The sequence below is a fragment of the Pelobates fuscus genome, chromosome 6, assembly GCF_036172605.1.
Source record: "Pelobates fuscus isolate aPelFus1 chromosome 6, aPelFus1.pri, whole genome shotgun sequence".
Classification (NCBI taxonomy): Eukaryota; Metazoa; Chordata; class Amphibia; order Anura; family Pelobatidae; genus Pelobates; species Pelobates fuscus.
Window position 1 is genome coordinate 84,166,889 of NC_086322.1, and position 144,179 is coordinate 84,311,067.

General features: G+C 39.8%; 1 protein-coding gene across 1 annotated transcript; it reads right to left on the reverse strand.

Moving 5' to 3' along the window:
- Positions 1 to 3,034: 3,034 nt before the first annotated feature.
- On the reverse strand, positions 3,035 to 114,601 carry KCTD8 (potassium channel tetramerization domain containing 8). The gene is made up of 3 exons (XM_063459927.1): positions 114,568 to 114,601; positions 112,519 to 113,319; positions 3,035 to 3,764 (listed from the first exon to the last, which is right to left on the reverse strand). The coding sequence occupies exons 2-3, from the start codon at positions 113,315 to 113,317 to the stop codon at positions 3,310 to 3,312; spliced, it is 1,254 nt and encodes a 417-aa protein (XP_063315997.1). The 5' UTR covers positions 113,318 to 113,319; positions 114,568 to 114,601; the 3' UTR covers positions 3,035 to 3,309.
- Positions 114,602 to 144,179: the final 29,578 nt, after the last annotated feature.

The following is a 144,179-nucleotide window of genomic DNA, read 5'->3' on the forward strand; positions in this document are numbered from 1 at the left end:
TTTTACTATTTGTAATCAATTCCAACTTTATGCAATGCAACAACTTTATGCAATGCTCATATTTCTATGAGCTTTATTTTGCAAGGAAAGGTTCAAGGATCAACATACGCTTTTTGTGAATAGCAAACTTAAAATGTTGGAGTGCTTTTTTGTAAGTAAACATAGCTCTAACCCACACCTCTAATCTTCTTTAATTATTGAGACACCAGGTTTGCGAATTTCCAATGCTACTAAACTTTTGTTGAAGTTATTAACCTAGTGTTTCACATAGGTTTTCCAATCTATACTGTGAATATGTGAATGCAGAGGCGGCTCTCTAATTAGACAATTTAGGCGGCCACCTATGGCCTTGCACTAGTCGCCTGAGGCCACCCCATAGGACAGACTGACATGTCGGGTCTTTGGTCTATGACCGAGGGGCCAACACAAGAGGGGGCCCAGCGGCTTGCCTATAATGCCGCCAGGTGCGAGGCCCCTCCAGTCAGTCTGCCCGGGAGAGAGCCAGACTTCAATCTACAGCTCTGTCAGGTGCAGAGCTGCAGACTGAGGTGTTTCACCATCGCAGCCAATCAGACTTACCACGTGGTCTGCAGCTCTGCATCTGGCAGAGCTGCAAACTGGATAGGGAGCCAACTGGACCACCAGGGATACAGCCTACCCACTGGACCACCAGGGATAAAGCCTGCCCACCAGACCACCAGGGAATCAATTTAATAAAAAGGTATTTATGACCCTATACCTTGTCACAGCCCCACCACCACTGTCTGCCATGCCACAGTCCCCCAACCACCCCCTGCCCTGTCACAGCCCTCCACCACCCCCTGCCCTGTCAGATCCCCCTACCACCCACTGCCCTGTCACACTCCCCCTACCACCCCTGCCCTTTCACAGCCCCCCTACAACCCCTGCCCTGTCACAGCTCCCCAACACTCCTTGCCCCAGCCCTCACCACTCCCTGCCCTGTCACAGCCCCTCCACCATTCCCTGCCCTGTTACAGCCCCCCTACCACCCCTGCCCTTTCACAGCCCCCCTACAACCCCTGCCCTGTCACAGCTCCCCAACACTCCTTGCCCCAGCCCTCACCACTCCCTGCCCTGTCACAGCCCCCCACAACCCCCTGCCCTGTTACAGCCCCCCTACCATCCCCTGCCTTGCCACAGCCCCCCTACCATTCCCTTCCCTGTCACACTCCCCATACCACCCCCTGCCCTGTCACACTCCCCATACCACCCCCTGCCCTGTCACAGCCCCCTACCATCCACTGCCCTGTCACAGGTCCCCACACACTGTCACCCCCTACACCCAGCCAAACTCACATTACCCCTCCTAATCGTGTCACTCTCACCCACTCCAACCATACCAAACTCACCTGGCCTTGCTACACTTACCCTATCAAATTAACCCCCCTCAATCCTGTCAGACTCACCTTCTCTTGCACTGTCCCACTCACCCCCCAACCCTGTCACACTCACCCTTCAACATAAACCTTTACAATCCTGTCCTCCAACTGTGCGACACTCACCCCAAACCCTGTCACACACAGGTATACAAAGCCAGATACCCTCAGAAATACACACACTGGCACTTATGTATACATGAATGCAAGGCTATGTAACCATACCCCGTAGTGGTGTATAAACGATTAGCATAATTGCTAATTAAATTTGTTTATTGCAAATTAATTTAGTTTGCAAATTATGTTATAACTACAGTACGAGAGCTCACAATGCCGCGGCACAGGGAGCCACGACATTGCAAGCTTCTGAACAATGAATACATACAGAGACTAACTCTCTGTATCCAGCGCTGCAAGCTTATACTTCAATATAACTACAGCACCTTATACACACAATGCAAACCCCTATTTTGTTTTACTTTGGGTGTTAGTGGGGGCCTCATGTTTTCGCCTAAGGCCTCACAAAGTCTAGAGCCACCACTGTGTGAATGCTATATTCAATATGTACAAAAAAAATACAATAATGTGTGTGTTATTAGTAAAAGCAGGATGTGTTTGTTGATTACTGCAACTTAGATAAACACCAAAACAGATATTAAGACACATTTTTATATAAATACAGTTATTTCTAAAAGGTTTACATACTTTTCCTTGCCACTGCAAATACATATATGGAAAACGCCTTCATTATTATCCGCACTGGTTCCAAGCAAAATCAACAGAAAAAAAATTGGGTGAAAAAAAAAACATGTTTAGATCCCCGAAAAAAGATACATAACAATCACCTTATTGTTCAGAAATAGAAATATAGTTAACTTTTTATTTTGTCTTGTGGAAGTTTCCATAAGGTAAAGGAACTTTCAAAGTGAAAACCAGACAGCAAATCGGCAAACTAAAGTTTCAATAGAATATTTCACAAAAAAATTTTAATAAGATTTTTTTTCACGAAAAAGGCAAACCTATAAAGAACAAAAGATTTGAAAAATTCACTTTAAGAGAAACTGGAAACGCAGAGGCTTCTCTATTTCTGGTGTGCTTTCTAAATAGTAGATACAGTCAAACAAGTTTTAAAATCTGCTTTGTGAAGGAGACTGAAGATATAATAGTTTTGACAATATAGCTTAACAATAATTAGAGCTAAATCATTTGTGGCTTTCATAAATATAAAATAAAATTTTAACAATAATTAATGAGGCTATGCAATATAACGTTTCCCTATTTCAAACAAGTAGCCCTCATAAAATCTAAACTTGAGAATATAGTATTAAAGACCATACAGTCATTAGATAAACGTTCATCACGTAAAAACACAAATCACATTTGCAATCAGATAACTCTTCAGTGACTCACATTAGGCTTTAATACTAAATTTACATTTACCAAAGCCCCAAGAAGATCTTGTCTTAAACATTTGTCTCATGCACACTAAATTTTTATTATTATTATTGTACTTACATTAGTATTGATTTGGAAATGCTTTTCGATCACTTAAATTGAGTTTTAGCAAATATTTTTTTTTCCAGAATGGTTTTTAACAAAACTCATACTTACTAAGTGAAAATTTACTTGGAAAAAAAAAAAGATCTACAGGTATTTCATACAAAGATGACAATAGAAGTGATTCATCAGTAAAATGATAACCATGCAGAAAGTCTGGTTTGTATGTTAAACATCTTCTCCTCTCCTAAATATTTATGGGCAAAATTCACAATTTTTAATATCAGATTTGTCTCAGCTGCTAAAAAGCAAAAGATGGATTCCTAATCCATGTCTGTGTTAAGTTCAAATCAGTGTTTTTGTACGGTGTTCTACACAGCAATTATACACAAGATGCATCTGTATTTTCTCATTTTTATACATCATATTTTTTTAATAATTCCATCTGCCAGGCACGCTTTTTTTCTGGAAAATAATCTGGTATTTTAATCTTTTTAAATTCCTGTATACATTTTTGCATTTCCTCTTCAACACTGGGCTTCTCGCAGACCTTTCTTTTAGAAAGATTAGTGTCCCGAGACTTACTAATCAGTGTTTGAAAGAGCTCACTATTCCTACGTTTATCTTGTGGTTGCACCCATTGGACTTGATTTTTCTTGGAAGGTCGATCCAAAGTTAAGGTGTTTGGCTGGCGGGGAATTGATGGTTGGAGTTCTTTTTCTTGAGGTGTGCTGGCTTCAGAATGACTATCACAGCTTGACGATGAAAGTTCATTACAGGATGTTCCGCTTTCACTACCTTTATCTACTGCTTTGTCGTGCTTGCTTTCTTCACAGCCTTGTTTTGGTGATACTATTTTCTGTGGGCTTCCTAAGGGAAATATAAAAAATACAGTTGTAATATTTTTAATTATGTTTTATGTGTAGAAACAAAGGTACAAAAAAACAGCATTGATTATTTCTAATACTAGACGATCAATTATATCACTCTGCAAATAAATATCAAAAACACAAGTTTTAAATTTTCATTGTTGATCATTAAGCAAAAATACATATCTTACTTTTCTTTATACTTTATTATTTGAATCTAACATACACTGGAGTCAAATATAGTAAAGTTTGGCTCTATGAAGGAAAGTTGGGTAAAAATACATACGTTTTTCTTAACTCAAGTTCTTCAATAACAACTAAACATTGGGATGGCGGGGTGATGATAAAATACAGAATTTATATTAATAATAAAATTACAGAATGCTGTAAGTAGCAAAACTATGAATAGGGACATTGCTGGAATTAGGTATGTGAGTAAGAGGTAGTTGCTTTCATATCATGGAGCAACCCATAAGGCTTCTGATTTTTACAGACAAATACAATGGTACAATAATGCTATTGAAAACAGAGTTTGACAGAGGTTGACAATGAATGTAAAAGTGTAAAAATGTTAATAGTTAAGTATCTTTTTATATCTATTTTCTTAATCCTTTCGGGTCCTTTGTCAGAATTTATCTGACAACATACTTCACCTCTTGCGGTCCAACGTCAGATTTTCCCTGAAAAGTGCCAAACGCTGGTGCTGAATGTGCACGAACGTGCTTGTTCACATCACTCTGTCAGATATATTGTGTGATAAAGGAAATAAATATATATTGTGGGATAAAACAAATACATGAATAATGCAAAAACGCAATTTTAGGCACCTTATGGCATATTAGATAAATTGCGTTTTTGCATTATTCATGTATTTGTTTTTGTGGCGAAACCAGCTTCGCCACTGTGAACTGGAGAGGCCTGGCTGCAAGCCTCCTGCCCTGCGACTACGGCCCATGGACATATTGCTCTATAAACCCTATATTTGGGCATGTAATAATTTATATTGCTGCTACTGGCCCTTTAAAATCAGCGATGGACATATTGGGACTTTTGGGACTAATGTCCCTTTAAGACTTTGTAACATATCACAGTAATACTGTCTTAAATATTATGTAGGTATTTATGTGTTCAGTTAAACTGGGGATATGTAGAAATGTGTGTTTTGTGTGTTAAATGTATCAGTATGTAATTGTATGTCTTTTACTGTCTTTTTGCAACCATGTGGTTAATGGAGTCTGACTCTAGTCCTAGATAATTGGATTACTTCTCCAATTATCTCCAGGGCAGAAGGGAGGAAGCCGGGATGCATTGTGGGGGATGTTTTACTTCTGTTTGGGCCAGATGGTGCCATGCTGCAAGCCAGGGCCCAAAAGATACTTTTAGTAACTTTTAAACCCCTGGTCGGATTCATGCCATTTTTTAATATGTTGTTCCCCTGAATGGATTGATTGTGGATATGTATTTTTATGTGAATGTGATGTATGGTTTTAAAGTTATGAAAGTTGTGTAAAAGTATATTTTACTCTGTATGCATAATGGGATTATGTGTCACACTAAGGGGAGGGGATGTGTGGGAGGTAACATCTATGTCATTGGTTCTTTTATGCCTCCCCCTGGGTGTGGCCTGTATGTGTGAGTTGGAAATAAAAGCCAGACTGGGTGTCCCAGTCTAGAGTTCTTGCTTAACCCTCAAAGCGATGTGTCGTCTCGGTCTTTGGGGGAATGGGATTGTATGCTGACTGCCAAGAGTGTAAGCCGATGTCTGCTTTTCTTGTTCAGCTGTTCCAGTGTTCGTGTGGTTCCAGTCGGGAGAATGGTGTCTGCAGTAGCTGCCTGTGCATCTGGAAAGGGGATTATCGCCTAAACTGGGTTTTATCCTCTTGTAAGTGAAACGGTCCGTTACAATTGGTGGCAAGCGGCGGGATCGTTCCTACAAACAGAGGGACAGCTACAGACAACACCATTTCTGGATTACAAATTGAGGGCAACGCTAGTATCCGTACAGCGACCCTATCTACAAAGGAAATCAGGAAAATGGAAAGAGACAGAGTCGCAGCTGCTGCAGCACCTCCGAGGGAGGAGGAGGAATCCGAGTTTGCCAGGGAATATAGGACCAGGATGGCTCTATTCTCACCAGCCCGAGCGGAGCAGATGGCAGACCGGGTCTACAACGATGTACAGGCGTACCTCATGCTGCGAACGACGCAGAGGAACCAACAAGCTGCGGGATTGTTCCCACAGCCAGAAGGACAGCTACAGAACACCAATTCCTTGGAGTTACAAATTGAGGGCAACGTTAGCACTCGTGCAGCGCCCCTGGCAGCAGAGGTATCCAGCGACTTGGAGCAGACAAGTATGGAAGGCTCTGACGCTGAAGATGATTTTATGGCCAAGGTGAGGCAGCAAGTGGCCCAGTATGGGGGTTATATATCCATGGACACATTCCAGGGGATCTGGAACCAGGTCATGGCTGAGCAAAACTCAAAGATGGACGAAGAGTATGATGAGCAGGAAGAGTGGTACAGCAGCAGAGTAGAGGCTGCATCCGAGGAGGTTAGCCGCCCCCCCCTGAGGCGGCAGGAAGAACCCGAAGTAGGGGTCCTCATAGATTGGTCCTGTGAGGAACCACAACAGGCAGGGGGAGATGGGACCGAGGTCTCCCCACCGGGCCCAACGGGATGGTGGGCAGCAGGCCCAGATCCCCAGCGGCAGAGTAAGCCCCAGGGAGATGAAGGTGCCGTCCTTCCTCCCCAGCGGCAGGCTGAGTTACAGGGGGCAGAGGTTGTTGTTCCTGCCCCCCAGCAGCAAAGTGATGTGCCAGGAAGGCAGTGTGAAGTGAAGGGAGAGGAGAGCAGCGTCCTCCCTCCCCAGCGGCAGTGTGTACCCCAGGGAGATGAAGGTGTCGTCCTTCCTCCCCAGCGGCAGTGTGTACCTCAGGGAGCAGAAGGTGCAGTCCTTCCTCCCCAGCGGCAGTGTGTACCCCAGGGAGATGAAGGTGTCGTCCTTCCTCCCCAGCGGCAGGCTGAGTTACAGGGGGCAGAGGTTGTTGTTACTGCCCCCCAGCAGCAAAGTGATATGCCAGGAAGGCAGTGTGAAGTAAAGGGAGAGGAGAGCAGTGTCCTCCCTCCCCAGCGGTAGGGTGTGTCTCAGGGAGCAGAAGGTGCAATCCTTCCTCCCCAGCGGCAGTGTGTACCCCAGGGAGCTGATGGTGTCGTCCTTCCTCCCCAGCGGCAGTGTGTACCCCAGGGAGCAGAAGGTGCCATCCTTTCTCCCCAGCGGCAGTTTGCCATCCAGAGAGAGGAACTTGTTACACCCTCTCTCCCACGGCAACCTAACCCACCAAGGGGAGATGTTAAGCCCCACAACTGTGCAGATGGGACCGTAGTCTCTGCACTTACAGCACAAGGGATAGGGACGGTCGGTCCTGTTCCCCAGCCTCAGTGTGATGGATCCAAAGGGGAGACAGTCGGTCTCCCCCTCCGGCAGTCGAGCTGTGCACCTAAAGTGGAGACAGCCAGTCTCCAGCAACCAGGCGCCCACCAGACTACTCCCGTGGTAGTGCTGGCAACAGGACAGAGTACCGCTGGTCTCTGCCCCCTCAGCAACCCACCAAGGCAGCCTACCCATCTCCCACCCAGCAGTGGTGAAACACCAGAACTTGGACAAAATCCTTCCTCACCCAGATGTAGTAACCGGTTAGTGTGGGTGGGCTGCTCTGTTATTTCTGTTTCGTGGGTGGGTTGCTGGACTAACCAGGGCACTGACCGGCAGAAAGTCAGGTACCCTGTTAGTCTAATTGGCAAAGGGGAGAAATGTGGCGAAACCAGCTTCGCCACTGTGAACTGGAGAGGCCTGGCTGCTAGCCTCCTGCCCTGCGACTACGGCCCATGGACATATTGCTCTATAAACCCTATATTTGGGCATGTAATAATTTATATTGCTGCTACTGGCCCTTTAAAATCAGCGATGGACATATTGGGACTTTTGGGACTAATGTCCCTTTAAGACTTTGTAACATATCACAGTAATACTGTCTTAAATATTATGTAGGTATTTATGTGTTCAGTTAAACTGGGGATATGTAGAAATGTGTGTTTTGTGTGTTAAATGTATCAGTATATAATTGTATGTCTTTTACTGTCTTTTTGCAACCATGTGGTTAATGGAGTCTGACTCTAGTCCTAGATAATTGGATTACTTCTCCAATTATCTCCAGGGCAGAAGGGAGGAAGCCGGGATGCATTGTGGGGGATGTTTTACTTCTGTTTGGGCCAGATTGTGCCATGCTGCAAGCCAGGGCCCAAAAGATACTTTTAGTAACTTTTAAACCCCTGGTCGGATTCATGCCATTTTTTAATATGTTGTTCCCCTGAATGGATTGATTGTGGATATGTATTTTTATGTGAATGTGATGTATGGTTTTAAAGTTATGAAAGTTGTGTAAAAGTATATTTTACTCTGTATGCATAATGGGATTATGTGTCACACTAAGGGGAGGGGATGTGTGGGAGGTAACATCTATGTCATTGGTTCTTTTATGCCTCCCCCTGGGTGTGGCCTGTATGTGTGAGTTGGAAATAAAAGCCAGACTGGGTGTCCCAGTCTAGAGTTCTTGCTTAACCCTCAAAGCGATGTGTCGTCTCGGTCTTTGGGGGAATGGGATTGTATGCTGACTGCCAAGAGTGTAAGCCGATGTCTGCTTTTCTTGTTCAGCTGTTCCAGTGTTCGTGTGGTTCCAGTCGGGAGAATGGTGTCTGCAGTAGCTGCCTGTGCATCTGGAAAGGGGATTATCACCTAAACTGGGTTTTATCCTCTTGTAAGTGAAACGGTCCGTTACAGTTTTATCCCACAATATATATGTATTTCCTTTATTACACAATATATCTGAAAACTCGCATTCACTCCTATTCACATGAGTGCAAATGAGGAAAACAGCTCTTATGCGCAATGTGACCCTTTGGTAAGATGCTTATTTACTAATTGCATCTGACTTAGCTTCAGAAATATTAATATTTGGTATAAATATAAATTTTCTAAAGGAATACTGCATCTTCTGAACAGTGGGTTGCCTGATAATACTACTACCTGTCTGCGGCTTTTGACACTGTTGATCATCAACAGCTTCTTCTCATCCTCCGCAATATTGGTCTACAAGATATTGCTCTCTCCTGGTGCTCCTCCTACCTCTCCCAGCGCTCTTTCGGTGTTTCTTTCACTGGCTCTGCTTCTTCTCCCCAACTCCTCTCTGTTGGTGTCCCCCAAGGTTCAGTCCTTGGTCTCCTACTTTTCTCCATCTATACTGCCTCCCTTGGTAAACTCATTAGCTTCTTTGGCTTCCAATATCATTTCTATGTAGATGACACGCAAATCTACCTGTCCTCTCCTGATCTCTGCCCGTCCCTCTTGACTAGTGTCTCTGACTGCCTCTCTGCTATTTCTAACTGGATGGCTGCCCACTTCCTTAAACTAAACTTGACCAAAACTGAAATACTGGTCTTTCCTCCCTCAAGTGTTGTTACTCATGTGTCTGTCTCCCTCCAAGTCAACGGTGCTACCATCAGCTCCACCACGCAGGCTCGCTGCCTAGGTGTTCTCTTTGACTCCGGCCTCTCCTTCAAGCCTCATGTTAAATCTATAGCCAAATCCTGTCATTTCCATCTCAAAAACATTGCACGCATCCGCCCCTACTTAACGCCAGATGCAACTAAGGTGTTGGTCCATTCCACTGTCCTTTCTCGCCTTGACTACTGTAATCCACTTCTCAGTGGTCTTACGTGCTCCCAACTTGCGCCGTTACAGTCCATAATGAATGCGGCAGCGAGCCTCATCTTCCTGTCAGCCTGCACCTCCCATGCCTCACCCTTCTGTCAGTCCCTACATTGGCTTCCCATAAAATATAGAGCTCAATTTAAAATTCTGGTTCTTGCTTTCAAATCTCTACATAATGCTGCTTCCACCTATCTATCCTCCCTTATACACAAGTATGTCCCGTCTAGGCCCTTACGATCTGCTGAAGAGTTACATCTATCTTCTGTCCGTACTCCCACCTCTGATGCTCGCCTTCAAGATTTCTCGAGGGCTGCACTGTTCCTGTGGTCTGTGGAACTCTTTTCCCTCCTCCGTTAGATGCTCACCCAGTCTCCACTCCTTCAAAAAAATCGTTAAAAACCCACTTCTTCATAAAAGCGTATCAATTAAACTGTTAATAGCTCCTGACTGATTCCTCTTCTGCAACTGTCACAAGTCTAATACTATACTTACCTTTTTGTGTCATTTTACCCCACTCCCTCTAGCATGTAAGCTCATTGAGCAGGGCCCTCAAGCCCTCTGTTCCTGTGTGTCCAACTTGTCTGGTTACAACTACATGTCTGTTCGTCCACCCATTGTACAGTGCTGCAGAATTTGATGGCGCTATATAAATATCATAATAATAATAATAATTAAAAAAAAAAAAACATTATGCACATCCGCCTTGATACATTTTTCATATATGTTTCAAAATCAGTATAATTAAACAATTTGATTCAAAATTTAAAGCAACCTATTGCCCAGATATAAGAAGTTAAATAAAGATTTAAGGTTTTTTACGCTGAGTTGAAATCAGGATGAAAACCAGTTGTATTGAGTAAAGATGGATTTGTCTTTGAGACAAAGACAAACCCTCTGGGCAATGGATAGTGGATACTTTATCTTGTACATCACTGTGGAATATGTTGTTACTTATAAAATGCCAGTAATAAAAAAAATTATTAAATATGAAGTTATGGTTGTCTCACAATATTAGGAGGTATGAATTAGCAAAGTACTTATATCTGTGGTTGTTAGTTTTACTTAAAGGAAAACTGTAGGCACCCAGACCACTTCAGCTTATTGAAGTGGTCTGGGTGCCAACTCCCATCACCCTTAACCCTGCAAGTGTAATTATTGCAGTTTTTATAAACTGCATTAATTACATTGCAGGGTTAAGTCCTCCTCTAGTGGCTGTCTACCAGACTTCTGGCTTCTTAGACAACTTTTGGTTTCAGGTAAGTGTCTAGTGCCAGGAGAATGGGTTTGTTTTCCTGGCTCTGGAGAATCCCTTTAAACAAAAATATGAAGAAACACTTTACTCCCTGTATCGAGCATAAATGTCCTTACTTTCATGTATTTAGTAGCATTAAATATTGTCTGTAAAGCAAATTCTAGGAATGATTACCAGTCTGTAGAAAAACTTGTTTTTCTGCCAGAAGTCATTGACCACATATTTAATGCATGCAAGCATATTGAACAGTCACCTCATCCCCTGCTTTCAAACATTGCAAGTAGTTTTAAAGGTCATATCATTCCTACTGTCAGGAAGGGTAACTAGTGAATGGACTCCACCATTTCACTGCATTCCAGAACTTGATAAAGATTGCTTTCAATACCATTATTTTAGAAGTATATAATAGACCTGTATTTACTGTATGTGGGCATTATGCTAAAATACAAACATTCTTTTACACTTTTTTTTTCCATTTTTAGCAAGCTGTACAGCTAGTAAAGACCTTCAGGGTCCTTACAATAAGCAAGGTAGTTGACCATTTTTATTTATCTAGTTTGTCAAATCTACAGTGTGCAAGGAAACTGGTTTTTTTTGTGCTTTTATACTAATATTGCAGACCATATGTGAAACATTGTAAGGTCAAGGATACAGTATAAATCTCTAAAGATTTTCCTTCCCTATTTTTTTTTTTTATAGAGGCTGTATGAATACTTTAAAAATAAAAAAAATATATATTTATATAATTAAAATGTTTATGTTTGTGTGAAACTCAGTCTCTACATTAAGTTGTTGCTCTATCTATGCATCACTTGCTTCAAATAAATATTATGCTAATATTTTTTTCAAAGTGCTAGATAGTGAAGGGATTAAAAGAGTGAGATTCAAGCTTTGCTTTATCAACTAAAGTTGCTTTTTTGAAATGTAATCAAATAGTTTTTCAATTCAATGACATTGTCTGTTAACAATATACAAATTGATTTATTTTTCATTATTATTGTAAACCTGTCACCTAGATTCCTCTCCTCATTAATCCACTAGACGTAAAATACAGACTGATCCTTGTATTAGTATCAAGCCCTTGTTTTAGGGGGTCAATTATACTACATTTTGTATCACTGTGTGTGATCTTTTTATATACAATGTACATATTTGCTTTCTATAAAAAGTGGAGAATGTGATACACTAGTAGTAGAAGGGGTTGGGGTTTTGAATTCTCCCTCTTTAGTTATTACTATCTACAAGGGATAAACCCAGGGTACATCTAGTGGTATCCGTTAGACTTTTGTTGCATATGCTCTTTGCTCTGGCACAATTTTGTCTAATTATTGTATTAAAACGTTTAAAGTTGTTCACAGATTTTCTACAGTTTTAATTTACACTTTAGCTTCCATGGTAAGTAAGGTGTTACATTAGGCGCATTTAATAAACACACATAAAATCTCCTTACATTTCTGAGCCAATTAAAAAGTAACGCATACTTTATAAAACATCAAAATTGGCAAATGACAAAAAAAATTGGCATTTGATGAAGAAAACACATGCTGGTACATACTATTACATTTCATAACCTTTTTTTTTATACTGAGAAAAGACTGCTTTGGCAGAAGATTACACAATTTTGAAACAGCACACAGCAGTGACATTTAATACAATAAACCAAGACGGCATGCTATGCTTCTTAATTTCTTCGTTGATGCCTATACTTTCATATCATGTTTCATATTATTAGGGCATGGGGTCATGACCTTGATTTGGAAATGTATTGTCTGTGTTTGGTGGTAGTTCTCACAAATCTCTTACTGTTAATGCTATGCTTTCTTGTTTTCACTCTGTCGTTTCCCCTTTTATATTTGTTTGATTGTCATTGTCATTTTATCTATGTTTTCGTGGGTGACATGTGAGTTAAAAGACATCTGTTTTTAAAGATGAAAAGGTTTTTCTTCTAATGCTAACCCCTTAATGTTGTTAGTGCGTACCATGGTGTCCTGAAAAAATTGGGCTTAAACACCGTTGGGGTGGCCATAGTACGCTCTAATGATTGGAGGCCCCTCACGGTATATAAAAACTTACCTAGCAACTGGGATCCACGGTGTTCCCAGTTGGGCAGGACTGCCTGAAACCCAGATAGTCCCCCTGCATCCAGCCCGGCCCTTGCAGACCATGTGATCTCGATGATGTCACAATTCAATGGCCGAAATGTCAGTCTGCTGGGTTGTCAGTCCCCCAAAGTGGAATAAAGTAAAAAAAAAAAAACATTATTAATGGCCACATATAATATATAAATATTTTATATGCCATAATAGGGTTAATGTGCGTGTGTGTGCATATATGTATGTATGTATTGTAGTGGATAACACCTGAACCACACTAAAAACTACCACCAAAAGACTATACACTCATCTGGCTCCCTGTTCGTCCTCCCCTCCATGCGTTCCAGCCAAGCGCCCCTCTCTCTTTCCAGTTCCTGAGCCATTACAGAAAATCCATGTATAAAGTGGAATTATGAGGCAAATATGTGGTTCTTTGTTGATGCTGTTTACATATGCCTACCCAGAAGCCTTTGCAGTATTGAGAGCACTGTTAAAGTGATATTTCTGTGGGAAAAGCAAGTCTTATGGCTTGACTGGTGTGTGCATTTGTGTTTAGCAATGTATTAACTATCCACTTACTTCAGGTGGAAGGGGTTTTCACCCACACTTTTTTCCCCACCACAACTCTCTTGGTATGTACTTTACAAGTAACGCCAAGCCTCCATAGCAAGCCAGTAACCAACCCTTATTCTGATTAGTTGCATTAGCAATGAAACAGCTGTCCATGAGTGATCCACTGGCATTTGCTCCTCTTCCTGAGTTGTGTTTCAAAGTTTGTCAGGGACCAGGAACCAGACAGAGACGGAACTAGATGCAAACCCACCTTTATTAATAAATAACAAATAAATAACAAAAGCAAAGTCCAGGAATCAAGCAGGGGTCAGTCACCAGAGCGGGTAGTCAGACAAGCCAGGATCAGGAGTACGGAGAGCAGCGGAGTCAGGAACAAGGCCGGAGTCAGGAACCAGGAACAAACAGGAAACACAGGAACAAGGAGACTTCTGGGAAACAGGAAACCACGCAAGGGCAAGGAGGTTCTGGGCTTAGCTGCTTAAATAGGCAGAACTGATTAGCAGCAGGGTTGATTACTACTCTCAGGTGAGTAACCGTGGTAACAAGCAGAAGGAGCTCATAGTAATTGCAGCTAAAAAGTCATTCACTGAAACAGAAAGGGTTGCTGTTTAAAACAGCAAAGAAACCCTGACAAAGTTGTTGTATACAGCAGACACATACTCCAAGAAATCCATGTATAAAGTGTAATTATGAGGCACAAATGGGGCTCTTATGTGTATTATTTATACATAATTATGTGATTTTATTGATTACAATTTGAGTATCCTGTCTGACAACCCAGACAGAAAGTCCACATAATTTAATTTGCAAGCCCTATATTTGACCCTGTACTTTATCAAAACACCATAAAATCTGTACATGGGGGTACTGTTGTACTTGGGAGACTTTGCTGAACAAAATTATGAGTGTAATGAGTAAAACAATAAAATGTATCATGATGATAATATCATCAGGAAAATTGTCTGTGTATAAATATTGCAAGAACAAATATGAACACTAACTTTGGCCAGGGTTTGTGACTAAATGGCTACTAAACAAAGTAAGATATACCCCATCTTGAATACTGTGGGTTGTCTTTTTTTGCAAATAGTATGCCATGATGGGGAAATATCACAATTACATTTAGAGAATACTCCCCCATGGTCTATCTTAGCTGAGTGAGGAATCCAGTGTTCTAACTTAGACCTTGGTGGGATTCTATCTCTCTATTGTGATTTTTTTTTTCTATCCATTTAGAATGGAGAAGTATTTTATTGTGTTAATGACTGTCTACTTCTAGCAATGATCATTTTGATAATTGATTGGTGACAAGTCTACCTAACACATTGACACCAGTTCCTTAAAACAGAAATACCAGTCACCCCTATGATACATCAGGCACATTGAAGTAGACATTCCCATTGTTGTTACAGTTTTGTTTGTCTTTTAGAATTGTGTCTTGTGGTTATATACACACTTGTGATTTTGTATATTTAATATTAAAAGTTAAGTTTTATTTATAAGTGTGTTGCTTTAGCCTAGGACAATCTAAAACTCATATTCCTTTACCTGACCAACTTATTTTTCATTGGCTTTCTTACTTGGTGGTCATGAAAGGGGTTAATTTTCATTCCTGGGTCTAAAATGCAACATAGGCCCAGCAAACCAATCTGGCAAATTTCAATGTGCAAAAACAGAAAAGTGTAAAGCCCTATATTGCTGAAGACAAGTATGTGTATTTTATTGCAGTAAAAACTAACAGTATTATGACATTCACAGTTAAATTGCCATACAGAATTAGGGAAATAACAACAATTCTTAGTTTCTCAAATGTTTTTAGATTTTATTCATATTAAATTATGTTTTATATATAAGTATGTGATGTGAAATGAAAGCCCGGTTTCTCCTGAACAAAATGATCTATAATAAGTGTGGGTGCACTTATTATGGTTGAACTGACACATATCTCAAATTCTAGGTTTTCTTTACCTTTTATTTTGATCAGAATGTGTACAATTGCCTCCGTCCTTAAAGGGAAACTCTACTCACAGAAAATACAGCTTATTTTCCTCCCAAACTAAATTCTACCCATCCCCTGCACCTCTGTAACCCCCCTTGCAAGACATATAAACTTCAATAAATATTATAATTCTTACCTTATTTCCAGCGCCGCGTCACACATCCATCCTCCATCGTCTACACCCCCTTCCGCGTCATCCGATCAGCTGACCCACTCTCCGTCCCTCCGCCAATGAGCTCATACTCATTGGGAATCATTGGGAAGCAAGAGCGCATGCGCATCTAACGCAGCGCCCCGCCCCTCGCACGCTTCGCGCAGAGATTCATTGAATCCCCTTGTGAAGCTGCATTAGACCCACGTGATGTGCGACGTCCTCATACAGTGCGTGGGGGCGTCGCACGTCGTAACTCACCTTTCCTCTCCTATGGATGCGGAAGTACCATCTAGCGGCTAGGTAAGAGAAGGCAGCTGGAGGTGGGATTTTCAATTTAATCAAAACACTGCGGTTTAGCAAAAACCACAGTGTTTTGACAAACTTGGTTGAGGGTAGAGGGCCAAGGCATCCAGACCACTCAAATGAGATGAAGTGGTCTGGGTGCCTAGAGTGTCCCTTTAAGGGGTAAAATGAGATAATGTGCTATTTTTATGTTTCATATATTTTTAATATAAACAAACACAGCTAGCTTAGAATGTCACCTATAAAAAAGTTTTTGCTGCCTTGTTAATTTTTTTTAAGGTTCTTGTGCTCAGTCTGCATGCAGTATCCACTATATTCAAGGTGAGACCTGCCAAAATGTTTTATGAAACAAATATGGTTGTCCCTTGCCTTATCTATTTTATGTATAATTACTCTGTTGCCTTTGACATTCCATTGTCTGACATTGCACACTACAGTCAGGTGCTTGCTCATCTCCTCCCAAATTTCTCCCCACTGAATATTTTCTAATTCAGTTGACAAACTTGTTTTAAAATTTGTTTTGAATATTTTTATTTTTTCACAATATAAGTGCAGATTGCGAACTGGTTCATATTAAGGCAAGTGGTTGCCCTCGCAGGGGCTTAAGCAGTAACATTCAATAAGGTGAACAGTTGCCTACGTAGAGGCTTAATTGTCAGCATATAAGGAGAAATGCAGATTATCGCCTGTGCAGAGGCGTATTCGATCAAAACATATAAGCATATTCGAACTTTGCAGGGATATACTTACAAGCATTACAGCGTAAATTGCAGAGATTGTGCTAGTGCTATTACATATATCTAACGCATTATTAAGTGTTTAAGTAATAGTTGTTCATCATGTAGCAGCGCTTAAACAGTCACAGTGCAGGCATGCAATAATAAAAAAGGCATAATAGTTAAGAATCAACATCCATACACATAATAATGTAAGAGCAGGCTGGTAGTTACCCTTTAATTGCAGTATGTGAGCTGGTTTGTGCAAATGTTTTGTGTTAGCTGGTTTATGCAATCGCATCTGATTAGCTGGTTTGCGCATTGTTTTGTGTGTGTGCTGGTTTGTGCAAGTGCTTTGTGTGAGCAGGTTTGTATTAATTATGTAATTGCTTTGGCTGTTTGGGTAGTTACCTTATGTTAGCTGATTTATGTAGTTGTTTTGTGTTTGCTGATTCATGTCAATGCTTTATGTTGGTTGGTCCGTGTGGTTTCTTAGGCATAGTAGCATGCAATGCAGAAGTTAGGAAGGTAAGTAAGCAGTAATGAAACATGGAAAGCATATGATAATTATTCAAAAACATATCGTCATGTCCTTGTTGCTAGGTTCAATGCTCATCAATCTGTACTACCCTGCATAGTTTCAACTAGAGGGAGTAAGTATACTAACACTTTTGGTTAAGTTGGTTAATATCGCCTAGTCTATCAAAACTCTGACATGCGGGGTAACATATGCTTATAAACAAAAAATTGCTAATATGGTCTAAAACAATACGGGGGTAAGGCTGTTCTCAATGTCTGAGCTTTCGACTAAACGATTCCTCAATGTTGTCATGTTTGATTGGGCCATCCACATCAGGGGCCCGCGGGCACCCTCGTGACAGTGAGCCCTCTTTTGCCCCCACCCTGTGTCAGACTCCGGTCCGCTGGTGGGTAGATCTGTGGCGCCATGGGCACTCGGTTGCATGGGCAGTCTAGCAGATCCCCCCATGTAGAATCCGCCAGCCATCCATCCCCTGCACCTCCCTGATGTCCCCGGATCCAACCCTGGGCCCAAGCCAGTCCATGCCTCGCCTGGCTCCGGTCTCATACTTGGTACCAGTGCGCGCCCCCCTTGCCACCGGTCCGCCAGAGGGTCCACGTCTCAGGGCTCACTGAGTCAGGGGCAAAGTCCTCTGAATCACCACCAAGTTCAAAGGGTTTTGCTGGCTCCTCACCAGCACACCGGCCGCCTGAGGGTGGGCATCTGTGGGTCCGCCTCCGCATGGAGTCCGCTGTGTCCCGACATGGTATGTGCCTTTGTTAATGCTCAAGTCTCTCACCCGGTTTCCGGGGGGATATTAATAGCTGTAGCAAATTATGTAGGATCCTCATTGGCAGCTTTCCAATTTGTGGCTCTGTACGAGCTGTAGTGCCCCATCAAATTGTTGCTTATGTCCCTTTATTCTTTATTAGGGTGTATTCCTGGCAGTGTCCATAACTGCTAGCAGGCTGTTTTTTCTTGCAGCCATTGCTAGTATAGGCGGGTGGCATATGCTGAGCGTGGGATCTCCCACCGCTGTGCGGGCCGCCACCTTGATGCCGGGATAACCCCCACCGGCCTAAGGGGGGGTAGCGGGGTCATGCCCCGAGCCTGGGTAGCATCCCACAACCAGAGGCTTGGTTCATACGGCTTCTCTTTTCACCGCAAAGTAAGTCTCCGCGGTGTCTGGCTGCACACCGTGGGTGCACGAGGTCAGGCCTCTAGCGGAGTGCGGGCCGAAGGCGGGCGTTTCTGCTCACCCGGTCCGCGTTGTGCCTCCTGCAGGGTATCGGACCGGAGCTGGTAACTCTCTCCATGCAGCGGTAGCGACTGTTCCGGCATTACAGCGGCCTGTGTCGGCGTTTTGGTCCCTTTTCATGAGCCTAGAGCTGGAGCCCATGCATATGGCGTCCAGTTGACTCGGCGGCCCGGTCCCTCCCCCCTGTTTTAAAATTTGGGTCAATATAGTCAGACTGGGAAGTGTACATCAAACAATCCATCTGAGTAGGAGATTTGTCCAAATCAGAAACTTTTGCCCCACAGAGTTGAACTCAATTGTTTATTAAATGAAGGTCTTAAAACATAGGTAGCACATTCCTTTCTATTATTAAATATAGTAGGTTAAAGCAGAATGATTAAAAAGTGAGATCAATAAATAGAAAAAAGTGTTACTGCTCACATGTTGTTATTAATTGATCTTGCTATGTGTTGCCTAATAAATTTCAATTTTCCTGATATTGAACGAAAGACATTTTATAAACATTATGTACTCATTTATATAGCAAATAGCATCACAAAAACACACAAATATACTCACAGGGACTTACAGGGTAACAGAATGTATATAGTGACTGCTTCCTCAGGTGTTACAGAAATGTAATTGAAGCAGGTAAGATCCAGGATTTCTTTCTTTTTTTTTTTCCTGTACTCCTTTTTAGGGGCCCTTTCAGTCACTCCTGCTAGTGATACATGGATGTGTTCCATAGAATATTATTCTAGTTGTCTTACCTCTTCCTTGCAAACAACAGAATATTATTTATTTGAAACTCAGTAACTGTTTTCAATTAACCCCTTAAGGACTGAGCCAAATGTACACGCTGTGAACAAAACAAAACGTAAACAAAACCTGGCATTTGCGCTATATGTCTGTCCAACCGTAATTCACCTCTTTCATATTAAATGCACCCCCCTTATTATATATCATTTTTATTCAGGGGAAACAGGGCTTTCATTTAATATCAACTATTTAGCTATGAAACATAATTTAATATGAAAGAAATGGGAGAAAATAAGATTTTTTTTTATTTTTTTAGTTCTACTTGACATTTTAACTGTCAATGTCATAATACTGTTTGCTTTTACTGCAATAAAATACACATATTTGTATTCAACAAAGTCTCACGTGTAAAACAGTACCCCCTATGTACAGGTTTTATGGTGTTTTGGGAAGTTACAGGGTCAAATATAGCACGTTACATTTGAAATTGAAATTCGCCAGATTGGTTACGTTGCCTTTGGGACTGTTTAGTAGCCCAGGAATAAAGTAGTAGCCATTTGGTCACAAACACTGGCGAAAGTTAGCGTTAGTATTTGTTTGTGTGTGAAAAATGCAAAAAACGCCAATTTTGGCCAGTGTTTGTGACCAAATGGCTACAAAAAAAGACTGGACATACCCCATTTGAAATACCTTGGGTTGTCTACTATTGCAGATGGTATGCCATCATAGGGGTAATTTTCATTCTTGGGCTACCATAGGGTCTCAAAGGCAACGTAACCAATCTGGCGAATTTTAATGTGAAAAAAATGAAACACAAGCCTTATATTTGACGCTGTAACTTTTGAAAACACCATAAAACCTGTACATGAGGGGTACTGTTGTACTCTGGAGACTTTGCTGAACACAAATATTTGTGTTTCAAAACAGTAAAAAGTATTGCAGCAATAATACCGTCCGTGTAAATGCTGTTTGTGCATGAAAAATTAAAAAAACGTCACTTTTACTGGCGATATCATCGTTGTAATAAATTTTACTGTTTTGAAACACTAATATTTGTGTTCAGCGAAGTCTCCCGTGTAGAACAGTACCCTCCATATACAGGTGTTATGGTGTCTTGGAAAGTTATAGGGTTAAATATAGTGCTAGCAAATTAAATTCCCTTTACTTTCCGCATGGGTTGTCAGGCAGGTCCTGCTAATTGTAATTAATTAAGATACCTAATTATGTAAAAATATGACATAAATATATGTGTAGAATTAATATATGTATATATATACTTATGTGTATATATATGTATATATATATATAATTTTTTAAAATATTTTTATTTATATATAGGTATATATATAGTGATATATACGTATATATTTATGTATATAGATATATATATATTATTTCGTTCTATGTGTATTTTGATATAAATATATATATTAATATCACAATACAGTTAGAACGAAATAACACACATCTATATATTTTTTAATTATTTATTTTTAATTATTTTTTTTATTTTATTTTTTAACGTATTTACATTTTTTTATATTATATATATAAATATATATATAACAATAATTATATATATATTTAATCAGTATCAGTCTACGTGTAATTTGATATTAATATATATATAATGATATATATATTAATAGTAAAATACACCTAGACAGTGTATGTGTGTGTATGTATATGTGTATATATATACTTAGATCATATATATATATATAGTATATATATATATATATGATCTAAGCATATAATATTTTTTTTTTTACACTGATTAACTTTTTTACTTTTAGTCCCCCTCCTGGCAATGCCTGAGTCAGCTAACCCGGCCATGTGATTGTGAGGTCCTCGCAAGGACCTCACTCTCACATGGCCGGGAAGCCCCACAGGAGGAAGGACGTGCCGCGGGAGGCTCCCCGGGTAAGTAACAAAAGACCGGAGGGCGTACTATTACGCCCGGCGGCATTTAGAGCCGCTTAAAATAGGGCGTAATAGTACGCCCTCCGGTCTTAAAGGGATAAAAAATTGTTTTATTATTCAGTCACCATGTATTGTGTTTTGTTGATTAGTAAAGCTACAACAAATTACCAAGCCAAATTATATACCAAATTATATACATATATAGCCATATGTCCAGGCAAGGAGCAAACCAATGGCGCCTTAGCCAGGTTACCAGTTTGGTGTCCCCTTTTCATTCTTCAGAAATGGATGGTTAATAGGGCCATACAAGTTAATGGTTCTGGGGTACCGGTCTAACCATGCAAGCTAGGGAGCTGCCTAGGGTCGCCTTATGGTTTATCCTCCTCTGCATATGTCACTTGGTTCAGTCCAATAGTGAAATACTAAAGCATAATGTTTTTACATTATAGAGTAGTTAAGCCATGCACAAAACCAGATCAAAATGTGATAATATTGAGGGTGATGTACAGTGAATGCAGGAGGGGACAGTGATCCTACTGGGCTTGTCGTGAGTGTTACGGCAAACAATTAGCTTAGTTTAATTATTTTGTGCACTTATGTTAGGTTCTATATTTTATAAATTTGAAAAAGATAAAAAAAATAGTGAACCACACTTATTTTAGACATTGGCAATGTGCTCATTGTATTGTTTTTGTTGGGGTGTTAAAAACATTTTAGGTATTAGTTTTAAAGGCATAACAAGAAACAGTTACATGCACTGTCACAATGATGTAAATAGTAATAACATAAAGCTAATTTCAACATTACATATATATAAAACATTGCTAACATACCCAGAAGCTTGTTTAAAGTTAAAAAATGGGGAATATGATGATACAGGGTGTATAGCGGGTAAACAATAGTGGATTTTGGAAAAAATAGGGGCTCAATGTTAAAGTGGGTGTGTGGCAGGTGGTCAATGAAAGCATATATGTCCCTAACTCTGTCATGTTTTAATGGTACAATTGGGGCCATGACTCATATTGGACACTGTATCTTTAAGTGCTGCCTATTTAACCTATCATGGTAGAATGCTTTGTAGTCACTTATTGAGCCTATATGCTTAACCTTGTTTGTGTTCCTGTAGCTGTTCCTGCCCTTCAATGCAGTTAGCGTCCATTTGTCATGTGACCACACTCCACAATTTGTCTTACCTAGCTTGCAACTTTAATTTCCTCATAGACTATTTCTTGGATGGACACACTGATAAATAACTCAGACCAGCTCAGCTTCTCTCCCTCTCCTTTACCTTGCTCTCGGATGGAGTTCCTGGAATCAAACCTTGGCTTTTCCTCTTCTCAGATTACTGGATCTTTGCCTCCTTGTATCGGACTGCCTACACAGAAACATTAACTTTGGCTCTGGACACGGTTCACCTCTTGCATCATACCTATAAATTATGAGACTGATCTCTGGCTTTAACCCTTTGTCTGGACCTGGTTTGACTCCTGCATTATACCTCTTTATTATCAGACTGATATCTAGCCTTAACTCTGGCTCTAGGCACAGTTTTCCTCTTGCATTGTCCCTCAAAGTTATTGGACTGATATCTGCCTTCACTCTTGCTCTGGACATGGATTTCCTCTGGAATTGCCCTTTAAAGATTATCGGATTGACTGCTCAAGAGATAGACCACTCTGAGGTGTTGCCACTCCAACAGCTATATCAATCCATTATAAGGTTGCTGAATGTATGTAAATATTCTTGTCTTTAGGTAACTGTCTTTGGATTTGCTCTACACTCATAACCCAGTCTAGGGAATATACCCCTAACCACTTATAAAGCTGTTTGAACACCAGCTGTATAGCATCCAAACCTTGAGAATCCAGCAAGGAATTCCACTATGAGCTTTATCTTTTCTTTGCTGCTACTAAGTTTAGCCAATCTCCTTTTCAGTTAACATTTGAAGCCCTTCACCCCAATTTTAAAGGATAATGCTTATTTTTTTTCAAAATTGCCTTACACTCTCCAGAAGGCTAAACCAAAAAGGGGAATATTTATTTATCTGAGGTACATGAGTACTTACCTCTTTCAAACCTTTTCTCTGTGTGTTTGTGTCATGGGTCAATGATGTGTTCTCTGCTGCTACATATTGCCAGTAACAAAATCACTGTAAACTTGACTTTATTGTTTAAGAATTGCCTAATCCATTTCAGCTTCTGCTAAAGCAGAACTATAGCGTGACAGACTCAGACAACATGGCTCCTTGTGACGACCTGCCCCTGCTTCAAACTCGTCTCCTCCTCCTCTCTCTCTCCCCATCCGAACTTTCCCCCTGTTCTTCTTCACTTCTAGTGGGCACCCACGTGACATCCACAGACGCATCGTCATCATCAACCGCTTCACTTGTATCTGACAACTCAGCAAAGGAAGCAGCAGCGGGTACAACATCATCATCATCACACCGTATGTTCATGTGTGTAATGCTGCCTGACTGAGACATATCCCTGTTATCTACATCCTCTGGCAATAATGGTTGCGCATCACTCATTTCTTCCAACTGATGTGTAAATAACTCCCTGACAGATCAAGTGAAGCGGCTGTGGTGCTAGTGTTGGTGGTGGCGGCAGGCGGGCGAGTGGTAACTTGAGAGGTGCCAGAAGCTAAGCTGAAGGAGGATGGTGCGTCAAGGTTCCGAGCGGAAGCTGTAGAAGATTGGGTGTCCTGTGTTAGCCAGTCAACTATTTCCTCAGAACTTTTCGAGTTCAGGGTACGTGGCCTCTGAACACTGGGCATTATTCTAGGGCCAAAGGGAATCCCAGCACCACGACCACGACGGCCCCTGCGGGGTGGCCTGCCTCTGCCTGTCATTTTTTTTTCAATTAGTGGTACTATGCGTGCAAGCTACTGTGACAACAGATATGAGTGGCACTGTGCACTGGCAGAAGTTGGCAGAGTAGACGCTGCAGGCCTGACACACACGAATGCAGACAACTAACTGCTATTCAATCTATTACAGTCAAAATTGTATTTTTTTTTTAAATGTACACTACTGTTACACCAGATATGAGTTCCACTGGTGTGACACTGTGCCCTGGCAGGCCCTGAAACGCACACACGTGTGAAGGAAACTGACTGCTATTATTTCACAGTCAAATTTCTAGTTGTTTTTTTTAATGTACACTACTGTTACACCAGATATGAGTTGCACTGGTGTGACACTGTGCCCTGGCAGGCCCTGAAACGCACACGTGTGAAGGAAACTGACTGCTATTATTTCACAGTCAAATTTCTATTTTTTTTTTTAAATGTACACTACTGTTACACCAGATATGAGTTGCACTGGTGTGACACTGTGCCCTGGCAGGCCCTGAAACGCACACGTGTGAAGGAAACTGACTGCTATTAGTGATGGACCTACTGTCCCCCCCAGCCCCCACCCCTGAGCGGCAGGTGGGGGCCCTAAAATTAACAATAAGGGGGGACCTACTGTCCCCCACGGCCCCCACCCTTGAGCGGCGGGTGGGGGCCCTAAAATTAACATTAAGGGGGGGACCTATTGTCCCCCTCGGCCCCCACCCCTGAGCAGTCACCCCTCCCCCCCAAAAAAAAATTATATTCCTACCTACACCCCTCACCCTAAAAATAATTAGGAGGGGACCTTTAACTAAAAACCTGTAAAAAAAAAAATTGATAAAAACAACTTACCATTCGATGTTTTTTTTCTTCTAAAATCTTATTTTTTCAGCCTCAAAACAGGCCAAATAAAAAAACATAATTACCGACGCAATAAAAAAAAAAAAAAAAAAAGAGCGCAAAAAAATAATAATCCATCTTCACCCATGGATGGCTCCGCGCAGACTGAGCTCTGCAGGGCGGGGGAAGGCTTATAAAGCCTTGCCACACCCTGAAATTAGGCTAAGAACACTCAGATTGGCTGGTTTAAGCCAATCAGAGTGCTCTTTGTCATTTTACACAGTGTGGGAAAATTCCAAAGAACTTTCCCACGCTGTGTAAAATGACACAGAGCACTGTGATTGGATGGCTTGAAATCCATCCAATCACAGTGCTCTGTGTCATTTTGCACAGCGTGGGAAAATTGAACTTTCCCACACTGTGTAAAATGACACAGAGCACTGTGTTTGGATGGCTTGGAATCCATCCAATCACAGTGCTCTGTGTCATTTTACACAGCATGGGAAAATTGAACTTTCCCACGCTGTGTAAAATGACACAGCGTGTCATGAGTAACATCACCCCTTTTGTACCACGACCAGACGGGACACTGATACCTGATTGCTGACATGTACCCTGACCTCCCAAGAGGTTACTCCCCCCCCCCCCTTTTTTTTCTTTTTTCTCTCTTGTAAATTGGGACCACTCTAGCCCGAGCAAAACTTGAGTCTCTTGTGGACAATATCAGCTATATGATTAACCGGGACTTTAAGCTTATTATTGTTGTTTCTCATACTTTATTAATTGCACGGTGATGTTGAAATTCTGTACCAAGGGCTATCGATGATCACATTTCTTTCTTACAGTACAACCAAATCTTATGCAAAGCAATTTTGGTCACTACCCACTGTATAACTACCTGACACTTCCGCATACCACTCTATAAACAAGGGAGGCACTATAATTTTACCTTGGGCGCTTCAGTGGCTAATATTAGACGAGAACCCGAGAGCCCCATGCCGCCTTCACTGTAAGACCTCATAGCCCACTTAGTGTGGTGCTAAAACGGGGAAGTCCTTCCTTAACCACCATTCCCCCACCCCATAGGTTAGGGGACCCACAGATAGGTCAAGAGGCACAGAAAGATGACAAACCACTGTTTCCACCATGTCATGTTGACCTGAGAATAGCCCACACATAGTTAATTCATGCAAAAACAGAAGTGTTTCCTTAGACGTACCCTAGACCAGTACCGGCACAGGACAGGCCCTACTCCCACCTCCCACCTAGTTAAACAGATAATGTCTCGACTGACACACAGGCAACATGAGTAGCAGGGTACCACTGATTATTCATTTTAATCCTGAGAACACACATCTATGGAACCAATATTATTTTTTATTATATTGTGCAACTGTCTTAAAGCCAATACCTTAGTTACATTATGTTTAACCATCAAATTTCTTGTCACGGTATTGAAAATTTGAACATGTTGTTATGCACAGCAAAAATAAAGAATAATAAAATAAAAAATCATAGATGTAAATATTTCTAAACAACCCTAACAGAAGTAAGAAATGAGAGATGATGAAGTCATAACCCAACATAGTAGAAAAAGTAGGTATCAACTAGAATAAAAATACTTGTAATAAGGGAATACAGTAACAAAAAAATACATCTCAAAGAAAGAGTGAGATATTAATTTACCAAGTTGTCATGATAGAGAATTGGCAGTAAGTGACTCCATGAACTGTACCATGCTTTTTTTGCGGAATCATGAAATCATGGCAGAAAATAGGGAATATCATACATGTCTGGACGAAGATCAGTATACTGTCATACACACCCTGAACATTGATACTGTGTTTCCACATACAATTCCTGAATACCTGCTCTTTGGCTGTTGGTGGTACTGTCTGGAAACAGGCACAACTAACAATTCAGACCATACTGGAAATGGGGGCCAATGCACAAAAAACAATCTTTACTCCTGACAGTGCAACCCATGTAGTGCAGAAACATGTCAACTTTGAGATTGTCCACAGTATTAGAGTCACAGAAGTAGACCTTTGTGACAGGTGGAATGGCTTCATAGACATTGTTTTGTACTTTGATTTCATGCTCTATGTCAGGGGTTCCCAACCCAGTCTTCAAGTACCCCCTTACCAGTCCAGGATTTAGGGATTACCCTGTTGTGTTTTTTTCTTTCTTTTTAAAAACACCTTAGACACAACTGGGTAATCCCTAAACCCTGGTGTGTTAGGGGGTACTTGAGGACTGAGTTGGGAACCACTGCTCTATGCCATTGTCTTTGTCACATTGGAACATCAACAGGAGCATCTGCAAAGCATGCTGGCTTAGTCCTCATTTCATGGGTTTGCAACAAGTGTGAACTGGAGCAGTTTTCTGCATGTATCAAAACAAATTATGTGTGCTGTTTACACACAGAAAGTAAGTGGAAGTCATCCATGCGCTCTATTCATGCTATTACATGGCTACTTGAAAAGCAAAATTAGCCTGTAGACAATTATAACTAGCAGTAAATTGAGTAGTTCATGCAATCCAACACAAACAAAACACAACACAAACAAAGATAATTTTTTTGTTGGAGATCAAACCCTGAGGCAAAATTAGATGAGAGCTTTTCACATAGGATTTTTTTTCTCTCAAAAAAACAACCTTTTTTTAAAAAGAATTTGGATATAAATTACAAATGTCTGAAACTGGGACCATAACAATCATAGTACGGTCATGAAGTACACTGTGCCATCAAAAATACACAAGTTACCTCACATTGTGTAGCTCACAATATATGACTACCACTATTTACACCATTAAAATGAATAAATCAAAACTATAACTGTCCTGGATTTAACATGTATTTATATATAAGTATGGCATATAATATATACAAAATGTTCTTTAAAATAATACATATATTTACATTTCAAGTACCCGAACCTACTATGAATCCGTATGCTGTGCATCATCTGAGGTGGATCCTTAACAAACCATTCACGGAAAACTATAGACATTATAACAACTTTAGATTAATGGAGCAGTTGGGTGTGTGGATCATGCCTCTGCAGTCTCACTGCTCAATTATCTGCCTATAATGTTCCTTTAAGTGACTGATGTCTATAACCAGTAAGGTATTACACATAAAAAAGAGCATTCATTCTTGGGATGTAAACAGAGTTTAGCCTCTTTATAAATCAGTAAGACTGCACCTTGATTATGCCATGCAATTTTGGCAAGAATAATATGGCACAAAATTAATAAGGAGAATTAAAGATTTTATTTATGAATAAAGTCTTACACATTTAAATCTGTTTAGTTTAAAAAAACAAAAAAACCTAAGAAGGAATATTGCAGCATTTTACAAATAAATTTGTGGCCAATACAAACCAATGTCTGTAAATCTAATTATAAACAGAACTACACATAGGACACAAGGTCACCCATTTAGACTGGAAGAAAGGGCTCTTTACAGTAAGAACAATAAAGATGTGGAATTCTTTGCCTGAAGAGGTAGTTTTATCAGGGTCTGCACAGATTTGAAAACAATGAATGGGTGAATTCATATGAATTCTTACATAATAATAATATTCATGGATTAATATTTAATATGTGGGCATCTTGAGTCAATGAGAGACCTGACTGCCATTCTGGAGTTGAGAAGGAATTTTTGCTAGTTTGTTGCTTCAAACCGTTTTTTTTTTTTTGCCTTATTTAGGATCAACAGAAGAGATAGATCTGAGAAAAAGTGAACTTGATCAACTCAAATTTTGTTCATTATATGTAACCATGTCACATGTTGAGAATGACTCTTATGAAGTTGGGTTTACTGCAATGCACAAGTTCAATATGCTAACCGTTCCAGAAAAACCCAGGATGCCATCAGTGTTATTTACTAAACTGAGAAATGTGGGGAATACAAAGTGCATTTTAAATTTGAGGATAAGGTAGCTGATCAAGAAGCAGAACTTAAATTTCTAATTCTTTAGTAAATAACCACAAGGTATAACTTTAGTAAACTTTAACTTTTAGTAAATAATCCCATGTGTATCAGGACAAAAAAAAGTTAGCACATGTTTTGATGCATTGCTTCCAGGGTCATTAGGCTGTGTTCACACAGATTACATGTCAATATTTGGTAGATAGGAGGGGCTCAAACAATGCTTAATGTCCAAGTTGAGCTCACTTGAAAGAAGTCTATGAAATAATGATTAGTTAAAGGATGGACAAGCAATTGGCTTTATTTCTAGTTTATAATTTAGTTTGCTGGACTTAAGGGGTAAGTAGAATCTAAATTGTGCCACAAAACAAAATGTAGAATATTTTGCAGAGTGTTGAAAAAAGGCTGAAGGGACTATGGATTTATTTTTTCCCTTTTGTAATTTTTGACCTGCTGTTGAAATTGCATATCTGTCAGAGTGCAGAGAGCACAGTAACTGGTTACATGACGATGTCTATTAGGACACTGACAGCTACAGCAACCTGCCAGTGTGTGTCTCACCCTGATTTCCATTAGTATGTGAGGATCAAGAACTTTTATTACTATAAGTACTGAACTAGCTGATCTAGGCAGCATCTCCCAGTGTTTACACGGCTAAGTGTTACCCTGGCAACTAGCAATGCTTGGCAGGGTAACTGGAGCAGCAGCAAAGATCAGAGGAGAGAATGTTTAATGCTGTGATCAGTTTGGAAACGGATTCACAGCTTAATACAAAATTTGTTCTGTAGGATAAGATTCCACATTCCGGTGGAAATCAATATGATGCCATTCCTGCAAGCATGCTCTAGTTAGCAGATCTGTGGTAAATAGCACAGATAATTAGGTTATAGAGATTTTTGCACTTTGTGCTCTATTCCCCAGCCCCTCTGTGTGCCATTGTCCCCTTCCACACCCCCTCTGACTGTGTCTTTGCTCCCTTCCCCAGCCCCTTTGTGTGTGTCATTGTCCTGTCCCCCAGCCCCTCCGTGTGTTTCACTGTCCCCTTCCCAAGCCTCTCTGTGTGTAATTATCCCCTTCCCCAATTTCTCTTTGTGCCTCTTTGTCCTCCCTCAATCCTTCTGTGTCTCTACTTGTGCCCTCAGCCCCTCTGTGTGTCTCTTTGTCTGTCTTTTCCCTCCCTTGTTGCTTTGTGATCTCTTCCTCCCAACTGTATATGTTCATGCTGCATGGTCGAGAGAACCTTGGATAGAAGATCTTCTGTATCCTCTACTGATACAGAAGATCCTCCACCCACAGTCAGGGCCGGACTGGGAAAAAAATTTGGCCCGGGCATTTTTGAATCACAACGGCCCACTGAGAAGGGGGCGTGCCAGACAAGCACGCCCCCTCTCAAAGTGAGCATGTTGGTTCAATGTGCAGAGCCCTGCTGAAGGCCCTGTATTTGTTCTATGCAGCCCATCTAGTTTATTAACATGCTTACTCTGTGTTTGCTTGTGACACGTCTACGGTGTCTCCATAAGTGAAATACCAAAGGACAAAAGTGTAAAGAAAGCGTATTGTACATGTGTTATGAGCCTGCTTGTGGGATTGAGTGTGTGAAGAGTGAGTTGATTGTGGTGCGGTGTTTTGTGTAAATTTTGGTTTCAGTTGTGTTGTGTTTGTGGTGTAATATGTATGGCTAGGGGCTGTAGATAGTGTGAAGTTAGGTGATGTAGCGAGTGTGTGCATAGGGGCTGTAGTGCATGTGTGTATAGATGATGTAGTGTGTGTAGGGAAAGTAGTCTGTTTGCTTACAGTGGATATAGCGTCTTCATAGGGGATCCAGAGTGTGTATGTCATTAATGTAGTGTGTGTAGGTGGTGCAGTGTGTGCCTATAGGGGATCTATTGTGTGCATAGGGGATCTAGTGTGTGTGGAGAACCCAGAGTGTGCGTAGGAGATTTAGTGTGTGTGTGTGTGTATATTTGTGTGTGTGTAGAAGATTTAGAGTGTGTACAGGGATTCTAGTGTGTATGTGTCTGTGTAGAGGATCCATAGTTATGTACGGGATATAGGGTGTATGTATAAGGGATGTAGTGTGTGTGTCTAGAGTATAATGTGTGTAGAGGTTCACTGTGTGTAAGAGTACACTGTGTGTAAGGGTGTGTGAGGGGTGCAGGGTGTGCAGTGTGTGTAAGTGTGTGTGTGAGTGTGAAGGATGCAGTGTGTTAAGGATGCAGTGTGAGTGAATGGTGCAGTGTATGAGGGGTGCAGTGTGTGTGAGGAGTGCGTGTGTAGGGGGGTGCACTGTGTGTGTGAAGGTTGTACTGTGTGTTTTTTCTATTTATTCATCAGTGTCTACAATTTATAATCACGACTTGGTATTACTATATTGTTCAAAGGTTTAAACTAATGTGTTAGTTGAATAGTGTGCTTTACTTTTAAGTATGCAATCTCATAATGCAACACTTTAGTATACAATTTATCTTTAGATAACATTAAACCAAATGATTCTATTATCATCTTAACCTTTGATTTTATCTTTAAACTGAAATCTGAGTATGTTTTTATTTTAGTCTCACTTGTGCTGATTAAACAAGTGTTAATATTTGGATCATAAACAAAGACATTTCTAAATGAAATAATTAGTACACAAGGACTCCATGAACAGCTCCCATTCTTTCAAATACTCACTTCATATATTTAAAAGAATATTCTGTGATATTATTTTGTGTCACTTGTAGTGATACTACATTAAATTATAAACTGACTGTGGACTTATCTGGTCGTGTTTTTTAGTTGGTTGGTGTGCTTCTTAGAAAAAATATTACATCTGTTGTCAATACAGCTTGTCCACAAGATTCTTTGTCTCTTCTACTGGATTCATAACGGCTGCAGTTTTGGATTTTGGTGCCTGGAGTGTGCTCTTTATTAATAGTGTGAATTATTTACTTGCAGGAACAAAATAACAAAGGTAATGATTTTAGGAATTAGGGGAATATGACTATAAATTATAGATCTATATAACCATTTTACTAAATTAGTACCTTTCTAAGCCTTATTGTAATAAAATGTCAATCTTGCTATGATAATCGTGTTTTTAAATGCTGAATGTACTTTATTGAAATTCTTTTTCCTCTAACTCAATTTCCAAATACCATCATTACTCTATCGTATGTTCTGTAATAGTGAATGTCTTACAGGGCTAAATACGGTATAACACTCAGAACTGTACTTGAAATAGTGAGACTGTAATTTCAATGTAATGCTTTAGAGGAGATATTCTGACTAGAAAATTGTAGCTAATGATATTATAAACTGATGTTATATGTTCTCATAGATAAAAGTTGAGGCTTTCAACCTCCCCTCCCCATTTGTGAAGAAACCTAAATTAAACATGATTCACTTCACTTAACATTTTGTTGACCTAGTTAAACCAACGTGTTTTTTTTTTTTACCAGTATCTGCAGTATATGTAATCTGCACTCCATTTCAGAGGGATTTAAACTTTACCAGAATTGTAAATGTATTACACAAAATAGAATTTTCAACATATCCCATTTAATGAGATCAGAATTTTAAAGAGCATTGCAGAAATAAAATGTAGCAGTTGCGCAGTCAATAAGCATGGAACTGTTGACTAGAATTGCTTTTATATAAATCAATACACAAAACAACTATACGTAATGTGGTTAGTTATTGGGCATTAAGACATATATAATAACTACATGTCCAACATATACAGCTGCTGCTTTATCTTTTTATGAATGCAGGTAATGTAACTATTGTGAAGTACTTTTTTTATTTTAACCATTCAAACAGCTTCAGTGCAATCATTACATAATCAATGAAGGGGCTACAATATAGGCAATGAGTAGACATTGATGAACACTGACAGTTTACATACAGGCACACATACACACTCACACTCACACTAACCCACATATATATAGAGTTTCTTACAAAAGTGATTACACCCCTCACATTTTTGTAAATATTTTATTATATCTTTTTATGTGACAACACTGAAGAAATGACACTCTGCTACAATGTAAAGTAGTAAGTGTACAGCCTGTATAACAGTGTGAATTTGCTGTCACCTCAAAATAACTTAACATTAATGTCTAAACCGTTGGCAACAAAAGTGAGTACACCCCTAAGTGGAAATATCCACATTGGGCCCAACGTGTCAATATTTTTTTTTTGGCCACCATTGTGTAAAGCCTAAAATGTGCAATTCACTTGTCAAGAGCTCCAAATGATTTGTAATTTGTACATAGTTACTAACAGACAAAATTGTTAATCAAGGATTAACATCTTCTTATATCATACACCTTTACTTTGTATATTAGAAAAGATTTACATTCACACACCATTGAACCTAAAATTAAGTGTCTTAAAGAAAAAGAAAAAAATCAAAAACAAGAATCTAAAAATGAATATTTTTAGATTATAAACAACCCATTCATATTGTATTACATATCCATTTATATGAAATATCATTTAATTATTGGAAAAAGCAGCAGCTAGGAGCAGCAACAGTGTGGCATACAGTAGTGGAAGCTGTCAGGGATGGGGGCATCCGAGAACTATTTCTAATTATACTATCAATAATATTTTTGGGATGTGTAAGGAATGGTTAAAACTCTTTAAAGCGGCACTGGCACTCCAAACATACCTTTCTATGATTGTTTCCTCTTCTCTTCCTCTCTCAGAATATGTTATTCTTTTTATTATTTCTAATCTAGTTTTCTTTAAAACATAAGACAAAGTAGGGACTACATTGTCTTATGTATTTTTCCTACTCTTGACCAAAAGAGGAGCTTAAGTCAGGTCCATTTCATTTATAAGAGAAAGTACTCACCCTTCTCCTTGACACAGGAAATGGAGATTACTTAAGTTCCTCCTTGTGTCAGAGAATGTCAGGCGTAGGAAATATACATAAGACAAAGTAGTCCCTAATTTGTCTTATGTTTTAAATAAAAAATAGATCAGAAATAAAGAAAAGAGGAACAGATTCTAAAAGGGAAAGAGAAGAGCAAACATATAGGAGGAAAGTAAGTTGAGCATGACAGTGCCGCTTTAAAATTATCATGTGAAGAATACTACTTTATTGGAATGCTATCTTTATTTTGTGTAAATCGAATTAGGAATCAATCATCAATCACACTGCTTTTTACATTCCTTCAACTGAATCAATGCAAAGAGAATTAGAATTAAGTTTTGAAAAGTATGTATCTTTTTTTAAATTGTACGTAAAATCAGTAATATATTTACATATAGATATATCTAAACTGCAGATATTCTGAAAATAAATCATAGTCTTTAACCACAGTGTTTGTAAAATAGTTTCTAATTAGTAAGCGAAAATAAATTATTAATGTTGCTGCTTCTACATGGTGAATTGATTGAGATGCAAAATAACCCGACTTACCACAGGTGGTGGTTATCCAAAACTGGACTAGTCCACCACATATATGGAAAGTCACACCTTAAGTGACACTCCAGTAGTGTCCTGGGGCATAACCCCTAATTATATAAAGAATAGAAAAAGATCCTCCTGTTGCTGGCTACTAAGACCAGAGACAGGAGTATCAACTGGAAAGATAATGGGAAAATCTGTATGTACTAAAATAAAATAAATAGGTCTTAGAAAGATAGAAAATGGTCATAGGTGGATAAAAAATTAACCAAGCCTAGTGGCTCACCTCCTGTCATCAAAGCTCTTAAGAACATCTACAGTACTCAGACTCTGGACTTTAATGTAATCGAAAATGGTCCACGTCTGTGAAATATTCGAGATGAAAAAAAACCTTATTATAAGCTCATAGTATCTGGAGATTAGTATAGTCATAAAGATCTACATAAGTTGCCTTCATAGAGTGATAAGAGGTTGCAAAATAAAGTGAAGATCAGAAAAATACCTCTGGTCGTTTAGATCTGACTGATATCTGCTACAAATGATCTGAAGAGATTCAGATGTATTTACAGTGGGAGTGATACTGTAGCGAGTTTAAATGTACAGGACTTGCTCAGTGAGTATTATTGTAGCCAAAATTGTATCTAATGACAACTGAAAACTCGCTAATTATAGCATCTAGCCCAATAGGTAAACCTTAAAAGCAAAAAATGCCAACTCCTAGAATCGTCAGAAAAAGCTCCATTCAGACTACATAGATATGAGTGACAGGAGAGAAAAAATATAGTGTTAGAATAAAGACGTGCTAATGTGCAGAACCATACTTAGGGTGTTGGTTACCTGCACATAGTGATACAGTACCCTATAAGTGAGAAAAGTGAAGTGTGAAGGAAAAAACCTTCAACCTGATGCACGTTTCGGTGCTAGAGTGATGCACCTTCGTCAGGGGTTGAATCCGTTATGACTACGAGGTCTCTATTAAATACCTTCAGTATTGTTAATGCTCGAATGAATTAACCAATCGGACTTCCATATTCGTCAGTTTTTCGGCGCCAAAACCCCAACGTCACAGTATGCTAATTAGGTGTATGAATCGTCCAATCAGAGGTTAGCCTGCGTCGGTGGATTGCTGCCTGTTAATTGAAGTCCAACTTCAATTTTGGCTACAATAATAGTTATTCACTGAGCAAGTCCTGTACATTTAAACTTGCTACAGTATCACTCCCACTGTAAATACATCTGAATCTCTTCAGATCATTTGTAGCAGATATCGACCAGAGGTATTTTTCTGATCTTCACTTTATTTTTCAACCTCTAATTACTCTATGAAGGCAACTTATGTAGATCTTTCTGACTATACCAGGGGTGGGGAACCTTCCGATCTCCAGATGTTTTGGACTACACCTCCCATGATGCTTTGCCAGCATTATGTGTGTAAGAGCATTATGGGGGATGTAGTCCACAACATCTGGAGAGCCAAAGGTTGCCTATCCCTGGACTATACTAATCTCCATTTAGATACTATGAGCTTATAATAAGGTTCTTTTTCATCTCGAATATTTCCCAGACGTGGACCATTTTCGATTAAATTAAAGTCCAGAGTCTGAGTACTGTAGATGTTCTTAAGAGCTTTGAAGACAGGCGGTGAGCCACTAGGCTTGGTTAATTTTTTATCCACCTATGACCATTTTCTATCTTTCTAAGACCTATTTATTTTATTTTAGTATATACAGATTTTCCCATTATCTTTCCAGTTGATACTCCTGTCTCTGGTCTTAGTAGCCAGCAACAGGAGGATCTTTTTCTATTCTTGATTGAGATGCAACTTGCACTTTGTCTTAGATGATACTTTGTAATAGTGACCTTTCATTGTGAAACTACTGAGGCTTGACTAAAAACATCTGGAATTGACATTAACCCCTTAAGGACCAAACTTCTGGAATAAAAGGGAATCATGACATGTCACACATGTCATGTGTCCTTAAGGGGTTAAGCATCATAACTACAGCAGCCTGCTGCAGTGGTTATGATGTCAGGAATACCCTGGCCAGTTCCCCAGTAATAGAGCAAACTGTTTAGCAATGGTTTGCTCTTTTACCTGGGTCCCACCAGACTCCAAGGCCCTGTGCTTCTTAACTCCTGCACTTCCAGCTTTTGCAGAGCTGTAGATGTCAAAAACTAGTGTCAGCTAACCACTCAATGCCAATGAATGGAACACTGTGCAAAACAAATTGCATAGAATTGATATTAGCCAACCTGTAACACTTGTCCCAGGCTGGCTGATATCCCCATGATTGTTTGCACTCTTAAAAATGTAACTTTTTTTTTCATGATACTGGAGTTGTTTCAGCAATTATTACAAAAAAGTAGCAATTTCTGTTAAGATATTGTAATGGGCTTTCCATCACATTCTGGGCCTGCTTAGCCAAGACATGGCTTGGTAGTTGAGTGGTAGAAGGACACAATATTATACTGCACACAACATTATTACAGCAGCCAGTTTTAACAAAGCAATCACTGAACAATTTTTTTTTTTTTATGGATAACTTATTTTTATTATTACATTTATGCTTAAACTATTATGTTATATGTGGTTTATTTCTTTCACAATCTAAAAAAACCCAGAGTGCCAAATTTTTAGTATCACAATACTATTATTTATATAAATTGTTATTAATTTGTTGTGTTACTAGACAGTAAAACTCTGAGTACTGTATTTTTTTAACTACAAAAAAGTATTTAAATGACTGATATATGGAAATAAAATAATACAGTCTTGTTCAAAAGACTTTAAATATGTATATGTTTAATAAACATATCAAGAACATCAAAAACATATTTTTGATCATTTATCTATTCTTGCCTAGTCTTGCCATTTGCTCCCATGTTTCTATAATTTTATGGCTTTTTTTAAGCATTCTAAAATATAAAAGTTAAATATATTTTTCTACCCTAGATCACACAAATAAAAGTGCGCTAAGATAAGTGACAGAACATAAAAATAATTAATGAAATATACAGATAATTGAAAAATATTCAGTTAGCACATTTTTCTACAAAACTACTACTAAAAACTATGGTAAATTTATCATAAAAAAACTACAAATAAAACTGATTACTTACATCTTATTACTGTTGCTCAATTTTGTTCTTTCACATACGAAGAGATGCTAAGCTCTCAGAAAGCCAAAAATACATTGGGTTGGAAATTTGGTCCTAAAAAGTAAAGCGTAGGGGCTGTAAATAGCAGTTACATAATTTTGAAAATTATTCTGTAGCAACATATCCACCTCTATAATTCTAAACAATTTAGCACTAAAATATTAACAGTAACCTTTCCTCAACTGAACATAATTTACAATTACAATGTCTATTTAATTATAAAGTAAAACATGCTATGAAAATTGTAATGAGTAGATTTGTAGTACATGTATTCATTAAAATCAAATACAACATCAGGACCCTTTAAGCTTTAAAAAATGTATATATTAAAAAATGATATCATACTTAATTTGGAAGTTTGTTGGCATAGGGAAGAATCTAAAGATAAAATTTTTAATTTAAGAAAAAAAAATTAAGGCTACCATCTAAATTAATCAACAGTATCTGTCAGTCTATTCCACCAAGTGTAATTACACGCAAGTCTTAATAGGTATGCACCTAACACATTAGGGCTAATTTGCTAGAGTCTATTGCTGTGTTTTTCTTTTTCTTTACCTGCTACTTCGTTACTGTAACTGTGCTATTGGCAGAAAAAAAGTTTCCAAACATTGCAGATTTATCCATAGGAATCCATAATAATCACAATGATATTGTTGTTGGGTGACTTTGATATTCATGGGGCATAAAAAAGGCTTCCTCTTGGTATTAATACGAAAGCTGTTCACCAGACAAGCTATCTGAGTTCCACTGATCAAATTAGCCCTCACAGAGCCATGGGTGTTTGGAGAGCAAATTTAGCTCTCTTCTGTGGTATTGAAAAATTTAGTACATATACATAAAAAAACCCAAAAAACTCAACTGGCACATGAGACCATAATAGTAGACTTGAGAGAGCAGTTAAATGGTAGATGAAGGATTACAAAAAGTCACGCAGGTTAAATTACTAAAGTAAGGATTGTCACAAATTCAAAGTAAATTTCACATTTAAATCAAAATACCCTGAGCCAGAATAGTCATCTATGCTTCCAGTCTAGTTATTTTTACCTTAAATTTGTAAATCACTTTGAAATTCAAGCAATTCTCATTATAGTAAATAACCCTGACGGTGTTGAGATTGCAATATAAATCATAAACTTAAGGGATGTCTCCTCTCTTCCTCAGCCCCATGTCCAGGGTTGGCTGGGTGATGGGAACAGTAAATCAGATAGAGGCTGACAAGTAGCCCTTATACATTCCTGCACCCCATGTGCAATGTTACGGAGGGAAGTAAATGCCAGATAATGACTCAGCAAAGTGCCTCTACCCCTTCGTCCACTCTATGTGCAATGTCAGTGAAGACAATTAAATACCAGGTAGGGGCCTGGCAAATGACAATGCCCCTATCTTGAGTACCTGGGTAGAGTGGTGGCGGGTAATATTATAAAGATCAAATCTGAGTTTGTCAATGATAACTGAAGCAGATGATGTTTACTTCCCCAGTTTTAATAGTCATTGTACCAAAGGATATAACTAGGTGCTAGCCCATCTTTAGTCACAAGGGAACAGAAAAAGTACAACAAAAATGCTGCACATCAATAGTACAAATATAAACACAATCTTTATTGAAATTAAAATAAAATAACTAATATCAGTATACACCACAGGACAACCGTCCACTATAGGTACAATAGTATAACAATATAAGATTAACTTGAAATATAACCACTTACAACAATAAAGCTGAGATTCGGTGTCAAATCATCTAATGTTTCGGCACATACCTAAAGTCTTTCTCAATAGATAGTTACGAGGAAGCCACTAATGGTATAAAGATATTTATTTATATATATACATTAAAACAAGGTGATGGCCACCATATTACAAGGGGAATAATAAGATGAGGGTAAGAGGTTTTTTATATTAGAATAAAAAGTATTTGCATATATGGACACTGGCCAGACAGGGGTAATGGGGTAATGCAGCATAAGTGAAAAATTTGTTGTATGTCATATCCCAAGCACCAAGATGAATTACTGATTTGTGAAGTCTAATCAAACTTCCATCAATCGTGGGCCTTGTGCCACATCTTTCTGACCTTATGTTTTCCAATGTAGAATTAGAGTATGGGAGTATGTCTGTAACTCAAGCTTTTTGAACCCACATACAGCAAATCTTCTTGACTTTCTTCAGACATGTTGGTGTTCCCAGACCTAATCATTCTCCTATTCTACTAGCAATCTTGGGCATGGACTTCAAATTTTCACTTGTGAGATCTTGACTTGGATACTATGTCGGATTCCATGATGGCCCACGTTTTGACCATACACTTATTAAAACAAAGCATTGTTTAGACTTCATGACTCTGCTCCTATTAATCTGAAAGATTTCAGCCTGTGGCTTACTTTTCCACAGAGATCTAAATCTCAAGGCTCAAACTCAAAATGTAGCCTTCCTTGTTCTTGCCTACCATGACTTTACTTGACATACAAATATTTTATGTTAGATTTGATTTAACTCATCTATGAGAGTACTTTCCAAATGTAAAAAGCATGCAAAAGTAGTAAAGATCTCAGAAACACTATCATCCTGTTATATAGTTGGAAGACTATGTGTTTTCATGGTACTTTAAACAGGCATTTAAAGACAGATGGGATAAGTAGTATAGCTCAAACCCAAGAATCTATTTTAGTAAATGTTTCTAGTTTCTTACACATGACCTCTTTTGGTGGAGAATCGCAGTGTTTAGAGGCTAATGGGTTTTGGTCAGTTTCTGCATTGTTTGTTCTAGTGCAAGAGGATCAATGAAGAATATAGAGCAACATGTGTACGCTAAAAGGTGAAACCGATGTCAGCAATGGGAGCTATCAATCATAACTAGAAAACGTAGCAGAAGTCATAAAAAGGTGAATCAAGTAGGTCACACAAAGTATGTCTCTCACGCACCAAAGAGCACCACTATGTCATAATAATGTATAGTGAGAGATTTTTACATCAATGATGTTCATCGAAGAACCTTCCTCTGGGATATTCGAACAAAGTATACAGCACTCGTTTAGGGAGTTCCTTTGCGCAAGTTAAGAGAAATCAACCTCACCTCTAGATAAGAAAATATGTACCTGTTCTCCTCATATATTGCTAACAAGCACTTTAAAGGCAATCCCCATGAGTGAGGATATTATATGAAACAAGTATATTACACAGCTGGCTATATGAACAATGTGTTATCCTGCTTAGTGATCAGAGAAAGTGGTGGTGCTTTATTTATCCTCTCTGTAATGTTACTTATGCACCAGTACAGCAGATACATTGGACAGAATTGCAGGAGAGATGAAAGAAACATTAACATATTAATGTGGAATTAAATTTATTGAAGGATATATTTTACTCTTAAAAAGCAAACACCATGATTAGATAGGAGAAAAACCTACATGGTATTATTATTTTTTTTATATTATAAAATATTCATTTAAAAAAAAAAAATTAACGAAAGCAAAAATTATACAGAGCGGGAATGTAAGCTAGACTTCTTTGACTCCTCGTCTGCTGCTCTTCTTTAACTACACTGCACCTGATTTACCTCTGCCAGGGTTCTACATACCCATCACCTTCTCACTACTGCCCTCATCTTTCAGGTACCAGCCAATCAGCAGCCTGGCTACCTCACAGCTCACTTAACGTAGGTACGTCAAAGGTGCCCAGAAACTACTGTCCTGCCCAGCTACCTACTTATACGTAACACTTCGATCAATCAGCTGAAATCCCTGCATATGATTCCACAGGGCTAATTGCCTGCAGCATTTCAGAAGTGAGTATACATGGTTTGCATACACTACACACACTGTTCTGTGCACCTTCCCTCTAGTCCTAACCTTCACTTCTAAAAAAAAAAGTTTTGGGAATGTACAGTATTAATGTATAAGGTGCTAAATAAGAAATAGAATGAGGTCTCTGGGAATAGATACATACTTATAATTGGGGTTACTGATGCGGTGTGCAATTTGGATGTATTGAACATAACTGGTAATGTGTTCATTTATGGAGGCTGTTAGTGTTGGAAGTTATGAGGATGTTTTATGTTTTGTGTAAAAGAGTGGCAAAGGAACAACAAATATGTTTTATATGGGTGATATACTAGTCACTGCTTGATGCTGTTGTTGGTAGAGGTATAATGAAGTGAGGAATGGCTCATGCTTGTCGAGTATCCCATCAAAATGACAGATGGTTGTCATTTTCTGTCCCGCCCAAGTATAGTTGAGGCATATGTGGATGATTGTGTTCCTCTAGACTAGGCATACTCCATCGATGCGTACAGTAGTCTGCAATATTTGAAGTGCCAGCTGTATGGAATTATGTTACAGAGAGGATAACAACCATTAATGCATGGAATACCAAACTATGGGCTGATGTCTTAAATCAAAATATCCTGTGCCATTATTATAAGTCGACAATTTCATATTGAATATTAACTCAGGGGCTTTTCTCTAATATAGGAATACCTTGACTCGTATATTTGTGGTAAACATACATGGATAGATCTGTCCATGGACCTATTAAGGACACTCATAGTGTCAGGTTTAGTTTTTAATCCCTAACATGTCAAATACTGGAAAACTCAATTTCTTTCATGACAATTCTTGAATAATGCAAGTAAGAATGCTTAAACTACACTAATCTCCCCAGGAGAACAATGTCAATCATTAATAGTTTAGGGGTAAAAGGGCAACAATCAGGGGCAAACATGCATTAGTCCTAATTAGATTCAGGACAGTCCCTTTACTCATCTGGTACCATGCTTGATAATTTAAAGCATCTGTAGACCATTGGGTCTACAAGAAAATCTCTGCCTTTTTATATTAAGAACAAAATCAAAAAGTAAAAGGTAAATTATCTTCTCAAACCACGCAATGCTTTGTATCTTATATAATGCATGGACTGAGGATTTTGTATTTTGGAAATATATGGATACATCACAAATAGTAGAATTATTTCCTTGAAATTATAAACTTTAAATGAGTAATTTCATCTTTTAGTTAGAATCTTACTACACGTGCATGTCATCTACAATCAACATGAATATTTATGGGAGGGTACTAAATATAGAATAAAGTGAATCATTTACTAGAATCCCACGTTTAGTTTAATGATTATGCTGAAAGATGTCATTAACCAGCAGAGAATTTTGATGTTTTCACATGACTAGTGAACGATGGAATGACTGGGATGCAATTCACTCAATGTATTACATTTATTTCTGAATGCAAGTGGTTCTTTTTTCTTTTTATCTTCAGGTCTTTATCTACTGAAAATTCCAAAATATACCATTAAATTAACACTCATTATAATTTTTTATTTTTTTAAAGCTATGCTCTTTAGTAATTAGACTTGTTGCTAATTAAAAGAGAACATATAAGCAGTATTAAAACAGATATATAGGTTGAAATAGTCAACCAGGTTTAACTATTCATTAAAATGTCACAGTTTTTGCTGAAAAGAATCCTTCTTCATTCCTAAATGACAATGAGATTTCTTCTTGGATCAACAAGATGTTAATATTCTGTATATTAATGATTCAAACCATACATTTTCAGATTTTACTCAATAGCATCTAGATATTTTTAAAAAATATACACAAATTCTTAGGCTCCACATCATATTGTTATCGCGATAAAAACCCGATTTCCCTGCTTTTTTCAAATTAAATAAATGTACTTTTTTTTTTTTTAGCCATTTTCAACAAAATATCTCAGCAATAATTCCCCTTCTTAGACTAGTTTAGACTATCTCTGCACTTTTCCAGTTCTATTTGTCAAGGAGTCATATGTTTCCCAACATGAAACAAAGTACTAAAAAGAGATACAGATAAATGAAAATAGAATATAAATTTATTGCTGCTCCTTAGAATGGCCAGGTCAAGGTGAATGGGCAGAGAAAGAAGTCAAATACAAAAGACGCGGTCCAGGAGATATAGTGGTACACAGAATCGATAAGCCAGGCCGTGGGATAGCAGAGGGCAGGAAGTTCAAATACCTGAATCATAAATACTAAATGAAATAAGGTCTTTTGGGATCACAGAGAAAACCACAACAGGATTTCGTGCTCTGGCCTGTGCAGGGTTTATATCCGCTTTGTGTCATTTCTACGAGCCCAGGATGTATGTGTGTGTTTGCACTGGGATGATGCATGGTTGTCTGCATCAAAAAGATGATGCACAGAAAAAGTATGTCAGTGTCCTGCATCCGAGTCATTGCCAAAATGATCCAAAATGACATACTCCGTGCTGAATGTGACCACAGGTATCCTTATGCAATTAAACCCTTCAATACGACAAGTGCATACTCATTGTGGTGGCTTATCAATAATTTATATAAGGAAAAATATATTTTCATCACAATAGCCAATCCTCCTTTTCATAACTTAAAATATCAAGGCATATGCCTCTAGCATTTTCAAGTGACTTACAAATCACAAGCCACTGTAAGCCTAGAGACACTCGCCAGGGGTGAATTTCTAGGCTATAGGGCTAGCCGATAGTTAATGGGGAGTGGAAATTCTGAGCCTTGCTCCTTTTTATACTTAGCAGTACTTAAGTACCTAGCATTGCAGCTGCTGGGTGGCATTATACATTTTTGTCTAGTCTGTTGTTTACAAACCAAATTACTTTTTAGCAATATCCCTAACTCAAACCCAACTTTGCATTTTGATGCATGGAATCTCACCTTTTACTATTCAGCCAAGGCCACTAATTTGCTCAAATACCTCGGTAGTGAGGTAGATGCCCCTCTCAGTAACAGAGTTGCTCCAGTGGATTTCCAAAATGAGCTTTATTTATTCCAATCAATAATATAAAACAATGTGTAAATAGGTTAAAAAGTCCTTACAATTCGTAGATCTTTATCCAAAATAGCAAAACGCGTTATAATATTGATTGGAATAAATAAAGCTCATGGAAATTGGAAATGGTTACTGAGAGGGGCATTTACCTCACTACGTATTGAAGAGGGAATTCACCCTACTATACACAGAAGAGGGAGTGGGACCCTACAAGATTCCACAACACTTGAAGTTTGAGCCTAAACTTTAGGCTCTACGTTTGTTAGTGTTCTACCCGCACTTTCATTTAATAGCAATTATTTATTATAATGATATTGCACTATTATCTGTTCCTTTTTCCTCCATAGGAGCATCATCTTGGGACATTATCATTATTCATTGTATGTAAGATACTCCACCTTGTTTGTTTTATATTGTATATTTGTTTGTGAGGGCTAAGGGAACCCCACCAAGGTGTTGTAGGGTCTTATATTGTAAGATAACCTGTTGTTTTTTAATTTTGCACAAAGGATCCTGTTTGTTTGTTTTTATGATTTTAATAAAGAAAAGTGTTGGTAAGCTAATTTCAAGGAATATCATTTTTCAGTATGCAACATATGAGAAAACTGGTAATTTGTTTAACCCCAAACTTATGTTTACAAAACTGGGTATGCGTGCCCCCTCTGCCTCTTCCTCCAGCACCAATATTAATATGAAAGCTATTCTCTTGAATGCTAGTGATATGCTGAGAGTGTCACTGCCACTTCCTAAAGCATTTCTGTCAATGGGAAAAACCTTTTCTAAAGCATTTGACAAAAAATGATAGAGAATGCCAGGTGATACTCTAAGCCTATCACTAGCACCCAAAGATTGTAAGGATCTTCATATTATTTTTCCTGGATAAGATATATGGAATTTTGAAAATGACTATTTATATTATCACTTTATTTTTTATTTTTTATTTTTAACTAGATATAGGTGTCACATCTCTATTATCCTCTTTCATTGTTCTTCCCTTGTGTTCAGCAGTGCCTCCTAGATCAGGGGTGAGCAGCTTTTGGCACTTGAGATGTTGCGGAATACATCTCCGGCAATGCTCTTGCATAATGCTGGAGATGTAGTCATCAAAGGTTGCCTACTCCTGTCCTACATTGTAAGCTAATTTCTCCTCTTGGGCATGCTGACTATGCATTTTATTTAATAATTATGTAAATGTTGTGTTATATCAAAATATATTATTTAATAATTTTTTTTAACTATTTTAACATTTTGCCACTAGATGACAGTGGCCAAATACTGTGGCTTTCTGTAGGTTTGCTTGTAGGGTGATTTACTAAAATGAGAATTGTTGGAAATTCAAATTGAATTCAAAGTAAATTTAAATTTTAAAGGGACACTCCAAACAAAATAAAAATCAAGATTTAGCAGTATCCCCAATGAAAAAAATCATGCATTTAATTACAAATTACATTTGTTATCATTTGGGTTATAACAGCTTGCAAAAGGAGTTCATCTCTGATGCTTTTAAAAGCCCTATTCTTCTAATCCGGCCCAGAATTTCTTTGGCTGGCCAATGCAGCTCATTGAGAAGTTTTGGCAAGGCAATTGTTCTGAGTAATTGCTGCATCTTGAGTTTAGCTACAATGAGCTAGCCAAACCAGAAGTAACAGGACCAGCTGTCTAATTGACAGCCAGGAGGGTGTAGCAAAGTTAATTTATAAAAGTACCAATTTCTATTGAAATCTACACTTTTTGCAAAATGAAAAAAATAGAGCACACTTTTCACACAAAAAGCACATCAACAAGCAAAAATGCTTTTAGGTATCTGGTGTGTCCCCTTTTAAGTCCAAAATAAATAAAATTAAATGGAAATAGTCTCTAAATCAGGTATACTTTAATTTCAGCTATTTAGGTCTAAGATTTGAAATTCATTTTAAATTCACTTTAAATTCCCAACAATTCACAAATAATCTGCCTGTGTTTAATAAATTCACAAGATTATTTTAACCAAATGTCGACCGTCCAAATTATACTCAGATTATATTTAGCGAATAACTCAGCATAATTATGAATTATGCTCAAGTGGACAGGTACTTGGGATTTATAAATTAATTCACACACATATAAACACGCACTGAATGAAATTAACACTTTATGTAGTTACACTAAATTTTTAAAATGCACACAGTTTTAACAATGCACTGCAGGCATCTAACTGTGAAAATTGTAAACGAAGCTGTTAGCCAAAATAATATCTTTTATGCATTTTTATGTTTTTCTGTCGCTCCATAATTCCAAAGAACAAACTTTTAAATGGATTCTCTTATCAAATTTCAACAGCTGAATGCCATTACTGAAATGTTTTAAAGTTTCTTTTGACTAGAACCCTTGGGCACGCTCAATCTTTAAGTTGGCAGTGAAAAAGTCTACTTGCTACTGTAAGGGAAAATGTATCTAATTAATAAGCAGCAGCATCTTGCCAATGGTTTTGTATGTCCATTGCTTTTCAATAACTTTTTTTGTCTATGTATTTTTCCCTTATTATTAATGTAACATAACTAAAAATACGGTTATTTCGCTCCACAAAAACACTGTTATAACAATATATTAATTGCATACGTTTTTTTATTTTGGGGTATATAAATTACATTTGACAGTTAAAAACCTGTGGCATGCTTCAGAAATAAGGCTAGATAATATTAATAAGGTGCTCCAAGCTTTTCTCCTCAATCCAATGACTGTACGCTGATATTTAAATAATTCCTTCAAGATGAAAGTAAAATATAAATAAGTTCAATTAATGTACGCAACTCAGCACACACTGGAGGACAACCTTTAGGCATATTGTGTGTATCAGGGATGAAAACCCATTTGTGGAATTATAGAGTACTGATTAAGCCTCTTTGTAATATGTTTGGGTACTGATTTCTTTCTGGTGTGTCTAACATGCAAAGGTCGCAATTTCCATAGCAAACTGGTTCATTGAGTGGTTAGGCTTAATTATATAATTGTACAACAAGCAAAGTACCTTTTAAAATAATACAATTTAACCCATTAAGAACAAATGACTGACAATATTCCAATATTGTCATTAAATATATGGACTATATTACCAGTTTAGGGGTGGCAAAGTTCTATACGTTTGACAATTCTAAATGCACAGTACATTTTATGCTGGAATGGAATGGTGTCTGCATAGCCCAGGTTACCAGAATGGAATGGAATGCAATTAATCCTTAAAAGGACACTCAAAGCTCCATTACCATGTACTGCAGTAGTTATGGTGCATATACGTTAATAGCATAGTCCCTCTAGTTTTTATTTGAAACAAACAGTATGCTCTTTCCAGCACCTAAAGCTCTCTCCTCTTATGGCAACAACAAAATTAAAGGAACAATATAGTCACCAAAACAACTTTAGTTTAATGAAGCAGTTTTTGTGTATAGATCATACCTCTGAAGTCTCACTGCCATTTAGGAGTTAAATCACTTTTGTTTCTATTAATACAGCCCTAGCCACACCTCCCCTGGCTGTGACTGGCAGTCTGCATTAAAACAAAATGGTTTCACTTTCAAATCAGATGGTAACTTACTTTAAAAGTTTTTATCTAGTGATCCTACTGGTTCAAGCTAGATATTAACAGAGCAGGAGATACGAACCTCTAAATTAAACAGAATTTGCAATAAAGGAAGTGTTAATATTAAATTAATCTTCACAGGAATTGTTTAGGAAGGCTGTGTAAGTTACATATATGGAGGTGTCACTAGAGCTGTATGAACAAAGTCATTTAACTCTTAAATGGCAGAGAATTGAACAGTGAGTTATATATACCAAAACTGCTTCATTAATCTAAAGTTGTTTTGGTGACTATAGTGTCCTTTTAATGAGGGAGTTTCACTTCCTCAGTATTTGGTGAAAATATTTATAAAAGTTTGTAGTGCTAAGTTGCCTACAATCTGTTTGGTGTTGCCATATTGTGATATTTATATCTGCAGCATCTTGTAGCATTTTATAGCACCGACCCAGCATCCACCATTACCTGCCATAATAACAAGTCGGTGAACAACCATTATTTGATAAGATATGCAGTATACTTTATTAGCTACCATATCCACAAAGTGGTGAATAGTAGCCAATCAAAAACAATTGTGTGAATTGGACTTCAAACATAGCCATGAACAACATATTACATTAGGGTGTGCACCCACAAAAAATATCAATGTAACCTTAACTTACAAAATAGTTTAAAAATAAAAGGTAAGAAATACAAACTTCTGATCTCATGTTACATTTTCTTCTAAATCATGAAATATTTGCCAGAACTAATTGAAAAGAGGCCACAGAACTCTAAATGGGTGACAGGGAGGTCAATTTCACCTTGTATTAGGCTGTATATGGCTTAATATACACACACAAAAAAACAAGAAAAATATGGCGCTAAAAATTGTGGCAAACAATCAATATTTCAATAAAAGCAGCACCTCCCAAGTGCAATAACCCATTGTACATGGGTTAACACAAAACATTCCTCGCGGGAGCCTATAAGCGCAATATCCACCAATATCTGTCATATTAGTGGTGGCAGCACATCTGACAATGTGAGAAAGAACACCGGCACCATGTTGCAGTTGCTGGTTCCGAATGACACAGGCAGAATGACAGTTCAGCATATACTATACTCTAGCTCGATTCCAACTGATTATTATTATTCTGTTACCTATATGTTAAAATATAATTTGATCTGCTTTGGGGAGACCATTTATTATGTGAAGAATATTGTTATTAGTGAAAATGTTGCTTACTATATTTCCACGTTTGCAAATCTGGTTTAGTTTTCATGGTTTTTAGTCATTTTGTCATCATTGTAAAGTGTTATAACATGTTTATGATTTCTTTTTTTATTTTAGGTCTAATTACTTCCATCTCAAAATCTTGTATTTGTATCAGCCTTCAAATTTGTATAGAAAAAAAATAATACTGTGCCATTTGCAGTTTAATTATTTACTGTTAATAAACACAGACACTGATATAGCAAAACAAAACAAACAAAAAAAAAACAGCATATATATATTTCATCTTAAGATCAATAATACACCAAAAATGTAATAATAAGAATGAAGACTGATATAAAGATATTATTATATAAACATTAACAAAATAAACATCAAAGTGCATCATCTAACGAACAGTCCAAGCACTATAACCACTACAGCTTATTCTAGAAAATTAGTTACCACATTATTTCTCAAGCTTGAGAAAGTCTCTGACTGAGGCCGAAACGTTGCCTCTGTTTCCACTTCAAATCTCCCTTTGGATTTAACCATTTGAGTGCCCGGATAGCTTTTAAGTCTATACATACTATGTGTGGGGTATGTAGAAACTCAAGTCTGTGAGGCACCATTGGAATATCCCACTGCTTAGTGCGTGAAGTCCCATTTGTTGGAAATCATCTATTTTTGTCAGGCCATTTCCCAAAGCCCATCATCATAATGAGGAAGGAAATTTTCTTATTATCTGTCAAAACATTTGTACACAGTGATCATCTATTTCACTTTCATGTTGTGCAATGAGAGATTATGAGCATGTGGCCAAATTACCATCAACCCATTTATCACTGCCAAACTGTCGCAGTATTCCATTGTAAATTCAGTTATGCCAAATGCAAATGATTAATTGTGACTTTTGGATTCAGTATGCCTATATCCTACTATATCCAAAAGAGTGACTAAAGGATAACGATTTGGACACTTTGAAAACAATTTTTAATTAATTCTCTTTCAGTGTGCATTTGAAAAGCTGAAAACAATTGGCCACTATATGCAAAAATATAGAAAAGTTAACGGTTTCATACGGACTATATGATGGATGGAGGACACTCCACCCATCAGATAGAGACTACACCTTTCACTCACGAGTCCACAACACTTATACTCGCATTGATACTTTTTATGTTGATTGTATAGCTCTTGCTCAAATATCTAGTTGCATCATTGGAAATATTACCTGGTCCAATCATAGTCCAGTATATTTAATAATTCATGATTAAAGGGACACTATAGTCACCTGAACAACTTTAGCTTAATGAAGCAGTTTTGGTGTATAGAACATGCCCCTGCAGCCTCACTGCTCAATCTTCTGCCATTTAGGAGTTAAATCCCTTTGTTAGTTACACCTCCCTGCATGTGACTTGCACAGCCTTCCATAAACACTTCCTGTAAAGAGAGCCCTATTTAGGCTTTCCTTATTGCAAGTTCTGTTTAATTAAGATTTTCTTATCCCCTGCTATGTTAATAGCTTGCTAGACCCTGCAAGAGCCTCCTGTATGTGATTAAAGTTCAATTTAGAAATTGAGATACAATTATTTAAGGTAAATTACATATTTTTGAAAGTGAAACCAGTTTTTTTTCATGCAGGCTCTGTCAATCATAGCCAGGGGAGGTGTGGCTAGGGCTGCATAAACAGAAACAAAGTGATTTAACTACTAAATGACAGTAATTTGAGCAGTGAAATTGCAGGGGAATGATCTATACACTAAAACTGCTTTATTTAGCTAAAGTAATTTAGGTGACTATAGTGTTCCTTTAATGATAATTTATCGAAAAGGGCACTAGGGGTCTTAATGAATCTCTTCTTTTAGATGATTCTTTTGTACAATATATTAGGGGGAATTGTCTGATTATATGCATTATAATACAACCACAGAGGTTTCAGACACTACAGTCTGGTCTGCCCATAAGGCAGTGATACGGGGTCTTTTCTTAAAGAGATCATCTTTCCTTAAACGCCAACATCAAAGCCAAGTTATAAAGTGTTATCAAGAACTACAAAGTTTAAAACAGTGGAGCGCTTATGTGGTAACCCAGTATTATATTATGCATGCACACAAAAAAAAAATGATATTCAAGCACTTAACTGGGATTTTTTCTAGTGATATATTGGTGTCTTCTGTGCCTTTAAAATATAAAATTGCATATAGTGTAATAATGTTATTTTTATAAGCACAGGAAAAAAGGAAAAAAATGGAAAAACTCACATATTCCAGAGCTAATATAACCTAGCTCTGGTATGGATTGCTTTTAGGTCCGTTCCTGGGCGACCTCCCCCTCTTTATTTCAGTACTGGCGTAGATCCAATGTTACCTCTCAAATAGAAACAGTATATAGTGAAGGTCCACCAGACCTGGATTATAATTCTTATATAAGTGAAAATATACTCACAAATGTAGAGCCTGTAACCTGGCTCAGTAAATCAGCTTAGTGTAGTTTGGGACTACACACCCATCTGTATAGATGCCGGAGACTTAAATTCGGTAAAAAAGTATTATTTTTATTTTTTCCAGATGGAAATAAAATTAAGTATATAAAAAATACAATACCAAATCTATTTAAAAAGTCTATTCAAATAAAGAAACGCGTTTCACCGTTCAGTTTCGGCTTCCTCAGTCTTCTAATTCTGACTTCCTTGGTCTCCGTTTTTAAATGCTTCCTCCTCTTGTTCTCTATCAGCTGTTTCTCGAGAAACAGCTGATAGAGAACAAGAGGAACAGCTGATAGAGAACAAGAGGAGGAAGCATTTAAAAACGGAGACCAAGGAAGTCAGAATTAGAAGACTGAGGAAGCCGAAACTGAACGGTGAAACGCGTTTCTTTATTTGAATAGACTTTTTAAATAGATTTGGTATTGTATTTTTTATATACTTAATTTTATTTCCATCTGGAAAAAATAAAAATAATACTTTTTTACCGAATTTAAGTCTCCGGCATCTATACAGATGGGTGTGTAGTCCCAAACTACACTAAGCTGATTTACTGAGCCAGGTTACAGGCTCTACATTTGTGAGTATATTTTCACTTATATAAGAATTATAATCCAGGTCTGGTGGACCTTCACTATATACTGTTTCTATTTGAGAGGTAACATTGGATCTACGCCAGTACTGAAATAAAGAGGGGGAGGTCGCCCAGGAACGGACCTAAAAGCAATCCATACCAGAGCTAGGTTATATTAGCTCTGGAATATGTGAGTTTTTCCATTTTTTTCCTTTTTTCCTGTGCTTATAAAAATAACATTATTACACTATATGCAATTTTATATTTTAAAGGCACAGAAGACACCAATATATCACTAGAAAAAATCCCAGTTAAGTGCTTGAATATCATTTTTTTTTTGTGTGCATGCATAATATAATACTGGGTTACCACATAAGCGCTCCACTGTTTTAAACTTTGTATTTCACGGATTTGTGTGTTTGGGGAGAATTACACATTCAGTGTGATAGCAGCTCGATTTATAATAACGATTTGATACACAGTATCCACACAAAACATTTCCACTGCACAGACTTGTGTTCACGCTATATTGTTTGTTATCAAGAACTAGCACAAGTCTCTTCTAAAAAGAAGATACAACCTTCCCCTCCTTTATGTAAAACAAATGTGCTCCAACAAAGAGCTATTAAGTTTAATATAATAAAAATACTTATTTTTTACAGAAATTAAAAACTCAAACATACCATACTTCAGGTAAGATATATAAATATCTTGCTACTTGATTAAGAGCTAGAAATAATTTCACTCTTAAATACAGATGCTAAAATTTATGCAAAAATATTAACTAATAGGTTGAAATTTATCATACCCCATCTTATACACGATGACCAAACAGGATTTGTATCAGGAAGGCAAGGACAGGATTATACTTATAAATTAATAATAGTACTACAGAAATTGAGGAGGTCAAGCCAAGGAGGTATATTGCTAGCTTTAGATGCTAAAAAAGCATTTGACCGACTTGGCTAGCCCTTCTTCAAGCAGGTTTTAACCCCTTAAGGACACATGGCAGAAATATTCCATCATGATTCCCTTTTATTCCATACGTTGTGTCCATAAGGGTTTAAATCATATGAGTTTCCTTCTTTAGTAATTAGACAAATATTTGCATTATATTCTTCCCCCTAATCCCAAGTATTTTAATCAGGATTTCTTTCTGATATTTTTCAAATTAATAACTGAACAAGGCAGGGGTGTTTCCTGCCCCCCTTATTATATGTGCTTGCACTTGAACCATTGTTACATTATATTAGAGAACATCCTAGGATACATGGGCTACGAATGGGAGACCAAAATGTTAAAATCAGTGCATTTGCTGATGATATTCTTCTTTATTAGAGATGTCCCGAATAGTTTGCTGCCGAATAGTTCCTGGCGAACATAGCTTGTTCGTGTTCGCCATGGCGGGTGAACATATACGATGTTCGGTCCGCCCCCTATTTATCATCATTGAGTAAACTTTGACCCTGTACCTCACAGTCAGCAGACACATTCCAGCCAATCAGCAGCAGACCCTCCCTCCCAGACCCTCCCACCTCCTGGACAGCATCCATTTTAGATTCATTCGGAAGCTGCATTCTTTTTTTTCTTTTTTTTTTAGACAGAAGTGTGTTATATTTGAGCATGCTAGGCTGAACGTGCATATATCATGGCTAGTTGCACTGAGGGTATAAGTATATAGCAGTACATTGTTGTGAAAGATGGCTATCATGTTTAGGGTGTAGCTTGCACGTTATCATCTGTGTATTTATATCAGCAGCTCCGCCACTAGTTATAAATCAAGTGTGAGTCGCCCCATGAGATGAGACTAGTGAAAAACATAATACATGAACGGTTAAGATAAAGGCATGTAAGGAACTACGACAATAAACTCTTTAGGAGGTGAAATAATGACATGTTTAAACACTTGCTACTTTACGATTAGTTAATGTGCAGAGAGCAGTTCATGTGATCAAAGGCATGGTGTGGAGGATCGGCTATAGTGGGACATGCTTGGCAGGCTGCTGTTTACTGCTTGTGCTCATCCGATCCCTTCTGGGCGCCAGGTGCAGACCCTGGGAGTCCCTGATACCTGGAACAACAAAGGCAAGTCTCTGGCTGAGTGCCGGGTTCGTGGCTTGAGGTGGTGGAAGCTTGTTTTGTCGTGTGGTCGGATCTGTCCCGGTGGTGCTTCACGTCCGGTGCGGGATTGTGGTGGCTTAAGGTGGAGGCGAGTGCTTGACATGAGGCAGGCTCTGCATTTCTGTTTGTGCCTCCGGTCCCGTCTCCCCCTTTTTTGCGTTTTTGGATTTTAATAGGGACTGCTTCACTTAGCTGTGGTGGAGCTTGTTGGGGCTGTGGTGGAGCTTGTTGGGGCTTCCTGCTTGTTATTTGCTTCCAAAATTGATTAAAGAGTCTGTCCAGCTTAGACTCAATATCCTGCCATGCTTTGCTGGTACCAGGAGGACACGCGGCTGCCGCCATATTGGGAGAGTCGCAGATGAGTATGTCAGCCTGGGCGGCTGTGCTCTGTGCGTCCATTAGCTCCAGACAGCCTCTCAGGGGTGGACCGGGATAACCCCCACCGGTCCGAGGGGGTGGGTAACGGAGCTCCTGCCTGGAAGTAGCTGCTCCTGGGCATCTCAGGATCGGGAGATCGGCCGCCTCTCCCGCCCAGTGAGCACCAGGTCACACTTGCCACGCAGAGGTAAGTAAGACTCTGTCGAGTTGCTGACTGCTATTAAGCATGTCGGGTCGGTCAGGTAGGAGCAACAATGCTGGGTCATCCCCTTCTGGGGTGAAATTCGCTTGTTGATAGCTGCTTAAAGTGAGATATTAAGTGCGTCTTTCCTCCATTACAGCTAGGCCCCGCCCCCTGGAAGCTACATTCTTAGTGAGAGGAGGGACAGTGTAGCTGCTGCTGATTTAATAGGGAAATCGATAGCTAGGCTAGTGTATTCAGTGTCCACTACAGTCCTGAATGACTCATCTGATCTCTGCTGTAAGGACAGCACCCCAAAAAGCCCTTTTTAGGGCTAGAACATCAGTCTGCTTTTTTTTTTTTTTTTTTCCTGTGTAATCTAATTGCAGTTGCCTGCCTGCCAGCGTGTGTGTCAGGCTCACAGCGTATACTGTGCCCACTTGCCCAGTGCCACCACTCTGTAATGCCTTAACTATGGTATCCTCTTACTTCCTGGTTCCACGGAGCCTAGCCACACCCCTGTATGAAGGTCTGCCTATTTAATCTGACTGCACCAGCTGATCAAGGCTGGATTATTGAACTACGTTCCTTACTCACAACCCGGCTACAACTTCGTTGTGAAAGCCTCTGCTACCAGACCGGACTGAAAGACTCTGCAAAGTTCCCTTCACCTCTCCTCATCCACGACTAAAGATTAAACACTCTTCATACGCCTCTGAGGAGATCTCGGGAAACCAGTGTTCTATGTGCCGGAAGCTAAGTAAAATCTCTGTGATAAGCATTGCATCTCAAGCTGTTATTTCCTGTCTCCAAAATCCTTCGATAATACAAAACCGTTACAGCTAACTTCAACTCATACTTTATCTCAGTTAGCTGCATCTGTCTTGCTTCGGTTAAAGTCTATGGAACAGCTATTGTGACTGCTTATCACCTAAACCGTTGATTCTACTAAGAGACTCTTTATTGATTCAGTGTCTGCAATTTACTATCGTTTACTCCTTAAAGCTACAGTGCCTGTAATTGTGGACTTCAGTTTTCATTTACTACTTAAAGCTACAGTGCCTGTAATTGTGGACTTCAGTTATCATTTACTACTTAAAGCTACAGTGCTTATAATTGTGGACTTCAGTTATCATTTACTACTTAAAGCTACAGTGCTTATAATTGTGGACTTCAGTTATCATTTACTACTTAAAGCTACAGTGCTTATAATTGTGGACTTCAGTTATCGTTTATTACTTAAAACAACAGTACCTGTAAATTGGAATTAAAGTCATTACCTTTTACTTTTTATAATAAATATTCAAACTATAAGAAATCTGCAGTTGTGTTCCTTCATAACAAATGTTTAGACGTGACAGAATAATCCAGCCATTGTAATGGATCCAGCAGATTTCGATTCTACTATAGCTACGCTGAATCAAAGAGTTAATGCACTAGCCCAAAGTGTGCAAGACCTGCAAGTTACTAATGAAAGACTTCTCACTTATATCAGAGATTTACAAACTCATACTCCTCATACTACTCTGCACTCGGCTAGTGATCCTGCTGTGTGTAACCCTGAAAAGTTCTATGGAGATCGTTCCAGATACAGGGAGTTCCTCAACTCTTGCAAACTTTTAATTGCTTTGAAACCTAGATCCTATCCTACAGAAAGAACTAAAGTTTGTTCGGTTATTTCCTTTCTAAGAGGTGAACCTATGTCATGGGCTCATTCCTTTCTGGAAAACGATGACCCCATTTTAGATTCACTGGATGAATTTTTTGAAGCCATGTCTCTTCTCTATGAAGATCCTAACAAACAAGCTACAGCTGATTTAACAATCAGAACACTACAGCAAAGAAATAGACCCGTTGAAGATTACATTGCTGAATTCAAAAGATGGGCTATAGAAACGCAATGGAATGACATCACATTGCGCAACCAATTTCGAATTGGTTTATCGGAAGCTGTAAAAGATGAATTATCTAGAACAGAACTCCCTACTAATTTGAACGCTCTAATTCGCCTATCAATCAGCATTGACAGAAGATTAAGAGAAAGAAATGCCGAAAAAGCCCTTTCACATTCAAAAGACCGCAAACCTTTCACTCCCTCAAAAGCTCCAGATAAGACTTCCATACCAAGTGAACCTATGGAAATAGGGATAATAAGAAGTCCCCTCACTCCTGAAGAGAAAAATCGAAGACGTCAATTAAACCTATGCATGTATTGTGCCTCTCAAGTTCATTTAGTCTCTGATTGTCCTTCATTGAAACGGATAAAAGGCAGAAGGCAGTCTCATGCCTCTTCCATCCTAAGTGTACTTCCCTCTACAGCAAATACTCAAATGTCCCCTATCGTTCTTGTATTACAGTGGGACAATAAAAGAATTATAACCAAGGCTGTTATCGATTCCGGTGCAAATGGAGTATTCATCGACTCAGCCTTTGTAACAAAGAATAAAATTCCTTGTGTTCGTAAAAGAACTTCTGTACCTGTTAAAGTGATTGACGGGTCCCTCATCTCATAGGGACCAATACTTCATGAATCCATCCCTCTAAAAGTAACCATCAATCATACTCATACGGAAAGTCTTATATTTGATGTCATCTCATCACCATTATTTCCTATTATATTAGGGATCAACTGGTTAAGGAACCACAACCCTCAAATCTCATGGTTTCCCTTCTCTCTTGCATTTGATTCTGATTATTGCAAGAAAACATGCTTGCAACGTATTCCAATTCTCCAGTCTACGAAAGAACCAGCTAAAACCTCATGTTGTTCTGACACCGAACTGGAGTCTCCTCCTCCTACAGTCATTGGAATCCTATCTTCTCTTATCGACGACGTTAAAGGTCTCAGTGAAGACGCTCTTGAACTTCCTAAATCAAGTAAATTATCCAAGAAAAACGGTCTCTACTATTTTAAAGACCGGATTTATGTACCTCCCTCTTTCAGAATTAAAGTACTTGAAATTATTCATGATTCTCCTCTGGCAGGTCATCCAGGTATGAAAAAGACCCTTGAATTGTCTAAAAGATACTATTGGTGGCCTCGTCAAGACCAAACTATTGAATCTTATGTCAATTCCTGTTCTGTATGCCAAAGATCCAAACATGTGTCATTGCTAAAGCCTTATCATCCTGACCCTTTCCAAAGAAATGTCACTACTTCTCCTGATCCCATATTGGTCCAGGGTGAAGAAGAATACGAAATTCAAAGTATACTGGATTCAAGGATCCATCGTGGCTCCTTACAATACCTCATCAGATGGAAAGGATATGGTGTTGATGAAGATACATGGGAAAACTCCTCTGTTGTTCATGCTAATAAATTGATTTCCAAATTTCACAAGCATAACCCTTCTAAGCCAACTCAATAGCACCCAGAGGTTGCTCATTAGAGAGGGGGTACTGTAATGCCTTAACTATGGTATCCTCTTACTTCCTGGTTCCACGGAGCCTAGCCACACCCCTGTATGAAGGTCTGCCTATTTAATCTGACTGCACCAGCTGATCAAGGCTGGATTATTGAACTACGTTCCTTACTCACAACCCGGCTACAACTTCGTTGTGAAAGCCTCTGCTACCAGACCGGACTGAAAGACTCTGCAAAGTTCCCTTCACCTCTCCTCATCCACGACTAAAGATTAAACACTCTTCATACGCCTCTGAGGAGATCTCGGGAAACCAGTGTTCTATGTGCCGGAAGCTAAGTAAAATCTCTGTGATAAGCATTGCATCTCAAGCTGTTATTTCCTGTCTCCAAAATCCTTCGATAATACAAAACCGTTACAGCTAACTTCAACTCATACTTTATCTCAGTTAGCTGCATCTGTCTTGCTTCGGTTAAAGTCTATGGAACAGCTATTGTGACTGCTTATCACCTAAACCGTTGATTCTACTAAGAGACTCTTTATTGATTCAGTGTCTGCAATTTACTATCGTTTACTCCTTAAAGCTACAGTGCCTGTAATTGTGGACTTCAGTTTTCATTTACTACTTAAAGCTACAGTGCCTGTAATTGTGGACTTCAGTTATCATTTACTACTTAAAGCTACAGTGCCTGTAATTGTGGACTTCAGTTATCATTTACTACTTAAAGCTACAGTGCTTATAATTGTGGACTTCAGTTATCATTTACTACTTAAAGCTACAGTGCTTATAATTGTGGACTTCAGTTATCGTTTACTACTTAAAGCTACAGTGCTTATAATTGTGGACTTCAGTTATCGTTTATTACTTAAAACAACAGTACCTGTAAATTGGAATTAAAGTCATTACCTTTTACTTTTTATAATAAATATTCAAACTATAAGAAATCTGCAGTTGTGTTCCTTCATAACAAATGTTTAGACGTGACAGAATAATCCAGCCATTGTAATGGATCCAGCAGATTTCGATTCTACTATAGCTACGCTGAATCAAAGAGTTAATGCACTAGCCCAAAGTGTGCAAGACCTGCAAGTTACTAATGAAAGACTTCTCACTTATATCAGAGATTTACAAACTCATACTCCTCATACTACTCTGCACTCGGCTAGTGATCCTGCTGTGTGTAACCCTGAAAAGTTCTATGGAGATCGTTCCAGATACAGGGAGTTCCTCAACTCTTGCAAACTTTTAATTGCTTTGAAACCTAGATCCTATCCTACAGAAAGAACTAAAGTTTGTTCGGTTATTTCCTTTCTAAGAGGTGAACCTATGTCATGGGCTCATTCCTTTCTGGAAAACGATGACCCCATTTTAGATTCACTGGATGAATTTTTTGAAGCCATGTCTCTTCTCTATGAAGATCCTAACAAACAAGCTACAGCTGATTTAACAATCAGAACACTACAGCAAAGAAATAGACCCGTTGAAGATTACATTGCTGAATTCAAAAGATGGGCTATAGAAACGCAATGGAATGACATCACATTGCGCAACCAATTTCGAATTGGTTTATCGGAAGCTGTAAAAGATGAATTATCTAGAACAGAACTCCCTACTAATTTGAACGCTCTAATTCGCCTATCAATCAGCATTGACAGAAGATTAAGAGAAAGAAATGCCGAAAAAGCCCTTTCACATTCAAAAGACCGCAAACCTTTCACTCCCTCAAAAGCTCCAGATAAGACTTCCATACCAAGTGAACCTATGGAAATAGGGATAATAAGAAGTCCCCTCACTCCTGAAGAGAAAAATCGAAGACGTCAATTAAACCTATGCATGTATTGTGCCTCTCAAGTTCATTTAGTCTCTGATTGTCCTTCATTGAAACGGATAAAAGGCAGAAGGCAGTCTCATGCCTCTTCCATCCTAAGTGTACTTCCCTCTACAGCAAATACTCAAATGTCCCCTATCGTTCTTGTATTACAGTGGGACAATAAAAGAATTATAACCAAGGCTGTTATCGATTCCGGTGCAAATGGAGTATTCATCGACTCAGCCTTTGTAACAAAGAATAAAATTCCTTGTGTTCGTAAAAGAACTTCTGTACCTGTTAAAGTGATTGACGGGTCCCTCATCTCATAGGGACCAATACTTCATGAATCCATCCCTCTAAAAGTAACCATCAATCATACTCATACGGAAAGTCTTATATTTGATGTCATCTCATCACCATTATTTCCTATTATATTAGGGATCAACTGGTTAAGGAACCACAACCCTCAAATATCATGGTTTCCCTTCTCTCTTGCATTTGATTCTGATTATTGCAAGAAAACATGCTTGCAACGTATTCCAATTCTCCAGTCTACGAAAGAACCAGCTAAAACCTCATGTTGTTCTGACACCGAACTGGAGTCTCCTCCTCCTACAGTCATTGGAATCCTATCTTCTCTTATCGACGACGTTAAAGGTCTCAGTGAAGACGCTCTTGAACTTCCTAAATCAAGTAAATTATCCAAGAAAAACGGTCTCTACTATTTTAAAGACCGGATTTATGTACCTCCCTCTTTCAGAATTAAAGTACTTGAAATTATTCATGATTCTCCTCTGGCAGGTCATCCAGGTATGAAAAAGACCCTTGAATTGTCTAAAAGATACTATTGGTGGCCTCGTCAAGACCAAACTATTGAATCTTATGTCAATTCCTGTTCTGTATGCCAAAGATCCAAACATGTGTCATTGCTAAAGCCTTATCATCCTGACCCTTTCCAAAGAAATGTCACTACTTCTCCTGATCCCATATTGGTCCAGGGTGAAGAAGAATACGAAATTCAAAGTATACTGGATTCAAGGATCCATCGTGGCTCCTTACAATACCTCATCAGATGGAAAGGATATGGTGTTGATGAAGATACATGGGAAAACTCCTCTGTTGTTCATGCTAATAAATTGATTTCCAAATTTCACAAGCATAACCCTTCTAAGCCAACTCAATAGCACCCAGAGGTTGCTCATTAGAGAGGGGGTACTGTAATGCCTTAACTATGGTATCCTCTTACTTCCTGGTTCCACGGAGCCTAGCCACACCCCTGTATGAAGGTCTGCCTATTTAATCTGACTGCACCAGCTGATCAAGGCTGGATTATTGAACTACGTTCCTTACTCACAACCCGGCTACAACTTCGTTGTGAAAGCCTCTGCTACCAGACCGGACTGAAAGACTCTGCAAAGTTCCCTTCACCTCTCCTCATCCACGACTAAAGATTAAACACTCTTCATACGCCTCTGAGGAGATCTCGGGAAACCAGTGTTCTATGTGCCGGAAGCTAAGTAAAATCTCTGTGATAAGCATTGCATCTCAAGCTGTTATTTCCTGTCTCCAAAATCCTTCGATAATACAAAACCGTTACAGCTAACTTCAACTCATACTTTATCTCAGTTAGCTGCATCTGTCTTGCTTCGGTTAAAGTCTATGGAACAGCTATTGTGACTGCTTATCACCTAAACCGTTGATTCTACTAAGAGACTCTTTATTGATTCAGTGTCTGCAATTTACTATCGTTTACTCCTTAAAGCTACAGTGCCTGTAATTGTGGACTTCAGTTATCATTTACTACTTAAAGCTACAGTGCCTGTAATTGTGGACTTCAGTTATCATTTACTACTTAAAGCTACAGTGCCTGTAATTGTGGACTTCAGTTATCATTTACTACTTAAAGCTACAGTGCTTATAATTGTGGACTTCAGTTATCATTTACTACTTAAAGCTACAGTGCTTATAATTGTGGACTTCAGTTATCGTTTACTACTTAAAGCTACAGTGCTTATAATTGTGGACTTCAGTTATCGTTTATTACTTAAAACAACAGTACCTGTAAATTGGAATTAAAGTCATTACCTTTTACTTTTTATAATAAATATTCAAACTATAAGAAATCTGCAGTTGTGTTCCTTCATAACAAATGTTTAGACGTGACACACTCATATCTGGTGTCACAAAAGCTTGCATTTAAAAAAAACAAACTATTTTTTTGACAGTAATATAATAGCAGTCAGTTTCCTTCACACGTGTGCGTTTCAGGGCCTGCCAGCGCACAGTGTCACACCGGTGCTACTCATATCTGGTGTAACGGTAGTGTACATTTAAAAAAAAAAAATTTGGACTGTAATAGATTGAATAGCAGTTAGATGTCTGCAAGCGTTTGTGTCAGGCCTGCAGCGTCTACTCTGCCAACTTCTGCCAGTGCACAGTGCCACTCATATCTGTTGTCACAGTAGCTTGCACGCATAGTACCACTAATCGGAAAAAAATGACAGGCAGAGGCAGGCCACCCCGCAGGGGTGTCAGGCCTTAAGCCTCCCGATGTCTCCTCATACTTCCGGGTTTGACAGAGCTTAGCCACACCCCCATTGCCGCGGTCTGCTATTTAATGCGACCGCACCAGCTGAAAGACGCTGGATTATTGAAACGCGTACCGCGCCAAACTCACCGGCTCACATACCTCGCTGAGACGACCACTCGCTACTAGACCGGACTGGAGGAATATTCAAGTCCCCAACATCTCTCCTCATCACAGACAGTTACCAGCACTCTCGGCAACCATTCACTGAAGCAACCGCCTCTGAGGAGAGCTGGGGACACAATCCCTCTACTTCTAGAAGTTAAGTAATTTACAGTCTCTGAGTTAAGAGCTAACAATGCTAAAGCTTTATTTCAACTTACTAAAGTCTGCTATCAAGTTCTCCAGCAAGCCTGCTACAGCTTTCCTCAAATCAAGTATTATTCAAGTTCAGCTGTACCTGTCTTGCTACAGATAATCTTATTTCTTCATACTAAAATCTGCTATCAAGTTGTCCAGCAATCCTGCTACAGCTTTCCTCAATTCAAGTATTATTCAAGTTCAGCTGTACCTGTCTTGCTACAGATAATCTTATTTCTTCATACTAAAGTCTGCTATCAAGTTGTCCAGCAATCCTGCTACAGCTTTCCTTAAATCAAGTATTATTCAAGTTCAGCTGTACCTGTCTTGCTACAGATAATCTTATTTCTTCATACTAAAGTCTGCTATCAAGTTGTTCAGCAAACCTGCTACAGCATCCATCAAAACAAGTACTATTTAAGTTTTGCTGCACCATTCTTGCTACTGATTATTCCAATGTATATAATCTCTTATAATTTGAACTGTTAACAAGAATAACGGACTCTAATGAATTCTGAACCTTATCAATGCTAAATGAAACAAACCGTTTATTATTTAAAGAAACAGTAACTGTAATTCTGGAACTGAAGTCTCAGTTCCATCTAAGTGTCTTAATAAAAGATCAAAGTCCTAAGAAATCTGCAGTTGTGTTCCACATCATTTACTGTGAACGTGACAGAATAATCCAGCCTTTGTAATGGAACCAGCAGATTTCGATTCTAAAGTATTTTTGCTGAATCAACGAGTCGATTCACTTAACCAAGGTGTGCAAGACCTGCAGGTTACAAATGAAAGAATTCTCTCTTATGTCAGAGACTTACAAACGCATTCTCCTCATACTGTTCTGCACTCAACTAGCGATCCTGCTGTATGTAACCCTGAAAAATTTTATGGTGATCGTTCCAAATATAGGGAGTTTTTTAATTCCTGCAAATTATTGATTGCTTTAAAACCTAGATCTTATCCCACAGAAAGATCTAAGGTTTTTTCAGTTATCTCATTTCTGAGAGGTGAACTTATGTCCTGGGCCCATTCCTTTTTGGACAATGATGACCCCATCTTAGATTCACTGGAGGAATTCTTTAAAGCCATGTCTCTTCTCTATGAAGATCCATACAAACAAAATACTGCTGAATTAACAATTAGAACCTTGCTGCAAAAACATAGACCCGTTGAAGATTATATCGCTGAGTTTAAAAGATGGGCAGTAGAAACGCAATGGAATGACATCGCATTGCGCAACCAATTTCGAATCGGCTTATCTGAAGCTGTAAAGGATGAACTATCTAGAATAGAACTCCCTACTACTTTGAATGCTCTGATTCATCTATCGATCAGCATTGACAGAAGGCTTAGAGAAAGAAAGGCAGAAAAAGCTCTCTCAACTTCAACTGGGAAAAAATCATTTCATCCTCCAAAGCCTTCTGACAACTCATCCTTACCAACCGAACCTATGGAAATAGGGGTAATAAGAAGTCCCCTCACTCCTGAAGAGAAAAATCGAAGACGTATATTAAACCTCTGCATGTATTGTGCCTCTCAAGTTCATTTGGTCTCTGATTGCCCTTTAGTGAAACGGATAAAGGGCAGTAGGCAGACTCATGCCTCTTCCATCCTAAGTGCACTCCCCTCTACAGCAAATACTCAAATGTCCCCTATCATTCTCATATTACAGTGGGACAATAAAAGAATTATGACCAAGGCTGTCATCGATTCCGGTGCAAATGGAGTGTTCATCGACTCAGCCTTTGTAACAAAGAATAAAATTCCTTGTATTCGTAAAAGAACTTCTGTTCCTGTTAGAGTGATTGACGGGTCCCTCATCTCATCGGGACCAATACTTCATGAAACCATCCCTCTAAAAGTAACCACCAATCATACTCATACTGAAAATCTTATATTTGATGTTATCCCATCACCGTTTTTTCCTATTATACTAGGGATCAACTGGTTAAGGAACCACAACCCTCAAATCTCTTGGTCCCCCTTTTCTCTTACCTTTAACTCCGATTATTGCAAGGAAACATGCTTGCAACATATTCCAATCCTTCAGCCTACTAAGGAACCAGCTATAACCTCTTGTTATTCGGACACCGAAGTGGAACCTCCTCCTCATACAGTCGTTGGGACTTTATCTTCCCTTCTCGACGACATAAAAGGACTCAGTAAAGATACTCTTAATCTTCCTACATCAGTTAAACTATCGAAGAAAGACGGTCTCTACTATTTCAAGGACCGAATTTATGTACCTCCTGCTTTCAGAAATCAAGTGCTCAATTTTATTCATGATTCTAATCTGGCAGATCATCCAGGTATAAAAAAGACCCTTGAATTGTCCAAGAGATATTATTGGTGGCCTCATCAAGACAAAACCGTTAAATCATATGTTAAAACCTGTTCAATCTGCCAAAGATCTAAACAAGGACCTCAGTACCTAAGTAGTCAATTATTGAACCTACCGATTCTCGGAAAACCTTGGCAATCCATTTCTATGCACTTCTTGGTGGATCTTCCCCCTTCTCAACAGCATACCACCATTCTAGTGGTAGTGGACCGCTTCACGAAAATGTCCCATTTTATCCCTTTAAAGATGTTACCCTCATCCTCTGAACTTTCAAAATTATTTCTTGACAATATTGTAAAACTTCATGGACTGCCTGACGAAATCATTTCAGACCGAGGGACTCAGTTTACCTCCAAATTCTGGAACGCATTATGTGCTTCTCTTCATATCCAACGTAAACTGACATCCGCATATCATCCCCAAACTGATGGACAAACTGAAGGAGTCAACCAATGCTTAGAGCAATATCTACGATGTTATTGTTCTCACTTACAAGATGATTGGATTACCTGGTTGCCCATGGCAGAATTCGTATACAACAACTCCTATCATACTAATAGCAAGATGACTCCATTTTTCTCCAACTATGGATTTCATCCCTCCTTGTTTCCTGCTCAAACAAATCTTTCGTCTAATTCTTCTGTTTCGAATCAAATCTCTCATATGTCATCCTTATTCAAATTTTTACATGAACTTTTGGAATTTGCATCATCCACTCAAAGAAAAAATTTTGATATTAAAGAAAACTCTTCCCCCGATTATGGGATAGGGGATCTTGTCTGGCTTTCCTCAAAGGACATTTTCATAAATTGGCCATCTAAGAAGTTAAGTTCCCTTTTTCATGGTCCATTTCCAATTAAGTCAATAATCAACTGTAATGTTGTTGAATTGAAGCTTCCATCTACTTTGAAAATTCATCCTGTTTTCCATGTATCCTTACTTAAAACTCATCATCCTCCTTTCCATGGAGCTGTAACTACTTCTCCTGATCCTGTTTTAGTCCAGGGTGAAGAAGAATACAAGATTCAGAAAATTCTTGATTCAAGGGTTCATCGTGGCTCTTTACAATACCTCATTAGATGGAAGGGATATGGAATTGATGAAGATACTTGGGAAAACTCCTCTGGAATCCATGCTGATGAATTGATTTCTGCTTTTCATAGACGCTACCCTTCTAAACCATGTTGAGATAGCACCCTGAGGTTGCTCATTAAGGTGGGGGTACTGTCAGGCCTTAAGCCTCCCGATGTCTCCTCATACTTCCGGGTTTGACGGAGCTTAGCCACACCCCCATTGCCGCGGTCTGCTATTTAATGCGACCGCACCAGCTGATAGACGCTGGATTATTGAAACGCGTACCGCGCCAAACTCACCGGCTCACATACCTCGCTGAGACGACCACTCGCTACTAGACCGGACTGGAGGAATATTCAAGTCCCCAACATCTCTCCTCATCACAGACAGCTACCAGCACTCTCGGCAACCATTCACTGAAGCAACCGCCTCTGAGGAGAGCTGGGGACACAATCCCTCTACTTCTAGAAGTTAAGTAATTTACAGTCTCTGAGTTAAGAGCTAACAATGCTAAAGCTTTATTTCAACTTACTAAAGTCTGCTATCAAGTTCTCCAGCAAGCCTGCTACAGCTTTCCTCAAATCAAGTATTATTCAAGTTCAGCTTTACCTGTCTTGCTACAGATAATCTTATTTCTTCATACTAAAATCTGCTATCAAGTTGTCCAGCAATCCTGCTACAGCTTTCCTCAATTCAAGTATTATTCAAGTTCAGCTGTACCTGTCTTGCTACAGATACTCTTATTTCTTCATACTAAAGTCTGCTATCAAGTTGTCCAGCAATCCTGCTACAGCTTTCCTCAAATCAAGTATTATTCAAGTTCAGCTGTACCTGTCTTGCTACAGATAATCTTATTTCTTCATACTAAAGTCTGCTATCAAGTTGTCCAGCAATCCTGCTACAGCTTTCCTCAAATCAAGTATTGTTCAAGTTCAGCTGTACCTGTCTTGCTACAGATAATCTTATTTCTTCATACTAAAGTCTGCTATCAAGTTGTCCAGCAATCCTGCTACAGCTTTCCTTAAATCAAGTATTATTCAAGTTCAGCTGTACCTGTCTTGCTACAGATAATCTTATTTTTTCATACTAAAGTCTGCTATCAAGTTGTTCAGCAAACCTGCTACAGCATCCATCAGAACAAGTACTATTTAAGTTTTGCTGCACCATTCTTGCTACTGATTATTCCAATGTATATAATCTCTTATAATTTGAACTGTTAACAAGAATAACGGACTCTAATGAATTCTGAACCTTATCAATGCTAAATGAAACAAACCGTTTATTATTTAAAGAAACAGTAACTGTAATTCTGGAACTGAAGTCTCAGTTCCATCTAAGTGTCTTAATAAAAGATCAAAGTCCTAAGAAATCTGCAGTTGTGTTCCACATCATTTACTGTGAACGTGACAAGGGGCCGTCGTGGTCGTGGTGCTGTGATTCCCTTTGGCCCTAGAATAATGCCCAGTGTTCAGAGGCCACGTACCCTGAACTCGAAAAGTTCTGAGGACATAGTTCACTGGCTAACACAGGACACCCAATCTTCTACAGCTTCTGCTCGGAACCTTGACGCACCATCTTCCTCCAGCTTAGCTTCGGGCACCTCTCAAGTTACCACTCGCCCGCCTGCCACCACCACCAACACTAGCACCACAGCCGCTTCACTTGATCTGTCAGAGGAGTTATTTACACATCAGTTGGAAGAAATGAGTGATGCACAACCATTATTGCCAGAGGATGTAGATAACAGGGATATGTCTCAGTCAGGCAGCATTACACACATGGACGTACGGTGTGATGATGATGATGTTGTACCTGCTGCTGCTTCTTTTGCTGAGTTTTCAGATACAAGTGAAGCGGTTGATGATGACGATGCATCCGTGGATGTCACGTGGGTGACCGCTAGAAGAGAAGAAGAACAGGGGGAAAGTTCCGATGGGGAGACAGAGAGGAGGAGGAGACGAGTTGGAAGCAGGGGGAGGTCGTCACAAGGAGCTAGTGGCACAGTCAGACAGCATGCATCGGCACCCGGGGTCAGCCAGACAGCACGCCAATCAATGCATGCTGTTGCCACCACCAGAATGCAGTCATTGCAGAGCTCAGCAGTGTGGCATTTTTTTTGTGTGTCTGCCTCTGACAACAGCGATGCCATTTGCAACCTGTGCCAAAAGAAACTGAGTCATGGGAAGTCCAACACCCACCTAGGTCCAACTGCTTTGCGTAGGCACATGATCGCACATCACAAACGCCTATGGGATCAACACATGAGTACAATCAGCACACAAACTCAAAGCCGCCATCCTCCTCCTGGTCCAGCATCTTCAGCCACGTCAACCACTGCTGTCCTCCTTGCCCCCTCTCAACCATCCGCCACTCCGTCTCTCGCCTTGAGCAGTTCCCGCTCATCTGCCCACAGTCAGGTGTCTGTCAAGGACATGTTTGAGCGTAAGAAGCCAATGTCAGAAAGTCACCCCCTTGCCCAGCGTCTGACAGCTGGCTTGTCTGAACTATGAGCACGCCAGCTTTTACCATACAAGTTGGTGGAGTCTGAGGCGCTCAAAAAAGTTGTAGTTTTTGGGACACCGCAGTGAAAGGTACCCAGACGAAATTTCTTTGCACAAAAGGCAATCCCCAACCTGTACTCGATTGTGCAAAAGGAAGTAATGGCATGTCTGGCACACAGTGTTGGGGCAAGGGTCCATCTGACCACTGATACCTTGTCTGCAAAGCATGGTCAGGGCAGGTATATCACCTACAGTGCGCATTGGGTAAACCTGCTGACGGCTGCCAAGCATGGAATGCGTGGCTCTGCAGAGGAGTTGGTGACACCGCCACGACTTGCAGGCAGGCCTGCTGCCACCTCCTCTACTCCTCCTACTCCATCCTCTTCCATAACCTCCTCGGCTGAGTCCTCTTCTGCTGCTGCGTCTTGCTCCACATCAACGGCACCCCCCCAGCTCCCCAGGTACTATTCCACATCCCGGATACGGCAGTGTCACGCCGTCTTGGGGTTGACTTGCCTGAAAGCAGAGAGTCACACCGGACCAGAACTCCTGTCCGCCCTGAACGCACAGGTGTATCAGTGTCTGACTCCGCACCAACTGGAGATCGGCATAGTGGTTTGTGACAACGGAAGAAATTTGTTGGCGGCATTGAATTTGGGCAAGTTGACACATGTGCCGTGCATGGCACATGTGTGTAATCTGATCGTACAACGCTTTGTGCATAAGTACCCAGGCTTACAGGACATCCTGAAGCAGGCAAGGAAGGTGTGTGGCCATTTCAGGTGTTCCTACACGGCCACGGCGCACTTTGCAGATATCCAGCGGCGAAACAACATGCCAGTGAGGCGCTTGATTTGCGACAGCCCGACACGTTGGAATTCAACACTCCTAATGTTCAACTGCCTACTGCAACAAGAAAAGGCCGTTAACGACTATTTGTATGACCGGGCTGTTAAGACCGCCTCTGCGGAGCTGGGAATTTTTTGCCACGTTACTGGACGCTCATGTGCAATGCCTGTAGGCTCATGCGTCCTTTTGAGGAGGTGAATAAACCTAGTCAGTTGCACCGAAGGCACCATCAGTGACATCATACCATTTGTTTTCTTCCTGGAGCGTGCCCTGCGAAGAGTGCTGGATCAGGCCGTAGATGAGCGTGAAGAGGAAGGGGAAGAGTTGTGGTCACAATCACCACCAGAAACAGCTTTATCAGCATCGCTTGCTGGACCTGCGGCAACGCTGGAAGAGGATTGTGAGGAAGAGGAGTCAGAGGAGGAATGTGGCTTTGAGGAGGAGGAGGAAGACCAACAACAACAGGCATCCCAGGGTGCTCGTTGTCACCCATCTGGTACCCGTGGTGTTGTACGTGGCTGGGGGGAAGAACATACCTTCAGTGAGATCACTGAGGATGAGGAACGGGACATGAGTAGCTCGGCATCCAACCTTGTGCAAATGGGGTCTTTCATGCTGTCTTGCCTGTTGAGGGACCCTCGTATAAAAAGGCTGAAGGAGAACGACCTGTACTGGGTGTCCACGCTACTAGACCCCCGGTATAAGCAGAAAGTGCCTGAAATGTTACCGAATTACCACAAGTCGGAAAGGATGCAGCAGTTCCAAAATAAATTTAAAAGTATGCTTTACACAGCGTATAAGGGTGATGTCACAGCACAACGGGAATCTAACAGGGGAAGAGGTGAAAGTAATCCTCCTCCTCCCACGACCACACCGGCAAGGACAGGATGCTTTACAGACGTGTTTTTGATGGAGGACATGCAGAGCTTTTTAAGTCCTACGCATCGCCACAGCCCTTCGGCGTCCACCCTCAGTGAACGACTCGACCGACAGGTAGCAGACTACCTCACCTTAACTGCAAATATCGACACTCTGAGGAGCGATGAGCCTCTTGACTACTGGGTGTGCAGGCTTGACCTGTGGCCTGAGCTATTCCAATTTGCGATAGAACTTCTGGCCTGCCCCGCTTCAAGTGTCCTGTCAGAAAGGACCTTCAGTGCAGCAGGAGGTATTGTCACTGAGAAGAGAAGTCGCCTAGGTCAAAAAAGTCTAGATTACCTCACCTTCATTAAGATGAATGAGGTATGGATCCCGAAGGGACTGACAGTGGGCGATACATTCGACTAAAAAAGGCCTGATGAGGGGGACGTAACAGGGATTAAACTGATAAGAATAGTACTACTTAACACACCACTCCTACCTGGTGGCACATTAGATTGCACGCGCAGTGCCCCAAATTTGAAGTAGGAGGACCGACCAAGCATCTTTTTCCATCTCCCGGTTCCTAAAATCGATGCCATATACACGTCCCTTGATAGGGGACGTAACAGGGATTAAACTGATAGGAATAGTACTACTTAACACACCTTATAATAACGCAGAGAGAGGCAATGCAGAGAGAGGAGTCTGAAGAAGAGGAGTCAGAGGAGGAAGGTGGCTTTGAGGAGGTGGAAGACCAAACACAGCAGGCGTCCCAGGGGGCTTGTTGTCACCTTTCGGGGACCCTTGGTGTTGTATGTGGCTGAGTGGAGGAAGAGACCTTCAATGACATCAGTGAGGACAAGGAACGGGACATGGCTATCTTGGTATCCAACCTTGTGCAAATGGGGAGTTTGCGGTTGTGCAAATGGACTGTTTGCGGTTGTTTGCGGTGCGTTAAACGTGGAGTTTGGTCTGTCACTGTGAAGCGGGCGTAACCCTTAAACTACCTGATCGATACAACATCATACCTGATGTTTTAAAGCACGTTATTCCAAACAATTTAGGAATGTAAGGTGATTTATGCCCTTTATGGATTAAAACCAGACGCTGCATCAACTATGTAATTTTCCATGGGAGTTTTGCCATGGATCCCCCACCGGCATGCCACAGTCCAGGTGTTAATCCCCTTGAAACAACTTTTCCATCACTATTGTGGCCAGAAAGAGTCCCTGTGGGTTTTAAAATTCGCCTGCCTATTGATGTCTATGGCGGTTCGCCAGATTCGCCAGGTTCGCCCGTTCGCGAACATTTGCGGAAATTCGCTTTCGCCGTTTGCGAACGGAAAATGTAATGTTCGTGACATCTCTATTCTTTATATTACAAATCCACTGGAGTCATTTCCCCCTCTCTTACATTATATACGTTCCTTTGGATTAGTTTCCTATTATTCCCTTAAAGCAGCTAAAATGCAAGCTATGCCTATTTGTGTACCGAATTCCATTCTTGATCCACTTATATGTTCCAATCAATTTGATTGGAGAAAGGAGTCTATTAAATATCTAGGACTTATAATTACAAAAAATACTGCTAATTTTTATATAGCAAATTTTACAACAATGGTCCAAACTATACTTAACATGGTCAGATCAAATAGCGGCATTTAATTATATATATTACATAGTTACATAGTTACATAGTTAGATAGCTGAAAAGAGACTTGCGTCCATCAAGTTCAGCCTTCCTCACACCTGTTTTTTGCTGTTGATCCAAAAGAGAAAAAAAAAAAAAAAACAGTTTGAAGCACAATTTTGCAACAAGCTAGGACAAAAAATTCCTTCTTGACCCCAGAATGGCAGTCAGATTTATCCTTGAATCAAGCAGTTATTACCCTACATTGAAAGATTATATCCTTGAATATTCTGTCTTTGCAAGTATGCATCTAGTAGCTGTTTGAACATCTGTATGGACTCTGATAAAACCACTTCTTCAGGCAGAGAATTCCACATCCTGATTGTTCTTACAGTAAAAAACCCTTTCCTTTGCCTTAGACGAAATCTTCTTTCTTCCAGTCTAAACGCATGGCCTCGTGTCCTATGTAAAGTCCGGTTTGTGAATAGATTCCCATATAGTGAAGTATGTTTTAAAAGGCAATAATAACATCCAGGAGGTAGAGAACTTACAAGAAGGGGAGATAAGCGCAGACCATCAATACTTATTGCCTTTTAAAACATACTTCACTATATATCATTTATTATCCTTTAGATTTGTTAAAGATCACGTCCTGTTATACACAAACATCACGTCCTGTATTCTCGATTTTGTATCCTCTATATTGTATGTGCTATCCCACTTTTTTAGCTCATGTTGCTTTTTTAAGCTATATTAGCTTATTTGTTGTTTTTTCCTTGTATTTTATGTTGAATGAGTGAGGTACACTCTTGGTGATACCACTTCTGAGGTTACGCTATAGTACATTTTTTATATAAACACTACACTGTTCAACAACACGTCTCTCCCACTTAAACAATACAAAGTGCATTGTTTTGTCATAACTTAATCCTGTATCAACATGCAGGTATAAGGCAGCAGTCAAAGAGATTTGTCTATAGAATTTTCCTTCTGATCTTCTGACCTACTAATTACTGCATTAGTTGTTTTACTGTCCACCACTGTCACATTTGCCGTTGGTACTCACCCATGTCGGGGTGCACATGTCTCCCTGTAGGTCAGTCCACAGTGATCATAGTGCCTGTGACTGCTGCACCCCAACCAGCATCCTCTGATCCTCGATTCAGGGCAGAGGAACTCACAACAGTTGTTCTGGCATTCCAGGATGGCGGCCACCGCACAAGGAGACTGGTCTGTATGTCAGAGGTTGTATGAGGCAAGCCTGGGGAGGGCAGAGTGAGGATGATGATGTATCCAAGATGGCACTGAGTCCCACAGTCAGTCATAATGACCTCAGATAACCCTTCCTATAGGTAAATCCATGTGATTGACCTACTCATTTATAAGCAGAGCACACCTTTTGGTCAGTGCTTGGTTGTTTTGTTGCCTGCCTCAGAACTAGTGTTTGCCTCCTTGTGTTTCCTGTCATTGTTGGTTTCCTGACTTTGCTTGCTCTCTGATATTTGCTGAGTGCAGCCTGCCCTGACCTCTGGACTGTCTGACTCTGATTTCTGCCTGACCTTTCTTCGGATGCCTTTGTCTTGTATTTTCTTTTACCTTATTAAAGCCCCAGTGCATCACCAACTCAACAACATACTGTTCTTACCCCCAGGGACTCTGTGGATTGTGCTTGTAAGGTGGAGCTATTGCTGTACCTGAGTTCCAGGACCACAGCGGATTGTTACAACCACTTCCTTTTTATAATTAAATCCTTCCTTCTTGTAATTAAAATAATGTAAAATTAATAGTTTTCTTTAGTTATCCAATTGATTTAATATTTTTATTTATTTATTCATTTATTACACAAGTTTAGTATCTATCATCATGCTTATCGATTATGCAAACTAATAATTTATATACAATTAAATCCTGCTTATTTTACCATTGAAACCATTAAAAACCTTAAATAACATTATAGAAATTCAGAGAAATATTACAAAAACATTAGCCTACCAAGTTATAATTGCCGTAGAGTGGCTGGCCTTCAGTGTTATATAAAGATAGAGACAAAGTCAGAAATAGCAATGGTCAGGATTATAGAAATATGGATATGCGAAGAAACAAGCCAGGTCAGGATTCCAAAAATAAATAAAGTCAATAAACAAGCCAAGATCAATATAAAAAATACAAGAGACTTAATAAACACACTATAAGGATAACAAGGAGGAAACCACGATAGGGTACTGAGTAAGAGCCTAAACAAGCATTATATTGGTTTACTTAACTTCTGATTACAAGTACAATAACGGATGTCACCTAGGTGACGTGGACACATACATAATGAATTTTGCAAGTGCATTATATTTAAGGACACTCCATTCGAGTGGGCAGTGTCCGAAATTCTATGGAAATTAAGATTGTGCAGCTGAGTGGTGCATTCAGCCTGCGAGAGCTGAAAGGAGTGACTTAAGTATTTTTGCATTCACCTTCACATGTCTATGGGGAAGCAGGCTGCATGGCCGAACAGTGCATTCAGCCCACGAGACCCGTGAAGCAAAGCAGTTCAATGGCGTTGAACAGGTAAGTATCGTGAAAATAATATAGGCCTATCACCCTAACTATGTAGGCTGTATTATAGTTGTTGTCTGAACACTGTTTGAGGAAGACCTTTAGAAATAGAATATTCATCCATCATAACTGGATCCTTTCCTTTCCTTCCCTCCTTCTCTTTCTTCCTTCCCTTCCTAAAAGTGTTATTATCATTCATATTCCTCCATCAGTGTTCACTTAAACTAATCAGCCACAACATTAAAACCACAGGTGAAGTGAATAATATTGAATATATTGTTACAATGGCACCTTTCCAGGGGTGGGATATTTTAGGCTGCAAGTGAACTGTTATTTCTTAAAAATTCATGTGTCAATCAGCAAAAGTGTAAAAAGTGCAAAAGTGTAAAAAAACAAAAGATCTGAGAGACTTTGACAAGGGCCAAAAAGTTATGAGTAGATGAATGGGTCAGAACATCTCCCAAATGGCAAATCTTGTGGGGTGTTCGCTCCTCCCAAAGGTGGTGCAAGGAAGCACAACCGGTGCCGGCTTATAGGTTCCCAAGACTCATTGATGCACATAGGGAGTGAAGGCTTGCCTGTTTGGTCTGATCACACAGAAGAGGTACTGTAGCTCAAATTGTTCAAAAAACTCAATGCTAGCAATCAAAGAAAGGTGCCAGATCTTACAGTACTTCACATACTCCCAGACATATGCACATAAATGCACACCCCCAAACACAGTGCATCTTATTACTCCAAGCTAAATGGAAATTAAAGAAAAAAGACTTTGTGAAAATATTTCAAAGTATTGAAATAATATTGTATTGAGAAATGAAATTTGCAATGTTCTAGTCTGGGGTAGGCAAACTTCGGCACTCCAGATGTTGTGGGCTACATCTTCTCGGATGCTTTGCAAGACTTGTGGCTGTAAGAGCATTGCGAGAGATGTAGTCCACAACATCTGGAGTGCCAAAGATTGAATGACCTGTTCTAGTCCCTCTGATTCTAGTACAATGTTTTCTGAAAAATAAAAATGCATCTGTTATTGACCAGAATTATAATAATATGATCGCATTGTCCCTAGAAACAATAGAAAATAACCAGTGCCTGTTACAGTTGTAGTAAAATGTAAAATCTATCAAAGTTACTGGGTGTGTTTAACGTGGAAATTATACAAATATATCAAGAGCCACTTGTCATTTTGCAACAGATTCCATTTCTGCAAAAGAGGTTGTGCAAATTAATCATCATAGTTTATTAGGACAGCACATTATTGATATTACTGATTACTTTAATTTGATGTGTACTCAAGGTAAAATAAAGGTCAATTACAGTTCGTTAAACACTCATTAAATTATATTAAATTAATTTTGACAGTTTAAAAATGTGCAGATAGTTTAAGGAGCAGAGAATTTACTAGACCATTATTACTTCACCATAATTTTATAAAGTCATAATATAATCACCCATATCATTATTTTTAATGACATTTATAATTTCAGTGTTTTTTTTTAATATTCTTTTTCAATTGATATCACTGTCCATCCTTGTATATGTCTGTTTGTCTGTCTGTCTGTCTGTCTGCCTGTCTGTCTGTCTGTCTATTTCACTCTCTCTCTGTTTGTCTGTGTCCATGTATCTATCATTTAGATGTTCTTCCTATTTGCTATCTATACCTGGTATGTTACAATCACCATTATACAGTGAAGTTCCTGAAACATATTTGTGCAGTTGATATATTGATGCAAATAGAAATCTGATGATCCAACAAACTTAAGCCCTTTTAGGATTTTATTTCATCCCTGAACCAAATTGTTGCCCCTACTATTACAATTATTTCACCAAAAATTGGCTTATTTAACCCCTTAAGGACACATGAGATGTGTGACATGTCATGATTCCCTTTTATTCCAGACGTTTGGTCCTTAAGGGGTTAAATTTCTTCACAATTTCTTAAATAAAGTAGAAAAAAATCATAATTTCACACATACTGATCTTAGCCATCACACTACTGCCACGATATTGGAAAACTCCACAAATACCATCAAAGTCTGAAATCATTTTTTAATGAAAATAAAAGTTATGAACTCGCTATCGCTTACTTACAAAACTGAATGTACACTGGGACCAGTGGGAAAATACAGCAAAGAAAAAAGGTTAAAATATTATTGCTATTTACCAGCTTCTTACTTTCTTTTCTATTTTCTTTTTTTTTTAATTATTATTATTATTATTATTATGATTTGATCACAAGTTAATATAATGCAAACCCTTTGAATGTGTTACACAGAATGTCAGAGTTATCTATTAAATATCAAATGATGGTATTGTAGATATGTTTTAATAACTAAAAAAATTATTCTCACATCTCAACACAACTAAAAGGGTTACAATTCTCATTTCACCCCCCTCCCCCATCTCTCCTGGCCTTCTTTTCCCGCTCTAAGAAAGCTTCATATATAAATCTTCTTTATCCCCCCATAAAAGGTTCATTGTTAACTATAAAGAAAGTAATAATATGATGACATAATCATATTATTATTATTATTATTATTATATATACAGGGAGTGCAGAATTATTAGGCAAATTAGTATTTTGACCACATCATCCTCTTTATGCATGTTGTCTTACTCCAAGCTGTATAGGCTCGAAAGCCTACTACCAATTAAGCATATTAGGTGATGTGCATCTCTGTAATGAGAAGGGGTGTGGTCTAATGACATCAACACCCTATATCAGGTGTGCATAATTATTAGGCAACTTCCTTTCCTTTGGCAAAATGGGTCAAAAGAAGGACTTGACAGGCTCAGAAAAGTCAAAAATAGTGAGATATCTCGCAGAGGGATGCAGCACTCTTAAAATTGCAAAGCTTCTGAAGCGTGATCATCGAACAATCAAGCATTTCATTCAAAATAGTCAACAGGGTCGCAAGAAGCGTGTGGAAAAACCAAGGCGCAAAATAACTGCCCATGAACTGAGAAAAGTCAAGCGTGCAGCTGCCAAGATGCCACTTGCCACCAGTTTGGCCATATTTCAGAGCTGCAACATCACTGGAGTGCCCAAAAGCACAAGGTGTGCAATACTCAGAGACATGGCCAAGGTAAGAAAGGCTGAAAGACGACCACCACTGAACAAGACACACAAGCTGAAACGTCAAGACTGGGCCAAGAAATATCTCAAGACTGATTTTTCTAAGGTTTTATGGACTGATGAAATGAGAGTGAGTCTTGATGGGCCAGATGGATGGGCCCGTGGCTGGATTGGTAAAGGGCAGAGAGCTCCAGTCCGACTCAGACGCCAGCAAGGTGGAGGTGGAGTACTGGTTTGGGCTGGTATCATCAAAGATGAGCTTGTGGGGCCTTTTCGGGTTGAGGATGGAGTCAAGCTCAACTCCCAGTCCTACTGCCAGTTTCTGGAAGACACCTTCTTCAAGCAGTGGTACAGGAAGAAGTCTGCATCCTTCAAGAAAAACATGATTTTCATGCAGGACAATGCTCCATCACACGCGTCCAAGTACTCCACAGCGTGGCTGGCAAGAAAGGGTATAAAAGAAGAAAATCTAATGACATGGCCTCCTTGTTCACCTGATCTGAACCCCATTGAGAACCTGTGGTCCATCATCAAATGTGAGATTTACAAGGAGGGAAAACAGTACACCTCTCTGAAAAGTGTCTGGGAGGCTGTGGTTGCTTCTGCACGCAATGTTGATGGTGAACAGATCAAAACACTGACAGAATCCATGGATGGCAGGCTTTTGAGTGTCCTTGCAATGAAAGGTGGCTATATTGGTCACTGATTTGTTTTTGTTTTGTTTTTGAATGTCAGAAATGTATATTTGTGAATGTTGAGATGTTATATTGGTTTCACTGGTAAAAATAAATAATTGAAATGGGTATATATTTGTTTTTTGTTAAGTTGCCTAATAATTATGCACAGTAATAGTCACCTGCACACACAGATATCCCCCTAAAATAGCTCAAACTAAAAACAAACTAAAAACTACTTCCAAAAATATTCAGCTTTGATATTAATGAGTTTTTTGGGTTCATTGAGAACATGGTTGTTGTTCAATAATAAAATTAATCCTCAAAAATACTACTTGCCTAATCATTCTGCACTCCCTGTATTTGAAAGGTTTTTTTTACTCATGCTGACTTTGTTGGGATTTCACTTAACATTCAACATAATCCAAAGATACCATAAGACAAAGTAGTGGTAAAGCCTGAGGTTGACAAAAGATAACAAAGGCTGTCAACTTTTCTCCAATTCCAGCAGCCATTGCAAATGATGGCAATGGCTCCTGGGATTCCGGCATTGTCTTTCTTGTAAGAGTACAACATTGATGCAGCCCATGGCAGATGCAGCCAGTGTCTGTATTCAGAACAAAACCGATGAACACTCAAATTCAGATGTACCGTTGACCTTTCTTGATTTATGACCACTGTTTTGGAAAGCTCCAACACTATAACTTGAATGCTCACTGTAGCTATCAGAGCCACTGATATGTTCCACTGCATCGGCAGCATTTTAAATTCATATGCCCCATCGTCATACTACAAAAAGCAAATTAATGCATCAGTCTTCTTCTACAGAGTCTATTAGTGAATAATATTAGTAGTCGCGCATATAATATCACTGTTTAAGAAAAACAATCGACTTAAGTTGCAATGCATCATGTTAATGAATTCTTTATAAACCAGCATTAATGCCAATTCAGCTATGTTTTCCCTCGTCTTTTTCAGAAGAAAACTTGCAAGGCTGAGTGTTTGCACATAAACTTTGTGTCTTTGAAATATAATTTGTTAGCCATTTCCATGGGATACATTTAAAGGAACATTCTAGACACTCAGACCACTTTATCTCATTGAATTGGTCTAATTGAAGTTTCCCTTTTCCCTTTATCCTGCTATGTAAAACATTGGAGTTTTAGAGAAATTATAATGTTTACCTGGCAGTGTTAAGACTGCCTCTAGTGGCTGTCTATTGGAACGACTCTGGGCATCTTCACATTTTACATTAGGACGTCCAGCGTCTTAAAAAACCTCATAAGAAAGCATAGGTCCCCACATTGGCTGATGTTGGAGGAGGAGCCCGACCCTGTGCTAAGGGAACTAGCAACTGGAATCAGGTCCATGTTTAACTTATTTAACCGTTTACATGGCTGGTTGGGTAAGAGACCAATGGGGACAGAGGGACACTATAGTGTTAGGAATACATATTTGCATTCATAACACTATAGTGTTCCTTTAAGAATCATATCTGAAACATGGTAAGGCTCATTTACTTGACTTGATCTTAGATCACATATTAGGCTTTTAAAGATACAGACCACCAACACTGTAAGTTAGTTGCCAGTATAAATTCCCATGAGCACAGTTTGACCAGCCAGTGTCTGCATTTTAATAGAGCTGTAACCATGTCAAGAATAAAAAATCTTGAATAATTGCACTGTTCCTGAGTCCTGACACCGACTTTGATCATCATAAGGAAGTCCATTATTTATGTATTTATATATCTTTTCTTACATAGAGCTCTTGTCCAGAGCACTTTACAATTCATGCAAAATGAACATTGTTAAGTATATAAACAGGGGCCAAATAATTAGACACATTGAAATAAAAGGAGAGTCTTGGTATGATGAAAATATAAAGTAGAAGCAATGTTTACAGTCACAAAGTACTGAGTGTGGAGAAAATAGAAGTCTGTGAATATGCATTAGGTAAAGTATAGAATAGCGACAAAAGGTTAGGTTCATAAGAAGCAAGAGACCACAAAAATCTATATTTTATACCTGCAAACAGTGACAAAATGTCTCTTAATACACCTATAAATAGTAGAAATAGTTTTACAAAAAACAAACAAAACAAAAAACATGATGGGGTCAGTGAGATGTGTCATGTGGTAATATTAACACTTTTTGGCTCAGCAGTGAGGAACAGTGAGGAAAGTGAAAGACAAACTAATAAACACATGCTGGGGTCAATGACACTATTATGTAATTAGATGACAGGCTATGACACCATAATTTTGCTCTATTAAAAATAAATAAGTGTGAGGTAAATCAAACCATAATATTATGATATATTGGACCTCCCTCTTCCTCCACCTCATGACCTGGATTGAGGGTAATGGTTTTATAGGGTCAATTTTGTAAAACAATGTTTCTAATTAACATTCATAGTCTTGATTAAAGTCCCTTTTACTTTTACTAATTGGTATAAAAGCAAAGTTACACATGCTAGTAAATAGCATTTGCTACAACACTAAATTTTAAATAGGCAAGGACTACTAGTAAATCACTGAGTATCTTTACAAATTAAGCAATAAACTACTACATCAGAAACGGATGAGTTGAACTTATATGGAGCAACAAAGTATAAGTGCAATAAACCCTAGGGATGTGCATGGACAAAAAATTCGGCTCGGTTTGGTAGTTCTGAAATTTGGGATTTTGGCAATTCGGCACTTCGGTTTGGCACTTCTGAAATTTGGGACTTCAGAAATACGGTACTTCGGCAATTCGGCCCTTCAGTTCGGCACTTCCGAAATTCGAGACTTCGGCAATTCAGGACTTTAGGACTTCGGCAATTCCCTAATCCTAAACCTGCAGTTAGGGGTAGGGTTAGGGTTAGTGTTAGATTCCTGTCATCATTCCCTTAATTTTCCCTCCCTCTCCTGTTTTGCCACTTTTCAGAAATCCAAAGCACTTTGGCACTTCCTAAATTTGGCACTTCGGCAATTCGGACATTCTGAAGCGTCTGAATTGCCAAAATTCGGCCGAATTTAAATTCGGACCGAAACGAATTGCACATGTCTAATAAACCCTTTAAGTGCCAGCGGTGTGTACTTACATCGCTATTGCTCATATCTAGGGCAATCAAATGCTTAAACGATGTTTGAAATTTAACGTCAGCTATCTTTATACACATAATTCTTTGCATAATCAGGTCTGTACTTTTCCCAGTTGTTGCATGGAAACTTTTTGAGTTAACCTTAAAAATGTACAAGCTTTGGGAAAAGAAATAGCACTTTTAGGTCTTATAGTTGTAAAATAACTGACTTAAATTGGCAATTAAGAAAAAGTATTTTAACTTACAGAAGCAAAGTTGAATTAATTATAGGTGTGATGCAAGCATAGTAGAAAAAAAAAGATATCTTGCAGTTTCTCAGCAGAGTATGTCTCGAAAAGTAAAAGTACAAACTAAAAAAGCAGATCTTCGGCTCTAAGGAAAAGCGCAGCTGTGTAATAAGATGAGAAGAAGTCAAGACATAAATGCAAATGCCTTTGATGGTTACCATTTAGCAGTTCTAAAACTGAAATAATTATGCATCAAATGAACTATATTTGCGGCAATGTGTACTTAGGTAAACCAAATAGATGGATTGAGGGACACAACCTGGAATGAGGAGGTGGGTGACTCATACTAAAATAGAGACTAGCAGGTAATTTTTTAAAGATCATATTTTGTCGATGATGGTGGTAGTTCCAAACAATTAAACAATGTGTAGGGTGGGCATCCCATTGTCCAATACCCGATACAAGTGGTTCCAGGACCCCAATCCCCTAGCCAACCTCCCTTACATTAAATTACACTACTTACCGCCTCACCCTAATAATGAGGGTAGCTTATTAAGACTAATTAATACTAAATTATACTTGCCATCTGAAGTCTTCTTTCTTCTAACTCTTGGTTTACTTCAGCCCCAAAAAAGATCTAATTAAAAAAAATCCATATTTTCTATAATCTGATTTTTATTTATGGATTTGGTCTTTTTTGGGGTTAAAAAAAAACCATAGAGTTGAATTAAAGAATACTTCAGATGATAATCAACATTAAAAAAAGAAAAGAAAAAGGTTTTAGTTTTAATGGCTCCTTCACTATTATTAGGGCAGGTAGGGTAACCTATTGTAAGGGGGGTGGAGGGGTTGCTAGGGGATTGGGCTAACATTTTAAGCATTTGTGTGCAGGTTTTAGATGTCTGGCAGCCGAAGATCTGCTAAATTATTACACAATAGTAAGTAGTGTGTGTGACGAAGTGCCCTTCGCCACTTGTGCCTGAAGAGGACTAATTGCCAGCCACCTGCCCTGCGACTATAGCCCCTAGGAGATTCTGCCAGTTAGAAACACCATTTGGACTTATTGGTGTTTTAAAAGACTGTTCTGGCCCTTTAAATGGTACTTGCACAGTTCTGCAACTTCCAATAACTGTCATATATTCTAACATTGACTGAACTTAACTGTCATTTTGTTTTCCTCTGAGGAGGAGTTGCTTTTGTGTGCTCAGTAAACAGACCTGCTTGACCCTTTCTTGAAGCCTTGGCTCATGCTTGGGGGATGGGATAAGTCTGCAGTGCTGATGATGTCAGTTGGAGTGCTTGGAGTCCTCAGCAAGCACTAGGAGCATCAATTGGCGGAGGTACTCGGTCAGAGTGCCAGCGGGTCCGTCACAGTGTGCATCCAGGTAAGAGTCCTTTCAGTCAAATACATACACAACGCGTTTCGACAAAACAATGAAATGAAGGTGCATGTTATGTGTTTAACATATATATATATATATATATATATATATATATATATTTATATACGGGTTTAATACTTTTTGACAGGTAATACAAACCCAGAAAACATACTCAAGGTTAAAAATTTTAAATCCATCAAGCGTAAACCTTTCCAAATCCCTGCCTGAAAAAGCAAATATGATCTGCACAATATGTTATCCAGATTGCTAGAATGTGCCAATACTTTGCATTTGATGTCATTTTATTAGGCACTTGTATGAACACATACTCAATTGTTATTTTGAATTGTTTAGAATTATATTTAAAACAAGCTTTTTCTTATGTCAAAATGATGGTGTATAAATGTTTTGTAGTTTGCAAATTTTTTTTTTTGTAAATATATTTTTATTCAGAATTGTGCAGAGTTTCAGCAAGCATAATCAACTTTGTGGACACGCAGGTCCCGATATTAGAGTACATATAGCATATATTCCGGGGTTACACAAGACCCCTTCCGACTCGTCAGGATTCAACATTATTGGACTCGAAGGTCCAGTTATTAAAGAACATAAAACATATAAACCGGGGTTACATAAGACCCCTTTCGACTGGTCCGGTTTCTACATTGGTGGACTCGCAGGTCCCTTTATTTTTTTAAGCACTAAGTTAGGCATAACTCCGGCTTCCCGTTACGTTTGCTATGTCTGTGCTAGTAGTTAACTCGAGATTTTCTGGGATTTACAGCCGGGCTCTCCTGCTCTACGGGTGGGTGCCTCTCTCCTTGTAATGTGGAGGAGAGGGGGTATGGGGGAGGGGAGGGGGGTAGAGCATTCTGTGTTTCGGGGTCAGTTGGTGACTAAGACTATGTTGGGTTGTCGTCCCTATCCCACGCCTTCAATCATCTACCCCTCTCCGTTGTCTCTCTGGGGTGTGGGCTCAGTGTAGCCCGTCAGTGTATCTTCCCCCCCGTGCTAGTTTGGTATGAAGCTCCCCTCATCACCCATTTGTCATGCAAATTATTTCTACAAGCAGACTGATTATGGTTTTTCTGTGTACTTAAATTCCAATTTTGATTATTGTGGGAGGTTTTTGCAGGTGCACAGTATGATAAAAAAAAAAAAAAACATTGTGTACTACAAAATGTAATGTAATTGTTCAATTTGCCAAGAAGCCATCTAAAATATGTTCTAAATTTCACCAAATATGTGCCATAGAGATAATGCCACATATTTAAAATGTAAATTAAGGGGACAGAGAGAAGCACTCAGGTAAGAGACACAGGAGCACTAGCATATTAATATATATTTTTAAGCACGTGATGTATTTCAATAGTAGCTTGCTATGCATACTTTTTTCATTTGTAAAATCAAATTACCTTTAATAAAGCAAAAAGTAAAACAGCTCATTTTTAATCATACACATTATTTTCAAGGGTGATTATTCTTTTTACAATATGATGTCATGTCTATGAATATTATCATTGGAATCTAATTGTGTTAATATAGAATACAGTATTATTATCTTCCATATCTTTTCAAAGACCCACACAAACTGCCTGTCCACCTGGCTGCAGGATGATTAACTGATTTAAGTAAGTTTTCTTTGATTAAGTATCTCAAGATATATAGAACTCAATATATACTCTCTCAGTCCTCCAGTGTGTGGTAACGAAGAGGTTACATAGAATTACAATTTAGAATTTACTTTATAATTTGCTCTAAAAAAAATAGTCCTCTTTCTGGAATTTAGAGTAGAAAATGCACAAAACAAGGAGATAAAATCATAACGTATTCCCGTGATTTATTAATATATTTTATCAATATGTTATATTCCCATGGATTAGGTATAGAAATTTGTTTTATAACAAACTTCAAATCATCCTAATTCAGGCCAATTAGGTGGCTGTCCAAAATTCGATTTTCCAAATCACCACATTTTGGGGAACCCAACTTCCACAAGCCCAGACAACATGCTCATTTTGTATTTGTGATTTGGAGTTGGAAAGGAGAAGAGGCTGACTTATTATTTTTTGGGGTAAATAAGCAGCTTAGTTTGCCATGGTGGCCAAGTTATACTGGCTGTATCTCTTCTCCAATCAAAGAAAAAAAAGATGATTGATGGTCTAGGGACAGCCACTAAATAATAAAATATATTTCCAAGCAGGATTTTTCCATACACTTTGACTACAGCTATTGAGGGAAATTGGAGAGAGAACCTAGGTACACCAAGGAGTTTCCCACAAAGTCAGTCTTTATTAGTGAACTAAGTAAATTTTTCGGCTTCCATAGAGTCTTTATCAGACTTGATAAAGGCTTTTATGAACTCTACATGAGTTGAAATATTGCTGTATTTTGTTAACTAATAAAGTCTGACTTTGTGGGAATCTCACTGGTGTACCAAGGTTCTCTCTCGTATTTAACTCTTTGTGGACTTGCTCTCCCTCCCTGGAGCATCCTTCTGTAGACACCCACAGCTCTGGACATGTGCCATTCCAAATGGTGTTTACTGCAGTTACTGAGTGAGACAGACTAGCAGTGATAAAAAGAAATATGTAAATATCCACAACCAGAGGCGTAACTAGAAACCACGGGTCCCGGTGTGAAAATTGCCCCCCATACGTCTCACTTCCCCCCTAGTCCCTCCATGTGTCACACTCATGCCTCCAATGTGTCTCATTCACACAAACACACACTGACATGCATGCAGATGCACAGCATATAACACATATGGATACATACATGGACACACATGCTGATACACAACACACATACACACACAAATGCAGACACACAAACTAACACACAGATACACAGATACACAGACATGTATGTACACATAGAAACATAGAAACATAGAAACATAGAATGTGACGGCAGATAAGAACCATTCGGCCCATCTAGTCTGCCCAGTTTTCTAAATACTTTCATTAGTCCCTGGCCTTATCTTATAGTTAGGATAGCCTTATGCCTATCCCACGCATGCTTAAACTCCTTTACTGTGTTAACCTCTACCACTTCAGCTGGAAGGCTATTCCATGCATCCACAACCCTCTCAGTAAAGTAATACTTCCTGATATTATTTTTAAACCTTTGTCCCTCTAATTTAAGACTATGTCCTCTTGTTGTGGTAGTTTTTCTTCTTTTAAATATAGTCTCCTCCTTTACTGTGTTGATTCCCTTTATGTATTTAAATGTTTCTATCATATCCCCCCTGTCTCGTCTTTCCTCCAAGCTATACATGTTAAGATCCTTTAACCTTTCCTGGTAAGTTTTATCCTGCAATCCATGAACCAGTTTAGTAGCCCTTATTTGAACTCTCTCTAAGGTATCAATATCCTTCTGAAGATAGGGTCTCCAGTACTGTGTACAGTACTCCAAGTGAGGTCTCACCAGTGTTCTGTACAATGGCATGAGCACTTCCCTCTTTCTACTGCTAATACCTCTCCCTATACAACCAAGCATTCTGCTAGCATTTCCTGCTGCTCTATTACATTGTCTGCCTACCTTTAAGTCGTCAGAAATAATCACCCCTAAATCCCTTTCCTCAGATGTTGAGGTTAGGACTCTATCAAATATTTTGTACTCTACCCTTGGGTTTTTACGTCCAAGATGCATTATCTTGCACTTATCCACATTAAATGTCAGTTGCCACAACTCTGACCATTTTTCTAGTTTACCTAAATCATTTTCCATTTGGCTTATCCCTCCTGGAACATCAACCCTGTTACATATCTTAGTATCATCCGCAAAAAGACACACCTTACCATCAAGACCTTCTGCAATATCACTAATAAAAATATTAAAGAGAATGGGTCCAAGTACAGATCCCTGAGGTACCCCACTGGTGACAAGCCCAAGCTTCGAATATACTCCATTGACTACAACCCTCTGTTGCCTGTCACTCAGCCACTGCCTTACCCATTCAACAATATTGGAATCCAAACTCAAAGACACATGCTCATACACACATGCAGATACACAGACACACAGAATTACACACTTTTAGAATTACACACTGTGTATATAACACACGTATATACATAGACACACACATACATACAGAAATACACACACACACATACAGACACACATACACACACATACAGAGACACACGCATACATTAAGACACACACACAGTCACACATATATTTATTTATTTATAAAATATTTTACCAGGAAGTATACATTGAGATTTCTCTTGTTTTCAAGTATGTCCTGGGTCCACAAAACATTGCATTGTTACAATAGGATACAATATTACACAAAATACAATATACAAACAATATATATATATATATATATATATATATATATATATATATATATATATATATATATGTGTGTGTGTGTGTATATATATATATACATACACACACACACACACACATTTTTAAATTTACCACATAACAGGTGATGAATATATTCAACCATGAGGTGCATTCTGTATTGAGGTATATCGCCATAGATCTCTTAAAAGATTTTAGATTGAATGAAGATTTGACTGTGTTCCTGAGGTTATTCCATAATTGTGAGGATGAGGATCGAGACATTTTAGTTTTGTATTGTGGTATTCTAAATATTGTGCTAGTACTGGATCGGAGGTTATAGGAGGTGGGAACAGTTGGGGAGAGCATTCTACTCAGGTAGGGTGGGAGCTTCCCAGAAATGCTCTTATGCACATGGCTGGAAAGATGAAGAGTGCGTCGGGATACCAGCGACAGCCAGTTTAGCTCTTTTAACATGTCCCAATAGTGGGTAAAGTAATAACATTCTAGTACAAAGTGGGTTTGTGATGCAGGTGCATACACGACATCTCCATAATCAATGACTGGCATTAGCATTAGTTGCACTGTTTTCTTACTGTAGGGCTTAGGCAGGATTTGTTTCTGTACAGGGCACCTGGTTTTGGGTAAAGTTTTGAAGATAATTTTTCATGTGATGGTCAATTTCAATGAGAGTTTCAATGTGAAGGCCAAAGGATAGATTGGGGTCTAGCAACATACCTAGATATTTGAAAGAACAGACTGCTGTCAGTGTGCTATTTGAATTTGTTCTGATACATAGTTGTTGATTTTGTATTTTTAGGTACAATTTGGGTACAGTTCCAAAGATCATTGTAATGGTTTTGTCAGTGTTTTAGAAGATTTTTTTTTTTAACCGCTATCCACTTATCTACCTCTGTGAATTGGTTTTGGAGCACAGCCTCAAACTGCGTTAGATTGGGTTTACTAGTGTAGATTATAGTGTTGTCTGCATACATGTATACAGTTGAGGGTTTGCAGACGTTAGGCAGATCATTTATAAATAATGTGAATAGCAGGGGGTCAAGTATGGAGCCTTGGGGAACATCACACGTGACTGGAAGAAGGAGGGAGATGCTATCAGAAATGGCCACATGTTGCAATCGGTCTGAAACATCTGATCGAAACCATTTTAGCGGACGATCACCAATGCCTGACACATGCACAATGGTTTAGTCACCCTCCTGTTTCCTATTTTTAGGTGTAGGAGGGTGACTTCCCTGGGGTCCAGTGGCTCACACTGATGGGAGTTAGAGTCCCCACTCTGATTCCCTCCTCTCCTCCTCTTCCTCCCGCACCGGCTATGTGTAAGCTGGGAGTGACCTGGCCAGTCACTTCCTCCCAGCTAAGTCTGACATCATCACAGGGGGCCCAGTCGTGCTGTTAAAGCACTTCAGCGCTGACCAGGCCCCCTGGAAATACATAGCATCAGGTGGCCCTAACAGCATGGGCCACCCGAAGGGCCCCTGAACACGCGGCACCAGCGGATCAACAGCGCGGGCTGGGGCCGCAACACATGGCCGGCTGGGCACCACAGTTGTTCCACAGTAATTCCGCCACTGTCCTCAACCACTAACACTTACCATAAGAAAGTGTACAACTATTACATTAAGACAATGTGATGTCACCCAACTTTGTGAATAAATGTTAATAATAAAGATATATTCTTCTTAATACTAAAAATAAAAAAATCTGAGACTCTAACAGCTGCATTTAGAAATCCGTAATTGGACAGCCACATACAGTCTGGACTGGGGAAGAAGGGGAGGGTTTGCAAAGGCAGCAGACAAGAGAATTGCATGTTTTGCAAGCTGTTTTTAGATATACCACTAATGAAAAAACGCGTAATTAAATGCATACATGTTTTCATTGGGGGCATATCTACTAAACTGTGATTTGTATGTATTTTGTATTTGTGCCGTCCATTTAATATGCAGTATATAATGTTCAAACTAAGTTTTATTGACTTAAATTAAAGGGAATAAAATTGTGTGTCCAAGCTTAAATCAATCACCAGAATGTCCACTAAAATACCCATTGTATTTCATCTAACAACTTCTTTAGAGACAATAAGTGAACAGCACATGCATAATAAAATAAACAATTGTGCTTAGCTCTGTGAATATGAGATAGGGGATTGATTTTGTCAATGATCCTAGTGTAAGACTGTAACGAGCGCTGGTATAGCAGATACCCATTCACCTATTTCCTCCCAAACTGCTAGAGCCGGAGTGATTATAGCTCACAGTTTGGGTGTTGGTTTGAACGATTTTCCATACGAATGACATCCTCCCAAATGTATTCTCCCAGCAAAGTAGACAGGTGAAGGGTGTAACAGGAATGATTTTAATGGTGCCACACTTGGCTTTTATGCAAGTCCCCATGCAAGGGGCACTCCCACATGGACCTTGTGGGGGACTACAGCACAAGGTTATAAACCAATGACAGCAAGGTTACAAAGTATGATATTCCCGTACATACCATACAATCCCTCCTCTCTGTCTGGGAGATAATTGAGTCAGATACTGTAATAACTCAATTATCTCCAGGCAGAAAAAACACATTTTCCATAAAACTTAAAAAGTACCCCAAAACACATAAAATCCTCACAATTGTTACATCCCCTGATAGCCCTGATCTGGGTGACCACATATCCAAAAATCACCCAGATCAGGGGTTTAGGAATTTCATGGAGGTCTTAGTTTGACTGACCGCACACGAGGCTCCTGCCCAGAAATAGTTCCATGAGTTTAGGTTGTGCAGTCGGTCTATTTCGGAAAGTTTGAAAACTGAACAAATCCACGAACAGAACCCAAGGCTCATAGTAGTGTGTGTTCCCCTAGTTTGTGGGAACAAAACTACCGAATAGCGCTTTCCTTGCTGGTTGGTGAAAGGAAGCAGGCGTTCGCAAAGTTTGACCGGCGTTCGAGAATTTGAGAGTCCGATTTTGGTTCCAGACACTCGATGACTAAGTACCGCTGCCTCCTTTCATGCGAACAAGATGGCCACCATTTTCTCGTACACGTGGCGTTCAACTATATGAACGGCAGCCACACAGAGAGAGCACTAAATTGGCAAATGTCTTTGAAGTAAATAAGCCAGAGGGGTGGTCGGTGTTGGGTACTTTACCGAAACGAAAACAAACAAAAGTACTAAATAAAAGGGGTAGTTTCTTCACAAAGACTAGGTTAGCAACATTCAGTTTTTAAAAGATCTTTTGTTAATAATTGTGTCTAGATACTCCCATATTGGCATTCACACAAACTTTCAGTAGTAGAGAGCCTGTTTCATTCATCCTAGTATGGTACTGTTGTTTATGTCTTGTGCAAGCCACTGCTACTATACGCCAGCTTGTTATCACCAATTTACTTTTTTTTTCTTTCTTTTTTTCTTTTTGTTTTGTTAACTATTTGTAGAAATAAAATCCTTTTTTGGGGGGAAGAGTTTGTAGTTCTGTAAAAGAGAAGAAGAAAGTTCATCTTTCCTATTCACTCCCACACAGTGGCGGATCCAGAAGCTAATCTCGGGAGGGGCACTGGCAGATTATTTTAATAAACAATCCAGGCACTATAACCACTACAGCTCTCTGTAGTGGTTTTGGTGCCAGGAGTTGCTGTGGCGCCCTCCCAGAGTAAGTAGTCAAACTGTTTAAAAAAATGTTGATAACTTACCCATGTCTGCCGGGATAGGGGTTGTAGTGTGTATGTGTGTGAGGGGTGCAGTGTGTGTGAGGGTCGCAGTATGTGTATGAAGGGGTAGTGCGTGTGTGAGAGGGGTGCAGTGTATGTATGGGGTAGCAATATGTATATTGGGAGCAGTGTGTTTGTGTGTAAATGGTGCAGTGTGTGTATTGGGAGCAGTGTGTTTGTGCGTGAGTGGCGCAGTGTGTTTTTGTGTGAGGGGTGCTGTGTGTGTATGGGGGCAGTGAGTGTATTGGGGGCTATGTGTAAGGGGGGGCTGTGTGTGTGTGTAAGGGGGGCTATGTATGTAAGGGGGAGCTGTGTGTGTAAGGGGGGGGCTGTGTGTGTAGGGGGGGGGGCTGTGTGTGTAGGGGGGGGCTGTGTGTGTAAGGGGGGGCTGTGTGTGTAAGGGGGGGGCTGTGTGTGTAAGGGGGGGGCTGTGTAGGTAAGGGGGGGCTGTGTAGGTAAGGGGGGCTGTGTAGGTAAGGGGGGCTGTGTAGGTAAGGGGGGGGCTGTGTAGGTAAGGGGGGGGCTGTGTAGGTAAGGGGGGGCTGTGTAGGTAAGGGGGGGGCTGTGTAGGTAAGGGGGTGGCTGTGTAGGTAAGGGGGGGGCTGTGTGGTGCAGTGTGTGAGGGGATAGGGGGGCAGATAAAAGATAATTTTTTTTGTTTTCATTATTAAATAATAATTAAATAAATAAAGCTAATGTACCCCCTCCCTTCTTACCTTTGCTGAGGGAGGGGGAGACATTGCTTTCTCTTCCATTCCCTGGTGGTTCTAGTGGGGGAGTGAACTCTAACCTGCAGCTCAGGCTAGAGTTCACTCTCGCGAGAACGGAGCGTTGCCATGGTAACGCTCCGTGCTCGCGAGAGGAGAACCCGGCGGAGCTGCAGGTAAGAGCTCCCCCGGGTTCTCTCTCTCACTCCCTCCCCTGCCGGCCGCCCAGCAATCTGCCTGTGTGGGCCGGGGAGGGAGATCACTGATCTCCCCTCCGGTCCGTGATGGCAATCAGCAGGGCTGGTGCTTGGATAGCACCAGCCCTGCATGGACCGGCAGGGGAGAGCCTCGGGCAGCAATATTTTCTCGGGGGGGGCAATTGCCCCGTTGCCCCCCCCTGGATCCGCCAATGCTCCCACATTGGCACTCTCACAAACTTTGCTAGAGATAGCCTGCTTCATTAATCCTAGTGTGACACTGTTTACGGTTAGTACAGGGTCAAAAAAGCTTTTTTTTGACAACTGATTTTATAAAGAAAATTACTTTTTTGGAGGACTGTGCTATTCAGTAAACATTAAGAAAAATACTTCCTCTTGCCTAGCTACTCCTATATTGGCACTCAAACAAACTTTGCTTGATAGATATAGCCTGTTCCATTCATCTTAGTTTGACTCTGTTGTTTAAAGTTAGTGAAGTCTTGCACTGCAAGGCACTGTCACTTAACACCAACTTATAATCACCAATTTACAGTTGTTGTTTTTTTTTTTTTTTAAAGTAAAAACCTTTTTTTAAGTTGTTGGTTGTTCAGTAAAACAAGAAAAAAAAAGTTGCTAGGCCTAGCAACTCCCACATTGGCACTCATACAAAACTTGAGTGGTAAAGAAAGCCTGTTCTATTCAGCATGGTGTGCCACTGTTGTTTCTGGTTTGTGCCGTGTCACATTGTTGGGTACTTAACAGTAATGCGGAATCACCAATTTACAGTTGAGCAGATTTTTTTAATAGCTTAGAGAAAAAAAAATATTTAATCAGGAAGATAAAGTCCATCACTGTACCATTTCTTCATGCTACTATTTAAATAGCAGTTGGCTAAGGCTGTAGGTCGGTGGGTGCACTTCACCACAGATTTATGCAATGCTCATAATGGCCAACATGACTTCCTTTTCTTGATGGAACACTGGTGGAAGAACATGGTGGTGGCAATGGAGGAGGTCCAAACTTAGCAGCATGCCATTGTGGGAGTGGATCTTTAGGGCAGTAGGAGGATATTTCCACCTACATGCTGAAGTGATAGATAAAAAGCACACTTCATCAAACATATTGCAGGCAAACAGACACATTTGTGTCAAATGGTTGGGAGATCAGACAGGCACCAATCTGCATGTTTGGTTCATGGCCAACAACAAAGTTGTTAACATAACCAAACCTCTGTGAGAGGATATCTCACACATCATAAATCTTGTAGTGTAGGGTGCAATTCAGGAAGCCATCAGAAAGATGGCAACCATACTTGAGTGTTGCAGGAGGCATTTTTGGACATTTCCATTCTAGTGTGAAGGTTATTCAACTCTTGAAGCAAGAGCAAAAGAGAAGAAGCTTTCCCTACACCATCTATAACAAAATGCATGCAGTAGAAAAAGTGGCGGATCCAGGTTCATGTTTGTATCTGTGAGTATGCCAGTGTGTGTGTGTGTGTGTGTGTGTGCATGCCACTGAATGTGTCTGCAAATGCCATTTGATCTAATTAGAGCCCCATCCCTTGACTATAATCCACTACCCCCAATACATCCCCCATATGCTCCACTACAGCCCCATAACCTGCTAATTACAGGCCTATACCCCTACACTACAGTTCCCTGTCCCCTACACTACAGACCCCTGTCCCCCCCCCCCCCTGCTACAGCCTCCTGCCCCCCCCCCCCCCCCCTGCTACAGCCCACCACAAGTGCTCCTCCTGAGATTTGGTTCTGGATCTGCCCCTGAGTGGAAATCAACTTTAGACATAGTTGAAAGAATTTTGAAACTGCACATTCTATCTTCACACTACTTCATTGGCATTGCTTCTTCACTAGGACATGAAGATTGGACAATAATAGGGCAGCCAGTGTTAGTTCTTACTCCTTTATGGGAAACTTTGACAACCTTAATGCCAGTTTGGGAACATGTCATCCTCTTTTTTTTACCCAGTTCAAAAACAACTGTAAAATACGGAATTATATTATGGTGGCAAACTCCTCATGAAAACAGCAAGCAGCCAAAAGGAGAGTAGTGCAAATGGTCAGAGCTAACCTGTCTGAACATCCTTTGTTACCTACTGAGGACTCTCTGAGCTACTGGGATGAGAAGAAGAGTATGTGGCTTACTCTGTGTCTGGTTGCCCAACAGCTATTGTCATGTCTACTGTCCCGTGTCTAGAGTGAGTGTTTTCTCTTACAGTGAACATTGTGAATCTACAGTCCTCACAAATGTACCTGCAACTGATAGAGCAAATAGCCCTCCTCAAGTTCAATCTCCCCAAGTTGGTTTACCTTGCTCTTTACTTTCAGCAATTTGGGCTACAGTATCTCTTCTGTGTGATCAGAAAAAATGGACTAGCCTTTGCTCACCATGAGCATCAATGAGCCTTTTGCACCCATGACCCTGATGTTGGTTCACCATTTGTCCTTCCTTGCAACACTTTTGGTAGGTATGGACTACTGCATGCTGGGATCACCGTGCAAGACTTGCCATTTTGGAGAATATATGACCCAGTTTTCTATCCATCATTATGTGGCCATTGTGAGAGTCTTTAGATTTTCTCGCTTGTCCATTTGTCCTGCCTTGCTATATAATATTACTTTTCCTTGCTATATAATATTACTTCTGAATGTCAGTGATATATATAACACAACTGGTTGGAATCAACTGACATTGTTTAGTTCAAAGTAATATCTGCTTTAAAAAAAAGATAGCTTGCAGTTATAAATATAACTTAGTGAACTCAGTCGGATTCATTATTCAGGATGGACCCCTGTCAAATCTACTGAGAATAGTGAGTTTTATTGTATTTGTTTTGGTTGTTTGTTTTTTGCAAAACCTACAGACTATTTTCATTTTCTTTCATTTGAATGCTTATGATTCTAATTCCTATTCCTTGACATATATCTTTGAGGAGTTGATCAATAAGCTTGATATGGATTTATTTTCCAAGACATTCAAGCAGTTTTTTCACCAATTTTTTTTAGCTCTTAGTAAATAGCATGTGTTTGGGCTGCCTTGAAGCTGCTAGCTTGAAAAGACAAGAATCTATTTATTTGAAGTGACTTTTAAACTCAGTTCAACTGTTGAACATTTTTGTAGCGGTTAAAATCTATAAATATTCAAATAAAGCATTCTAAATTTGCTCCTTATTATGAACTATAAAAATGACAAACAAAATTATGTTAATTTGTGTAGAAATTAAGACATTGGCTTGCTAAGCTTGCTTTGAAATATTGTTAAAGCTGTCAATTATAAAAGGCCATATTTCATATTTCATGACATTTATCAAGTATATCTCTGTTAAATATGCTGTGGAACATTATAGCCCTATAGGTTATGTACATCATTAACAAATTCATGTTGTCTGTGTGCTGCATTTGCATTTTTACACTCTCCCCAGCCTAGCAAATTGATACCTTCAGGTCTTTCTCTTATTTAATGCTTTTCAAGTGTGCAATGGGACTGCATGCATATTTTCTTACGTGGACGTACCACACAATGTAAGCTATGTTGTGTTCTATATATAGATGGCAGAGGAGTATAGCTGATAATCTACAGAAACAAAACATAACACAATAGTGTGATATTCTAAACAAACACAAGAACTGCGCAAATATAAGAGGAACTCACAAGATCTAGATTGTAAGATCGCCTTAGGGTGCCTCCCCTTGGATATATGGGGGGTATTTCCAGAACTACCTCTCAGCTGGTTGATGTTATCACCACAATATGGAAGACTGGACTCAGGAAATGGTTAAGAAATCTGCTTTATTTTGTTTATTAAAAAAAAAAAATATGGTCCAACATGTTTCGTCTGACAAAGACTTCTTCAGGGACACAATAATAAAAACAAATAAAAATATCCTAACAAAAGGACAAAATAGCAGCATCTATATACATTTTCCATTTTGTAAGGGATAAAGTCTGGAATATCCCGAGAGGAAGCTGCTTTCATTACTACGATAAGTGATTGTTTTTGTACAATTGTCTTATAGAGGTGTAGGTTTTACACACTCTGTTGCCTGTCTGTCACATATATGTTGTGTTCTGTCTGGATGTGCCCAACCAAAACATAATTCTATTTTTTTTTACTTAATTAAATACTGAACACAGCTACAGTTTCATTTTAAGGAATTGTTTTAAGTTTTTGTTACCTATAAGCACAAAATACAACACAGTGTTGCTTATTAATGTTTTAAGTAAATGTATTTGTTATATTGGATTTGAATTGAGTGGTCTTTGGTTTGATAGATTGGTCTGTGCATTTGCATACTTTGCATCGTTTACATTTGAAGAACCCTTTGGTGTTGGGTAAGAGACAAGATTTGGGTTTTGTGACATTTCCCCTAGTAAAATTGGAGGTTAAGATAGATTTAGGTGGGAGCTTCTCTAAATACAATATTAGGTCTCTCTGGTATGATTTCTTTAGAAATGTTGTCTTGTTTGAGCGAGTGCCAGTGTCTATTTATTATTTTCTTCATGTGATTGCTTTTATTGTTAAAATTAAAAATAATGGGGAGGCTAGGGTGGTTGTCAAGGGTTTTCGCTTTATAGGTTAGAAGTTCTGTTCTTTCTTTGGTTTTGATTACACCTATAGTTCTGTTTAGATTATCTAATGGGTAATTTTTTTCAGTAAATTTATTTTTTAAAAACTCTGCTTGCTGATTAAAATCTTCAATCTGGGAGCAATTTCTCCTTAATCTTAAAAAATGGCTTTTTGGTGCACTCTCCAGCCATGGCTTGTAGTGGCAACTTGACCGGTGTTTGTGCATACCTTTTTAAAGAAAGTTTTGTATATAATTTAATAAAAATTTCTAAGTCTAAAAAGTTAATGGTGGTTTTACTGTAATCACAAGTTAAAATAATTCCTCTGTCATTGGTGTTGAGGTGGTCAATGAATGAGTTTAGTGAGTCCTCAGGGCCGTCCCATATAAAAAAAAAGTTGTCAATATATCTAAAATAGGTAACCAGGTTTGCACGCCAAGCATGCTCACCCCAGATGGCAGTGGATTCCCAGTCTGCCATGAAGAGGTTGGCATAGCTGGGGGCAAACCTGGTCCCCATGGTAGTGCCTCTTTTTTGTAGGTAAAAACAGTTTAAAAAAAAAACAGAAATAGTTTTTTTCTAAAATTATGTTGATACCCTCAATAATAAAATTAATTTGGATGTCTGAGATTCTATTTTTCATGTGTGAGGATATTTTTTACTGCTCTACAGCCTATGTCATGTGGAATTATCGTATATAAGGACTGGACATCGCAAGTGACTAAAATGAAGTTGGGTTGCCACATAAAATTGTTTAAGAATCTTAAAAGGGACATAGAGTCTTTAAGATAAGACCTCATAAGTTTAACAGAGGGTTGTAGGAGGATGTCTATATATTGTGACAGGTTGCTTAGAAGTTAGCCAATACCTGACACAATGGGCTTTCCTGGTGGGTTAGTTATGTTCTTGTGAATTTTAGGTAAAAAGTATATTACCGGGATTTTTGGGTATTGAATATTTAAAAAAATAATTTCATGGTTGCTTAAAATATTTAAATCTGCACCTTTCTTTAAAAAAAATTGGAATTTTTTTTTTTTATGTGTAGGGTTGGGTCTGATAGTAGTTTCTCATATACTTGGATATCGTTCAGTTGTCTGTTAGCCTCGTTAATGTACATGGTACTAGAAAGTATAACCAGACCTCCCCCTTTATCTGCCGGTTTGACTGCAATTGTCTTGTCCTCTTGTCGTTTTTTATAACTAGTCTTTCAGTCTGTGTTAGGTTTTGAGTGTCAAACTTAGTATGTTTGATTTTTTCAAAATCTTGTAATACGAGCTTCTCGAACATGATAAGTGGGGCAGATTTACCGTGGGAGGGATAAAACTTTTTCTTTTAAATTTGTGTTAATAATTGTGGCCTCTGTTTGCGAGGTGGGGGGAGGGCTAGGTGAGCTAGTTGGAGGATTTTGGTAACTAAAAAATCTTTTGAAGGTGGCTTTGCGTACGAATTTATTGATGTCTAGGAAAGCTTTGAAAGGTTTAAAAGAGTGTGTAGGGGCAAATTTAAGTCCCTTTTAACAGTATAAATTTATATCATAATTATTTTATTTATCTGTTCACTTTACTTTATTTCAACTTTTTTATTATATGCTTTCACTGTTATTATTTATATTTTAATCTGTGCCATAATTTATAAATTGATGTTCATATGCTACCCCTTTATTTTATCTATCTGACAAATACTTCCCCATTAGATTTAAGTAGCATAAGTATTGTACCTTTTTCCAACACTTAGTACTCTTATTTTTTCACATTTCATATATATGTCCGTTTAGTATACCCCTTTTTTATTTCTGCCACACCTAATATGTATAATATAGCTCTATAAGCCCATTCCCCTCCCAAGATGGCCGCCGCGACCCTCCCCTTTCCTGACATCATCATACCCACCCTTTCAGCCTATTCTCGGCCAATCCCCCCCTTATATCAAACTGTGTGGCGTTATTCCCCTGACGGTTAACAGCAGGGGCATGTAGTTCTTTCAATAACTACATGCCCCATAATACCGTGCGGCCGGAAGTGATGTTGCGTCACATGTCTCGGCAAATATGCTGATAATTTTCTTAAAAACACTTGTTTTTAAAACATCTTTATATATTCAATACCCCAACAGTCATACCTGTTGAATTGTAAATATAAATAGCTGTTATTTATGTGCACTTAAATTATGCTCTATGATTGGATAGAACTATTTTGGCGCCAATTTTAATTTGTCCCATGCCTATGTCTACCCCAACAAGCCAGGTTGAAAGTTTTTAATCCATTCATAAAGCCTATATTGGTGAAACGCGTTTGGATATTGTACTGCATTTAATATATTGTTAATAAATAGATTTTGGTCCTGTTTATACTTTTGTACCATCATCTTTTATTTGCATTTTTATTTTTTATTGCAACTACCTGGCATTTTACTTTATTTTACTCTTTTTTTGTACTGCAAAGAATCTGAGGTTGGGATCATACCACCTATGCCCCTGTCATAGAGCAGTTAGCCTGCCCTATATATTGTGAGTATATTTTATTACATTTTATACATCAGTTATATTTTATTGAGAACACTATTGCTGTTTTATTATCTTTTCTCTGAGCTCCTGTTACCATCTTCAAGATCACTCATCATATATGCCAGAAGCGGGGATCATACCGCTCTACGCCTACCACAGTACAGCTGGTATAAGCTCTATCAAATATGAGTGTATCTATTATATTTTATCACCTTTTTATCTACTGTGGAACATATTCCACCATTACTGTTTCCATTTTTATCTCCCACTTGGCTGTCTGTCACTGCACTGAAGAGGATATTCACCACATATCCTACAAGCGGGGATTGTACCGCTGCAAGCTATTCACACCAGAGCTGGATTAAGCTCTACTAAATGTAAGTAAGACCTCTTACGTTTTATTTGACACCTCTTGGAACATCCCGCACCATCATCCTTCTCATCACTCATATTTGAATACTGCAAGGAGCGGAACCTTACAACTCCAGAGACCAGCTTAGGACTTAACTTCCACTCAATTGGACTCTGTTTCAACTACTACTACCCCAACAAGGACTTTTTTTTACTTATTTACTCTATTTATTGGCTCAGTCCCATCCTTCTGTTTGTTTGCTATCTGTCTATTTACTCCAAGAACACGTGAGGGAGTCCTTGTTTAGGAATGCTGCTTTTTGCTTCATACGATACATTAACGCTGGCTCTATTCTCCATTTGTTGGATAAAGAATAGCAAGCTGAGTATTGCACATTTATATTTAAAGTATTTTTAATGAAGGCCATGCTTGAGGGTACCCCTAAATCTTCAGTAAATATTCAGTAAGATGAGCCCAAGTCTGAAAACATTGCTAGCTGATCTCTGCAGTGTTCTTTTTAGAATTTGTAGTAATCTTTGTAGTTGCCACACTTTAATTTATTACTGAACATCTGCAGGCTATGGTATTATGAAACTGTAATTTATCTTTTTCCTTGGAAATACCAGTATTTCTTCACTGGGGCAAAATGAAAAATTCCTTGGGGTGAAATTCGCATTCACTTCGCTGTGTTGGGGATTCAAGACTTGGTGTACAGAATCTTCTTGTACAAATGAGCATTACATTTGCTAAAGAAAATATTTTCGGCATCCAGGTTTCAAAAATCTAAGCGCACATTTGATTTGATGGCACAATAGATTCAAGTAAATAATGTATATTATGGAACATTTTAAGTAGATTTATACTAATTGGTTATACAGCAAAGGCTTAAAATAACCTTGAAATCTTTAGGACTCATTACATAAAGAAGAGAAAGGTCATTCTGCATTGCAAAATTCACTAGAGGGAAAAGGTTTGATTCAGCGGTCAGACAATATTTGTCCACCTCGGAAAAGACGGAGGTGTATACTACTTCAAACCACAAGCAATTGGACATTTCTAAGACAATGTAGTTTATATTTTACTATTTTTTTTTCAAGTAAAAAACAAACAAACGTATTAGAATTTGTCAAAATTGCATCAAGAGCCTTAAAGAGCTGTAAATAGTACATCAAAGTCTTGACAAGTTATAACATGAAAAAGTTAACCAAAAACCAAGAAGGTATGAAATATTACAGGCAGGAAAGATTGCATCGATCTAATGTTTCATTGCAAAAAATTGAGACTAGATAAGGGGGCATTAAACACTAAAACACTGAAGAAATAAAATATAATAAATGAGAAAGAAATGAAAATGTATACAGTGTGAGGCAAAGTACAACTGATTTTGCCATTCACTCAGAAAATTGTATAGTGAAAGAGAATTTTGTGGACCATAATGATCTAGAATCATTTGGACCTCAGTATGTATAGAGCAGTGAGAAGAAAGGGATTGTAAGATATATCATCCAGTCCAGAAAAGTTGATCCAGTTTAACATTGGGTATAAAGAAAGCATATTAACAATTCTTACAGTGAGTAAGAGTTCTAGTTTAAGGATATCAGGATCACCAGAGTCAAGCCAAATGGTTAATACTGGCAGCAAAGGTGCATTAAAGGTTAAATTAGACAATGTCAGAAGGGGGTTAAATGGTAACCAGAAACAGCGGGTCACAATTCCACGTTAGCACTCTCAAAGCAAATGCCACAGGTGCAAGTTGTAGCAATTTTCTACTTCTATGCTAGGTTAACAGATTTCAGAGACGAGGAAATCAAATGTGGAGAAATCATTAGCTTAGATCGATGCACTTAATGATCTCCAACTTGTCTGTAAGCTTATGTTTCATTTAACATTCATCTTAGGAATTTTAACATACAGGAGTCCCAAGTTTAACAGAGCAGATCTGTCAATTCTCTTTTTTTTACAACACTTTCCCAAACTCAACCTTTGCCCTGTGTGACTGGGTAGTATTATGTAGAAATAAACCATATTAGGAATGGTCAATCTCAAATTCCTAATTCTATAGCATAAGAAGATTTAAAATACTCACATACTTAATTAGCTAAAAGGAAAAAAAAGATAACCACAAAAGGCCATCAAGTTGGACTTTTCTTGCAACCGATATTTTTTAACCAAAATGAAATGTAACAAAAAAAATATTTTGACTCCAAAGGACATGTGATTTTAAAGGATAACTCAAAATATGTGTGCAATGAATGTGGAAATACACAGGAAAACATCTTTCAAATGAAAATGTTAAGAATGAGAGAATGTATGCACTATATAAAATAATCTTTGATTCTTTAATACATTTGTAACATTAGGGTAGAAAAAAGATCTGGGATCTGGGAAAAGTAAGTTGTGGTGACCTGAAAATGTTATTTCAAAATGCAGGCCAAATAGAATAGTTGTAAAAAAAAATCTTCAATTTAGACAAGTTCAAATATTTTTAAAGCATTTTCTGTATTTTGGTTCAGGCTGTGCTAGTCAGTTTCCAATTGAAAATAAGTAAAACTCAACATATAACATACATCTACCTACCTTTATTTTTAACAGACATGCAGATAAAACATTGGGTTATTGTCATTATACAGAGGTAATGCAGAGAAAACACTGTATTGTCTTTTTTTTTTTTTTCAAATATCAATGTTTGCCCTTCTTTATTTTATACTCAATTAGGATTTATAATACTAAATAAAAATGAAGTTTTTAAAAAGGTTATGAAGAGAAAATATTTTAGGTTAGAAATGATAGATAGTAGGTTGAAATAAAGTGGATATAAAAGTAGAAACAATACAGTTATAATGCACTCCATTTATCCAGGAATCATAATGGTAGAAATAAATGGAGTCACGCTGTACCAGAACTTAATAAACCAACTGGATGTTTCTGAATAAAGACTAGGTGCACCAATTATAATAAGTGTGTCTCCACGGTTTAGTAGTGAAAACTCTTTGTTTCAATAGTTAGTTATTATGGAATCTAAAGATTTTATCGGTGGAAATATTGTTGAAATAAACCAAAATTCTAAATCTTCAGACTGAAGACTAATTATAACTTAGGCTCTTTATATTCACAATAAACAAATTCAAGTGTTGTCAGTTGCTTTTGGTTTGACAGCACTAACGTGTTCAGAAAGTTACCCAATACTAAGCAGAAATTATAACAACTAATGCTGACATTCAACATTCATTCTGAAATTTGCTCCAGGGAAAGTAGCCAGAGCATTGATATCCAGAAACATGGCATTCTTACAAGACTTTAAACGATCCCTGACTATTCCAAAAAGTGTCACTAGTTCAATAGTACAGAACTGATACTAACATAATAACAATACGAATAACTGGAATTCGATGAAAAGGGCCAATGTGTGTACCACGGGTGAAAAAATAACAGTGGAAAAACATTTTCCAACCCAGATTAATTCAAGGAGTATTTTCCCACTGCTTATTCACCAACTCCAAACTGTAGTATTCTGACAAGGTTCTAATTTAGAGTGATACATATCTTTGGGGGGAAAGGTAGATATTTTGGGGGGTGATTTGAAGTTGCAAACTTAATAAAATACTATCATTTAAATGAGCAACCTAACCTCTGAATTAATCTGAAATAGCTCCTTGTTGAATCCTTTGAATCCTTTCAAATTTGATCCAAATTGTAGCAAAAGTACCCAAGTTATTTCAGGGATGAAACAGAACAGCTAAGGGTGTGTTTGTTTAATAATAACATCCCAAACACTAGAATTCAATTGAGTCTACTGACTGTGTAAGAATAATATAGTAAGAAAAACATCACATTAGGAAGAGGTCATGAATGGCACCTTCCTCTTATCTTTTGTGCAGTAGAAAATGTGTTAGAAAACTATGTTTTAGCAATAGCAAGATATACTTACCAGTAACATCTCACTGGAGATGTCAAGTTAGTTGATGTATATGAAATATTACATAATAGTTAGCATGATATGTAGATATCTACTGGATCAGAAAGATGGTAAAACCATCCTGTTACCATGGCAAAATCTCACCGTTACTCTACCTAATCATATTGCCCCATTCATTTTCAGTGCAGTGAATGAAAAATGAAGATGGAATATGATTATTATTATTATTATTGCCAATTATATAGCGCCAACAGATTCCATAGCGCTTTACAATATTATTAAAGGGGGATGTAACTGTAAATAGGACAATTACAAGAAAACTTACAGGAACGATAGGTTGAAGAGGACCCTGCTTAAATGAGCTATAGGAGGTGGGGTATTAAACACATTAGGACAGGAATAATTGGTTTGAACAGCGCGGCCAGACAATTCTGCTTTCTCTTAGGACCCAGGGATGCCTTTATTTTTGATGATGCAACATTGAATGGGTAGAAAAGATCATTCAAAGCTCTTGCAGAGTTTTCAAAGAAACTCACTTGTTTTTGATCATATTCAGAAGATTATTTCCTAATTTTCGATATTTGTCTCACAAGAGCACAATTAATTCCTGACTCCTTATAAATGCAAATTACTTGTATTGTAAAATACCTGCCAAAAGATCAGTGACAGGATTACTTTTAAACTAGCACACCTACTAATAATTTGTGAATAACTAATTATATTGTCTTCATAACAGCATAATCCGAACTATTTTTTTGTTATCTACATTTGAATAATTTCTGCATTAATCCACTTTGTGCTAATACTTTTCAAAAATGTTTTGAAGGGACATCCAGAGTTTGTTAAAGGAACACTATAGTCACCTAAATTACTTTAGCTAAATAAAGCAGTTTTAGTGTATAGATCATTCCCCTGCAATTTCACTGCTCAATTCACTGTCATTTAGGAGTTAAATCACTTTGTTTCTGTTTATTCAGCCCTAGCCACACCTCCCCTGGCTATGATTGACAGAGCCTGCATGAAAAAAAACTGGTTTAACTTTCAAACAGATGTAATTTACCTTAAATAATTGTATCTCAATCTCTAAATTTAACTTTAATCACATACAGGAGGCTCTTGCAGGGTCTAGCAAGCTATTAACATAGCAGGGGATAAGAGAATCTTAATTAAACAGAACTTGCAATAAAGAAAGCCTAAATAGGGCTCTCTTTACAGGAAGTGTTTATGGAAGGCTGTGCAAGTCACATGCAGGGAGGTGTGACTAGGGTTCATAAACAAAGGGATTTAACTCCTAAATGGCAGAGGATTGAGCAGTGGGGCTGCAGGGGCATGTTCTATACAACAAAACTGCTTCATTAAGCTAAAGTTGCTCAGGTGACTATAGTGTCCCTTTAAATTAAAGGACAAAATTCCTATATTTCTACACACTGGCAAAAATGTGTAATTCTCCACAAAAGTGATGTCTTTATTGAGCATGTCATGTTGCCTTTCCCTGAGATTCAGTGCAAACATGCCCTACCTAATTAATTTATTTTCCAGTATCTCTAACTGAAGAGCATCGTTTCATCTATACCGCCATACAGGCTTACCCACTTTCCCTACTTCCTCTAATGGTCCATTCCACATAAGGCAAAGACATTATCTTTATGTGAAAATAAAACAATACTAGAGACCATTCCTGACAAACAATTTAGTTTCATGTCACAATGAAGGGCTGAATGGGACCAGGTGCCAATGGGGCAACAGTGAATTGAGTCATTAAATGCGTTAAAGTGCCTCACTTCTTGTTACTTACATATAGAGGTGCACAAAAAATAGCTTATAGCTGGTACCAGACACCAAACCAACTTTATAAAATATATTCCAACACATCACCTTATTGCTAGCAATGCGGAGAGGGAAAGAGGAATATGATGCACATTTGGTGGGAATGTATGGCTATAAAGCCATTGTGGAGGGAGGTTGCCACCATATTAATGACTCTACACATAAAAGACATGACAACTAATCCATACACTCATTTGTAGTTGCAATAAAAATCATTCAACCCCTATTTGAAAATATATATTTTTTTAAATTACAGACTTTCAGCTGTTTGCAATGAACACATCAGACAAAAGCAATTGAAATAACTCAACACAATGAATGTTTCAAGTGGTTTACCAAAATTCTACTGAAAGTGCAACTTAAAATGACATCTCCAGTCTCAAAATTATTCCACTTCCTGAAAAGAATCCCTCAGAATAGCACAAATATGCAAAATAGTTTTTTGTCTCAAGCACACCTGATGCAACCAAGCAAGGGCTTCATTAGTTGCACCAGATGCACATGAGCTGGAACACTTCAAATGCCTGAAATGGCTAAGACTAAAGAATAGGCCACAATGTTAAGAGGAGATATCATCACCCTTTACAAGCAAAGAACAGGATACAAAAAGAAAGCAAAGGCACTGAATGTTCCTAGAGATAATGTTGGAGGCATTTTTTGCAAATTCAAGGTTGAAGGAACAGTAGTTACACTACCTGGACAGGGCAGAAAAAGGAAGCTATCATTGGGTGCAACCAGATTTCTGAGAAGCCAGGTTGTGAAAAAAACAGATCAGCAGCAAGAATTGGTGGCAATAGACACTGAGGTGTCAGTGAACACAGTAAGGCAAGTACTAAACGCAGAAGGTTTCCATGCCATAACTCAAAGACATACACCACTACTGACCCAAGAGAACAAGAAATCTCAGTTCCAATATACTCAAAATCATATAAATAAGCCACAGATGTTTTGGGATTCTGTTCTGTGGAGCGCTGAAACAAAACCAGAACTTTTTTGGCCCAATGGATCAGTGGTATGTCTGGAGGAAGAAGAATGAAACATACGAAAGTCTGTAAATTTTGACAATAAACCTGATTTTCAACAGGAGGGGGGGGGGGTTGAATAATGTATTCTTGTTTTTCCTGACTCGACAGACACATGCTGCTAAACAAATGGCAGCCATAGTGTGCTTAGCAACCAAAAATCTCATAGCTGGGAATTGAAAACAGACCACCTGCCCAACATGGAATAACTTGATTGATAAAATACAACAGTATTATTTGTACGAGCTGATAGCTTTAAGAGTTGAGCTAAATTTATAGAGGTCTAGAAACTTTGACTAGACTTCTTAGCATCTAGTGACTATCAAAGTAACAATGGGGTGTGAGAAAAGGAGGGAAAAAGAGGTAATGGAGGAAAATAAAATGAAACATATAGTCATAGTGACCAGGAGACCTTATTGAAATGTGAGGGAGTGGTCTAGAAACACACCAAATATTCGAAAATTATATGCATATGATTATTGTGATTACTGAAGAGTTTGGGATTGACAATATGACTGCACTGCGTATTATGTGGGGTTACTTTTTTATTTTTTATTTTATCTTTTTATATATAATATACACCATCTTTATGGTCTTTTACCCTTTTTCCTTATGGCTTTTTTTCTTGTCATTGTTTTCCTCTTATTTTTGTATAATTTTCAATAAAGTACAGATAAATAGATAGAAAGACTGACAGAATTTGCTGTATTCATTTGTTAAAGTAAGCTAGCCTTCTCCAATGATAATTCATGTAAATACTTTTGCTCGCAAAGTGCTGAATAGTTTTCTTTCCTTTTTTGTTTCCATTATGATACCTAAGTGCTGATTTACTGTAAAATAAACCATAGGAATTGCTGAAGAGGTGCTGATATATGACACATACATATAATTCAGCATCAAACACAAGCTATATTTTTCCATGATGCTTCTCTTCATTCAAAGAAAATGCATACCACAGACCTTGGCAGGTAATTTTTTTTTTTGGTTATTTCAATTAGGTGATTGATTGTGCTCAAAAATAGTTTCTACGATCCAGCAATAACCATTTATATGCAAGGTATGATCTTTTTATCAAGCAAAAATATATGAATATATAAATAAAAATACCAGTCATAGCTTAATACAATATTTAGAGGGTTATGCAATTCACTAAACAGCTAATTCACAAATCAGCTGTTGTCCCTAACTTATTTAATGAACACCAAATTTGAGAAATTAAGAAAAAAAATTGCAACTCTTGGGACAAAATGACAAGGATGGAATATTTGTAAACTGGGAGGATTGTGTCTCATCGAGTTTTCTCTAAAAAGGTTTTTTCACCAAAATTCCCTTTTTTTTAAATATGTAAATCTTTTATCACTTATATTATTATTAATAGAGCACCAGCATATACCGCAGTGCTTTACAATTATACATTTGTAATTGTCAGGAAATCAAAATAAATTCAGTGTGGATTTAAAAATGTTAGACCATGATTAGTTATTTTCCAGAGTTTTTGCCATCTTTGATACATTTTATATTCATTTTTAATTCCTGGGAATTCTTATTTAAGCAAATAATGCCCTGTTGTGATATTATCCCCAAATTGCGTAGCCTGTGCGTTAATAGCCAAGTTAAAATGAAATAGACAAAGCTGATTAACATTGGCTTATACGTGAAGCATTAAATTCAATCTCTAACCAAATGTTGTTAAAATTATTATATTTATAAAGTGCCAACATGTTTCATGGCTCTGTTTAACAGACAAACGAAAAAATATATCTGATTTTTTATGACAAACACATTTAAAGCATACAGGAAGCAGAGGTGATGATGGCCTTATAGGCATATATCCTATTTACTAAAATCCATACTGTTTTTTGTTGAGAGGTTAATGTTCAAATGCTAAAATCAAAGTAGTTACCCTTGAGCCAGACATATGATTTACAGCAAGTAAATATAGAAATCCATCATTCCTCTAAAAATTTTATTTATTCAGCCCTTTTAGGAGGTGTCCAAAGGTATAGTGCTGATTGCATAAAAAGACAGACAGACAGACAGACAGACAGACAGACAGACAGACAGACAGACAGACAGACAGACAGACAGATAGATAGATAGATAGATAGATAGATAGATAGATAGATAGATAGATAGATAGATAGATAGATACATATTTTATACACATAATTACAATGGGAAGATTATGTTTGGATCCCTGTACTACTAGGATGGTGATGTCCCCCGTGCAATTATTTCCCATGTGCAAAGTTCACCCCATGCAGTTCTGTGGTTCTAACCTCTCACCCCCCATGCAGTTCTGTGGTTTTAACCTCTCACCTCCCATGCAGTTCTGTGGTTCAAACCTCTCACCCCCCATGCAGTTCTGTGGTTCTAACCTTTCACCCCCCATGCAGTTCTGTGGTTCTAATCTCTCACCCCCCATGCAGTTCTGTGGTTCTAATCTCTCACCCCCCATGCAGTTCTGTGGTTCTAACCTCTCACCCCCCATGCAGTTCTGTGGCAATAATCTCAAGAAATACTTTGAAATACATGTTTTGATATGCCCAACAATAGTAGTTCAACTCCCAAGTGGCAGCTGCAGCTATTATAATGATGTAACTGAAATAACAGAATCCAGTAGTTTAACTTTCACTAATATCAGGCTGCACTGAATATTTATATTCCAGTGCTGCTCTAACCATAAAGACCCCTTAACTTCTACACTACTCTACTTGAACCATTAACCTCTACAATAACCCAATGGACATGAAGCTCTGTTTCTGCCCGAATTGCAATCGGGTGATTGAATTCCTGAATTATGAGCTGAAATATGCCTGAATCCTGAACCAAGTGAACCGTGCAATGACCATGTCGTTTTTGGCTCATAATTCTAAATTAAGCCCATGACGCCAAAAAAAAGATATGATTGATGGGAAAAAAAAGGTAATTGACTGTTGTGGGACAGTTACTAAATGTTGATTTTATTGACTAATCAAGTTAGAAGTGAGTAATAGATAGACAAAAAGGAGGAACAGTAAAAATAAATCTATATTTATGTATTTAATATATATAGATTTTGTTTTACTGCACTTACAGTTTTCCCCTCTATTGCTTAGCTTTTCTCACTTGATCTGTGAATTAGATGGTGGCAAAATGCTCACTCAATGTACTTTTATAATGCATGCACCAAGTAATGATCAACCTCCCATACCAAACAAATCAACATTTGGCTGAAATTCAAGATTCCTGAAAATTCTGTTTTTGTGAAAAAATAGTCTACCAAAAGTAACCTCTACACTACACTAACAGTAACCAATAACCCCTACACTGCAAACACTAGCCATTTAAACCTACCCTAACACTAAACATTATCCCCTATCCTACTACCCTAACACTTATACTAGCACTAAACCTATGGCCTACACTACCCTGATCCTAACCCTTGAGACTTATATGTCCCTAACACTAACACTACTTCTAACCTTAAACCCCTAACCTACATTGACCCATACATTAACCGCAGTCTTAACCCTAACCCTAGCCATAATGCTAACATGGTTCTATATACTATAGGATGCTATATAACATTTACTATAAAAAAATACATGATGAAGGGAACTGTGTATTAAGGTTTCTGAAGACATTTATATTACACTTGATATTTCGTTTTGTGGTTTATCATGATGCCTACAGAACATAGAAATGTCCCGGATGGATTATGTTTTTATTGTACTGAATGCTAGATGAAGCGATGTGGCATGCCTTCAACACATGGTTTGACTTTAAAAGCATGAAATCGCTGGGTGTACATGTACATATAGAATGCCTTATCTATATATATATATATATATATATATATATATATATATATGTACATGGATAGAGAGAGGATGAATCATGCATTATATGAAAATAATACCATAGAGGGGTTCTGGAGACATCATAATAATTCACATTACCAATGGTTGAGTGATATCTAGAAGTAGGTAGCATTACTTTCCATGAATGGTTATTTCATTATGTGTCTTTCTATTGCTTAGGAAAGGGTTAGGCTTCCTTTACTCGTTGGCATGTCACTCCCAGACAGCAGCTACTAGTTACATCTACTGCCATTTTGATGAAAGACACACACAACAGAATCTCGCCAGCTCCTCACCTGGCATATCAGGAGAGTAGCTGAATTAATGGTGGCAGCTGCAACTGTTGCTTCTTGGGAGATTAACACCACACAATATCGGGTAGACCTGGACATGAATTAAGGATTAAGGGAAGGCTACCCTAAGCTAAGCCTTAGCCATAACTTTTATTATCATGTAATATAAAAGGTAAATAATGGTTTCACTTGTAATAAGTGAAATAATACCATCTCAATATTGGTGGTATCAGTGGCGGCTGGTGAAGTTTAAAGATGGTGGGTTGCTGTGCCCCCTGACTTGTTGGCTTCTACCCATTTAACCCAAGTGAGATGCCATGTTCAAAACCAGCTGAATCTCCAGTCATCAATAAAGGGGAGAATAGAAACTGCAGATTGAATCATGATGATAGACATGTTTTTCTAACACACACTTATCAGTATTTCTTACAATGCCAATTTTTTAAAAACAATTTTGCAAGAAAAACTGGAGTGGACAGACACTCCCTTTCTGTCCTTATGGACCAGCCTCCACTGCTTGGTAGTTCAAAGCCATTCAAACTTTAGTCACTTCATTTATTATGATATCTTCAAAACCAATTTGAATTTATTATTATTTTGCATTATTTTTACCTAACATGGCTCGCTCCTTCTTTCTATAAACAGATTTACATGTATTTATTTACATATGTATATTAGATGCATCATACATCTTCTATAGTATGTTTACCGATATGAACTGAGATTCAGATACATTCCCTGGTCAGCTTTTAGTTGGTTCTTGTAAATAGCAATGCTAACAGCCCCATGCATATAATTCCCTAAGCATCTCCCATCTGACTCTTCCTTTAGAGCATTATGTCTGTAATTGCTACTTTAAGCTACAGATGCAAATTGTTGACTGCCACATTCCACTTCTAATATAAACTGTGAACATAGAAAATCACATCACTGCCAAATACCCAACAAAATGATTACTTCAGTCAAAGCCTTCACAGCAAGCATAGAATCACATTAAAATCTTTCAAGGCAACTGTGGACTCTGACGGAAAATTCCTCAGAAGCATTTCCCTTATCCCCTTCCAGCTGAGTTACCATTAAACCTAATTACTTTGGGGCCATTGTTGTTCTACACTTAGTGAGAGTTTAAAAGGTTTGGCACCAATCTCTAGTCTGATTCCTGCATGATGCAAGAATGTCAAGTAACATTAACTAGCTAATATACTATGGAAAAAAAAATGTGCAAAGAGAGCAATATAATTGTCATAAAGCGGTTAAGATGTTAAGACATACCAAACATCAAAGCATCCCATACATTTTCCACTTACTAAGTAGCTTGTAAAGCAGGGTGCCCAAAATGTAGGTCACCGTATGTTGTAGAACTACAACTCCCATGATGCTTTGCATGCATTTGGAATGACTTCAGAATGACAAAGGATCATGGAAGCTGTAGTTTTAAAACATCTGGGGATCAACCTTTTGGGTACCCCCGTTTTAAAGCGTTTTTTTTCTAATGAAAGATGCATTTTAGTACCACACTTGTGTCCTACATGTGTGTTATTAGGGCATTGCTGGTGATGGTTTAATGATCTGTTGTAATTAGAAATCAAAAGTGTTCTTTATCGTCAATACTTTGATTCATATAGTTTCTTTTGTACATGAAATAAAGTAAGCTGGCTATTTATATAGGTTTAGAAATATGCTTTAATTATAGTGTTAGAATTTAATTTAATCATCAAAGAACAATTTGTTTAGGAATTTGGGATCTGGTATATAAAATTTAGATTGACTGATATATATATATATATTTTCGTAACTAATTCCTTAGATCTACATTTTACAAGTTCATAGCCATAAATTGCTGTTTAGTGAATAAGTATTTATAATGTGGGATTATCTAACAGAGCAGAGGTGGCAGCTAACCGCAGGCACTGCAAGTATTCAGGACAACATTGCCCATGAGGCTCAACCAATATACAAGTATATTGAGTCTATTACGGTATTAATAACATATTAAACTATGTCTTACTGACTGAACAATATATGACTGTCTTTGGAACTAATTTGTTGGTCATGGTTGGTCTGATGTACAAGAAGGGCAATGGATAACAGTGAGTACATATGCATTACAGAGCAAGCCTTGCACTTAATCAAATAATTAGATTTAAACAAAATATACAATGCACTTTTTTATTTGTCTTCTAAGCAGAAAGCAGTAAATACACATATCATAGTTTGAGCTATATATAAAATATACATACAAATATACACATATTCATTCAACCCACCACACATAAATTAGTATGCAGTCGTACAGTGATATTTATCCATGTGATCATGTAAATGTTATGAAATCTTGATACATTTTGGAACATTTCTCATTTACCCAAAACCAGACAGATGTGGAATTAGAGAGGGGACTTACTGAAAAAGATGTACTCAGTGTAACTGCTCCAGATCTTGTCATCCCTGTACTGATTAACGAATGCAGCTGTCCCAGTTGAATTGCAAGCCACCATGTGGAATCCAGCTTCAGAGAGCCTATCAAAAGCCTGCTCTAGATAGGTGAACTTCAGGTAAAATCTAGAAGTGTACTTTTCTGGAGGACGATCAGGGTCTCTGCTTTCATTTAAAGTTTCTCCAAAAACTTCTTTGGCTAACGCTATCCGACCACAAACCATAATCCTGGCAACTCTCCTGAATTTGGCATCAGCTTGGTTATCTCTGACCATTGTGTAGGAGCCCCTGTAACCTATGGTGATGAATCCAGATTTCTTATCTAGAGCTGCAGTCCTAATCAGGTCACTGCTCTGGGAATTTTCTTCTATATCACTCTGGCAGCCTTCATCGTTCATAGAGCTTTGTTTGGTCACCTTTGGTGAGAGCATCTTCACCAGGTCGGTCAGCTGGAAGTATTCAGCCTCTCTCAACAGCCTTTCCTTTTCGGGAAAGTGATCTGGTAGGGACAATTGCTTGTCTCTGAGATAGTCCAGAACATACCTGAAGAGGAATCCATCACGGTCAATAAAGAACCTGGATCTGTTGTCCCTGGGTAGATCTTTCACATTGTTCCTGGAAAACATGCTGTGCAAGGTGCTCTCTGGAATGCTGGTGAGAGTGGAATGTTTGGTCATGTAGACTTGTCCTCCTACATTCAGTTCCACCACATCTGGAAAGGGAAAGGACATCTCGCTTATGGGAAGAATGGTCTCTTTCATAGCCATGTCTCCACATGGAAAAAGAAAAAAACGGAATAAAGAATGAATAAAGAATAGCACGAGAACAGACAAAAAGTATTGTTTTGTTAGAGGCAGAAGAAGAAGAAAAAAGTCACTCTGTGGTTGCTGGAATGTTGAACTTGACTTTTTTTTTTCAATTGCATTAACAAGCAGGAGCTTCAAAAAATCAGACGCTCAACTGAGCAACTATCAGCACCGGGAACAGGACAGCAGCTGCAGCCTCTGCCAGTGTAAGGAAACTGTGCTGACGTCATTCTTCACTGCGGGCTGGGCTTTAGGAACTATTGTACAATGCACATCTGTCATTTAAAGGAGCGGTTGTTGCTTTCTTCTTTTCCCATGTTGTGCTAAAGTCTGCTACCCATAGAGATGTGTTACCGTAGCTGCAGATAAAGAGCACACACTATGTGAGGAAGCATGCTAATGGACGTCATGACAGAATTAAATCAATACACCCATCTTCCCAGTCTGTGCAAATAGAAATCTTTTACCTTGGCTCATACAGAACAAAAAATCAGTTAATTTCCCCAGCACTTAAAAAAAAAAAAAAAAAAAAAAAAAAAAGAAGCAAATATGCTTTATAATAAGTAAGCAGTAAACTATTTGCTTCTGCCATTTTTTTTTCTTTTTATAATCTTTACTTAAATCTAAAGTATTTAATTTCCTATGTGTTTTAGCCCTTTCACTAATTCTAGGGCTGAGAGGGTTAATATGAAAAAAAAAATTAATTTCAGCTGGGACTCAGACACAAGACTTGAGATCAAAGTAGCGCACAATCTTGAAACTATAGGGGGGTTCTATCATAACAGAACACAAGACCAAAGTTCAAATAGTTTATAAATGTTTTTAGAACCCTGACTTGCCAGTATGTGTTATTTTAACATAATATATGGCTCTCAGTTAACATTTATATTATATAATATTTTATAGAGTACGTGTGTTAGAGAGAGTGTTAGAGTTCTTTTAAACATAAGGGCTAATGGTGACAGAGTTAATAGGAAAATCATGTAGAGACATAGTCAATAAGATGTCAAGGTGGTTAACAAAATGTTAATATGAGAAGAGGGTTAATAAGATGATAAAGTAAGATGGAGTCATTACTGAGAAGGCGTTAAAAGCCAGAAAAATAGAAAGTGTACAATTCAGGGAAATAAGGAGCACTTCTCTCCATCCTAAAAATCTTTACATTCTGAGCAGTGCTGGCTTTTTTTTAGTGCAGATTTTGAATGGTTTACCGATTAACCCATGGAGTGCTGGGAAGGCAAGCAGGCTCAGCATGCTCCATTAGCAGAGACAAATGCGCTCCACACAGTGCATTCAGAGTGACAGGGAGAGGAGAGGCAGCAGGAGGAGGGGTGGAAAGGTATACAATAAGGAAAGTAAGCAGTTCCCAGTCTCACAGGCAGCAGAGCACATTCCTCACTCACATGGGCTCAATTTCCACTTGTGTATGGGTGTGCATGTGTGTATGCATGTGTGCATTGGAATGTGTCTACTCGCCATATTTATGAAAATTTTTAATGCACAGTCATTTATTTGCAAAATTTTACTGAAAGTAATAATGCAGTAAATGTAGCCTGGGCAAAGTTTAATTCGCCCTTTTAAATTGATCCACTAGTGATTTATTTATTTTTTTGTAAGGTTTTACAACTTTAGTTGCCTGCTTAGTGGACTCTTTAAGCCTTGATCATAGTCTAGTGCATGCAGCTTAAAGGGACTCTCCAGTGCCAGGAAAACAATCCGTTTTCCTGGCACTGCATGTCCCCTCTCCCTCCCACCCCCATCCCAAGTTGCTGAAGGGGTTAAAACCCCTTCAGTGACTTACCTGTATCCAGCGCCCATGTCCCTTCGGCGCTGGTTCAGGGTCTGCCCACTAGAGGAGGAGTTAACCCTGCAAGGTAAATATTGCAGTTTATGAAAACTGCAATAATTACACTTGTAGGGTTAAGGGTGGTGGGAGTTGGCACCCAGACCACTCCATGGGCAGAAGTGGTCTGGGTGCCTGGAGTGTCCCTTTAAGGCTGTGTTAAGGTTTTGTGACCTGTGTTATGTTGGCAATCAATGTACATGGGCTTCTCAACTACTTAGGGTCCGATAATATAGATAATATAGATAACAATGCATGGACAATTGACTTTTACCAACGTTCTGAAAATATATGAAAATGTGTCTTCACTCTTTGTAGTTTTCACGGTTATAAAAAAATTGAATTTCTCCATCACTGCAAAAGAACTCGAAGGTTTTATGACAATGCAGTGAAATGTTGAGCATCATTCCACTCTATAGACATGTTCGCACAAACATGATTTGTATGAAAACCTTACCTGAATTCTTATCACAAAACCCAATGTCTTAAGTATACTACACAATAGACTTGGAGAATCATTTTATATTTTGAAATTAAATCTGAGCTACCTGTTCTAATCACCATGACCCCCACATTAGTACAAGGGACTAAGAAGGTTTTAAACCTCCCTCATGCCCCCATTGAAAATTAAAACAGCAGGAGGTATTCCGGGTTGTCTGTTTGCACAAGACATCAGGGAAATTGAGCAGGGTCTTTGCTAACCAAGCACTGGGTTTGCCCTTGGGCTGGTGGTTCATACAGATGTGGACTAATCTACTGAGATATTTATCTGGGGACTGTGGCGTGAGTGGATGACCAGGCTGCCAGACTACAATTAGTATGTTGGTGCAGGCATATAATTTTGTTGCCAGGCCAAAAGCTGTCAAACCTCCCCTGCTTTATGTGTAAATCTGGATGCATGCATCAATCGCAACTTCGGAAAAATACACTGACTGAACAAATGTCCAGAAATAAAGACTAAATCAGGCTGATATTGAATCAAAAACATATACAAATAATTAAAATGAAACTGATGTACAGATCCCTGCCAAGATCCACATTTTGTATAAAGAAACATACCCAAACAATGAGTAATTGTTACTCTCAGTCTCTAGGTATCTGTAGCGGTGTTTACCCTTTCCAGGGGCCGGCCGGGGTCCTCTGTTCAAGCCGCGCACGGCCCTGCTGCTGCACGAGCCGCGCGCGGCTCATCCGACGGCTGTAACAGGAAGGCGGGCAGTGACCGCGAGAAGCAGTCACGTGTCCCGCCTGACTCTAAGAGCGTGCCGCGGGTATCGGGCGCGCTCTTAAAGGGACAGTGGGAGCCTAAATCGGCAAAGGCCTCCCATTGGTCCCTGTCATGCCACACTTACCTTTTGGGGGCGTGGATGTGACAGGGACCAATCAAAATAGATGTTAAGATATATATTCTCACCCTTTTCCCTTAGTTCCTTGCCCTATCGTGGTTTCTGTTTCAGTTCCCTTTAGCGCTTGTTGTATTCAGTTGTGTTCCTTCGTACTTGACCTTGGCTTTGTTTTCTGACTACATTATCTCCTTATCCTTATCTGTTCTGTTTGCCGGCTTGCTGTTTACTGTGTACCAGACCCCGGCTAGTCCTAGTTTACGCTGTCTCTTTGTGCCCTTGACCTTGGATCGCTCCTGACTCTGTGCTTCTCCTATATACGTCGAGCCTGGCCACTCTAAGGTCTGGTAGACGTATCTCCCCTCTGTGTTGTCTTCTGTTTAGTTGAATCCTGCGTGTTGGGGTATATTTTCGTTACAGTATCTTAGTGAAGCTACTTGTTAATGGAAGTATCCTCCACACTCCAAATCTGACCTGGTTAGAAGTTATACCTACAACAAAGCACAAAAACAGGCCGCCATAGTGTAATGTGGCTTTTATTCCAAAAGGATGTTAAAAATAGAAAGTAAGTTCCCCTAATGCGGTGTACTCTCAAAGGTAGTGCCTTTAAATCAGGCACTTGCTTACAACACACATAATTTATATAGAATGATTATTTGATTGCTAGTCTACGCATTCATATAGCAGAAGATTCCTCCTTGCTCAATGCTGTTCCGAGCTGCGCCAAGCCGGTACAATAATATAAACTACAGGGGCCCTAGCAATACAATCAAACCCGATCAGACAGTGATTGTTTAGCTTCTATGCATTTCGTGAGTGTGCTCTCACCTCCTCAGGGCATAGAAAGGATCACCAATTACATACACATACATATATAAACAAACTCATTTTACTGGTATATTAAAGGTGTTTATCACTTATGGGATCATGGGGATTAGCTGCTGAACAAAAGAAACCCTGCAGTTTATTATCATCATAGATATAGAAGAATACCGGAGAATAACGTGTCAAAAATAATGTTTAACTTGGCATCTGAATAACTAAGTAAAGAAAAACAGGAACATATAATAATATGAAAATGTGAAGAACGTGTATTCTAACCCTGCACTGCACTTCATATCTCCATTATTTGATGTAATACATGATTTGATTGCCTCTGTGCAGTGTAAGGTCACCAATCCCAAGGCAACACCTGTAAAAGCAAGGCACAATTAATAGCAATTAATAACTGCTTGAGACTTTCCTAAAATAATTCGCAACTTTGAACATTTGCATTTGCTAAATATCTGCAGCTGAATTAATAAAGTCAATCGATACAGTCGGTGTAAATGTGCAAAATAATGAGTGTCTTGTATTTTACTGACAGCCTAACTGATTTGGCAATGTAGGTAGTTGCATCTGTACAGTGCGATCGTGCATCCAGTTCCATTGTTGCCATTTTTAGTACAAGGACAGAGGCAACAGATTGTAACATAGATGCCAGCTTAGCTCCTTTTCTTAGGAATCGGATCACAGAGCAGGCATACAGTTAGACAACTGTAAAACAGTGATATATTGATAGAACACTTGTTTATAGCAGTTGTATATAGTTGTTGATAGCAGGAGATGAAAAGTCCCCATTCCCAAGGCAGTGAAGGGGTTAACGCCATCTTTATTTTTAAATTAAGCAGAATAAATGACCAATGTACATATTCATTAATTCCTAAGTAAAGCATTATTTTATTTATTTTTTTTATATTTTTTTATAGTTATTTATACATTTATCATTGGCTCCATTAACATGTAGCTGCATGAATAACTTACTGCTTTTATGTTGCTTTGTTGAGAAAACATGTTAACGGTGAATGAATCAGAAAGCTAATATCTCCATTATACACATAAATATAGTTAAAAGAATAATGTTATAACATGGCTGCTTAGACTCCATGCCATGTCAGTTTGGCTAATTTACACCAATATGGCTCAGTGCATATATGAACAAAAAATGTTTTATTACTATTTACTGTTTTTTTTAACAGTCTCAGGGATTTAATCACACTATATGGTCAAATTGTATTTAAGACCGTTACTTCTTAAAGATTACCTTACTGTCCTTAGGGCCAAACCTACATTTGTAAATGTTAACAGTTTTACTTATTTGCATAATTGCCAATCAACGTCAAGCACTTTGCTACAATTTGAGAACTTTTCATGTCACCTGTCACGGAGCTCCAGTGTGGTGCTCTCAAAAACTCGCCAGGGCTAGTATGTATTAGATAATATATCATTTCATGTTTCTATTAAAGAGAAACTGCCACATCCCAGAATATTCAACAGATATTCATTTGTGATGTGTGAAAAATAAAATGAAATGAAATATAGTGATCCTCATATCTTTATCCATCAAATGGGTGCCTCATTCATTGTTATAGGCTTTGTCATTTGCACTTGGCAGTCGACGTAGACAAAGCATATAGTAAAGAAAGAAAATTAAACATTTTAAAAGTAAAGTCTATACCCAACACACAGACCTCAAGTGCACAAATACAACACCTTGATATAAAAACCTGTATATAGAACATATTACTGGGCCTTAGAGTGGTCGGACTCAATGTAAATTGAAAGACCAAGTTCAGGGATACAAAATGGAGAATAGTCAATAAACAAATGCAGGTAAAAAAAAAAAAGGTAAAGAATTAGCAATAGGTAATGTGCTCTCAGATAACCACAAGGGAAACCATGACAGGGCACAGAGAGATAACTAATGGGAGCTTACATAGCCCTAGGAGGGCAGTAATTGGATAGTGGCTGTCATGTAACACCAGAACGTGCATGGGAGACGTCTTTGTGATAACGCAAGCATGTTTGTGTCAATTATCGGACGCAGAAGGCAGGGCCATATATGCACCCCGATTCTAATGGACTGGCGTCTGACCGAATGCTGGAGGAGACCGTGGACACAGGGACAGAGGCTGGAGCGACACCAGGGCCGTCTTTAAAATTGATTTGGCCCTGGGCAAGAATTTGATGGGGCCCCCTGACCCCCACTCCCTGACATGCAATCACGCTCTCCACTTCCCAACGCAGTAGCGCAACCATTTTCCCATGCTTGCAGAGTTGTATTTAGCACAAGAGTGCACAAGAGTTGTGTTTGTGTGTTTGCATGGAAGCATGTTTGTGTATGGAGTATGTTTGTGTAAATGTAGGGGTGTGTTTGTATGTGGTGTTGGTGTTTGAATGCAAGCATGCATCTATGTGTAGTTTTTTTGCTTGTTTTTTTAAATGCGGGGGTGTGTTTATATATATTTTTGGTATTTATATATTGTTGTCGTTTCAATGCAGGACTGTGTTTGTATGTAGTGTTGAAGGTTGAATGCAGGGGTGTACTTGTGTGTAGTGTTGGCGTTTGAATAATGATATGTATGCACATGTACACATAGACTGACACACACACACACACACACACACACACTGTGATACACACACACACACACACACACACACACAGAAACACATGCAGATACACAGACATAAACACTGACACTCACACTAACAAACATGCAGATACAGACTGACACAGATACACACACTAACACATACAGACACACAGATACACAACCTGACACACATACACATACATAGACATATATACAAACACTGACACATATGGATACTCAGACACACTGATGCATATACTGACACACATGCATACACATATAAAAACACTGACTATATACAGATGCACACACAGATATACACACGCAGGTACACACACTGAGAACATACAAATACACAAATACATACAATGATAACATACAGATACACACACTGACACACATACAGACACTCAGATACACAACCTGACACACATGCAGATACACACAGACCACATAGAGAAACATAGATATACTAAATACAGATACACAGATATACATACTGACAACAGAGATACACACTGACAGACATACTGACACACACTTACAGACATACTGATACACACACACAGACGCACACACACACAGAAATAGTGACACACACAGACACCCTGACAGACATACTCACACACATACACAGACATACTAAGACACACACAGACATACTGACACAGACAAATACTGACACACTCATATATACTGACACACATGCAAAGTTTAAATTTTTACACACTGACAGACATACTGACACACTGACATACTGACAGACAAACTGACACGCACACTAACAGACATACTGACACGCACAGACAGACATACTGACACACACAGACAGAAATACTGACACACACACAGACATACTGACACACACAAAGGCCCTGACAGACATACTGACACACACAGAGACATACTGACACACAGACATAGTGACACACAGACATAGTGACACACACACAGACACCCTGACAGACATACCCACACACATACACACATAGTAAGACACACAGACATACTGACACACAAATACTGACACACACGCAACGTTTACATTTTTACACACTGACAGACATACTGACACATTTACATACTGACAGACAAACTGACACGCACACTGACGGACATACTGACACGCACAGACAGACATACTGACACGCACAGACAGACATACTGACACGCACAGAGACATACTGACACACACAAAGGCCCTGACAGACATACTGACACACACAGAGACACCCTGACAGACATACTCACACACATACACACATAGTAAGACACACAGACATACTGACTCACACACACACATGCAAAGTTTACATTTATAAAGCCACCCTCCAGCCTACCTTATGGGTTCCCTTGGGTCCAGTGGCAGGCTGAGGTCGGTGGGAGTGTGAGGCTCCTGCACTCCAGCTCCCTCCTGACGGCCTCCTCCTCCTCCTCCTCCATCCCGCGCGGCTTCATTCTATCTGGAACGAAGTGACTCACGGCACTCAATTCCTCCCAGCCTGCTGCGGTAAAACAAGGGGGCCCGGTCGCGTTGTTAAAGGGCCACAGCGCACGACCGGGCCCTCTTAGTGTGTGGGCTCCCGGTGCAGCCGCAGCACCGGCGGGCCCAGGGGGCAAATAAAAACTTTTTTTTGGCGGACAGCGGGGCCCACGGGGTAGCTGCTTTGGGCCCCCCAGGAGTGAGTGGGCCCAGGGCAGCTGCCCCATTTGCCCCGCTTTAAACATAGAAACATAGAAACATAGAATGTGACGGCAGATAAGAACCATTCGGCCCATCTAGTCTGCCCAGTAAAGACGGCCGTGAGCGACACAAGTGGCCAGCGCCATAACAATAACTCTGAAAGTGTTTCTATTTCTCCTCTTCATTTGCAATGTTTTCTCTCCATTTGCCTTGTCTGAATTGGATTATGATGTAATTTGCTAAACCTTTAATCTAAATTTTAACAAAGCTTTTCCTGAAACAAGCACAAGTTGTAGGTGATTTACAATGTTGTAGACAATGGTGTAAATTCCAGAATAGTGACAATTGCCCTTTAAATATTCAGGGCGTGCTCCAAATAATGTTTTCAGGTTGGCTACTTTGGTCAAAATTTTAAATCTCATTTGAATTCACTTTGTGACAAACTACTGGATTATGAAAAATAATTCAGTGTTTGATAAATATGCAAATTCCATATTTTATCACTTATATGTATGTAGGAATTACTGAGTTTAAAGCAGACACCAGATGGTATTTAATGACCAAATAATGAATGTCAGCAAGATTTTAAATTTAATTGCAATTCAACTGAATTTTAAAGCATGGCAGGAGGCTTCATATTTGCTTAAGTCTCTCTTTACTAGAACTCCACAGCAGCACATTAACATAGAGATAAAAACACCAGAGACAAAAAAAATCACGAATCTATAAAAGGCTTCTCCCAAATAACTATTTCCTCTTTCTTTGCTGCTCCGCAGTCAGTACAGGTCAGAGTACCACTGCCTCCTGTTATATATGGGTGGTTGTGGATATTTTACTGTACTTATATGTTTATTACTGTATTGATTTATTTGTTTAGAGGGTATTTTTGCATCTACCTACTTAGTGCTGTAGGGATTGATTTATTTAGCTATACTGTATTTTCTACACCTACCTGCTTAGTTGCTGTAGGGATTTATTTATTTAGCTATACTGTATTTTCTGCATCTACCTTGTTAGTGCTCTAGTGACTGATTAATTTAGCTATCTGTATTTTCTTCACCTACCTGCTTAGTGCTGTAGGTATTGCTTGATTGATTGATTTATTTACTTTTGTTTTTCTGCATCTACCTTCTTATGACTGCAGGGATTTATTTGTTTAGAATGTGTTTACCTTCCTACTGCCATTATGATTTATTTATTTAGATTGTATTTTTCTGTCCCTACTTTTTTGCTGTAGGGATGTATTTTCTCTCATGACTTTTCTGCATTTTCCTGTTTTGGGCCCCCCGGTCTGGGGAATAACACTGTGCAAGACAAAGAGTGGGTCTAAGTGCCCATAGTGCAGTAAAGTGTCCCTAGTGAAGTGAAAAAGAGAATAATGAGCTGGCGCCCAAGAGAATAACGAGCTGGCGCCCTATCAGGGGACGTGTATATGGCATCGATTTTAGGAACCGGGAGATGGAAAAAGATGCTTGGTCGGTCCTCCTACTTCAAATTAGGGGCACTGCGCGAGCAATCTAATGTGCCACCAGATAGGAGTGGTGTGTTAAGTAGTACTATTCCTATCAGTTTAATCCCTGTTATGTGCCTTTTTTTTGGTTTGGTTTTTGAAGCCACAGTGCAGCACCAGAGGCCCGAAAAATTAGGCATGTACACATGCCTGAAAAATTAGGTATTGTAGCAGCGGCCAGAAAAATTTGATGTTTGTTTCCCAGGCAGAAAGTGCCCTAAAACATTGCGGCTTGAACCCTAGTTGGTGGCGGATAAGTCACGCAAGTCAACCGGCATTCAGAGCTAAAATACAGCAGCGTGTGGACCATTTTTAGCCCAAGGCAGCTACAATACCTCCTGCTGCACTGAAGGTCCTTTCTGACAGGACACTTGAAGCGGGGCAGGCCAGAAGTTCGATTGCAAATTGGGATAGCTCAGGCCACAGGTCAAGCCTGCACACCCAGTAGTCAAGGGGTTCATCGCTCCTCAGAGTGTCGATATCTGCAGTTAAGGCGAGGTAGTCTGCTACCTGTCGGTCGAGTCGTTCTCTGAGGGTGGATCCCGAAGGGTTGTGGCGATGCGTAGAACTTAAAAAGCTCTGCATGTCCTCCATTAACAACACGTCTTTAAAGCGTCCTGTCCTTGCCGGCGTGGTCGTGGGAGGAAGCGGATGACTTTCACCTCTTCCCCTGTTAGATTCCCATTGTGCTGTGACATCACCCTTATATGCTGTGTAAAGCATACTTTGTAATTTATTTTGCCAATGCTGCATCCTTTCCGACTTGTTGTAATTTGGTAACATTTCAGCCACTTTCTGCTTATACCGGGGGTCTAGTAGCGTGGACACGCAGTGCAGGTCGTTCTCCTTCAGCCTTTTTATACGAGGGTCTCTCAACAGGCACGACAGCATGAAAGACCCCATTTGCACAAGGTTGGATGCCGAGCTACTCATTTCCCGTTCCTCCTCCTCAGTGATCTCAATGAAGGTATGTTCTTCCCCCCAGCCACGTACAACACCACAGGTACCAGATAGGTGACAACGAGCACCCCGGGATGTCTGTTGTGGTTGGTCTTCCTCCTCCTCCTCAAAGCCACATTCCTCCTCTGACTCATCGTCCTCACAATCCTCTTCCAGCGTTGCCGCAGGTCCAGCAAGCGATGCTGTTAAGGCTGTTTCTGGTGGTGATGCTGACCACAACTCTTCCTCTTCATGCTCATCTATGGCCTGATCCAGCACTCTTCGCAGGGCACGCTCCAGGAAGAAAACAAATGGTATGATGTCGTTGATGGTGCCTTCGGTGCGACTGACTAGGTTTGTCATCTCCTCAAAAGGACGCATGAGCCTACAGGCATTGCGCATGAGCGTCCAGTAACATGGCAAAAAAATTCCCAGCTCCCCAGAGGCTGTCCTAGCACCCCGGTCATACAAATATTCAACGGCTTTTTCTTGTTGGAGCAGGTGGTCGAACATTAGGAGTGTTGAATTCCAACGTGTCGGGCTGTCGCAAATCAAGCGCCTCACTGGCATGTTGTTTCGCCGCTGGATATCTGCAAAGTGCGCCATGGCCGTGTAGGAACGCCTGAAATGGCCACACACCTTCCTCGCCTGCTTCAGGACGTCCTGTAAGCCTGTGTACTTATGCACGAAGCGTTGTACGATCAGATTACACACATGTGCCATGCATGGCACATGTGTCAACTTGCCCAACTTCAATGCCGCCAACAAATTTGTTCCGTTGTCACAAACCACTTTGCCGATATCCAGTTGCTGCGGAGTCAGCCACTTTTCCACCTGTGCGTTCAGGGCGGACAGGAGTGCTCTTCCGGTGTGACTCTCTGCTTTCAAGCAAGTCAAACCCAAGACGGCGTGACACTGCCGTATCCGTGATGTGGAATAGTACCTGGGGAGCTGGGGGGGTGCCGTTGATGTGGAGCAAGACGCAGCAGCAGAAGAGGACTCAGCCGAGGAGGTTATGGAAGAGGATGGAGTAGGAAGAGTAGAGGAGGTGGCAGCAGGCCTGACACCTGCTTGAAGGACACTGACTGCTTTTAGCTTACAGTGAAAAACTTTTTTTCTTTTTAAAGGCACGCTATTGTGACACCAGATATGAGTGGCAAAGTGGACTGGCAGAAGTTGGCAGAGTACACGCTGAAGGCCTGACACCTAGACGCTTGCAGACAACTAACTGCTATTCAATCTATTACAGTGATTTTTTTTGTTTTGTTTTTAGATGCAAGCTATTGTGACACCAGATATGAGTGGTGGCACTGGGCAAGTGGGCACAGTATCCACTGTGAGCCTGATACAGAAGCTGGCAGGCAGGCAACTGCAATTACATTACACAGAAAAAAAAAAGCAGACTGATGTTCTAGCCCTAAAAAGGGCTTTTTGGGGTGCTGTCCTTACAGCAGAGATCAGATGAGTCCTTCAGGACTGAAGTGGACACTGAATACCCTAGCCTAGCTATCCATTTCCCTATCAAATGAGCAGCTGCTACACTTTCCCTCCTCTATCTAAGAATGCAGCTTCAGAATGAATCTAAAATGGATGCTGTACAGGAGGTGGGAGGGTCTGGAAGGGAGGGTCTGCTGCTAATTTGCTGGAATGTGTCTGCTGACCGTGAGGCACAGGGTCAAAGTTTACTCAATCATGACGAATAGGGGGCGGATCGAACCGCGCATGTGTTCGCCCGCCGTGGTGAACGCGAACACGCTATGTTCGCCAGGAACTATTCGCCGGCGAACAGTTTGGTACATCACTAGCTATGTACAGTTACACAGTAGAAGGCTATGTACAGTTACACAGTAGAAGGCTATGTACAGTTACACAGAAGAAGGCTATGTACAGTAACACAGAAGAATGCTATGTGCAGTTACATAGAAGAATGTTATGTACAGTTACACAGAAGAAGGCTATGTACAGTTACACAGTAATATACTATGTAGTTACATAGAAGAATGTCATGTACTGTTACACAGAAGAGTGTTATGTACAAATACACAGAAGAATGTACGTACAGTTAAACGGAAGAGTGTTATGTAGAGTTACACGGAAGAGTGTTATGTAGAGTTACACAGAAGAGTGTTATGTACAGTTACACAGAAGAGCTTTAGGTACGGTTACACAGAAGAATGTATTGTATGTTTACACAGAAGGATGTTATGTACGGCTGTACAGAAGAGTGTTATGTACAGTTACACGGAAGAAGGTTACGTACAGTTACACAGAAGAGTGTCAATTACAGTTACACAGAAATATGTTATGTGCTAATAATCTGAAGAAGTGTTATGTACATCTTAGCGAAAGGTACATTTTATCGGAAGAATGGAATGCGCAGTTCCTCACCTGTACATCTCTGAAGGTCCTGACTTGTCTGTGCCCCAGGACTTGGCCGGCTTTGTCCGTGCCTTACTTATTGGCCTGCTCTGCCTGTGCCCCATTGATTGGCCTGCTTTGTCTGTGCCCCATTGATCTGGCCTGTGCTGTCTGTGCCATAATGTCTGCATGCCAAGCTTACTGCCACATACTCACGCTTGTGCATTGCATGCGCTTCCTAACTTGCCTCGGTAACTATATGGAGTGCTGCCCCTATCTCCCTGCTGGTGACTCTTGTCCTCTATACTCCTTGAGGTCGCTTTGCCTGGGACCGCTGCACAGGAGAACCCTTATCCGCGTTAACAGCGCAGACAATGACTACTATGGCAGTGACCGCCTCCGTGGAATTAGGCTTCAGCCAGGGTCCTCCCTTAAGCTTATCAGGAGCGTAATGCTAGATGGCCCACCTTTAAAATGGCAGGCGACTTGAATGAGTCAGCCTCTCCTAGAGGAGAGCAGGCAAGGGCACATAAGCGCTACTGGAAGGGTGAAGGCCCTGAACCAGTGACTTGAATGAGTCAGACTCTCCTTGAGGAGAGCAGGCAAGTGCGCATGAGCGCTACTGGAAGGGTTAATGCCCTGAACCAGGCTCCCGGAAAGATAAGACTCTGAGGAGCAGCTAACCCCTCTGCAATTGGCCAGATGGCCCTGCCTATATGGCGCGGGGGAGGCTATGACCACCGAACGCGGCAGCGACTGCCTTCTTAAAAAGGCAGACGACTTGGAGGAGTCAGACTCTCTGAGTGGAGAGCAGGCAAGGGCGCATAAGCACTACAGGTAGGGTGAAGGCCCAGAACCAGAAAGACCCGGAAAGATTAGACACCAGAGAAGTGTCTAGCCCTGATCTGATCGACCTTGACGGCCTGACGGCACTGCCTATGTGGCGCAGGGGTGAAGGTCCCCGTAACCCCCCACCATGGCCGCCCTAGCTGAATGGAGGGCAGACCGGTTCCCCTCGGAGGGAGAGGACGATGGGGGTGTGGATTATGATGATGGCCCCTAGTGGCACCATGAGATGTAGAACAAAGTCCACTACAGGGGCCCCGGCATCTTTGGAAGAAGAGGTCATCTCGTGGATCGCCTTAAACGAACCCCTGTTCGACCCTCGATCCATTGCTCACCTGGTTTCTTTGGAATGGTCTCTGCCCAATCACCTAGCACCATCGGTGCGTTTATGGGCCCATAGACCGCTGGCTTGAGAAGCCCGCAGGATAATTCGAGGGTATTCCCAGCCGGGCTCCTGAACAAAGTAGCCGCAAACCCAGACTTAGACGCCGATGGGGCACTGCGGTTTTGCTGGTTAAGCACCTGTCTAGTATTCAGGAGATCCTGAGAGCGGCCCACTGCAGTGCCTATACTATGAAGTCCGCACTGGCAAGCCGATTGTTCTCCGCTACACGAGTGAGTTGTGCTAGCAGAACATACGAGGAAGTATAAGAGGTGTCTTATTTTACATGGAAATACTTGACGGAGGCTTATCTCAGCTCCAACCCGTACCTTTTATAGGGGATTGGACCCTTGACCCGGAATTTCTATCCTAAACGCAATTTGGACCGCTGGAGGTGCTTGGGATAAAGGGATCTGAGCCCCTCGGAGTCCCGGCACAAGTCTATGATTGAACGTATATTTATTAGTTACTTTGAATTAGACACAACCCTCAAGAAACTTATAGGGACCGCGGGGCCCAGTTCCGGTAAGGTGGCCTCTATTTTCTCCCTGGTGAGATAGGTATCTTGTGCATCAGTCATTTGGGCGACAATACAACCTGGTTGGCAGGTTGGGAGGAATTGAGGACATCCAGGAATACCAGAACTATCTGAAGAGATCTTTCTCGTTTTCCATGCGTTGGGACCCGGACGCGACTCTTCATCGATATAGGACATCTTGCTGTACGGTCTACCTGGACGGGCTTGCCAGAACCCCTGCGAGGTACCTCCCAGACCGAAAGGTCAGACGCTCCCTGTGTTTTCCCTGGTTAGAGTCCCTGGATTTCGTTTTCTTTCAACCAGGGAAATATCGACCTCCTCTACATCTCAAGGAATGGAGTCCTGGAGGGCGGATTGGACGCAAGGGGGTGACTCCTACGCTCTCCACTGCCCGAGTTTCTCGTACGTATGGAATAGTTTTCTCTGGGAGGACCCGGCATCAAGACTTTAGTCCACGGAGGAGGACCCATCAGGCCCCGACCAGTTAGGCTGGATGACGGACCCGTTTGCTCAGCGATGGACGCTTCCCTCAAGAAGTGTTCGACACGGAGACGCAGACGAGTCTCCTCCGTTTGTTTGGTCTCAGGACCTTTCTACAGGTGCCTTGGTCTGCAGTTCCTGGATTCCCTGGACCCTTGCTCATTTGATCTCGGGGATTGTGAGACTTTGGTCTTCATGGCGACCCTGACGTAGTTGGGTCTGGTACGGATCTCCTAATTTTGCTACCGCTTTTACAGGGTTCGGGTATTGTTTGGTCACTTTATAACCGGGGACTGCCATATCAATTAGATTAGGTAGCGCGTACGACTGTTGTCAGCGGGCTTCGCTCTGCTTAGAATTCCCTTTACGGATCCTGAGGATGGGTATTCATCTCCCCAGGGGGTACACACATTTTTGTCATGCTCCTATGGTGGTTTCTGTCCGGTTTTGTCCATTCACTGATTCTGGATTTATTTCAGTTATTATACCTTGTTTTTTCTTTCAGATGGGTTTGGTGGTTCGGACCTTAGTTGTCCATCAGCCTTAGTCGGACCCGAGGGTCATATTATTACTTTGGTAGTGCTCCCACCTTTAGGCGGTGTTCGACGTCACCGTTTGTTTAAATGGTTCTTCCCTTTTTCTCGCCCTTCATATACCGCTTGGTTGTGGTTGGCATTGGCGGGGCATATAGGTTTTTTTGGTTCACTTCAGTCCGACATGGCGGGCGTTTTTCTTCAAGACATTGTACGCTTTTCCTGCCGGTTACGAGGAGCTACCTTCGCAGAGTTTAGGTCGGTACGGCGGATTGTGTTTCTTTGGTCTTTGCTGTCCGAGCGTTAAAACAGCAAATATGAAGCCTCCTGTCATGCTATAAAATTGTAGATTATACTAGCTTTAGTGTTACTATAATCTTAATTTTATTAATGACAGGAGACGAATATTTCCCTCCCAGTTTCTCCCTCCCCTTGTTGTTTGTTGGTTTGACTGACTTGTTGTTTATTCACCTGGTCTCCTGGGCTAGGTTGGTTATCTGGGATATGGTACTGTCAGTATTTTATGATGGGGATTCAGGTTTTTTCACTTTCTAGGATATTCTACTGTCAGTATTTATGATGGGGATTCATATTTTCTCAGTACATTTCATTCGCTAATCAGTGTTTTCGACTCTGTTTCTCTTTTTTCAGTTTAATGGTTTGGCTACAGTTCTTAGATCCAACTACTCTACAGGATAAAGGTCAAGGCTTCACCCACTGGTTCCATGGTTTCAAGTTCTCATGGCATTCATCGTTATGTTATGTTTGTTTCTCTTGTTATTGTATTTGTGGTGTATTGTTCGTGTACTTTATTTGTCGCAGTGTGAAAGAGGAAATAGTTAGTTGGGAGAAGCCTTTTATTAGATTAATGATTTTTTTGTCTCTGGTGTTTTTATCTCTATGTTAATGTGCTGCTGTGGAGTTCTATTAAAGAGAGACTTAAGCAAATATTCGCCTCCTGTCATTAATAAAATTAAGATTATAGTTACACTAAAGCTAGTATAATCTACAATTTTCCTGATCCAGAACAAATTCCATCCTTTATAAATGTATCTGTGTGTATAGAAAACAAAGAGCAATGTTCAGCACAAAATTCAGAGATGTACAATGTGGATAAATTGTTTAGGTAGAGATCTAGAATTAAAGTAAACTAAAAATAAATTCCAAATTTTAAACTAAAATAACCAAAATGGTAAAAGTGTCTTTGGTTATTTGTAGTGATGTACCGAACTGTCCGCTGGCGAACAGTTCCCGGCGAACTTAGCGTGTTCGCGTTCGCCGCGGCGGGCGGACACATGCGCAGTTCGATCCGCCCCCTATTCGTCATCATTGGGCAAACTTTGACCCTGTGCCTCTCGGTCAGCAGACACATTCCAGCCAATCAGCAGCACTCCCTCCCTTCCACACCCTCCAACCTCCCTCCCAGCATCCATTTTCGATTCATTCGGAAGATGCATGCTTAGTGAGAGGAGGGAAAGTTTAGCTGCTGCTGATTAGATAGGGAAATTGATAGCTAGGCTAGGGTATTCAGTGTCCACTACAATCCTGAAGGACTCATCTGATCTCTGCTGTAAGGACAGCACCCCAAAAAGCCCTTTTTAGGGCTATAACATCATGCTGCTTTTTTTTTTTTCCTGTGTAATGTAATTGCAGGTGCCTGCCTGCCAGCTTCTGTGTGAGGTTCACATTGGATACTGTGCCTATTTGCCCAGTGCCACCACTCATATCTGTTTTAACAATCGGTTAAGCTTTACATTTAAACTAAATATTTTTTTTTCACTGTAATAGAAGAGCAGTTGCCTGCCTGCCAGCTTCTGTGTGAGGTTGGATGCCTTGCCCATTTGCACAGTCAGTGCCACCACTCATATCTGTTTTAACAATTGGTTAAGCTTTAGATTTAAAATAAATAATTTTTTTCACTGTAATAGAAGAGCAGTTGCCTGCCTGCCAGCTTCTGTGTGAGGTTGGATGCCTTGCCCATTTGCACAGTCAGTGCCACCACTCATATCTGTTTTAACAATTGGTTAAGCTTTAGATTTAAAATAAATATTTTTTTTTCACTTTAATAGAAGAGCAGTTGCCTGCCTGCCAGCTTCTGTGTCAGGTTGGATGCCTTGCCCATTTGCACAGTCAGTGCCACCACTCATATCTGTTTTAACAATTGGTTAAGCTTTAGATTTTAAATAAATCATTTTGACACTGTAATAGAAGAGCAGTTGCCTGCCTGCCAGCTTCTGTGTGAGGTTCACATTGGATACTGTGCCCACTAGCCCAGTGCCACCACTCATATCTGTTTTAACAATTGGTTAAGCTTTAGATTTAAAATAAATTATTTTTTTCACTGTAATAGAAGAGCAGTTGCCTGCCTGCCAGCTTCTGTGTCAGGTTGGATGCCTTGCCCATTTGCACAGTCAGTGCCACCACTCATATCTGTTTTAACAATTGGTTAAGCTTTAGATTTTAAATAAATCATTTTTTTCACTGTAATAGAAGAGCAGTTGCCTGCCTGCCAGCTTCTGTGTGAGGTTCACATTGGATACTGTGCCCACTAGCCCAGTGCCACCACTCATATCTGTTTTAACAATTGGTTAAGCTTTAGATTTAAAATAAATAATTTTTTTTCACTGTAATAGAAGAGCAGTTGCCTGCCTGCCAGCTTCTGTGTGAGGTTCACATTGGATACTGTGCCTACTTGCCCAGTGCCACCACTCATATCTGTTTTAACAATTGGTTAAGCTTTACATTTAAAATAAATCATTTTTTTTTCACTGTAATAGAAGAGCAGTTAGTTGTCTGCAAGCGTCTGGGTGTCAGGCCTACTTCAGCGTGTGCTCTGCAGACCTGTGCCAGCGTGCTTTGACAGTTGCCAATCATATCTGGTGTCTCTTTAGCGTGCTTTTACAAAGAAAAAAGGTTTCCAGTGTAAGCTAATAGCAGACAGTCAGTGTCCTTCAAGCGGCTCTGTCAGGCCTTCCTTCAGCGTGTGCCCTGCACAACCCTGCCAGCGTGCTTTGACAGTTGCCACTCATATCTTGTGTCTCTATAGCGTGCTTTTACAACCAAAATTTTGTTTCCACTGTAATAGAAGAGCAGTTGCCTGCCTGCCAGCTTCTGTGTGAGGTTCACATTGGATACTGTGCCTACTTGCCCAGTGCCACCACTCATATCTGTTTTAACAATTGGTTAAGCTTTACATTTAAAATAAATCATTTTTTTTCACTGTAATAGAAGAGCAGTTAGTTGTCTGCAAGCGTCTGGGTGTCAGGCCTACTTCAGTGTGTGCTCTGCAGACCTGTGCCAGCGTGCTTTGACAGTTGCCAATCATATCTGGTGTCTCTTTAGCGTGCTTTTACAAAGAAAAAAGGTTTCCAGTGTAAGCTAATAGCAGACAGTCAGTGTCCTTCAAGCGACTCTGTCAGGCCTTCCTTCAGCATGTGCCCTGCACAACCCTGCCAGCGTGCTTTGACAGTTGCCACTCATATCTTGTGTCTCTATAGCGTGCTTTTACAACCAAAATTTTGTTTCCACTGTAATAGAAGAGCAGTTGCCTGCCTGCCAGCTTCTGTGTGAGGTTCACATTGGATACTGTGCCCACTAGCCCAGTGCCACCACTCATATCTGTTTTAACAATTGGTTAAGCTTTAGATTTAAAATAAATATTTTTTTTTTCACTGTAATAGAAGAGCAGTTAGTTGTCTGCAAGCGTCTGTGTTTCAGGCCTACTTCAGCGTGTGCTCTGCAGACCTGTGCCAGCGTGCTTTGACAGTTGCCAATCATATCTGGTGTCTCTTTAGCGTGCTTTTACAAAGAAAAAAGGTTTCCAGTGTAAGCTAATAGCAGACAGTCAGTGTCCTTCAAGCGGCTCTGTCAGGCCTTCCTTCAGCATGTGCCCTGCACAACCCTGCCAGCGTGCTTTGACAGTTGCCACTCATATCTTGTGTCTCTATAGCGTGCTTTTACAACCAAAATTTTGTTTCCACTGTAATAGAAGAGCAGTTGCCTGCCTGCCAGCTTCTGTGTGAGGTTCACATTGGATACTGTGCCCACTAGCCCAGTGCCACCACTCATATCTGTTTTAACAATTGGTTAAGCTTTAGATTTAAAATAAATAATTTTTTTCCACTGTAATAGAAGAGCAGTTGCCTGCCTGCCAGCTTCTGTGTGAGGTTCACATTGGATACTGTGCCTACTTGCCCAGTGCCACCACTCATATCTGTTTTAACAATTGGTTAAGCTTTAGATTTTAAAGAAATCATTTTTTTTCACTGTAATAGAAGATCAGTTAGTTGTCTGCAAGCGTCTGGGTGTCAGGCCTACTTCAGCGTGTGCTCTGTAGACCTGTTCCAGCGTGCTTTGACAGTTGCCAATCATATTTGGTGTCTCTATAGCGTGCTTTTAAAACCAAAATTTGTTTTTCACTGTTATAGATTGAATAGCAGTTACTTGTCTTCAAGCGGGTGTTTCAGGCCTACAGTGTGTGCTCTGCAGAACTGTAACAGTGCACATTGCCAATCATATCTGGTGTCTCTATAGCATGCTTTTAAAACCAAAATTTGTTTTTCACTGTTATAGATTGAATAGCAGTTACTTGTCTTCAAGCGGGTGTCTCAGGCCTACAGTGTGTGCTCTGCAGAACTGTTCCAGTGCACATTGCCAATCATATCTGGTGTCTCTATAGCGTGCTTTTAAAACCAAAATTTGTTTTTCACTGTTATAGATTGAATAGCAGTTACTTGTCTTCAAGCAGCTCTGTCAGTCCTTCCTTCAGCGTGTGCTCTGCAGAACTGTTCCAGTGCACATTGCCAATCATATCTGGTCTCACAGTAGCTTGCACGCATAGTACCACTAATCCCAAAAAAAATGACAGGCAGAGGTAGGCCACCCCGCAGGGGCCGTCGTGGTCGTGGTGCTGTGATTCCCTTTTGCCCTAGAATAATGCCCAGTTTTCAGAAGCCACGTACCCTGAACTTGAAAAGTTCTGAGGACTTAGTTGACTGGCTAACACAGGACACCCAATCTTGTACAGCCTCCGCTCGGAACCTTGACGCACCATCCTCTTCCAGCTTAGCTTCAGGCACCACTCAAGATAGCACTCATCCGCCTGCCGCCACCACCAAAACTAGCACCACAGCCGCTTTACTTGGTATGTCAGAGGAGTTATTCACACACCCGTTTGAAGAAATGAGTGATGCGCAACCATTATTGCTAGAGGATGTAGATAACAGGGATATGTCTCAGGCAGGCAGCATTAAACACATGGAGGTATGGTGTGATGATGATGATGTTGTACCCGCTGCTGCTTCCTTTTCTGAGTTGTCAGATACAAGCGAAGCGGTTGATGATGACGATGCGTCCATGGATGTCACGTGGGTGCCCGCTCGGCAAGAAGAAGAACAGGGCAAAAGTTCAGATGGGGAGACAGAGAGGAGGAGGAGGAGACGAGTTGGAAGCAGGGGGGGGGTCGTCGCAAGGAGCTAGTGGCACAGTCAGACAGCATGCATCGGCACCCGGGGTCAGCCCGACAGCACGCCAATCAACGCATGCTGTGTCCACCACCAGAATGCCGTCATTGCAGAGCTCAGCAGTGTGGCATTTTTTTTGTGTGTCTGCCTCTGACAACAGCGATGCCATTTGCAACCTGTGCCAAAGGAAACTGAGTCGTGGGAGGTCCAACACCCACCTAGGTACAACTGCTTTGCGTAGGCACATGATCTCACATCACAAACGCCTATGGGATCAACACATGAGTACAAGCAGCACGCCTACTCTAAGCCGCCATCCTCCTCCTGGTCCAGCATCTTCAGCCACGTCAACCACTGTTGTCCTTCTTGCCCCCTCTCAACCATCCGCCACTCCGTCTCCCGCCTTGAGCAGTTCCCGCTCATCTGCCCACAGTCATGTGTTTCTGTCAAGGACATGTTTGAGCGTAAGAAGCCAATGTCACCAAGTCACCCCCTTGCCCAGCGTCTGACAGCTGGCTTGTCCGAACTATTAGCCCGCCAGCTTTTACCATACAATCTGGTTGAGTCTGAGGCGTTCAAAAAATTTGTAGCTATTGGGACACCGCAGTGGAAGGTACCCGGCCGGAATTTCTTTTCACAAAAGGCAATCCCCAACTTGTACTCGATTGTGCAAAAGGAAGTCATGGCATGTCTGGCACACAGTGTTGGGGCAAGGGTCCATCTGACCACTGATACCTGGTCTGCAAAGCATGGTCAGGGCAGGTATATCACCTACACTGCGCATTGGGTAAACCTGCTGACGGCTGACAAGCAAGGAATGCGTGGCATTGCAGAGGAGTTGGTGACACCGCCACGAATTGCAGGCAGTCCTGCTGCCACCTCCTCTACTCCTCCTACTCCATCCTCTTCCATAACCTCCTCGGCTGAGTCCTCTTGTGCCGCTGCTTCTTGCTCCACATCAACGGCACCCCCCCAGCTCCCCAGGTACTATTCCACATCCCGGATACGGCAGTGTCACGCCGTCTTGGGTTTGACTTGCTTGAAAGCAGAGAGTCACACCGGACAAGCACTCCTGTCCGCCCTGAACGCAAAGGTGGAAAAGTGGCTGACTCCGCAGCAACTGGATATCGGCAAAGTGGTGTGTGACAACGGAAAAAATTTGATAGCGGCATTGAAGTTGGGCAAGTTGACACATGTGCCGCGCATGGCACATGTGTGTAATCTGATCGTACAACGCTTTGTGCATAAGTACACAGGCTTACAGGACGTCCTGAAGCAGGCCAGGAAGGTGTGTGGCCATTTCAGGCGTTCCTACACGACCATGGCTCACTTTGCCGATATCCAGCGGCGAAACAACATGCCAGTGAGGCGCTTGATTTGCGACAGCCCTACACGTTGGAATTCAACACTCCTAATGTTCGACCGCCTGCTCCAACAAGAAAAAGCTGTTAATTAATATTTGTATGACCGGGGTGCTAGGACAGCCTCTGGGTAGCTGGGAATTTTTTTGCCACGTTACTGGACGCTCATGCGCAATGCCTGTAGGCTCATGCGTCCTTTTGAGGAGGTGACAAACCTAGTCAGTCGCAGTTATGTGTGTGCGTGTGTATGGCTGTCTGCCTGTGTGTGTGTGTGTGTGACAGGGTGAAGATTTCTTGCACATGGGTGTGACAGGGTGAAGATTTCTTGCACAGGGCGCCCAAAGGCCTAAGGCTGGCCCTGCGCATGGGTCAGTGGCTCTGCAACAGACTTCCCTCCAATTGATCAAAGTTAAAGGATTTCAAGTGGACTGATTACAATTACAGGGCCTCTAAAGAGTCCTGTATTGTTATTTGTCGTCACTCCCTTCCCGCGTCGGGAGTGGGTCATTTGCGCCCCTGCTGCCTTCCTTGCATGTGGTAGCTGTTTGTCAGGGATTTGTCAATCCATATCTGCCAAGTGACCCTATGTAGGGGTAACAGTCCCTATTCTGCTCTGTGTCAGTGTGTATCATGGTCTCTGTGGACAGGGAACAGTCTCTATTCTGCTCTGTGTCAGTGTGTATCAGGGGTTTTGAGGACAGGTGTCAATCCATATCTGCCAAGTGACCCTATGTATATCTGCTGTCAGTACACAGGAAAAGTTTAAATATTTCTTGTTCTACGTTCTCTGCAACTCCACGCACCGACTCATCCAATACGTGAAGATCTGGGGTTTCTCTGACTCTCCTCAGTAGTGTATCAAACAGAGTCTGCACTGTGGTAACACGGACATCTTCAGGACATAACTCAACTATTTGCAGATAGGCAGTCTGCAGCTTCTCTTTTTCACCTGTTCTCTTCTTTCTCTTATGCGTATTCTTGTCTATATGCAGGTGGTCTCTTGCCTTTCTTTTAACCAATTCGTTCCTTCCATATGGTTTCAAAAGATCTCTGGCATCATTACTTTCAACGCAAATAACGTCATCATAGTTAGTCTCCTCATTATTCACCGGGAAGAGAGTGTTTGCACTGACTACCCACAGCATGCTCTTGCCATTGCCTACTCCACCTTCAACGACAGGGTGCAAGTCCCAAGGAGAAGGATCATTCACTTTATTATCTGTCTTTATTTCACAAGTAGTGCCTGGAACATCCTCATGGGTCACAAGATGTAAATCTGGACTAATGTCAACCCCAGGGTCTGGAAAATCATCAATTTGAAATTTTTCGAATAATCCCAGTGGGCTGCCACATTCTTCCTCCTCTGATGGTATTAAAGTTTGCAGAGATTCACTATGGGGTGGTGTCAAGCATTTTGGAGAACAATTAAGCATCTCCATCCCAATACGTTTCAGATGTCCTATCAGCTCTTCCACCCTATGCGATCCTATGGGCAGGCTACCCGTGACGTCATTACTCACGGCCCTATTTCACGCAGACACTCTGTGTCAGTGTGTATCATGGTGTCTGTGGACAGGGAACAGTCTCTATTCTGCTCTGTGTCAGTGTGTATCATGGTCTCTGTGGACGGTGAACAGTCTCTATTCTGCTCTGTGTCAGTGTGTATCATGGTCTCTGTGGACAGGGAACAGTCTCTATTCTGCTCTGTGTCAGTGTGTATCAGGGGTTTTGAGGACAGGTGTCAATCCATATCTGCCAAGTGACCCTATGTAGGGGGAACAGTCCCTATTCTGCTCTGTGTCAGTGTGTATCATGGTCTCTGTGGACGGTGAACAGTCTCTATTCTGCTCTGTGTCAGTGTGTATCATGGTCTCTGTGGACAGGGAACAGTCTCTATTCTGCTCTGTGTCAGTGTGTATCAGGGATCATTAGGATAGGTGTCAATCCATATCTGCCAAGTGACCCTATGTAGGGGGAACAGTCCCTATTCTGCTCTGTGTCAGTGTGTATCAGGGGTTTTGAGGACAGGTGTCAATCCATATCTGCCAAGTGACCCTATATAGGGGGAACAGTCTCTATTCTGCTCTGTGTCAGTGTGTATCATGGTCTCTGTGGACAGGGAACAGTCTCTATTCTGCTCTGTGTCAGTGTGTATCAGGGATCATTAGGATAGGTGTCAATCCATATCTGCCAAGTGACCCTATGTAGGGGGAACAGTCCCTATTCTGCTCTGTGTCAGTGTGTATCAGGGGTTTTGAGGACAGGTGTCAATCCATATCTGCCAAGTGACCCTATGTAGGGGGAACAGTCCCTATTCTGCTCTGTGTCAGTGTGTATCAGGGGTTTTGAGGACAGGTGTCAATCCATATCTGCCAAGTGACCTTATGTAGGGGGAACAGTCTCTATTCTGCTCTGTGTCAGTGTGTATCAGGGCTGGGCTTTGAGGACAGGTGTCAATGTTAGGTGATTTCTGCATCAACTGTGCAATTTTCCATGGGAGTTTTGCCATGGATCCCCCTCTGGCATGCCACAGTCCAGGTGTTAGTCCCCTTGAAACAACTTTTCCATCACTATTGTGGCCAGAAAGAGTCCCTGTTGGTTTTAAAATTCGCCTGCCCATTGAAGTCAATGGCGGTTCGCGCGGTTCGCCGGTTCGCGAACATTTGCGGAAGTTCGCGTTCGCCGTTCGCGAACCGAAAATTTCGGGTTCGCGACAACACTAGTTATTTGTTTGTGGCAGACTAGATATCAGACACAGTGGGCACATGGGAAGAAAAGGCTATGGTCAGAGGGCTGGTGCAAGCATTTTTGGCACCCTAGGTGAAAACAAATTGCCCACCCTCTTTGCTTCACCCAATCATGCAGACTAACAAACACGCTGACTCAAGTAGACACACACTGACCATGCAAATTGACATACATGCACTAACCGATGTAGACTGACGCACACAGAATCATATACACACACTGATCCATGCAGACACACACATATAGAAACACTGACTCATGCAAACTGACACACACACACTGACCCATGTAGACTGACACACATTGACCCATATGCACACACTGATCCATGCAGACACACACATACAGACACACATATATAGACACACTGACCCATGCAGACACAGGCACTGACCCATACAGATACAATGACCCATACAGACAGACATTACACACATATGACATACAGACACACTCACCCATACAGACTGACATACATAAACATACTGACTGAAGCAGACTAACACACATTCTCTGGCATACCTTACCTTCATTGATGTTCGTTGCCTGCGCCTGGCTGCCCATCACGTCCTATCTCAGCATATTTCCTGTTCCTGTTATTCTCCCGCCCACTTATCCCCATGTACAGTTGAAGGGGCGGGAGAGAGGAATTTTAGCGCCCATGCGCTGCCGCCGCAATGGATGCCTGGGAGGAACCTGTCTCTGAGGGGTGTTGAGTATGCCACCCGATCGGTATTCTACCGGGCATTAGTCAGCAACAATGTAAGTGCTTCTGAGCGCTCGGTAAAATGGCCAGCGGCATACTCAGAATAATCCAAGTTGATGGAGGGGCGGCCATGGCACAAACATAAAGCCAGGGCCGGCATCCCCTTAAGCAGTGCCTAAGGCGGCCGCCTTGTTTGCCTAGTATGGTCATGATCCAGAGATCAGGGCAAATTTGTCCATATGTAGATCTGAAGGCTGTCTGCTGTCCTAAGCTTACATGACCATGGGGCAATATCAGGATAACTATACCTTATGGGGAAGAATTTTGTCCAGAACCCAGAAAAGTGTCACTGTCTTGAGCAGGTCAAGTAAGAGACTTTTGACAGGGTTAACATTTGGTTCTTTACTGGGAACTTTAGACATGGTTACACACAATTAGTATACCTAACAAGATAAAGAGGGAGGTTAATAATGCCTAGCAAGCCAAAGTGGGAGGGACTATAAAGAGGAAGGGAAGTATAAAGGGAGAACAGAAAAAGAGATTTAGGCAATAAGCCCCAGACAGGTTAATAACAGATATTTCTGTTAATAACAGATATTTCAATAGAGAAGAAAACCTATAGAAGAAAGTATAGGTTCTTTAGAGAGACAAGTAAAACAGAACAGAATAGAACGGTTTCAGAAATGCAAGTAAAATAGACACTTAGACAATCAGCCCTAAAGTTTGGGAGGAGTACTGATAATGTACATAATTACACTTTATAATAAAGGAATCTAGGTATAAATTTTGGATCACATGCAGACACATAATCTGTAGAAGAGTTACTTGACTTATAGTTGGAGAGTCTCTGGTTATTTGTAGAATTAGAAAATAAACTCCTTATAGCCTTCAGGTGTCAGGTAATGCAGATTAGGTAGGTTGGTACCAGGCTGGTGAAGCAAAGCAGGTTGGTAACAAGGCAGGTGTGTAGTGTAGGTAAGGTTGGTATAAAGCAGGTTAGTATCAAGGCAGATCTGTAGCGTAGGTAAGGTTGGTATAAAGCAGGTTGGTAACAAGGCAGGTCTGTAGCATAGGTTAAGTTGGTATAAAGCAGGTTGGTAACAAGGCAGGTCTGTAGCGTAGGTAAGGTTGGTAACAAGGCATGTGTGTAGCGTAGGTTTGGTTGGTATAAAGCAGGTTGGTAACAAGGCAGGTCTGTAGCGTAGGTTAGGTTGGTATAGGTAGGCAGGTGAGGTAGAGGTAAGAAAAGGTCTATTGGTTAGGGAGTCTGCTGGCAAATCATAGTTACTGCTGGAATAAAATGTAATAAAATGCATAAAATTCCAAAATTAGGGTTTTGATCCTGACATAAAGTAGGATAGAATGTAATACCAGTCTTCAGAAATGGTCATGTTGAATGCAATAAGAAGAGAACATTGTAAGAGATAAAAGTAGCCAAGGTCAGGATTATAAAAATACACAAATATGAGGAGACTAGCTGGATTTAGAGTCAAAAACAACCCAAAGGTCAAATTTCTAGAGAATCACACATGAAAGTAAATGCACTAATTGGTAGACATGTGCAATTCGTTTTGTTCCGAATGCAAATTCTGGCGAAATTCGGACATTCGGTTGCTTCCGAATGTCCGAAGTGCCGAATTACCAAATTTCTGAAGTGCCAAAGTGCCGAATTTCGGAATGCCGAACCAAATTGCTGAAGTGCCGAGTTTCCGAAGTGCCGAAGTGCTTTGGATTTCTGAAAAGTAGTAAAACAGGAGAGGGTTGGGGTAGGGTTAGGTTTAGTGTAGGGTTAGTGGTTGGGGTAGAGGTAGGGTTAGGGTTAGGTTAAGGTTTGTAGTTGGGGTACTCCTAACCCTACCCTACCCCTAACCATACCCTAACCCTAAACTTACCCCTTACCCTACCATAACCCTACTCCTAACCCTAACCCTGCTCCTAACCCAACCCTAACTCTACCCTATCCCTACCCTAACCCTATCTCTAACCCTATTTCTAACCCTACCCTAGCCCTACTCCTAAACCAACCCTTACCCTACCCTAACTCTACCCCTAATGTAACCCTACCCCTACCCTAACCTTACCCTTAACCCTACCCTAACCCTACACTTAACCATACCCATACCCCTAACCCTACCTGTAACCCTACCCCTAATCCTACCCTAACCCTAACGCTACACTTACCTTAAGTCCTGAAGTTCCAAAGTGCCAAAATGCCGAAGTTCCAAAGTGTCGAAGTTCTGTAGTGCCAAAGTTCCGAAGTGCTGAACCGAACCGAAGTGCCGAAGTCCTGAATTTCGGAATGCCGAACCGAACAGAACCAAATATTTCTCCCATGCACATCTCTACTAGTTGACAGGACTAAGACTGGAAGGCTTAAATATGCACCTAACAAGATGGCAGCATTATAATGTTGTACCGATGACATAAGCATGCTTGCTCCATTTTTGATGCAAGTATTGGCAGTGGCAATGGAGACAGGGCATTAAAACCACATCAGAAACTATACTAAAATGCGCAGAGGAATGTAGAAAGGTATATGCATAGGTATTTCGAATTGTGCACAGGTAACTATTTCTTTGTTTTTTGTTGTATGTATTTGGGTTGATGTGTACTATGGCCATTGCTGCCGCCCAGGAATAGTGGGAGTTTGAGTGCAGGACTTATTTTTGTATATTTGTATTTTATTTTGTATCATACAGCCATGTTACAATGCAGCCGCTCATCCCATGTGTTCCCTATTAAGGGTTAATAAGTATGTAGGGGTTTAGGAAAATACCCCTTTCTGTGTCAGAGATTTTTTTTATCCGAAGCTGAAGTAAGCAATGTGAATTGTTAGCTTGGGACCCACCTAACAGTTTGCCTTAAGTGGCCATTAGAGTGATATTTAGAAACTAAAGTTATTTAGATGTGAATAGGGATTTGGAATAGTGCGCAAGTAACCCTTTCTTTGGTTTGAATGTGGGAAGGTGCCAACGCCACCAGCAGAAACAATGGCTCCAGACTGGCATATATGCAATAGATATTATGACACTCCTGTGTCTAACGAAATCTAGCAGATGTTTTGTGTGGTTGATACTGTCTGTTTGCAGGTAGGATTAAATACATTAGTCCTAATAACTTTGTTCAGTGTTCAAAAGCCTTGGAGAATTTACTCCACCCTTATGTATGGGTACTAAGGGTCCTTCCATTCCGTCAAGATGACTAATACAATAAAGCATAACAATTTGGATGCTCTTATCGATTTAGTGTGAATTTATTGGTGAGAAAAACCCACTGAAGGTCAAAATGTTGCAATTGTATCACCAATAAATTCACACTGAATTGATCAGAGAATTGTTTGCCTTGATTTTGTTATGTTATAAAAACTTTGCTATCTAGAATGTATTTCTTCCATTGGCAGCATTAATTCTGATCTTAGTTCTATATTAATACTAGGATTCTTTGGCTAATCAATTTTCACATTTTCCAAATGTGTGACATTCCTGTATTTGTGGTTTAGTGTTTATCCTTTCTGAGTAAAAAGAATACTGTCTTTAAAGTATCCCTTTGAAATATAGCTGCCTATCACCACCAGTCCAAAATCAAATTGATCATTTTGACCTTTCCCCAAAAAATTACGTCTGCTATCAGCTTATCTCAGCATCTACAAGTAATGCAGCCGAGAAATACAGAAAAAAGCATGAACCTTATAATTCCACTAATAATAATAATAATAAAAAAAAAATCCTGACATTGTAATGCCCAGTTGTAATAACTGCTCTGCAGTGAATTTGTCAGTTGTTGTAAAATGCAGAGCCCCTTTATAACTGCATGAATCTCTTAATGTTCAATATCTAGTGTCAAACCTATTAGACAAACATAGGTAAGCATAAATGATGGCTTACACAGTGGTCAGAAGTCTAATGGAAATAATTTGCTATGCAGAACCACAACGTTTTAAATCTGAATCCAGACTAACTGTATTTTTAATGGCTGAATACTGAATTGTTGTTATGCATCCCATATTTAATTAATATAAATTCAGTTCTGTATAGCACATACCAGAACTGGAATAGCATATATGAATATTGTATCTACCCAATTGCTGTTGAAGTAGAATATTAGATCAGTTTTGATTAGTATAGTATATTAGTATATACTCGTCTATAAGTAGATCTCGTCTATAAGTTGAGTGCAGTTTTTTGACCAACAATTGTGAAATATGCTATGACTCGTGAATAAGTTCCCTTTTATGTACCTTATTTGTACCTTATTTGATCTCGGAGTCGGCAGCGCAAGCCCGCGAACCCTGCTGAAACTTGTACTCCTGCCTGTTCGACTTCCCAACCAGCTAGGAGAACAGCATTCGGGGGTTGACATTGCCCCGCATTCAATGTACAAAATTCTATTGAAACTAGCACTGACCCAAGAATAAGTCGACTCTGCGTTTTAAAATGAAGTTTACGACTAAAATTTCTCGACTTATACACGAGTATATACGGTAGATTTAGTGTTACTGTATGTAGTGTAGGGATTAATGTTTAGGGTTTGTGTAATTTATAGGTTAATAGTTAGTGTAGTGTAGTTTACTGGTTACTAGACTTGTGCATTCAGTTTCAAACAATTTGTGATTCGTTCGAATTATAGGTGATTGGCGGGTTGTCCAAATTCTGTTACTCTTAATCACAAAATGAA

What these genes read in the sequence shown, in the direction of transcription:
- KCTD8 (XM_063459927.1), bottom strand. Translation starts at nt 113,317, where the DNA reads ATGGCTATGAAAGAGACCATTCTTCCCATAAGCGAGATGTCCTTTCCC. An exon ending in CACTGAGTACATCTTTTTCA is followed by an intron (nt 3,765 to 112,518) that starts GTAAGTCCCCTC and finishes TATTTCCCTTAG; the next exon opens with GAAGCCCACAGAAAATAGTA.